The 114,877-nt window shown below is 47.9% G+C and overlaps 3 protein-coding genes across 5 annotated transcripts; 2 read left to right on the top strand and 1 right to left on the bottom strand.

Moving 5' to 3' along the window:
- Positions 1-6,144: 6,144 nt before the first annotated feature.
- Positions 6,145-8,970, top strand: LOC135898500 (uncharacterized). Its single transcript, XM_065427453.2, has 2 exons — positions 6,145-7,665; positions 7,999-8,970. Exons 1-2 carry the CDS (start codon positions 6,479-6,481, stop codon positions 8,936-8,938), a joined length of 2,127 nt encoding a protein of 708 aa, XP_065283525.1. The 5' UTR covers positions 6,145-6,478; the 3' UTR covers positions 8,939-8,970.
- A 22,970-nt stretch (positions 8,971-31,940) lies between these two features.
- On the bottom strand, positions 31,941-67,818 carry LOC135898504 (uncharacterized). 3 transcript variants are annotated; one of them, XM_065427466.1, is made up of 13 exons: positions 67,684-67,818; positions 66,179-66,193; positions 65,994-66,010; positions 57,203-57,330; positions 53,860-53,951; positions 48,799-48,930; positions 46,051-46,282; positions 45,052-45,205; positions 44,426-44,538; positions 43,368-43,506; positions 42,257-42,436; positions 35,620-35,742; positions 31,941-32,250 (listed from the first exon to the last, which is right to left on the bottom strand). In XM_065427466.1, the coding sequence occupies exons 2-13, from the start codon at positions 66,189-66,191 to the stop codon at positions 32,050-32,052; spliced, it is 1,524 nt and encodes a 507-aa protein (XP_065283538.1). In that variant the 5' UTR covers positions 66,192-66,193; positions 67,684-67,818; the 3' UTR covers positions 31,941-32,049. The 3 variants fall into 3 exon arrangements, with proteins under 3 accessions (XP_065283538.1, XP_065283547.1, XP_070383986.1); XM_065427475.1 differs by lacking the exons at positions 45,052-45,205; positions 57,203-57,330; XM_070527885.1 differs by lacking the exons at positions 45,052-45,205; positions 65,994-66,010.
- A 4,290-nt stretch (positions 67,819-72,108) lies between these two features.
- On the top strand, positions 72,109-103,738 carry LOC135898515 (uncharacterized). The gene is made up of 4 exons (XM_065427487.1): positions 72,109-72,229; positions 75,560-75,763; positions 92,428-92,584; positions 98,460-103,738. The coding sequence occupies exons 1-4, from the start codon at positions 72,154-72,156 to the stop codon at positions 98,683-98,685; spliced, it is 663 nt and encodes a 220-aa protein (XP_065283559.1). The 5' UTR covers positions 72,109-72,153; the 3' UTR covers positions 98,686-103,738.
- Positions 103,739-114,877: the final 11,139 nt, after the last annotated feature.

Raw genomic sequence — 114,877 nt, 5'->3', positions numbered from 1 at the left:
CTTCCGCGACAGCCCAACGTCGGTTACGCGGGGTAATCCAAATTTCGCGCCAGCGGAACCGAAACAGGAAGTGCAGGCCAGTTGCTCTCATCAACCGCCAGGTGCGCTAGGTTCGATTGGGCCGCTGGGGGTGTATGGGAGTGGCCGCTCTTAACTTTTTTTTCTTTCTCCATGATCTAGGGAAATTTCACTTTGCGCATGGGTTATTTTACAGCGCGCGCCCACGATTGCTTTCACGTAGTGCCGTTTTTTCGACTATATGCGCCGAATTTTGTGACAGCGTGCCAGCCAGTCTCACATTGCGTGTCACCGCCAGCATGTCGTCGTCGTCCGACTGTGACCTGCAATGCCCGCAGCCACCAGCAAAAAAAGCTAAGGTATACGCGCAAAAGTACCTTGAAAAATGGGAAAAGGATAGCAAGTACACTGGCTGACTGACGAAGAGCAAGAAAGGACCGCTGCATTTCTACTGTAAGTCGTGTAGTGCTGATTATAATGGTGGAAAATCTGAATTAGACAAGCACGCAGCAAGCACGAAGCACCAAGCGAGCGCCGCAAGCATGGTAAAGACGCAAACGCTTTTTGACGTGCCCTGTTTTAGCGCAAACTCAAAAATGGAAAAGAAAGTCAAGGAAGGGGAAATAAGGTTGGCTGCTTTCGCAGTTGAGCACAACCTTCCGCATGCCATGATGGACCACCTCGTACGGCTAATAAAAGCGGTGTGCCCAGATTCCGACATCGCGAAAAAAATGTCTTGTGGCGGAACAAAGTGCACTGCAATAATGGAGGGAGTGCTCGGAAAGGACGGCAGCGAAAATCTCATCGCTTTACTCAAAACATCCCCGTTTTCACTCATCGCAGACGAGCCTACTGACAGGGCCGGAGTGAAGCACCTTTCTCTCGTGGCAAGAGTTGCGAAGGAAGAGGGGGCCGTGATTGACGCCTTCTTAGCCTTGCTTCCTGTTCAGGACGGTACCGCTGTTGGTCTGCACAGGTTAGTGTGTGATTTCTTCTCATCAGCAATGACTGAATACAGGAAGAACATGATCGGGTTTGCAGCCGACGGCGCTAACGTTATGATGTGGGCTAGGAACTCACTGGCTTGCCTCCTCAAGGGTGGCATTCCTGGACTGTTTACAATGAAGTGCGTGTGCCATTCCTTTCACCTATGCGCATCCTATGCATGTCAGACGCTCCCCAGGGGCATCGAAGACCTGGTCAGAGACGTTTATAACTATTTCCTGTCGTATAAGCAAATGGTGGCGTATCAGCATGTCCAGGAGGAGATCCTAGCTGTGCAGCCTCACAAGCTTTTACACCCCTCTCAGACACGGTGGCTCTCCCTCCACTCTGTTGTGGGACGGCTTCTCCAGCAATACCCTGCTCTTGTTGCATTTTTTGAGAGCCGCAGCAGCGAGGACCGACTTCTAGCTGTTCACTCGATCTTGAGCAAGCTGAAGGACCCCTCGACAAAGCTGCATCTCCAATTTCTCGACTACGCTCTCCCGCTTTTCACCACACTAAACGAGGAAATGCAAGCCGAAGAGACAAGACTGCACAAGCCTCATGGCTCTATATCAGCGGTATTGAAGACCATTCTCGAAGCGTACATAAAGGCCATCTGTTTCGGATCGGATCGGAAAACATTTATTGGGCTCTAGAAAAGAGATCTTCGCGGCTTCAGACGGGCTCTTCCATCTTCTGATGGATTCTTCTGTCAGCAATCACAGCTGGGTTGGTGCCCTAGTCCAAGGCTCCACTGAGTATGGCCAACCCGCGAGCTCGCTCTACTAGGCGCTTTTGGCCGTTCAAGCTTACGCTGGAAAGCATACTCTCCCACTGTTCCGCACTCGGCTTTTTAATTTTATAAATAGTTGGGGACTCAATATCTTGACAGGCCCATGATATGTGGTATAGATGAGCCCAGCCCATCTGTTTGCGGGATGTACTGTTGGAGCGTGTACCGTACAGAGACCCAAAGAACTTCATACCTCTTGAGGAGATATACCTCGGCGGAAAAGTGATGTCGGCACTGTCGGAACCTCACGGCATAGACCGAACCATTACTCATACCTTCCGCCTCAGATGTTTGGAATTCTATATTGAAGCGGCAAGCCAGATATTAACCAGATTCCCATAGGACAACGTCCAGATGAAGACAGGCAATCGACCCGCAAGTTGTCATCGAAAAGCGGATTTCTTCAATAGCCCCACTTGCCACCTCATTCCCTTCTCTGGTGCCAGAAAGGGAAATGAACAAAACTTACGCAGAATGGAGACTGCTCCGCAATACAGAAATGAACCTGCCGGCAGATGCGAGCGTTCAACGCTTTTGGAAACGAGTGAGAGACGCCAGGCAAGGAGTCGGGAGCGCAATATGTTTCCTCTCTTGAGCGACTTCGTCTACAAGCTTCTCTGTCTGCAGCACTCCAGTGCAACAGTGGAGAGAGCTTTCTCTCAGATCAACCTGATGAAAACAAAGACGAGAAACAGCTTGGTGACGCGAACCCTGGCAGCTACGCTTCACGCCAAGCGGGTTCTAGGAGGGGCCAACTGTTATGACTTTGCAGTGAAAGAACGCTTAATTGGCCTCATGAAAAAATAAATGTATATGCAGGAGTGAAACTCAGTCGGGATGCCCCCCGAATGACGTGTCCTATGTTTTAGCGTTTGTTTGTTCACGCCCACATTTGGGCACAAAGTGGATTTCCCTCGCTCTTTGACTGCAGCCGGTGAGCGTAAGTGTTCACTGCGAGATTTTCATTCATTTCAGGGCTTAGGCCAGGATTTATTAGGTTTTGATACTAACTAACGTTTTCCTTACGCGTGATCACGTGGTGCGCGAGGTGGCATGGGAAATCAATGTGTTATTGTATTCAAAGTTGCTACCAAAGTGTGGTAAGAGGGTCTCTGCGAAATAACAGAGTTCACAATTCAACTTCGCACCTTTTTTCCATGCCTGAATATTATTTTTCAGGATCTAGGGAAATATAGGGAAGTTTGAGTGAAAATTTGGGGGAGAAGTGGGTTCCGAGGTTGACCGCACTGACATGTCCATAGGTCTTCGCTGTTCTTTCATTTCACTATAATACCTCAAAGACCCCCTGCGGGGTATTACATCAGGGGTGGGTGTGCAAAAATAATACATGAGGCTTGCCCACTTTAGAGAAAGAACTAAAGAACTAATAGCTATTCCAAGCCCTGAGTCGGCTGTGATTCAGCTGGGTTCAAAATGCGGTGCATCCGTCTTTTAAGCGGTATTTAGAGTGAATTTCTTTTACAAAGTGTTATGTTATTTTGTTAGTGTTTATTTGGAAAATTGAATATCTCTGCCTGTGTACAGAGATTGATTCCTGCCCCCTTTATGAACAGTTGATAAAGGGGGCAGAACCTCTGTCAAGCTTACGAGGTTTTAGTCCTGTCTCCTTCTATGTCCAAGAGAAAAAATAAAGACTGAATTGAATTCACTTGGTTATTCTTTCGCGCTCGTCGCAGTATTCCATGAGACTATCCTCCAGAAGTTAAAAGGTAGCACTTGAGAGTGAAAATTATGTCACGCATGCAATCGATATCATGTGAAGTATTTTGAAGAAAGTAGGTTATCCAGCATCGTTCGAGGTTCCGCTATGCGTTCGAGCACCGTTGGCAGTGGGAAGGCAGAGCATGAGTCTGAGTATAGGGAGTTGGAGTATAAGGAGTGAGTATAAGGTGTGTAGATAGGGTTGATCAACATGTTTTGTGTAAGGCGAGAGTTGACTGACGACCACAGCAAGACGACGACGGCAGTGACGACGATCGTATCTGACGCCAACTGCATGCATGGGTTCAACTCCGACCATTCGACGCGAGTTTACGACATGCTGAATGTTGGTGCTCTACATTGATATTGGACGGGCGTAAGCGAGATGAGTAGTTGTGACGTAACCTGCTACTATTTCACAGATGCATGTACCTGGGGCTACGTCATGGGGTGCATGGTAATATCTCGACGGCATTTGTACACGGTTGAAGAAATGTCGTAACCTGTTCGACTTGAGACGATTATTGTGGCTGCACAAGGCCGCACTAATGACTGGGAAAGGCCGAAGAAATGACTGGGAAACTTGGGCCAGTCCCGAAAGCGGTGCAGTCTAGAATAGCGTCTCGAAGAATGGGAAGAATGCGAGAGACGGCCACGTGACACGCACGCCAAGCGTCTCGAGATGGCTAGATGGCTCAGGAACGAGAAAAGTGAGTCGTGCGATTGGTGTGAAGAAAGATTTCTCCTTGGGCACACAGGGAATAAGGTACCCAATGGTTGATAACGAGGATCGATTTCCAGATGAAATTGCTATGGTACTGACTCTGCACAGGATTTCAAGCTCCCGCATGACAGTTTGCCATGCCGAAGTTGGTGCTCGTCCCCCTGTGGAGTACTCTCGGGAGTTTTTGACATTACTTATTTAAATGGAAGAAATGCGAAATTGTGTGCTCGGGTGGGTTCCTTACATGAAGCCTGTGTCACATATAAAACAATGAGCGTTACATAGCTGGCGATTGCCGCACTGTAATCACGGCAGAAGAAGGCCTTTTGCTCGCGTGACCAGATTTGGCGAATATAGGGACGCGAGCGGCGCGTTCAGTCGGACGCTCAACTCTGCTCCCCAAAGTGGAGCTTCCGTTTCGGCTGTTAGGAAAATATTTGTATCGGTTTCTGTTTAAGGGTTACCAGGTAGCTGGGCAATTATCATTGATGTAAGAGTTACTGCATATGCAGTAACTCTCAGAAAGAAGCGTGGCAGAGGGTGTTCGGGTGGCCGCATGGCGCGTTTCTCAGCGTTCGCGCGCAGGGACGCGCCACGCATCTCGGAGACCACGCGCAGGGCGCCGAGCGTTCTTTGGGAAGCGCTGAGCAATTCCGCTGCGGTACAGGCCGCGTGCGTAACTCGTTTGGACGGTGCAAATACCCGGTGTGGCTGTATTGATTCAGTGCTTTTCATTTTTATGCGAAGCATACTAGCCGCACAAGCACGCTCTTCCTTGCTGCGCCGCGCGCGGCCGCGTAGCTACCATATGACGTCATAACAGCTGCAAAGCGGACGCTTAAGCTTCGCCTTCAAGAGTGGAACGCGACGGCGTTCCCGTCGACCCGCCAAGGGGTGTAACACAATGGGCTACGACGCAGCGACTACGCGCCCCGCATCGGACGCGGTTAGCGTCGAGCAACGCAGCGTTCGGCGCGACAACGAAATGTGCGCCTGAGCAAGCGACGCACGCCTGAGCCGACGCCGACGACACCGGCTTTTCTGCGACACGAGCTCCTTAATTCTGTCGCGTGAAAATAAAGGCTAGTATGCTTCGCATCCTGGGCTTAACCTTAGCTAAGCCACAGCCATTTTTTCAAACATTTTCAGTTGCGTTGCTGTTGTACGCTATTGTGTCTCCGTCGACAGGTGCTGTTACGCATGTTACCTGTCCTATCTCTTCTAGCAGACGAGCCACGTGCCGCCTGAAATGTGCTTCCTAAAGTTTACTCTAGTCAAGGACTCTGCGACGAATTACTCTCCTAAATTTTCGTATATTTTGTTAGCGGAACTGACATCAAATGACGTGCTGCATAAAATTTTCAAGCTCCGCTGGAAAAAACTCAATGCTCAGTTCTTCCGCTCAGCTTCTGCATGCAAAGGTATGGCCGTGCTTCATCCTTTCTGCGAGTTTTGGTAACGGGAATTCGTACAACACTTATTCCTACAACGTCGTCTGGTTGGGTAAAAAGGAAAGTACCTTTGAGAATCCACCTAGCAAGGTCTATTCTTTCGACTGTGCTTTTCCTAGCTGATTGAGCTTCGCGTTTGAGCTAATGGGGTTAAAGGTATTTGACGTAATAGTTCTGCGAAAACCCGCAAGGTGGAGAGAAGCAATTAAAGAAGGAAAAATCAGACATCCACCAGTTCGTAGCCATTGCTGCAAAGGAAACCCATGCGGGTTCCTTGGGTTAAAGGTAGCTGACGAACCTCTTGTCAGATTCTTAGCGCGAAACCACATAAGGTTGCTTCGTTGCAGTGTGACCATCCACCGATAGAAATCGTCCCGTTCTTGTCATGTGGCACATGTGAAGGCTTCGAATTTTTTTTTGGAAAAAGAAGTTGAAGGGAGCGGGTGTTCGAAGAAGACGAATAATGAGAAAAAATCTAACTGATCAACCCTTTTTGTCTCTGCCTCTTGTGAGTTTTCAAAATTCTGTGAAGTTTGCGTACCCTGTCTGAAAAGGCCAACATCCGTGATTAACAGCGTTTCATTCGTTGACCCATCGTGGGTAGGAGCCACACGCATCACAGGCTACAACAACTACAACAATTGTTGGCAGCTACCCGATTCTCGGCCCACTCTCCATCGTGGGCATGTGCCTAATTGTTCTCGCATATCGCCATTAACACCGGCATTGGCTTGTCGGCCATTGCAGCTACGTGGCGGTAACACCGAGGTTCAAAAAAAAGAAATGTCACACAGCGAAGATTACGACGTCTTTCCTACCAACGAGTGGAAGACACAGCTGGACTTCGACCGGCCGTGCGGCGCGGTGAACTCCGAGGAGACGTGCTGGCTGTGCGGCGAGCTTACGCCGTGGAACCGACTGATGCACGAGCTCGCCTTCGAGCTCGTCGAGACCACTCCGGGGACGCTGCTCCTGCGCGCCATGTCCAACGTGGAGGCGGACGGAGACCCCGCGACGGTGGCTCGCGAGGCGTCGCTTCTCACGTCGTGGCTCCTGTGCCGACACCTCTGCATCCGGGAGCTGGACGTGACCTGCCTGGTTCGCGACGGCGCCCCCGCGGACCAACCGTCCTTCCCGATCCACGTCCGCCCCCCGTCGTCCTCGTCGTCGCCGTCCCGGCGCAGGTTCCGCACGCTGAACATCACCGAGAGCGCCGGCGCCCGCCTGTACCTCCGAGGCGTGGACGCCGTGGTCGATCTCGAGACGCTCTTCGTCGACGCTTCCGAGACCAACCGGCACTTCGCGGCCGAAATCGACGCGCTCCTGGAGCGCAACCGCCACACGCTGAAGAAGGTCTACATCTGCGAACACAGCCCGCAGAGACGCGACGGACTGAGGATGGTCGAGAGCCTGGTCGCTTGCGAGTTCCTCACGCTCAAGTCGCCCCACAATAAGAGCAGGATGCCGGACATGGACGCCATGGTGAGGCTCATGTGCGCGTCGACCAGCCTGAAGGAAGTCACGGCCCAGCCGATCCTACAGGGAGAGGTTTCGGTCATCGCCAAGGCTCTCGAAACGAATCTCACCTTGACGAAGCTGTCGCTCTACGTAGAGACGCGTGGTTCGATCGAGGAACTGTTCAGGGCCCTTCAGGCCAACAGAAGCCTGAAGGAACTCCTGCTCTACTGCTGCCTGTTCATCGACACCAGATGCATGCGAGCCGTGGCGTCTGCTCTGCGGAAGAACGCTTCTCTCCGAGCGCTCTACATGGGAGTTGTGTTCCTCGACAACTGCGAAGGGCTGGAACAGTGGTCGCAAGCTCTGTCGGAAAATTGCACCTTGCAGTTTCTCCGCATATACTGCGGTAATATTTCCATGAGGGACATTTCTGCTCTCTGCAAAGCGCTGCAGGTTAACAAGAGCCTGAAGAAATTCATGCTTCCGGGAGCCATGGGTTCCGAAGAAGAAAGGTGCGTGAGAAAGATTTAATTCACAGTTCTTCCTGCAAATGCTCCATTTTGTTTTACCTTCGCGTCCATATACTTAATTTAGGTGCTCGTTTGCATTTTCCTGAGCTACTAAGCCATGCCCGAAAATCATCCGTGATGACCATGTTTTTTTTGTCAATGAGACATTAGAATTTTACCCGCGATAAATACACGCTCTACATTTGCAAACTTATGGCGAAGCATAGAACAACGCGTCCTTGTCTTTCCTTCCTTGTTTGTCCTTCATTGCGGTATTCTCGTTACGCGTAGAGTTTAACGTTTACTATCGCGCCGCCATTTCTGTCCTTGTTGCAGGACGTCTCTGGCACGGCAGCTGCTTGAAGACGAGTGTTACGACCGCGTGCAACTCGGGCCCTGGACGGAACCCTATCTCCGCATCCTCGCATCGGTGCTGGTGTCATCGCACAAGAGCCCCGAGCAGCTCTGGCTGCCGGACATTGGTCAGCTGTCACTCGACAGCGTCAGCGTCCTCTTCAACGCCTTGGCCTCGAGCAAGCGGGTGGACAGCCTCACCGTCGACGTCAAGCACGAGCCCGACGCCAGGGTCGCTCTTCTGTGCGAGGCGTTGAAGAGGAATCGATCCATCGGGTTCCTCCGCATCGACATCGAGGACGGGGACTCGGCGAACGACATTCTACGCGCGCTGACCGTCAACGCGGCCATAACCGAGCTGGACATAACGCTCCGGGTACCCGCCGCCGAGGAGACGATGGCAGCGTTCTGCGGCATGTTGGCGCGCAACGACGCCGTCACGAACATCTCGGCCTGGTTGCACGTCGACTGCCCCGGACGATTCATGGAAGCGATCGCCCGAGGAATGTCGGCCAACAGGCTCGTCGTCAACTTCCAGTGCTGGGCCGGTGACAACACGTGCGTGCCGTCGCCGATTCTCGAGTCGGTGCGGAGGAACAAATCCGCGCTGAACCGCGCCGTCGAGTTCGTTCTGCGCCGCCGCGAAGACAGGCACAGCGCGGAGTGCTTCGAGTTGTTCTCCGACAGATCCTGCCTGCTCGCTCACCTGACGGAAACCGGCGGGTTGTCGGACGTCGAGGCCCGGCTCGAGGTCGCTTCGGCCGAGCACCGCCTGCGGGACAAGTACCTGCTGCTCACGGGCGTTGTTCGGCACTCCGTCGTTTGCTGGCCCGCTGACGTCACGCAGATTGATGCGCTCAACGCTTACTGCTGGCGCGCCATTGCGCGTTACCTGAGGGTCACTGACGTTCGCGTTCAATAATTGCACTCCTTTTAGTCTTCTTTTTTTGAGGGGGGGGGGTATATCTTTAATCAGGGGGCCGAAGAAGCACGTTTTGTAAATTTGCGCAATAACAACCACGATCAGGGCTATAGCGTTGCGTACTTTCGTTCTTGCATCGGCTCTTCCGGTTTGGTAGCAGCCCTCTCAAGACGTTGCAGTGAGAGGGTGATGCAATCGATGACGCAATAACTGCGCATAGCGCGAATGTGATACGTGTGTTCCAAAAAGCAGTGGCAGCTTTGTTGCACAATCCCGAATAACAATCCCGAATAAGAATAAGAATCCCGAAGTCCATAAATATGCACAGTCTCTTTTTATATATATACAGTTTCGCTCGAAGGGCGAAGCTATATGACATCGATATTGTGACGGTGTACGAGATGATAATAACGCGACCTTCTCATTACGATGGACAAAAGAGAAATGAAATTCTACAGTGGAATTATCATATGCTCTGGCGTTGCCCCTCGTTACGAGGCACAGAAGAAATCAACGAAGACAAGTGGCTCTCCGCTATCAAGAGCCCTGATGCCGGGGCGCAACTATGGGCTGTCCAGAGGGCCCACGATGCGGCGGTCGGGCAAGGCCTGACTGTCCCAACGTGGGAGCGGCCCGCAGCGCGCTCAGTCGCGTACCTCAGGACCTTATTAAAGTTTTGCATCCATCCATCAGTGGAATTATGAGCAGCAACGGAGCCAGCTGTGGAAGGAGATGACGACGACGAACGCGTGAGCCGTGGCACGAGCTAGTTCGCGGTTTGTTCGGGGACGACGGAAACGCGCTAGCCATACACAGCTTCGCTTTAATAAACACTGCTGTGCCAACGTCCAGTGCGATACATATATTTGGTTCTTACAAAGGCATCGCGATGAACAATAAGAAACTGTCTTCTATATTAACAACTCTCGTGCACACTCTTTCGTAAATTATTAGCATTTGTAAACCCACCACATTCCCTATATATTAACCTGCACGAAGGAATTTTTGTCATTTATATGTTAAATTCAAGAGGAAGTGTGACTTCGTGAAATTCTGTGGGCCAACAACACGTTTCCGGGTCTGACTGAATCATTCCGAGTGAATCCGGCCGAGCAGAATTTCGCAGACTTAGAGTTCGAACCATGTCGTAACCGACGCGGAACCACCTGAAGAGTTGCGTCTCTCCAGGTGGTTCCGCGAGTCGATTCACCGGCATTTGGCCGCGTTCTCGCGGTTGCGAACCTCGGTATTAGCGCGGACACGACGTCTGGATTCCGTGTCGTTGATGCGCACGCTCTTATCGGTTTGTCGGCGTATACGCGTGGCTTCAACATGCCGTTGCCGATACACGGGATCGTCCTTACGGGCACGATCGCGCTCGCGCTTACGTTCGCATTCGGCAGCCGCTTTTCTGCAGTTCGCTGCATCCGCGGCCTAACCATGGTGACGGCCGGAAATGCAATACAGATATATACAGTTCGTCCGGGTAGAATCGCGTTTTCCCTTGGTCGAGAGCACGACATTGTTCTCATTGTTCTTATAATATATAATATTTGGGGTTTTACGTGCCAAAACCACTTTCTGATTATGAGGCACGCCGTAGTGGAGGACTCCGGAAATTTTGACCACCTGGGGTTCTTTAACGTGCACCTAAATCTAAGCACACGGGTGTTTTCGCATTTCGCCCCCATCGAAATGCGGCCGCCGTGGCCGGGATTCGATCCCGCGACCTCGTGCTCAGCAGCCCAACACCATAGCCACTGAGCAACCACGGCGGGTTCATTGTTCTTATCGGTACAACTGCGAATGTGAACTGTAGTGTTCTACGCAGATGTGTAAGTTGGCTTTCCTGCAGTGCGTTTTCGGCGCTCACGCTCGAATCAGTGAGACATGGAAAGCTTCACTTTAAAATATCTGTGCCATTCTTGATTAAATCAAGCGGGCTAGGCCACTATCTTTCATCGCCCCGTTTCAAAGGGGATGCCATTACACCATCGTCATCATCAGCGGAAATCCAATTTTTGTGCGAAGCATACTAGCCGCACAACCACGCTCTTCCTTGCTGCGCCGCGTGTGGCCGCGTAGCTACCATATGACGTCATAACAGCTGCAAAAGCTGAGGCTCAACTCGTGCGCTCGCTTGCGGCCGCGTAGCTACATAGCCGGCCGGGTCTCAGCTCGTGCGCTCGCCTGCGGTCGCACAGATGGTACTGCGGCCTAACTCCCGCTCCTCCCGCTATACCAGGTTACCAATACCGCTATACCAGCGGTATAGCGGTATTGGTAGCGGTAAAGCCTATTTATTGGTATGAAAATAAAGGAATCAGCAGAGTAACGCATGAGTTGTTTCTTCGTCTTGCCGAACCAAATATAGCCAAGCAACAGCAGTTCACCAGGCTTAAACAGTGGTTCAACAACTAAAATAAAGGCTAGTACGCTTCGCATCCTGGGCTTAACCTTAGCTAAGCCACAGCCATATTTTTTTAGTGCAAAATCCAATAAGGCCGCTTTTTCCGGCAGCGCACGCTGGTACACGCCGTGCTCGCCCTGCTGGCTATGCGGCATGTCTCGGTGCCTTGGCTGCTGCGTAGCTGGTGCGCTCTAATGGCCAAGACTGACGCTCATACAAACAACCCACAAGTGGGCGAACAGGACGAGCGACTTTATTGGCGGAAGACAAGCAGTGCAACTTCTCGTACAAGAGTACGAATAAAATTTGCATGTCGAGACACGCGGAAACCATTGATGGGGGCTCGTAAACTGTTCACTCTCTTCGTTGCCCATGGCGGTCTGGCAACAAGCGACAGCCAGCAGCGCAAGCATATTGGAGAGAGCGTCCCACCTGTCTGCACCGACAGTCGCCGTTAAAGATGATCAACTTGCATTGCGAAGCAATCGGGTGACGCAGGTAACTGCCGCAGCAGCCAACACAGCGATATGGACTACCTGGCATTGGAACCTGCCCGCATGTTTTTGTTCTTTTGGGGGCCGCTAATGTGTCGCTCACACTTGGTGCCCCATCTGCTCTCAAAATGGACATCGTCGGTTTTGTGGGCATCACCTACGGCAGCCACTTTTGCAGGCCTTTCTACCCACGTGGCTATCAGCTTCATACGCATCTGACCGTGTGCGCATCTATGGTAGTCTTCGCTTGTGCCAAATCGAGGCCGGGGATGGCCACAAGCATATTTGGACCACGGCCGCAGAAGCAAAGGACGAACAGGTAGCAGTGATTACGGTGCTTGTAAATAGGGATTTCATGTCACTGTGCGGCAAACAGGAAAAGGTGCTTACCTCGAGAGACTGCTTTCCCAATGCAACTTGCCACACTGCCACATCCCAGAAACACAATACGGTGACTATGACCAAGTGGGACGAGATCGAAACGAGACTCTGCAATCAAAACACTTCAATGTACCTGGCAAAAATCCAGGCTATCAAGCAAGGAGGACAATCCTGAATGAAACTAGGTATAAAATATGGGAACGAGAAAGCTTGCATTCAACATAGAAGCCACTCCGCTCTGCAAGCACTGAAGGTCAATAACGAGGAAGTCAAATGCTACATAGCACACGGTGCAAATGTTAACGCAAGACACGCCAATGCCGAACCACCTACTTCAAGAGAGGAATTGCACAAGGCAACGTACACTAGAAAATACTGCTACAGATATGTTACCATGCCACAAGGCAGTCAACGGAATTAAGGATGAGCAAAGAATCGGTTGACCTTTATGTTTGCATGAGGAAGAAAGATGATCTCGAATAAGAATGGGGAATGAAGAAGCTTGCATTCGTAGAAAAAGAATTGGACTTGACACAAATGGAAAGAATTGACAAGGACGAGGAGCTGATTAAGGAAAGGAAACCGAAAACCACAAGCCATTTAAGCGAAAAAAAAAGGCATGTGTTAGGCTTAGTTTTGCAAGAAACGTTTACAGCTACCTCCTGCAGCATCTTCAGTTTTCTTTTCGCAGCAGATTTAGGTGCCGTTGACAAGCTTAATTCGGGGTTTTACACCGCAAATGTCAAAGAAGCCGAAGGCGGACATAGAGCTGCAGAAATTCCTGCTTGCAGTCTGAACTGCCAAATGGGACATTGCCGGTCTCCTTGGCCACATTTGAGAATAATTCACTTCTTATACAGTGACAGTGTGCAATACTGTCTATGGCAAGTGCAAATTTGTCCTCAGGTCTCACGACCTACTCGCACGCTTCCTCAGTTGGCACAGTTAAATGGCCGAGAGCTTTACCCTTTATTTAAACAGCTTTAAACATCATAAATAACTAACTAGGTCTGGCGAGGTCCTATCTGCTTTCCTTCAGGAGGTCGTGGCATGAGGTGCACTGCCTTTGCTTTAGGAATATGTGGATAATATAGCCACACACATAGCAAACTATGTTTGACTCAAGCACATCCTCACTTGCTTTTTCTCTACTTTCAGAGAGCCCTTCTGTAATAGCAGCACTCGTGGAACTAGAAGCTCTTTCAGTCGCTCTGCTAGGGTTAGTCAGTGGAAGTGCCTTGAGTTAAAAGAAGGCCCTTGTCCTCCTTTCAGTTGTGGTTGTCCGAAAGCCTGCAACCGTGCTGCTGTTGAATGAGCCCAAACGTATTCTCAAGGGAATCCTGATTCAGCAGCTGTGTCAGGAAGAATTGAAAATGAAAAGATTGCTGGAGGACTTGCCACAGCGACGTGATTGCTTTTATTGTGATACGCCATACAAATATAGTCCTAGGTTGGCGAGGGCAATTGAACATCCAGGACATAATCCGAAGCACGCAAGCCTTAAAAAATCCAATGCGCTCTGTGGATGAGGTAATGGGTTTTCTAATTTTCCGCTCTTTTATGCGCACAGCGATGTTCAAGGTATCGAACAATTTCGACCATTCTTTCTACAAAGCTGCCTGCGTGTATGGAAGCAGGAGGCTGAACATCAAAAGCAACAGAGGCCTTAGCTGCGAGATACACACTATTATTTAATACCTGCGAGGCAAAATTTACCTTTATGTTGCCGAAATGAGTTTCATACAAATGCGTGTCAATTATTTTTGGTAGATGTTTCAGTTGGAGGTGATTGGTGGACTCGTTTATACTGAGTATATGCTTCCATGAAGCAACATCCTTGCCAATGTGGAGGCCATATACTTCCGCAAGTTACTCCTAGTGCATTTCAATAAGTGCGATGGATTAAAAATAATGCACATATTCACCCCATCCATTTCAAAAAGACAATCCTATGTTGTTATTCCGAGTGCTGTCCCAAGTGCACAGTTGTTGCTGGCTTGATCGTAGATCATTGCCTTTACATAGAGACCACAGTCGTTGAGGTTACTTACCAGTTCTCTCAGTAAACTCAGAATGGGTCCAAAATGAACTGCACCGTCACCTGTCATGAAAGCTACCGGCTGGAGGAACCGCTTCGCTATGGCCAACACCAGAAACAAGGGTACGGTATTTGCTACACGACCAGACCTTTCAGTGTCAGTCTCAACATAACCAACAACATCATGCTTAGAGGCATACTGCAGGTTTCGTTTCAGAGTAATTTCATTAAAGGTCTAAGATCAACATCCATGATATACCATTGTTTTTCTTTTACAATAACCAGGATCTGTGGCATCAATCCAGGTTTTAGCGATATTGCCGATAACCAGTTTCTTAACGTTTTACTATTGGAAGGCTAAGCGTTTTTGCAAGGTACCTCTATGCTTTCGGGCTACTAAAACAGAGGTTAAGGGCAAACTGACGGAACCTTCTAGCCAGCGTCGTCCGTGCTTGTTCAGAGGTTGCAGGTTCATACGAACACGAAGAATTTCTAAAGAAAGAGTTGTTAGTGCTCCTGGATAACTCGGCCAATATTCCTCTTGGTGGAATGATGGCCGAGGCTCTTTTCGGTCTTGACATAGTCCTCCGTAGACTTGCTAAGTGATCCAAATACTTCCGCTTCTTGGTTCGTAGGTGTAAAAGTCTTGCGAATTCGGCTTCGGCCCTTTCCTGTTGGTGTAGCGAGGGCTCCTGCAATAGGACCAAGAGGTGCTTCGAGCAGACTCTGTCGGGACAGAACAGTAACTCATAACATACAGCACAGGCAAGAAGGTTAGCAATTAACCGCACACTAGCACTGAACGCACCTTGAGCGATGGCTGGCTGGGTCGGGTTGAGCGGGTCGCGCAGCTGGGTCAGCTGACTGGGTTAAGGCTAGCTTGATGCAGGCTCTGGTGGGGCAACAGTAAGGCAACACACACACACACACACACACACACACACACACACACACACACACACACACACACACACACACACACACACACACACACACACTTTATTTGTCAGGAAGTGATTTTAATGAGGGGTGGTCGGAGCCCCCCGTCCAGGACCGCACATGCCTCTGCCACCTGTTTGACCTGGCTAATTAAGGACTGTTGTCCTGCCAAGTAGGAACGGGCGAGCTGTGCCTCCCGCTGCTCCATTGCATCATTGCTATTTCGCCTATGAGGGCGCTTAGTGCATTCCTAGGTTACATGTATTAGAGTGGTTATGCCACCGCACCAGGGGCAGTTGGCCCTATAGAGAGTGGGATACATGGCGTTTAGCATTTTAACGCGATAGCGTTAAGGAGCTCGTGTCGCAGAAAAGCCGGCGTCGTCGGCGTCGGGTGTCGGCGTCCGCGGCGTTGACCGTGAGCGATAAATCACGGCAGGCACTTCATAATAAAAAGCAACTTGGAAGATGGGCTGGGTGGGAATCGAACCAGGGTCTCCGGAGTGTGAGACGGAGACGCTACCACTCAGCCACGAGTTCGATGCTTCCAAGCGGTACAAACGCGCCTCTAGTGAATGCGGTGTTGCCTTCGAAACGAGCCGTGGAAAGTTATACTGCAGTGTATATCGGTAATTATGAACATGTAACTTACAGAAGTCGCAATTACACGAGTAGCGAAGTGCGTTTCCGCTGCATTTCTTCTGCGCTTTCCGCACACGCAGAGCCATCTTACGGCAAACAGAGAAGACCCCCTCCTCTCCATGTAGGGCGCTGCCTCGACAGATGGCGCGCCACGCGCGCATTGGAGCTGTGGAAGGACCGGTGCGAGGGGGGTCGTTGCCCGGACTCTCTCTCCCCTGACAACGCTTCGCTTTGCTCCCTCAGCAGTATCAAGCGTCCTTCCTTTCTTTAGATCACTATCTGTCTATCTCTCTGCCCGTGCCGATCACGACGTTTGGCTGGCGTGCATCATTTCCCCCTCCGAGATATCGAGTTCTTTGGTTCGTTCCGCTTGCTCAGGCGCACGTTTCGTTGCTGCGCCGAACGCCGCGTTGCTCGACCATATGGCTCGACGCTCACCGCGTCCGATGCGCGGCGCCTCGTAAGTGATGGCTGCCCTGTAGCCCATTGTCTTACACCTCTTGGCGGGTCGACGGGAACGCTGTCGCGTTCCACTCTTGAAGGTGAAGCTTAAGCGTCCTCCAATTTTTTAGATGTAGGAATACCCCAGTCTGTATTTTACGCCGATCGGCGACCACTACCCCGTTAGGCCGTGGGTGAGGCAGCGGGTGTTTCCATTCCTTCTTTCCTGTGTTCTTTCGTCTTATATCCTACTGTGAAAATTACAGTAGCACAGTAAGACATAAGACGCAAGAACACAGCAAAGAAGGAACGGTTTGCGACTGCAGAAGACGTGAAAATGTACACTACTTGTTCTAGGGTTCTTAAAATTATGGGGTTTTACGTGCCAAAACCACCTTCTGATTATGAGGCACGCCGTAGTGGAGGGCTCCGGAAATTTCGACCGCCTGGGGTTCTTTAACGTGCACCTAAATCTAATTACACGGGTGTTTTCGATCCCGCGACCTCGTGCTCAGCAGCCCAACACCATAGCCACTGAGCAAGCACGGCGGGTGTTCTAGGGTTCTTAACTACCATGTTAATGAAATAAATATTGCTATTGTCCACATCAGTGATGGTTAACTACAGTGTGTGTCAACAGGTTAGGCATTATTAGCATCACAACTGAGAATATTGTGGGATTATTTGTACAGTATAAGTGATCCCATTGCTGGTTGCAAGCAAATGCATGAAAGGCGTGAAGCTATTAGGACTGATGCATTCTTTTTTTTGCACGAACGTGATGCACCACTTCACTACTGAAAAATTCAACACTCTCCGGTAAACGGAACTGAACAGCAAGATTATTTTGAACCAACAAGAACGAAATATGGTTCAAGTATCATGCGTGCAACTGTTTGATACATTAAATTCAGTTGGCTATGGTGTTGGGCTGCTAAGCACGACACCCGCCGTGGTTGCTCAGTGGCTATGGTGTTAGGCTGCTGAGCAAGAGGTCGCGGGATCGAATCCCGGCCGCCGCGATCACATTTAGATGGGGCGAAATGAGATAACACTCATGTACTTAGATTTAGGTGCACCTTAAAGAACCCCGGATTGTCCAAATTTCTTGAGTCCCCCCTACGGCGTGCCTCATGATCAGAAAGTGGTTTTGGCACATAAAACCCCGTATTTTAAAGGTTCCTTTTGGAAACAGCAAAGGAGGGTCCTAACAGCTTGTATCGACACGTGTACTTGTTTATCGGGTGACCACGTTTCACCGCCTAACAAATGTTATCGCTCAGCGCGGGACACGCCTGCATGTATCGGAAGTTTCTCGAACGTTATGGGTGGTTCTGTTCACTGTCTGTTGTCACCGAAGCCTGTGTAATCTGATTGCATGTATGCGCGACGGGAATTGTGTAGTACCTTCTGAAAGACAATGGAATGCATCATGTAACCGCGTAAACAACAAGGGACAAAGAAGAAAACAGACAAGACGGGCGCGTGTTTCCTTCTTTGTCCCTTGTTGTTTGCGCGGTTACATGATGCATTCCATTATCGACCACCAACTAGCCCGCCTTTCCCTGTTAAATATGCTACTTTCTGGAAGACACGCGGGCACCAGCGGCTACTCTGGAACCTTCGATGACTCATGCATAAAAGCCGGCGCGCTTGATCCGCTGATTAACTTTTCAACGATCGCCAACTGTGTTCGCCGCTGTGGTTGTGCCTTGAGTGTAGCCTGTTTTTCTCGGCACAGATTCGCCACAAAACGAGTTAGTTTCGCCATTCACAGCTTCGCTACTGCGTTCTTGACCGTCTCTAACACTCCACAATATGCAATTTCAGGATCTAGCTGTTAACTTGCCTCCGCCTGTAAGCTAACGAGATGAATATCACATAACGATTCAGGCAGCTATATTAAACGACTTACCGGTACTGCCGTCCTCAGTCGCAGTAGCACTCGGCTTCCGTTTCGATGCAGGCATGTTCCGCATGGTTGACAACGGAAACATAGCTTTCGCGCTTACATCTCCACTCGTAAACACGTCACTTCACCCCAATTTGAGTAACGCGAGATAACGAAGTGCCACACACTGGTTTTAGCACAAAATAGGGAACCAGCATAAGTTTACGAACCAATGAATCCGTGCCGCCATGCAGGCGAAGATATTAGTAAAACGTTCATTCCAGGCCAGAGGCCACGTGGGTGGTCGATGATGCTGAACGCTATTTCGCGTTAATAATGAAAAAAAATCTACTATGTACTGTACTATGCACTATGTACTGTACTATTTACTGTAAAAAAAATGTACTATGCTTGTTTTATTAACAGCGCTTCGCGGTCGATTTTCTCGCGCTCCGTGGCCATTTGTTGAACTGGAGAATGGGCGGGGCCTGGAGGTTACCAGCGAATGGGCGGCCCGCTCCGTTGCGTCTGCGATTGCCCGTAACCCGCCCAGCCATACTGTTCGTTTTAAGCATGTATGTGGCCTTCAAGTGGCCTTGAGCCAAAGGTCACAGCCGTTATGCTTAGAAAAAGTTTAATTCGACAAGAGACGATACTAACACTGAGACACAATCACGGCACAATTCCTTCAGGACGATAACATAAACAACGAAACACAGCACGTTTTTAAAGTAAGCAATGTCCGAGTCCTCACGCACCAGCATGTAAACAAATATAGCCACAGAAACGCACAGTTGCGCAAACTAAATTCCAGATTAGCTACCCGGGCTCCTCGTTACAGGGACCCAATCGCATCAGAGAACAAGAATGGAGCTCTGCCATCCGGAGCTCAGAATATGCACGTCATACTTGGGCTGTCCAGAGAGCCCACGATGCGGCGGCTAGGCTCGGCCTACCAGTCCCCACGTGGGAGCGGCCCGCAGCTCTGCCCTAGGGCAAAGCGTCTCAGGACCTCGCTATTAAAGTTCTTTGTCGGTCTGTACCCGGGCTCTCAAAATAGAACATCCGCGCAAGTTGCGAGTGCAAGACAATATCATCCGGGCAGCCATTCAAGACCGCATTACACACGCCAGTTACTTTCCAAACAAGTTGCAAAAAATATTGCTTCAGAGTTTTGCCAAATGTTTGTTCACCAATGTCAATCAAGCTTCAACTTAGAGTACGTTGAAGTTTTATTTGTCATTTCCAATAGCGACGTTCAAAAGGCACATACAGGGCACTTGATTGTCATCTTTTGGCGCTGAGACAGAGTTGCCTGCGCTGTTTTCAACGCCAGAGGTCCGTGAGGTCCGCGGCGCGTCCGGCGCTCTGGCAGCGTCCGGCGTATCGCAGACGGGTGTTTGACCGAGACGAAACTTGCAATGAGGTTCTGTCCGCGATAGAAAATTACTGCGTCCAATACCAGTACGGTGAACAGTACCATAAACCAGTACGGAGTATATGACGTGGTGCGGTGTGATGGGGCGTGCCGTTGCGAACATGACTACACCCATTTTATGATTGTGGCTAGTATCACCTCGGGGAACCAGTCTGCTTTGCCGGTAGCTATTTCATGCTTACATCTACTCTCGGTTACGGGAGAGGCATGGCATGACATGACAAGAACTTTATTTGAGTCCTGAGGGACTGAGACCTCGGGGAGCCAAAACCAAAGGCTTCCGAAGATCGAGTCGGTGGCTCCGCCCACGATGGAACCGGGAGATCAAGTCCCGCCGCTATGTCGTGGGCCCTCTGGACAGCCTGGAGTCGAATGTGGAGATTGCTGCTCTTGAGAGATTCCTGCCATTGTTCTTTCGTGATGGGTGGAGAGGCGTTAAGGGCTGGGCACAGCCAGAGCATGTGGTCAAAGGAGCATGAGTCATGACCACATTTGGGGCACGACTGTGAGTGTTCAGGAAGAAGAAGAAGGCGCATAACCGGTGGGACGCGCTTCGCATCGGCTTCGCAGTTTTTCGATGACTGTGCCGGATCATCACCTTGTGCTACAAGAATTCTTGCACCACGTGTTCCGTGTCGTCATCAGGACCACGAGGATACCTGCCTTTAAGGTAGGGGACCATTTTTTGGGACTTTAAGGACGATTGTGTGCCCACCCAAGGCGAGTCGCCGCTAAGCCTAGGCTTGCTCCGCCGACCGCTTGGCCTAGCCACCGCGGCCGACGGGCGTGGAACGCACATTATTCCGAACTCTACCTGCATCATGGCCACTCCCATGAGTGTTGAAATAGAGGGGGAGGATATTCACCCCGAAGAAGTAACCAGGACCCTGGGCTGGCGCATCGCCGGTGAACGCAAGTCCCGACCACGTCAGCGAGACCTAGGTCTACCCAATGCACTTCAGTCAAAACCCTCCGGTGCCGGTCGTAGACCCGCGAACGCCAAAGATACGTTAATCAAGAGAGCGCGCATGCCTGCACTGCCCCGAGACGATACCAAGATCGTGGTGAGACCACGCGGTGGTCTGAATATCAGCAAGGTCGGCCATATGGAAGTTGGCCGCGCAATTTACGCTGCGGCGGGAGTCACCAAAGAAGAATGGATCCGGGACGTGATATGCCCAAATTACCAGCAAAACATCGTTGTCATCAGTACTTCAAAAAGAGAAAATGCTAACCGGTATGTTGCAGTCACCAAGATTGTCGTCCAAGGAAATGAGCACGAGGTCAGCGCCTACGAATCGGCCCCCCATGGCATGACCAAGGGAGTCATACGAGGCGTCCCCCTCGGAGACACGGTTCAAGAAATCAATGAGAACATCGTCAACGAATATAATCCCACTGCCGTAGAGGCCAACCGCATCGCTAACACGACGTCTGTGGTGATCGCCTTCAATGGACCCAAAGTGCCGAACTACGTTCGTTACGGGGGCCTGCTCGCCAAATGCTCGTTATACAGAAAACAGATAGATATCTGCTATCAGTGCGGTCGCCTGGGCCACCGCATGGATGTTTGCCCTGATCAAACAGACCGGATCTGCCGGGGATGTGGTGCTCGAAATCCCGATGAACAGCACAAGTGTACCCCCAAGTGTGACCTCTGTGGAGGAGAACATTTGACCGCAGACAAGGTGTGCAGAGCTCGCTTCAAGATCCCGTACGTGGTACGGAAACGCCGGTGGGAGCGGAAAGATACCAACTACACGCCCGCAGAATCCTCCAAACCGCCACGTCGGGAGGGAGCAGCTCCGTCAGGGTACCGGAATCACTCTCTTTCCTGTGAAGGCGGACGAGGGCGGAGCAGCAGCTGCGCCTCAAAGCCGGGCTCGAGAGCGTCGTCGCCGGGTGACGTGGCCGGCAGCAGCTGCAGCGGGCGCCGCCGGGAGTCGCGCTCAAGGTCGAAGACCCGGAGCCAGACACCGTCGAGGAACGCCGCTAAACAGGTGGGCTGGGCAGTTAGATCTCCTATCGCTCTTAGCAACAAAGATTTCCCTTCCCTTCCCCAGACTCCCAAGAAAGATTGTGAGGAATGCATGCAACTCAAAGCGCTTGTAGTTAAGCAAAATGAGCAAATCAGCGCGCTTCTTGCACGCATGGAGGCATTAGAAAAATCGAAAAACAGCGAGGATGTCACAAAACGCAAAATTGCCAAGAGGGACGCTCAACCGGAGCTCCCGGTAACAACAATGGAGGCAGAGAAAATTGAATCGAGTCCGTCTGAGGAACCGGCGTGGGCCAAGCCCATTGAAGCGCTCACCGAGATGGTCACACAGCTTGCCAGCCAAATCGGCCTGATAACTTCCAAGATGGCCAAGTTCGACGCGCTAGAAGCTAATGTCAACCAGCTTATACTAACCACTCAAAAAGCTAAAAAGGGAGCCCCGTATGGGAAACCGTGCATGGCGAGTAGTCTCACGACTACCAACCTGAGCCAAGATGGCGGCCAGGCGTAAAAATAGGAAGGAAGATACAACGATCTTAGCCCAATGGAACTGCCGAGGAATTAAAGACAAAATAGGCGAATTACAGCAATATATAGATAATGCGGAACACAAACCGGATATCCTTGCAATTCAAGAAACGAACTCGCGACCAAAACTCGCGGGGTACGTCACATACACCGATCCCAGTGAGAAAAGCACAGCCATCCTAGTCCGAAACAACATAGCTGCAACGCAGCACATTACCATTCAGAGAGGGTGTGAACACGTTCTCTTGGAAATTCACAGCAGAGGCATAGGAAGCAAAAACAACATCTTTATACTCAACGCATACTGTCGGCCCTCCAAGAAGAACCTCGACATAGAGGGCACATTACTAGACAGCAAGAGAGAGGCGGGCAGCCGACCCCTATTGATATTAGGAGATTTCAATGCGCCTCATACAATATGGGGTTACAAATTTTGCTCCAAGAGAGGCAGGGTGCTGGCGAACCTCATAGATCAGCACACATTAGCCCTACTTAACGAACCAGACACTCCCACCCGCATGGGCACAAGTACAACCCGGGACACCACTCCAGACCTTACCCTGCTGAGTGGAACCTTGGACGTGTCGTGGCAGAACACAGGCGCGAACCTGGGGTCGGACCACGATATCCTCAGTATTACGATCAGGGGGCCCGCCTTCAAGGCCCGAATGGGAACAACAAAGATAACTGACTGGGACAAACTTCGAAAAAGGCAAGCAGCCGATGAAGACGAGGACACGAACAGCACCAAATCGTATGGGGAATGGGCTAAGGAACAACTCGAGCTGGTAGACAAATACACCCAGAAAATTGCGACCACACTGCAGACACCCTGTGTGGACGCAAAGCTTGCCCACCTTTGGGAAGCACGACACAGCCTCACCAGACGCTGGAAGAAACAACGACACAACAAGAAACTTCGCAAACGCATCCATGATCTCAACAAGCAAGCAGCTGAATACGCGTCCAAGCTGTGCAGAGAGAACTGGCTGAGCGTGTGTGATGGACTACAGGGCACCCTTTCTACCAGGAAGACGTGGTGCCTCCTTCGTCACCTGATCGATCCTCTCGGCAGCAAGAGCGCCACTAATCGAAGCCTCACACGCACCCTCAACAACTATACTGGGGGTGCCGACAAACTCATCAACGACCTGAAGGCCAAGTACCTGAAAACGGAGAAAGGTGATATCGCACCTCCCGACTACGCAGGACCTACCAATGAAGCGTTAGATAAGCCATTCACTGACACCGAGTTGATCTCGGCAATCTCCGAGAGCAACAGGGGCAGCGCGCCGGGACCCGATTCCATTACCTACAAGTTACTTAACAACCTCGAGCACAAAGCCCGCAGACAGCTGCTCGAGTATATGAACCGGGTCTGGGAGTCTGGCAATCTTCCACACGAATGGAAAGAGGCAGAAGTCCGCTTCATACCCAAGCCTGGGAAGACACCTCACATCGACAACATGCGACCGATATCCCTCACGTCCTGCGTGGGGAAGGTCATGGAACGTATGGTACTCAAGAGGTTGCAGCGACATCTTGATGCCACCGATCAGATGCCAGAGACAATGTATGGCTTTAGGCAACACCTGGGCACCCAGGATGTTCTCGTACAACTCAACGAACTGGTAATTAAGCGAGCAACGAAGCAGGCGCCGCGAGCGATACTAGCGCTAGACCTCACAGGGGCCTTTGATAACGTCACACATGAAAGTGTCCTCCGCAACCTGCGCAACACGGGTTGTGGAGTGAAAACTTACAACTACATCCGAGACTTCCTTCGTAACCGAACGGCAAGGATCAGAATAGGAGAGGAGACATCCCAACCGATCTACCTGGGGGATCGAGGAACGCCTCAAGGTTCGGTCCTTTCCCCCCTCTTATTTAACATGGCTCTCCTGCCGTTGCCCAAGCTTCTCGAATCAATAGATGGTCTGGGCCATGCATTATATGCCGACGACATCACCCTCTGGACTGCGAGGGCAGGGTCGGATGGCTGGATAGAAAACACGCTCCAAAAAGCGGCTGACACGATCAACAGCTATGTGAAGACATGTGGCCTTTGCTGTTCGCCTCAAAAATCGGAGCTGACCATTGTCAGACCACGTGCATCACGTACACAAGCAGAAAATATAGAAATCACTTTGGAAGGGAACCGGATCCTCCCGGTACCACAACTCAGGATCCTGGGCCTCCTGATCCAGGCAGACGGCAAGGCAACAGCCATGATTAGAAAAATGAAGCTCACGTCAGACCAAATCTTGAACATGATCAGACGAGTGGCCAACAGGTGGAGGGGTCTGAAGGAATCGGACACCTTGCGCCTCGTTGAGGCCTTTGTTATATCACGAATCGTCTACGCGGCGCCGTACCTGCAGCTCCTCAAGAAGGACGTCTCACTACTTGACGCAATAATCAGGAAAGCCACGAAGCAGGCCCTGGGTATTCCCATAAATTCATCCACGACAAAATTACTTCAAATGGGAGTCCACAACACAGTAGCCGAGCTCGTAGAAGCCCACCTATCCAATCAAAGGGTACGCCTTAGCCAGACCAAGGCGGGCAGAAGCGTCCTCCGCAAGCTAGGATGGCAAGAATCGCACTACACCCGCCACGACCAATTACCCGAAAAGTTGAGTGAGAAGTTGGAATGCAAACCACTACCACGCAACATGAACCCCACAAGGCATGCCGGACGACGCGACGCCCGCGCAAGAGCCATCTCCAGGACCCTGGAGGAAGACGACACTGTTTTATATACAGACGCCTCTCTATCGAAACGCTCCACGAGGGCAACAGTCGTGGTCACCGGGCTAGAAAAGCTGGTCACCTGCGCATCAATCTACACTCCGTCTTCGGAGGAAGCAGAAGAAGCAGCGATAGCTCTCGCACTCCTGCAACCAAACGTCACCAAGATCGTCACGGACTCACAAGCTGCATACAAGAACTACAGATCTGGCTGGGTGTCCCTTGGGGCACTAAAAATTCTTGGTAAAGCTACGCCTCCTAAACAAGCAATCGAATTAGTTTGGGTCCCAGCTCACTCCTTAGTTGAGGGCAATGAATATGCTCATCAACAGGCCCGAGCGCTAAACTCCCGGGCCAACGAGGAGGAGGCAAGGGGATGGCAACCCATCACAAATTACAGAGATATAGTCAGATATTACAGGGACGGCAGGAAGACATTCCCGCACCCCCACCACTCCTTGACCAGAGCCGAACAAACAATATACAGGCAAATCCAGGCAGGATCCTTTCCCCACCCCTGCCTCCAGAACAAAATGTACCCAGAGAGATATAAGAACACATGTCCTCACTGCAATGCATTAGGCACCCTTCGGCACGTCATAGGAGAGTGCAATTTTTCCATAAACCACCCCCCACCTATACCCATAACTAACCCCCCTGCTATCCCCACTCTTTCCGAGCGATGGGAGATCATGCTGTCCAGCTCCGCCCTGGAAGACCAGCTCCGACTGATCCACAGGGGCCAGGCGGCCCTGGAAGCATATGGAGCCCGCGAAGAGGGAGCCACCCCATCAGACGCTTAACGCGTTTCAGTTCATAATGCACCAGTAAAGTTGTTTCTCTCTCTCTCTCTCTGTGAGTGTTCAGGATCTATCTTGTTGAGGGACCGAGGAGTGGGATACGAACGGGTTTGCAGGAGTCTGAGTCTGGTAGCCTGAGGTTTGTTAAATTTGGGGTGAGGGGGTGGAAATATCCTCCTGCCTTGTCGATAATGGGAAACAATTTCGTGGAAAGTACATAATGGATCTTCGTGGATGTTGACCTCGTTCCAAGTAGAATGTTTTTTTATAGTAGAGTTAGACCTACGGGCCGATTTTCTCGCCCAGTGTGGCGATTTGTTGACGTTGAGTGTGCGGGAGCAGGGTCATGCGTTTGCCGCTTTAAGCCAACCTTTACGTTAAAAAAATAAGCATAGAACAGAAAAAAAGGTTACTTCATTAAAGGAATTGTGCTCCTTGTGAAGTGTACACATGCTGTAAGTATATTTAGCGATACTTTGTTATATAACCGAGTAATTTTGTAGAAAATACGATCGTTACATTGAACATCTACAAGGGCAGTAAATATCCTGGTGTAAGCATTTTCACTTCAGCGTGCGAAGCAAAATACAATCCACATGACTACACGTTTTCCCGCTCAATTTAATCCAAGCGCCAGTCAATTTAATCTAAGTGCCAGTCAATTTAATCCGAGCGCCACTCAATTTAATCCGAACGCCAGCCGAAATAATCCAAACGCCAGTGAATTTAATCCAGACACAACGGAATTCAAGAACCTTTGGATTTCTAGATTTCTGAAAATTTGTGAACATATTATGAGTTAACACCTTGAAAATGAAAGAGTGAGGTGGTAGACCAGTAGCTATCTGCCACGGGACTAACGGCAACTTTTGGAGGTTTTGAAGCGAAAAGCTTCAGCCGGCGTATGTCTGAATTGGCTCCGTAAGCATGTTCGGAGTCGAATTGGCTCCGTAAGCGTGTTCGGAGGCGGCGCAGGTGGCCACTGCCGCGCGCTTGGCGTCATCGTTTGACGTTCGCCGCAAGCGCGTGTTTATCGCAGAGGCTGACTTATAACCGCCTGCCGGAGAATAGACGTGCGCATTCAACATGGAAGAAAAAGAGAGTGATACTACCGATACAGAAAGCTGTGTTTATGGCTGTACAGAAATCGCAAGACAATGTGCCCAACAATGATGAATAAAGAAGTTTATTAATCCTGCATAACTTATGGTTTATATCATTGATAAGCAATTTGCATAATTAAACATGGCACATATATAGCATAAACATAAGCTAACGAAAGCATATCCATAAGTGAAACCGTGAGCATAACCGTAGGCTACATCATAAAGCATAACCATAAGCCAAACCATAAGCATCAGCGAACCCTTTCCCTTCGAGATATCCAGGCTTAACCTTAGCTAAGCCCCAGCCAATTTTTTTTGTATTTTCTACTTTGTTATGAGAGTGACACAGCAGATGACAATTGTCGAAATGAATTGAGAGGAAACGTCAGGATGAGTACGTCGAGTTAAGGGTACACATGCGATTTGGTCATGGCTATCAAACGAAACAATAAAGGTTGATTCCATGATAATCACTAGGCCCTCGCCAGGAGGCTTCGGTCGCTAGCGAATACGATTCACTATTCTACTGCGGTGTCCGCAGCCTCCAATCAAAGACCTTGTCATCAGCACCGCTAAAACTGTCATGAATACCATTTAATTGCATAACTGATATGGTCGAGTCACTAGTGATCACAAGTTAAATACAATATGCAGTTCGGGGTTCTTGGTGTTTTGCGCAACATAACGTCACTAGTCGGTAGTGATCACTAGTGGCACAACATTGTGTCACTAGTGATCACAAATCACACTTCACTATCAGGTAGCAATGGTAGCAGACCAAATGCTCACTGATCCTAAATGATCATAATTGGATTATTGTTTAAAAGCTTCATTTGACATGCATGACGCTATGCATCATAAATGTGCAAGAACACCGAACAGAGCTTATCGCTAGTGATCATTAATGGCTCTGCAATGTCAGTTAGCAATGTTGACTCATTAAAACTATCCTTTATTGACACTTTAATTTATACTATTGACGGCGTGCACATACGACGGCTTTGACCATCAAACTACACAAAGGGATTATTTATCACTAGAGTGAATCAATCTTAGTATCTCCTATAGTTAATAAATTATAGGTATTGAATAGCCGTCTCAATGACATTTCATTTGATATCTATGACGCTATTCGGCATGAAAATTCGAGAACATCGCAATGAGCGCATCACTAGTGATGATAAAAACTCGGTGGTATCAGTTGGCAGTGGTAACGCAAAAAAGCTCGTCCTTCTGCAGCTTCATTGATACTACTGACGCCACTCACGAGGGAAAGCTGTCTCAGGGATAGTAAAATAGGCGAAAATATTCACCAGTCACTTAAGAATACGAGTTTATATAGGCATAGTGAGTCACTCGTTTCATGGTATTTCATTGCATGTATATGACCTTATGTTGCGCGAAACACAAAGAACCCCGAACTGCACATTGTATTTACCTTGTGATCACTAGTGACTCGACCATATCAGTTATGCAATTAAATGGTATTCATGACAGTTTTAGCGGTGCTGATCACAAGGTCTTTGATTGGAGGCTGCGGACACCGCAGTAGAATAGTGAATCGTATTCGCTAGCGACCGAAGCCTCCTGGCGAGGGCCTAGTGATTATCATCGAATCAACCTTTATTGTTTCGTTTGATAGCCATGACCAAATCGCATGTGTACCCTTAACTCGACGTACTCATCCTGACGTTTCCTCTCAATTCATTTCGACAATTGTCATCTGCTGTGTCACTCTCATAACAAAGTAGAAAATACAAAAAAATTGGCTGGGGCTTAGCTAAGGTTAAGCCTGGATATCTCGAAGGGAAAGGGTTCGCTGATGCTTATGGTTTGGCTTATGGTTATGCTTTATGATGTAGCCTACGGTTATGCTCACGGTTTCACTTATGGATATGCTTTCGTTAGCTTATGTTTATGCTATATATGTGCCATGTTTAATTATGCAAATTGCTTATCAATGATATAAACCATAAGTTATGCAGGATTAATAAACTTCTTTATTCATCATTGTTGGGCACATTGTCTTGCGATTTCTGTACAGCCATAAACACAGCTTTCTGTATCGGTAGTATCACTCTCTTTTTCTTCCATGTTGAATGCGCACGTCTATTCTCCGGCAGGCGGTTATAAGTCAGCCTCTGCGATAAACACGCGCTTGCGGCGAACGTCAAACGATGACGCCAAGCGCGCGGCAGTGGCCACCTGCGCCGCCTCCGAACACGCTTACGGAGCCAATTCGACTCCGAACATGCTTACGGAGCCAATTCAGACATACGCCGGCTGAAGCTTTTCGCTTCAAAACCTCCAAAAGTTGCCGTTAGTCCCGTGGCAGGATAGCTACTGGTCTACCACCTCACTCTTTCATTTTCAAGGTGTTAACTCATAATATGTTCACAAATTTTCAGAAATCTAGAAATCCAAAGGTTCTTGAATTCCGTTGTGTCTGGATTAAATTCACTGGCGTTTGGATTATTTCGGCTGGCGTTCAGATCAAATTGAGTGGCGTTTGGATTAAATTGAGTGGCGCTCGGATTAAATTGACTGGCACTTAGATTAAATTGACTGGCGCTTAGATTTAATTGACTGGCGCTTGGATTAAATTGACTGGCGCTTGGATTAAATTGAGCGGGAAAATCCTGTAGAAACGCTTCCGTGGGCACGCTCAGGTCTCTCCTCAAATCGACGTATTAATCTTTCGAAGAAGAACGGAACAAGAGTTTCTACTATGTCCCTGCGTGTTTGACGTCGGGGACGTCGGCCTCTCACGCCATGGCGGCTAGAGCGTCGTGGACTCCCTCAAAGGCCCAAGTCTTCGATGTTGTCGTCCCTACGGGGAATGGTGCCGAGATCGTCGTCGACGCGACGGCCTCAGTAGTTGGCCTCTCTGAGGTCTACTGCGTTCAGCACATGGGAGACCTTAACTGCCAAGTCACCGTCAAGAGCATGGCTTCCATGACTTTGATCGTCGATGTTGGCTGCCTTGTCACCGGTGGCGAGCGTTGTTCTGTCGTTCCCACCGGCCCGCAGGTCACCAACGTAGCCTGCCTCTTCCTGCCGTCATTCGTTCCGAACGACGTCCTCGTCCAGGCGCAATCTCCATGCGGCAAGGTTCTGTCTGCCGACGCCGGTCTTATGAGCGGATGACGTGGCATGCTCATGAGCACCCACTACGTTCGGATGGAAATGAGCTCGACAACCACGATCTCCAATTACATGTGAATCTCTGGTCATCGTGCGACGTCTGACTACCGCGGCTTGCAAAGCGTACGTGTGTCGTCGACGCGGCTCCAGCGGCCACTACCGTGCGCAGTGCACCGCAGCATTCTGCGGGCGTTGTGGTATCCATGGCAACGAAAGCGACGGACGCGAAAAATGCAACTCGGGCAATCACAACGGGTCATGTTCGCCACCCTCTACTGAAAAAGAAGACCGTGACGGGGCTTTTCGCAATGCGTCATTCTTTCTTTTGAGGTGACCTCACTGGGATCTAGCCACAGGTGTGCTTTTCTTGCAGTTTAAAATTTTATTAGAGAGACGAAAAGAGTACCTTGCTGAATTTCTAAATTTATGAATAATTTCTGTCATTTCATTTCCTTACGTTAACTTACTTTATCAAAATTCTTAACAATATTTTCATTACACTTCTAAATTACAGTTCTATAATCCCACGCTCCACTATTCAAATCTAGTTTCACTTTACTTTTAAGCGTAGGGAAAACCGCCTGCTTCTTGGCCAATCCCCCAGTGGGTATGCGCCACTGTTTAGGATACAAGACAACACGCCATGTTCGCTGGCCTTCCGAGCAGCGAAGGACACGCATGCTGTGGCCGACAGCACCTCCACGAATTCGGCTGCTACCATCAGCCCTCCTGATCGCACCGAGAATTTAAACCCAGATAAAGCAAGTGACCGTTCCATACAGACGAAGCGCGCTACTCAGGCGCCATCTCGTATCCGTCGTCGCCGCAAAGCCCTGCTTGCGCGACACTGCGCTTTTCTTCACACGCTTTCGCCATACCCTCCTCCTCAGCTTTTCTCCTCGCGCTCTCTTCGCTATCGCCGTCTTTCATCTGCCGCTGCACTCCGCGTTCGCTTTCATTTCTCGCTGTGTTCGTTCGCTCAATTACGAGGGACAACGCCCACGCTCGCCGGTGGAACGGGCGCCTAAGAACTGCGCTCTAAAAATAGCGCAGCAAGCTTGAAACATATAACGCGGAAACTCCTCAGGAAGCGGTCAAATTATGCGTGAGCGTTGTACCGCTTGCTCATTTCCACGCAGCCCGGTGTCGTTATCAATGTTATAAAACTTGGTCTTACCAGTATGAGCCCTTATCAACTTTTATTGGTCGCTATCAACCTTATCGGAGTCGATGCGAGCCTTACCAAACCTTCACCGTCGGTATCAACCTTATGGCCATCGATCCGATCCTTACGAACCATAATCGGTCCTTATTAACCTTATCAGGACTCCTCCGACCATTAGATGCCCTTATCACTCCTTAGCACCTTATCCAACCATGTCGAACCATTATCAACAGGGATAAGTACCATATAACTCCTAATCACTTATCAACTCATTGACTGCTTACCTGCGTCTGTTGCGCCACGTGAAGAGAATGAGCCCTCAGAGATCGGTCGCATCTCGTTCATATTAGAAAGACAGAATCGCCGACCAAAACGGTGTTGTTGAATGGTCTAAACGGTTTGACTCCCGCCAGAAGGATTCCGCTTGGAAGCCGAAACGTCTAACCCCTTCGACAACACCATTTTGCCCGGCGTTCTCGTAACTGTCTTTCTAATGCATGTATGAAATCATTCCTTGATGTACGTGCCTACCTGCTTACGCACAATCACATCCACGTGACTGTTCTTCAGTTTTACAACCGCCATTGCTGTAAGGGTGCTACCAACGTCCGGGTATAGTTGGACAAGGGGCAATGTACAACTGTCACAGACAGCCACCCGTGTATAGGTTAGTGGTGCTACGAAAGCAGAATAATGAATAAAGGATAGGGAATTCAACCTCACTTGCGATATTTTTTCCTATCATCGAGATAGCTTAAGTTGACGCCCACGTTCTCAGCACCGTAAAAAAAAAAAGCGAAGCAGACGAGCGCAGCTTGTATGTTCACCCACTTCCATTGTGAAAATCAAAGTGCCCGAATATTTATTATAACACCGTCAGTGCCTTGCCGTGGGCACTGCGATAAGTCTGATTACTCCTGCGACGAAAAAACGCCGCGGGGCTGTTCAAATTGAGTTCATGCACTGATCGAAATTCCAGTGGTATCCGGAGATGTAGTCGTTCAGGCTGCTCAGCACCTTGAGCCGGGTGAAATTGCCGGCTTCGATCTGCAACGAGTAGCATGCCGAGTCTGCGACGTCGAGGTTGATGTCGAAGGCGGCGATGCCGAACGGCACGTTCGGGTAGGCCAGCTTTGCCCTGCAGACCTGAAGGCGACGAGAACGAGAGGGCAGCACATGTGGAAAGGGTGAGCCGCGAGCGAGTGACGGGCATTCGACTTGGCTTACGTCTCGAGGTGCAGGTCAGTTAGAGCAACCGTAGCGGGAAGCAGTGACGCGTTACTAAACGAGACTGCACGTACGGAGTCATATCACGATGAAACCAACTATTGAAATTAGAAGCGTTACGTTTTGGTCGAGTTGGTTGTGCATGATTCTTTATAGAGACTTATGCGCGCACAGAGACAGGACAGGAATTGAAATTAAACTGTCGGGTTGATCCTCTCGAAGATTCACGCAGAGTGTAGAACTCCGCAATAGATTTAACCCCCGAAGAGTCCTTATTTTTTTAGACTAACCTGGAGCCCAAAGCGCGGTACATGAACGTTTTCATACTAGACATCCGTCGCAATGCGGCCGTCGCAGACGGGCATCGAACGCGTGACCTCGCGTTCAGCAGGACAGCACCATAGCCAGTCAACCACCGCGGCGGGTCCACATCCCGCTGCAGTTCTAGAAATTTAATAAAAAACTACGGGAGTACAGGCGCGTTCCTTTTCGGCGAAGATCGTGTATATCGGAGGTCGGTCCACATGTATGACCCCGCAGTTTAGGGCCATGAGTTTCTATATTAAAGGCGTCGACTTACTTCAATAGTAGTGTGCGAGCTGAAAAAAAAAAAAATTCTGCACCCTTGATGAAGTAGCCTTGCCACGCGACAAAGAACCTCATCAGTGTCGTGTATGTTTCGTTTTACAGCGCGCACCCGGTACGTTTAATGCGAAACCTTTCTTAATGCGAAAGCATTATACGCCCCATTACACGAAAATCCGTCGGCGCCGGCGTGGCCGAGAAATGGTAGCAAAAATGGCCGACGGCGCAAAGAGTAAAAACGCGTCAAAGGATGCTTCGTCTGACGCCACATTTCTGAGGGAGGTTCCTGTAAACAAGGTAAATCACAGCTTTGGAAAGGAAATTTTGTACATTTCGGCCTGGGTGGGAATCCAACCCGGACCTCCGTGGTGCGACACGAGCCCGCTTCCCCGACGCCACGGTTATGGCTTACTAAAGGTGTGCCTAGTGCATGCGTCACCGCACACGTAGCGTGGCAGCCATCGGGCTGACTATAGGTGCAGCCTGGCGCGTGCTTCAATGGGCACGTGTCCGTGCAGCCGATGTGTAGGAGGTGGCGCCACGTCATGAGTGTTGAAAACGAGCGCGTTCATGACGTTCCGATGCCTACAAACGATATAATGCTTTCGCATTCACGTGAGTAAGTCGTTAGCTACAGGTTTGCGGCGGTCCTCCTTTCGTGACTCTGGGGAAAAAAATTACGCAACTAATGGCATTATTACGGTCCCCTAGGGCAACAACCAGACACTCTGCGCATTTGGCCACAGACGCATGCATGGAACACGAACATAAATACCTTACGAATTATCTTTGCTCGTGTAGGCAGTGCTGTGACTCGGTCGGCTCGTGCGTTACGTAACGTGATTTCAAGTAAGGATGTGCGAATATTTGAAACTTTCGAATAGCGAATCCAATAGTGCCCTATTCCATTCGGTCTTCAAACCGACTAGTCACTATTCATTATTGCGAATATTTTTCGAATGGCTTGTAACCCCTTCAAAACGTCAACTGCGCTCAATTAAACATATAGTATAGTATAGGATACTATAGCGTGCATAGCATACACATAAAGCATGAGAACTGGCGTAGTGGAGCAGGCCGCGTCACGTAAGTATCCATACTTTACAGGCTGTACAGCGATCATTCACGCTCTCTGAAGAGCCCTGTAGAAACTACTCGTCCGCTCATAATGCTCTATTTATGATTTTAATAAACAACGTTTTATAACCTACTGTGCAATGACAGAAACTTGATAAATTTAGGGATACTGGAATGTGAACGTCGTTTTATGTTATTTGTGATAACGGCTGTTCATTATTCGAAAATTGTTTCGAAAAATATTCGATACTCCATTCTCTTTTGGCACTATTCGATTTGTATTAGATTCGGTCTCAGAAACGGTCTATTCGCGCACCCCTAGCAATTTGTTTATAAAAATGACAACGCTTCAGTTGACCCCTGTCCTTCCCCATAGTGACAGCTGCGGCATAAAAGTTACAAACAGGGTTCAGGTGACTCAGAAAGGCTGGCTGATTCCTACGTTCTGATCGGTGAGCCTATTTTTGTCAAAGGCCCACCTATCGCTTTGAAAGCCTTTGACAAAGATAGGCCCACTTATCTAAACTGCGCAGCCCTTCTTAGGCACATTATCCCTGTTTTTAAACTTTTGCACCGCAATGTGCTACTCCATCTACCGACCACCTTCTTGACTAGTGACAGCTGGGGCTTTGCAGGCGTTGTGCCACTGCAACACCATCGGCCCAGCTCGAAACGGAACAGGTTGTAACGTTTCCAAGCCGGAGTACACCAAATAAATTTCCATTCTATCGTCGTCGTAATGCCGCCGGTGTCGCACACACACACGACACACACACAGACAATTGCTTGCTTTGCACTAAAGCCCCTTAAACTTCGTAAAGTAGCGCCACGCTTTGAAGAATGCCGCCTCCTCCTCGTGAGCTCTGGCCGAGGCCGACACCGCGTCGCTATTGGCCTTACAGAATCACGTGGGCCCTCGCGCCGTGCATCAGCGCCATTTTTGCTCGAGCAGCTAACGGAGTGGCGAGGAGCACATGTTGGCACCGTTGCTACGCTCGAGCAGTGTAGGTGGCGCCACGATCGAGGAGGGAGCGTGAAACGAGGAGGAGGGAAGGCGGAGGAGGAGAGTGTCAGTACTTTACGAAGTTTAAGGGGCTTTACTTTGCACGAATATGCTGCGCCAGCTGGTCTCCCTTTATGGAAGTCCCAGTGATGCTAGAAGGCTGCAAGGTGCTGCGCGTGAAGTTGATGTCCACAGTACGTGCTATCTGCATAATTTTTTCTCACAAACATTGCACTATGGGACACGCATGACATTCCCAAGAAAAATGCGCCGGCTACGCCTCATGCAGAGGGGATATTTTTGAATTCAGTGTTTAGAAAAAAATGAGATTTCTTGGAAGTTTAGCAGCATAAAGCGCCATAAATAACGCCACAAAATTCTCCGAAGACACAAGCAGGAATATTTATAAAGTTTATATGCTACCCATAATGCCCACGTAGCGATCGGATTTGCCTTTACCACTTTATCGAAGTAAATCTGGAGGTTTGGAAGAGACTGTGAATGCTAGAGTTTGCTCCTGTTCTCATTTTTGTGGGCTTTCCGCTTCTCCGGATGCCTTTCCAGTGCCCCTATACAAAACGCTCTTGTCAGACTAGGTGCACTAATTCAACAAGTAAAGTCACCTTTGTTCTGATCGTTATATCCGTGTCGTACGTGATTGTTAGTTCTTGCTGTGTATCAAAGGCAAAGGCGGACTCCCCGTCTTTGAAGTAGTTGAAGTTTGAGCCGTACTGACCCTTGCAAACCTGCGACAGAGAGAACAAGGGTAGGTTGTAGTCACAGAACGAGATTTTGTGATGTCGATCCGTTTTCCCGCACGCCAGAAATATGTGTTCAAAACATGACTGCCATGACGTCTTTGCGCTTCCTGTAATGTCTTACGGCACTGGCGGTACAAAAAAGCATGACCTACGAGATTAACTTCCCCTGCTCTGAGAGTGCCATCGTTGGGGCTGCGATTTGGACATTGTCTGTTAATCCCGACAGCCAAGTTGTTCTTTTACCAAGCGGATCTTATCCCCAGTACCCGTCGTAAGGGCAGTTTCCTCCCATTCTTCACTTGGGACAGCTTGCATTTTCAGTCGCTTTCGTTTCACGCGCTGAGGTTGCAACCACAGGCGTCCGCCGACTCTGCACGGGGTTCCAAACTGGTCCTTCTGGAAGTGGCGCTCGAAGTACCGGTTGGCCCCCGCGTAACGGTGGTGAGGGGGGAGCGCCACCCGTTACACATAGTGCAACATATTGCCAGAAATAACCACATCATAAACCATGCTAAACGCATTCTTGAATAGCAACCAAGCATACGCAGTTCTTCACTTCTTTTTTTTTTTTTTAGAGAAAGTGAAATCTGCGCATACAAAACTACCGGCACTGCGCACACTCTGCGAACCATAGAGTTTCTCACTACATTACCTAGAGGTAAATCTGGCGCTGCTGCGCTGTGGTACGCATGGTATGGTATGCATGGGAATGCCGGTATATTGTTACTTCGGATCGGCATCGTTCTCGGAGAGACCGGACACCTTGAAGACGCGCTTGGCAAGCACCGTTCCGTCTGTCACAATGATTCATTTTCTACTAAAACAGCACGTGAAAAGCTGTTTTAGCTTTACTGTTACGCAAAAACATGTTTTGTTTAACTGTGAGAACTTGTTATTGCGTGTACGATTATATGTTACGTAAGAAGTTTCAGCGGGCCGCTAAAGTTGGAGGACAGATGACAAGGTTCGCGTTCGTTTTGAAACAGTTTGACGTCTGTTCTTGCTTTTCTTTGTTTGGTCATGCATTGTAGGTGAGTAAAGATGTAATATGCGTGAATGGAAACATTCTATGAAGATTTGACTTTGAGGACGCGTTATTTGTGTAGCGAAATCCACGTTTTAGACGAAGCCTCTTACAACACCAGCCAACGCGAGCCTCGCAGACATATATACCGTTATTCCCATGACGGCACGGTGTCCCCTTAAGAAACTCCCATAGACGCTGGCGCCAGCTTACCCTCTAGGTGTTATAGTGAGAAACTCTATGCTGCAAACATTGCAGATCGCTTCGAAGATGAGGCCCGCGCGCACTTTGACCACGTCGCAGATCGCTTTCAAGACACACGAGCGCCGGTAACGCGTTCCTACGGCATCCGCCAAAGGCGTCTACTACGGCGTCCGCGATTGGCAACGCCGCAGTAGACGCCGCGGTTGTCTCCACTCTGGAGCGGCGGGTGAGGAGTACATCGAGACGCCCTAGCAGCCGTCGGAGAAGAACGCCTCTCCTCCCTCGCCTGCCTCAGTAGAGGGCACGCGTCCGGGCCGCGTTCCTCGCTCGCGCACACGATTGAACCGCGTTCGCGGGCTCATCCTCACACGCTTTCATTCATACGGGACCTCACGGCGACGGCGACGGCAGAAATGCGCCTGGAGTGCCCATATAATTATTATAGTTATACAGATTGAAAATTGAGGAGCAATTTCGCTCTGCCAAGGGGGATGACCAGCGAAGCTGTAGCATATTACACAAGGTTCCACGGTTCTGGTTAACTTAATATGAGCCTAGTGCGCGCGTCATTGGGCACGTGATGGCGCAGCCGATGGGGAGGAGGTGGCGCCACGTTACGACTGTATAAAACGGGGGCATTCATGACGTTCCGAGGTCTGCAAATGGTACGATGCTTTCGCATTCTCACACGTACAGGGAGTTTCAAGTGCATTTTGCGAGTTTTTCTTTTTTCTTTACTTTTAACCCTGCAATTGATTTCCGGAACGTAAGTCGATAGCTGTAGGTTTGTGCCTAGACCTCCTCTGGGGACTCTGGGGAAAAAAATTACGCAACCAATGGCAGCATTGAACTGCGGTCCTCTAGTGCAACAACCAGATACTCTGCGCATTTGGCCACATACGCATGCATGGAACAAGAGAATAAATATCTTAAGAATTCTCTTTGCTCACGTGTGCAGTGCTATATGACTCGGTCGGCCCGTGCATGACGTCACATGACCACAATTTCAAGCAGGTATGTGCGAATATTCGAAACTTTCGAAGAGCGAATCCAATAGTGCCCTATTCCATTCGGCCCCATTCGGCCCTATTCCATACATTTTATTTTCATCATTTCGTAATGGCAGTGACGATAGCTTTGTGGTTACTGTGGTATCACATCACGTACGAATCTAGAAAAGATACATATACTTCAGAAAAAGTTTTTGCGAGTACTATTTAACCTGCCTTACAATGCCCACACATCAGACTTATTTCCGAAAGCAAATATAACACCCGTGTTTAACCTCTATCATTACAAGTTAAGTCAAGCTTTCAAACGGTAGGTAAAAGAGAATTTAAAGTTTCTTCATGAGTTATCTAATCTCACCAGGAACACACATTCTTACATCACAAGGTGCCCGGAACAGTGGAAGGTAGTCACTCCGCGTGCCAATTATTCTACACAAAAGATATCATACACACTACCAACACTTTTAAATTTGTTTCTGAAATCAAGTCTTGATATTTATATAACTGATGTACGAGCTTTACATCAACATTTTGTCACTAAATCTTTCTTAAAGAAGTGAAGAGCGTTTTTCAGGTAATTTGTGTTTTTGCGTTTATTTTTTCGGCAAATTTCACATGTGGTCAATTGCTATGTATATGTATATCCGGTTCAATCGCTGTTTGCCTTGTAAAGGAGGCTGCGGGCTCTAGTCGAGCCGCTTGCCTTCAAAGCGACTTTTATCGCAGTATCCTCCATCACTGATGGAAATAAAGAAGTTATTATTATTATTATTATTATTATTATTATTATTATTATTATTATTATTATTATTATTATTATTATTATTATTATATACACTGATTGGTTGTTAGAGTGGCTGTTAGAATGTTGGTCAAAATTACACGTATACAAGGCCGTTTTGTTGAGTAGTTGAGTGACTTGGAGAGGTGTGGCTCTTCAATCTTTTCTAGCACAAACTGAGTTAATCATTTCTTGTCTGCTTTTTCAATGTACACATTGAATTCTCCCAGGATGATCAGAGGGGTAGTGTCATCACGGCTCGCCCATGCAAAGTGCGTGGTCGTGAACTTCTCTATATCACACTTGAGCGTGCCTGGAGTATATGCAAAGTGGACATCACAATTCAGTCTTTCGTTTGTACGGCACAGACATCCAACCCCACAGTGGCTGGCATTGTCGACTTGCGAGTCAAGAGGACAAATCGACATACGTTTTCGCCTTTTTTCGTATATGGCAACGCCTCCTGCTCGTGAGTCTACGTGCTGTTCACAAACGACTTGAACCCTACGCGGCTATGAGCCATTGAATTTTTGCTTGCTTACGGGAGTATGAGCCATTGCTTCCGCGGGTATGAGCCACTGATGATCACAGTTTTCGACATGTTCTCCATGTTGCAAGCGTGATTAGAATGTATGGAAGCACTGTTCGCTTCACTTTGCCGAGTGCTTGTAGCCTCTGCCTTACGGGGCTATGAGCCATTGCATTTTTCGCTTGCTTAGGGGGGTATGAGCCATTGCTGATGATGATAGTTTTTGCTCACACACATGAAAACTTCGCGGAATCCTAGCCATCAACAGCTCTGCTGTAACAGTCTTACGTTATACCGGCCTCTATCTCTCTTTCTGCGTTTCTGTCGGTCGACGCGTAAACAAAATGGCCCCTCCGGCCATTTACAGCTACTACAGAACGGTGAAGAATCTCGGTAACCCGTTGGAACTTCGAGAAACCTGCCGGGAGCTTGTTGAAATGTGCCAGAACCTGTCGGAAAGCCCGGAGAACACGGGCCCGACACCAGGCGACGCTATGCCCTAACAGCGTTTAAAAATGCGTCTGTTTGTGGTTGCCTCTGCGCCTTTTGGATATTGTGTAATTCGAATACACCCGTTGCTTTCGTGCCAGTGATCGGAAATGACAGCTTCGTGTACGTCCTCACGTCACAGATATCTAAAGGAAGAACTGAGGCAGGTAGCTCTTCACATCGACTGAGTTCCGAACTTAAACACCGCGAGAAGATGAAAGCCCTCCGACACTCTTATACACCCCCCCCCCCACCCCCCACAACATGTCACATGCGTCACCCAATCTTGTTTGAGGCGGCAACCACTTGGAGCGTATTTCACGCACACCTCAAGCGTTCGCTTGACACAGCTTCGGCGCCTGCATACGTGATGGCTATGATGCAATGTAGGCCGGAGTGTGTTCCGTGAATATCGGAGAACATCATTCAAGTTTGTACTTTGCGTATCCTACTTGAGCTAAGCTGTATGGCTAAGTGGGATTGAACAGGCGGCATTTTTTAATCGAAAATGTATACAGTATTAATGCGACCTTCGAATACCTAATATAATATCCAACATAATACTAAATAGCTTGAGCTGGTATGAGTATAAACGTAAGCACGAAAAAAAAGAGCATGGTAGCAACACACGACTTATTTCCTGCAAGGTAAGAAATGTTGTTCGGAAGCCCGTGAAAAATGGCAGCCTATGTTCGAGCGCAATGTGACAAGTCAGGCTATGTGACCGGGTGATTTTATGTCACATCACTTTAACTGTATGTGTTGGCGCGTATAAATTGCACGTTATGTCACGGCAGGCAGATCCTATAATCGCAACACGTAAACCTGCACATTCATGCACAATCAAACATTCGCATATCGGACTGGAATATAACATATATTCTCAAATCAAGAACATCGATTCGAAACAGCGGTATTAGATTCGTATTAGAACACACGTGTTATCGTGGTACCGAGGATGAATCGATGAATAAGCGCCTAAATGTACAACCGCGAGGCGTGCATTGTGAATCGGAGCTGTTACAAAGGACATTTATTCTTTCACAGAGTACACGCACAACTGCCGTGCGCGAGGTCGTGGGTTCGATTGCTGCATCCGCATCCTGGGGAGGACGGAACGCAGAAGCTTCCACGCAGCGCGTTTTAGGTGAGCGTCAACGAACACACGATGGTGGAAATTAATTCGCGGCCCCCCCTACGACGTCAATGCATATAGCCATGTTCCAGGTTTGGCACGTAAGCTTGAGAAAAAAAATGGCTGTGGCTTAGCTAAGGTTAAGCCCAGGATGCGAAGCATACTAGCCTTTATTTTAGTTGCTGAACCACTGTTTAGCCTGGTGAACTGCTGTTGCTTGGCTACATTTGGTTCGGCTAGACGAAGAAACAACTCATGCAGGCGAGCGCGCGAGCTGAGACCCGGCTATGTAGCTACGCGGCCGCAAGCGAGCGCACGAGTTGAGCCTCCGCTTTTGCAGCTGTTATGACGTCATATGGTAGCTACGCGGCCGCGCGCGGCGCAGCAAGCAAGAGCGTGGTTGTGCGGCTAGTATGCTTCGCATAAAAAGTCAGAACTCAAGTCGTGGAAAGTTACGAGCACATTTTCGAACAACGCACGCTGCTGCATGTTCCAAACCTGACGCAGCACAACTACGTCAGAGGAGAACTTAACTCGCTCGCTTATGCCGTGGTCGCCACGAATTCGATCTCGAATGGTCACAATGGGGAATGGAAAGGAAATTAGAATGAAGTGTAAGGATTTTGTGTTTTAAACCAGGTTATGAGATACGCCATCGTGGAGACTCCAAATGAGTTTTGATCACGTGTTCTTTTTTTAGAGTGCACCTAAATCTAAGTGTAACAGCGTTATAGCATTTCGCCGCCACAGCCGGGATGAGGCCGCACCCTTGAGCTCAGTAGTGCAAGGCGCCATAGATGCTAAGCTATACTACGGTGGGTGGAATAAGAAGAAATGCGGGCCCCAAAGTACGTGTTCCTATGGCAGCATTGTCTTGCACTCTATTCCTGCCTACCCGCCGTGGTTGCTCAGTGGCTATGGTGTTAGGCTGCTGAGCACGAGGTCGCGGGATCGAATCCCGGTCACGGCGGCCGCATTTCGATGGGGGCGAAACGTGAAAACACCCGTGTACTTAGATTTAGGTGCACGTTAAAGAACCCCAGGTGGTCGAAATTTCCGTAGTCCTCCACTACGGCGTGCCTCATAATCATTAAGTGGTTTTGGCACGTAAAACCCCATAATTTAATTTTTGATTCCTGCTGGTTCCGAGAGGCTGGGCCACACCCCTTCCCCGTCCACATGTGTAAGCTGTCTATGGCTCTTGCTTGAGCGATACTATTTCCTCAATGGCAGTGAGCCCGACGATGCTCTTAGGTCGAGTGCTCTCGTATTTTCTCATTCCACCCGTACATCGTGCGCAGCTGTATACGTCATCGTGAGGACATACCGACGCCGGCGAAACGTCGCTGTCGCCGCTGTAGTCCCGGCACTTCTGGAACGGCTCGTAGAAGGAAGTGCTACGCACGGACGCTGGCCTGTAGATGCGGGCTCGCAGCGTGAACGAGATGGTCACCGGCAGGTGAAGCTCGTGGCCGCGCATGCGCTCGACGTGGCGCATCGCCTCCATCTGAAAAGCGTGAAGGCTCGATGACAGAGGCCATATACAGGGCGTGGCCTCTGAGATCGCGTCGGGCTTCGCTCATTGCAGTCGGCGTTCTGCCCAGAGAAAGAGCGTGGTCGTGACCTCCAACATCGATCGCACCGCGTGCGATATCGTCAATGTAGCCTATCCTGCAGTGTTGCCAGCGCCTTAGAACATGCGCTTGCAGCAGCTGCCGCGAGTGGGCGGCACAAGTTTATTATGCTAGCGCCACGTTCGCAGCAGCTAGCTTATTTGTGGAGAAAGGCAACATTGCATATCTTTTTTGCAAATAACTATGCTAAGTGTTATATTGAATGGCCTGGACCATAATACGCAATATTTCTTTCTTTCTTTATCGATTTATTTAAGACAATACATAGATTGTCTTAGGGGACACGGCTAAAGGCAAACATTTGCCTGACTAGGCCGCATGCCGCCCGCATATTGGCAGCAAAATGGCAGTGGCTGGCTTTAAGGAGGTCACACATGAAATTAAAGTAGTACACATTTTCCAGCCCTTGAGTACACAATTCCCGTAAAAAGAAAGAGAAAAGGTTAAGGCTTACACAGTTTTTTAAGCACTTGAAGCATAACTACAACAAAAAAGAACATGTAGGATAATGTTCCCGCAACATTTCAGTAAGAACAGAGCAGCGGTAATAGCAAAGCCGTGTTTTTCTAACGATTAAACAGAAAACGCACTTTCCTGCGCCGCCCATCATTTCCATGATAGCTGAACGATCCCAGTGCCAAAATTCCCTTTAGCGATTTCGGTAAGAAACTGCAGGGTCTCTCGTCTCTGGTAGTTCGTCGTAAGCCGTAGTTCTTGCCCCCCCAAAAACACCCGTCTACGTTTCCTTTCGCGCCAAGCTTGCGAGCCCGACCACATCTCGATGGCGAGTTTGCGGACGCTCACCACAGACGGCTGGTTGGATGAGGTGGCTTCCGCCGGGTTCTCCAGCAACGTCGGGGGCAGAATAAGGCACGTCGGGAGCTCCTTATCCAGGTAGGGGACGTGAATTACGACGACGTATATGAACGGCTTGAAGACCTTCCTGCGTAAGTAGGAGCATGGCATGCAGTGCGAATTGTATGCCGCGCTTAACAGGTTGCGGCGGGTGGCGTTTATAGAAGAACCTATGTTAAGAAGGTTTACGTTAGGAGGCTGCCAATTCAACACACACGAAAGGAAGAAACTGCGTTGCCGGGCAACTGGTACGTGGAACTTGAAGAAATTTGTCGCATTTAAAGGAAGAAAGGTAACAGCTACTAAATATACGGCACTGATATTCATTTGGGCTGTCGATTTTCGAAGAAAAAAGAATGTTGAGAAAGTATTTGCGCAAAAGCAATCTCAAGTTTACAATGACCCTGTAATAGAACAACTGAGAAAAAAAGAGAGAAAGAAAGAAATGCCGTATCAAATATCTATATGCTACACCTAACGGATTATCTAAGGCGGACGAACTTCATGCATTCTACACCACTATGATGTTTATCAGTAATTCGTCAGTACGACTTTTACTTTGCAAAAATATTGAGAACATTGTTGATGATTTCACGCAAGCAGTAAACTCATATAACAACATTATCCACTTCAGACGCTGTGACAGGTAATAGTTCAGAAAATTGTTAAATTAGTTTTTGTGCACTTGAACTCGCAAATACTGCGATCCGTACTTTTATTGCGCACTAACTTGCGACAGTTTTTTTTTTGGTAAAATTTCGAGGCTCTAAATGCAAACTGTTTTTTCATAGTCCGTAGAATTTATCGCTCTTCTTTAAATGCAACAAACGCCATTCAAATCAGTTGAACGTTTGTCTAATGTGAGCATTTTTGCGTGGCCCGTGTCTGTTCGAACAGGAAAATCTGAGTTGCATGGGCCCCAGCTAAAGCCTTTCCTTAAAAGAAGTGCGTCGCTCGTCGTGCTCACTTCAGCGACTGCTACATGATACAGGAAATGTGAAACTCACTTCATATGCTGTATAACCTTTTCGTAAGAAGCATCTGGATGGTAGCTCACGCCAATGACCGTGTAATAGGGACGGCTGTCAGTCATTGTCTCCTGGATCTTCTTTTCTACCGCCTGTGGTCGAGGGAAAGAAGGCCGAAGAAGAACCGTCATTTGATGGTGATCGTGCTATGGTTCAATTCCCCGTGATGGTTGGTGATTAGCTAACACGAGTCTCAGCATCTCACCTATGCATTGGAGACATATGTTAAATGTTTGACAATAATGTAAAGAGTGGCACGGCAGCATCTGCCCACAATCATCATTTCGGCGATCGTTCGTGAACAGCGATATCAAGACCAATTCTTCCGGCAGTTTCTAGAAGCAGCTTCACCCTTTCACATCGTAAGAATTGATGAGATTAGGAAACTTACAGGCTCAAGACAGGGGTAATTGGGCAGTAAGACATGTAGGTATAATTGGAGATCACTGGGAAAATCCTTTGTTTTTCGGTTTGGACGTAAATAGGGTGATGAAGATGATGAAACCGCGATAATTACACCGAACAAACTCGCACCTTACAATTGACAAACGGACTGGCCGATCTCGGCCAGTACAAGCTACTGCTTCTCAGCGCGCGTCGGTTACCTGCAGGAAGTACAGAAATTTGATGACGTCATCCTCTCCGTTTCCGGTACCGTACACCCGAAGTGCGCCGAAGTGGCTCACTCCTCTGTTCCACAGCTCGACGATGCCGGACGTGAAACTGGGCGATGTCACGTCGAAATTGCGAACGTCCATACTGGGGAGGATGAAAGCGCACGAGAAGGAAATTACGCAGACTCGACTCGCGTCGTGGAATCTGTGTGGAGCGAAGCTAGAGGCATGCGGTTAATAAAATCCTGTACGACTAAATTCCGCTGTGGGAGTTCGCACGCCTTGCGGTTGCGGGAACAGTCAACTAAGTCTCGTTTTTAACGCGAGAGCGTTAAGGAGCTCGTGTCGCAGAAAAACTGGTGTCGTCGGCGTTGGCCGTGAGCGAAAAAATCCCGGAAGGCAATTCATAAATGCTGAGTGGGAATCGAACCAGGGTCTCCGGAGTGTGAGACGGAGACGCTACCACTTAGCCATGAGTTTTTTTTTATTGCACTTAGCCATGAGTTCGATGGTTCAAAGCGGGACAAAAGCCCCTCTAGTGAATGCGTTGTTGCCTTAGAAACGTGCCGTAGAAAGTTATACTGCGGTGTATATCGGTACTTATGAGCATGTAAGTTACAGAAGTCGCAGTTAAACGAGTAGCGAAGTACGTTTCCGCTACATTTCTTCTGCGCTTGGCGCACACGCAGAGCCATCTTGCGGCAAACACAGAAGACGCCCTCCTCCCTATGTATGGCGCTGCCCCGACAGATGGCACGCCACTCGCCGGCTTTCGCGTTCCACTCTTGAAGGCGAAGCTTAAGCGTCCTCCAATGTTTTTTTTTCTTTCAAGCGCTCCTACGAAAATTTAATCGTCTCTACACTCCGTGCCCATAGACGGCCGGCACCAAGCGGAATTTCCGCGTTCGGACACGGGAAGTTTGTGGACCGCAGGTCGTAAAAAAAAAAAAAACGGCACTCGGAGCGGCCTCTCGCGGTTGGAGCACTCACAGCACGTCGAAGGAGACGCCGAAACCCGTGTACTGCATTGCTCGGCCCAGGTCCAGGAAGCGTTCGAGGCCTCCGTCGTAGGGTCCGGGCAGCTTGTTGCGGTCGTCGCGGTAGAGCGAGTCGTAGAAGAGCGCGTCGCACACCCCGTCCGCCGGGAGTACGCCGTCGGCGCCGAACGCGTTGCTCACGGTGCACACCACAGGCACCCGCTTGTTGGCTGCCAGAGGAACGACTGCGCACGTGGTGGGCGCACACGTCGGCACGTGATACAGTTGCGTGGACCAACATCGACGTCTTGGAGTGTTGTAAGCGCATATACGGACCATGACGCAAGAAGGCTCGCGAGAAAGGGGCAGACGCACATGCGCAATCGTTCTTGCGTGCTGGTTTGCATGCGGTGCAGTAAGCTCCAAAGAACCGTACCAACAATCCAGTATCGCGACACTAGTTGAACATTGACGACTTAGGCTACGCGTGAGAAACGTGGAGCGCCGCGCCTGCAGACTACCTGTTTTGTCGACGTCTCCCGGTTACCCAACCCCATTGTACACTTAGTAGGCCGATGCAGAGCATTCCTGTTTCAATACAGCTTCGTATCGTCAAGTAAACGGAATTCGTCACGTCCGCCAAATAAGCTGACTCTCGCAGCCAGACTTTCCTACAATAATTGCCAGGGGGAACTCCGGCGCTGCGATCAATCGGTCACCACGGGAATGAAAGTTAGTACATGGGTTCATGCTAGTGGCTGCGGACGTTTTTGTGGCTTTCTTTAATGCGCTTTAGTTTTTTCTGAATTTCTGAGCAATTGTGTTTTCGTAGACCTTCGGAGGAAGTAAGTTTATAGCACATGCGTATAATTATTGCGAATCGTTCCACATGTAACGCGCCATCTTCTTAAAGATGATCGATTTGCATAGCCGAGAATGATGAAGATTATGCAAGTCCGTGTACTGTCCGCCCAGTCCCGTTATAGAACACCATAGTCCTGTGCTGGCAGAACCGCCATATTTCCTACTCCCGTAGACACTAGCGCCGGTGCTTCCTTTAGCGGTGCTTAGTGGCAACTGACTTCAGTAAAGCGTGGCTTCCGCGATCAGCTCCGTCGGCGCTGCCGGAGCCGATCGCGGAGGCCACGAGTGGAGTATAGGCGCGTTGAATAGGCTAGAGAGCGCCGCAACGCGCTTTACTCGTGCGCTTTATCACCACCGCGTTGCAGACACCAACCGCTAGGGATGCCCTAGGGGATGCTTAATCGCTGACTAAGCATGCTGTGCGCTGAGCTTCGCCAAACTGAATTTCGAGAACGTGTGGGCTTCGACATCTTTCAGGTCTGGGTCACTTTCGCTTGGGTAAATGTTTCTGGCGTAATGATTCCTGTAGGTATCAGTGCATGAAAAGAAATACCCGACACTAAAAAAGAAGTTGCGGCAATGGAAATCGCAGGGCCAGCAACTCTAATTAGGTGATTTATAAAGACTTAGCGCTGCAAATCATAGGTTATCGACCAAAACTTACAAAGAAAGTACGTACGTTGTCGTGTGCTGAGATTTAACAAGTCCGAGCTGCATCTTTGGGTTTCGTCACCAAAGGCGCATGAATTGCCGATAACTCGCAACACGTCCATTCGTACAAATTGTCGAAGGCGCCTTGGTTGCATGAAATGCGCACGAAAACGTGATACCGACAACATTGAAACAGCCCAGTAAAAAGGCCGCCCTTCTAATTTAATGTACTTGTCGCATGAATATTACGCTAAGCTCTCGGCTGCTCAATTTGCGCAGCTTGCTACTCTTTCTACCCGAGAACATGTCGAAACTCAAAGCTCTTTTAGGTACAAGTTACCTCTCCTCGATGTGTTCCATCACTAAAGAGAGAGCCTCATTGGGCTCTCTGGACCCTAGTCTTAATGAAACTACCTAGAACTCTTCATACTTAGATACCCTCCCCCCCATGCCCTTTTACATCTGAAGAGGAATCTCTAAATAAAGATCTCATCCGTGCAGTGAATACCTATGAAACGAGATTCCTGGTCACGTCCGATCTCTATCATATGATTTTATTGCATTCCTGGCATAATACTTCCGACTATTCAGTTTTGCTGTCTTTTGCTTTAGAGGGAGATCCGTGACATCGAAACCTTAGAAAGAAAATACTGTCAAATCTCAGAGTAATATATTATGCCAGCTTTTCTGCAGTCAGTTTTGTTTCTTCAGCATGTGAGAAAGTACTGGACGCGAGGCCCAGCATAGGAGGGGACCGAACGAGTCTCAGAGAGTGTCAAAACGTTCCGACGTCCTGCTCCTTTGTGGCAATCTTCTGCGTCATGACGTCATGACACAGTCGCCCCCTGGGCAACACTGCCGAAACGGGATGCAGAAAATCATGAATAATAAATGACTTAGGTTCCTCTGGAGGCTTGACAGTACTTGCTATGGTTTGAGGCCGGGAACCTTCATTTATTGCACACAGACACAAAAGAATACAGTTGCAGATTTTGTGCCAGTGCTCCTTCAACTGCGATCTACTACAAAATGCATCTATGATTTTGTTTTTAGCGATTTTATAACGTGTTTCGCATTGCATCTCGTATTGTCCACTTCTGTGATGTCGCTTTCGTGCAGCTGCATGATATGGAAATAGACTTCAAGCTGCCGATGGATGGTCTTAGCCGAAATCTGACTCCTGCCAGCATGTGTACAGAGCCCAGCGTGAACTGAGTGGTTAAAAAGAAAAAAAAACACCCAATACATTCTTTCGTAACCGTGACGTCTTCGTATGGTGGTGGCTCGAATGTTGGCTCGCGTGGCGCGGGCCCCTCCGCTGGCGTCGGTTGGGCAGCGGGCGCTTGAAGCGGTCTCCAAAATCCGTGTGCTTTGCGGTCTGCAAGGGATTGCGGAATGTAAAGGGTGTGCGGGTGACTCGATAATTCGAACACGAATCAGTTTGTCTTGGCCATTCGATCCACGATGTATTCGAAAATTTGAAATATTTGTCTCTGGCCGGATATCTACGGGCAGGCACGTACCCAGGGGGGGGCCCGGGGGGGCCCGGCCCCCCCCCCCCCCCGTAATCAAGTGGCATACCCCCCCCCCCCTCCCCACCCACGCCACCACTCCTCACACATTCCTAAAGCGCCGCCAGATTAATGTTGAGACTTGGCAGCTGTTCATCGGTCAGCCTTATGCTGCCTTTTTCACTCCTTTTAGATGGCGGTAGTTATCGGCATCTCTTGTAATGTGAAGGACAGTTTTGTCATAGATTCCGCACCCGCGCGATTAACTCGAGATGCGTTCAGTTGTCACCATCTATTCCACCGTCACGCGCATAGCTCTTGCTTTTGTTAGTTCAACCTTATTTGTTTAGGCTGATCCTGGGACCAGGAGAGGGATGCGGCTGTTACTTAGCTGGTCTGTATACTCTCATGGAACGAGTTGCGGCCGGACAAAACGCCAATTGCGTTTATGTTTTCCCTGTGCTTCATTATTTCCTTGAGTTACTTACGGCTCGCCGCGACGCTGGCAGATGCCCGGAACCATATACACGTGATATGGGTTAGATAAGGTGGGAAATAAAATAATGTGAAAGAGCGTCTCTCATGAAACCCTGCAATAATCCTTAAACCCATTAGCAAGATGACTGTCGCCCGTTAGCTCGTCTGTTTTTCCCTAATTGTATAGCACTTTTCGTGCAAATTTGGCAACTGGAAACAAAAATCGCAAGGAGTTGAGAAATTAAGCGATCTACTAAGGGAGAGAGCCAACGCAATAACCAAAAATGTTGACTGTTGTTTATGAGAATATTTATGGATCAACATCTTTTTATTTAAAAAGGAAGTAGAGGAAACGCCGCCGGAAGTGGAGAATAATTACTTGCTTTGAATGACGCTTCTACAGTTATCGGTCGAACCGCCTCACGTAGCCACTTCTCTGCTGTGCTTATGTGAGTGTTTTTCTAACCTTTCTCGGTGAGCGCAGTACGTCTAGAATCGCAGAGTCCTGCGCTCTACGCGGTTGTATGGGAGTGGCGGCCGCACAGCGTTACGCAATTCGCGGAACTGTGAAAACTGATCAACAAGGCGAAAATAACTGCTATTCGAAACTATAACATGAGAAAGACTGAAGAAGCCGTAAAAAATGAACGCAGCCTGAAATCAGTAAAGAAGAAATCTGGCATAGGACAAACCATGATGTATGCACTAAAAGATAAGAGGGATAATATCATAAGCAATCTCGAAGATACAGTAAAAGCAGCGGAAAAATTCTAAGCTGACCTGTATACAGTACCCAGAGGAGTCACGATACCTCACTTAGAAACAGTAATGAACAGGATACAGAAACTCTCCTATAACTAGCGATGAGGTCAGAAGGGCCCTGCAAGACATGAAACGATGAAGAGTGGGAGGAGAAGGTGGAATAACAGTCCATTTAATCGAAGATGGAGGAGACATAATGCTTGGAAAACTGGCGACTCTTTATACGAAGTGTATATCGACTGCAAGGGTCATAGAAAACTGGAAGAATGCAGACATTATACTAATCCACAAAAAAGGAGACGTTAAAGAATTGAAACATTATAGGACCATTAGCTTGCTCCCAGTATTATATAAGATATTTGCCAAAATAATCACCAATAGAATAAGGGAAACGCTGGATTTTGTCAACCAAAGGAACAGGCTGGCTTCAGGAAGAGATACCTTACAATGGATCACATCCATGTCATCAATCAGGTTATCGCGAAATCTGCAGAGTACAATAAGCCTCTCTATGTGGCTTATAGAGATTACGAAAATGCATTTGATTCAGTAGAGACACCAGCAGTCTAGAGGCACTACGTAATTAAGGACTACAGAACGCTTACGTAAAAAGCTTGAAAAATATTGCTACATGCGTGTGGTATTTGTTTGTGTGAATGAGGTACGTGGGCGCCATCACTCCAGAAAAGAGAAGGAAGAACGAACTGGGCTCGCGCTGTGAATCTAAACGGTCAGCGCTGCAACCATTGTTGTAAATATAATCTGTAAATAGTTTCTCGTCTTACTGACTCGTCCTTCGCGCAAGAATGTCTACAGAGGTTCTACAGCTACCTTAATTCTACACAAGAAAAGCAGGGAGATACCTATAGAGAAATGGGTCAAACAGGGAGACACAATTTCTCCAAAGCTATTCACTGCGTGCTTAGAAGAATTCAAGCTATTAAACTGGGAAGGCTTAGGAGTAAATATCGACGGCAAATATCTCAGCAACCTTCGGTTTGCCGATGACATTGTTCTATTCAACAACAATGCAGACGAGTTACAACAAATGATTGGAGACCTTAACAGAGAGAGTGTAAGAGTGGGGTTGAATATTAATATGCAGAAGATGACGATAATGATGAATTGCCGGGCAAAGGAACAAGAGATTAGGATCGCCAGTCGGCCACTAGAGACTGTGAAGGAGTACGTTTACCTAGGTCAATTAATCACAGGGAACCCTGATCATGAGAAGGAAATTTACAGAAGAATAAAAATAGGTTGGATCGCATACGGCAGACATTGCCAGCTCCCGACTGGAAGCTTACCATTATTATTGAAAAGTAAGGTGTGCATTCAGTGCATTTTGCCAGTGCATATGGGGCAGAGACTTGAGAGCGAGTTAAGGACCACGCAAGGAGCGATCGAACGAAGATTGCTAGGCATAACGTTAAGAGAGAAAGAGAGTGGTTTGGATCAGAGAGCGAACGGGTATAGACGATATTCTAATTGACATCAAGAGGAAAAAATGTAGCTGGGCAGGTCATGTAATGCGCCGGTTAGATAACCGTTGGACCATTAGGGTTACAGAATGGGTACCAAGAGAAGGAAAACGCAATCGAGGGCGACAAAACACTAAGTGGAGCGATGAAATTAGGAAATTCGCGGGCGCTAGTTGGAATCGGTTGGCGCAGGTCAGGGGTAAATGGAGATCGCAGGGAGAGGCCTTCGTCCTGCAGTGGACATAAAACATGATGATGATGATGATGATGATGATGATGATGGTGATGGAGGTGGTGGGCCCCCCCCGAAAAAAAATCCTGGGTACGTGCCTGTCTACGGGATAAGAACGCTCACGAAGAAAGAAATTGGCGAGGCTGCTCAAACGTCCATTTTTACGTTCAACTTGAAGGGGCATTAAAGGCAAATATTAAGTAAAGCTAAAGTGACAGATTACTGCTCTGGAACGCCTAAGGGTTCAACATTATCGCCCTTTAGTAAACGAGAAAGTGAGGTAAATGCAGCACACCATTTGAGATTCTCCCGGCACACTCAAGTACTAGTCTGATGACGTAGGCACTCCTCACAATAATTATAGTACCCCACCACTGATTAAAAAAAAGAGGTTATTGCATCGCATTATAAGACGGAAGTAAATGCTACTTGACCAGTTCTATTCGATGTTTAGCAAAAAGAATTCATTGGTCTTCTTCGATTATCAGTCACTGACATTCCCGGACGGCTGTCCCGCATTCGATTTTTTTTTTTCGAACAGCTTCGGAAACTCCGCCCACCATTACGAGAGCTGCCAGAATCGCGTTTGTTTTTCGTAGACCGGAAGTCGTGGGCTGTATACGCGAGCTCGAAGCTGTCAGCAGATATTTGCTCGGACAAGCGCAAGAGGCTAGCAGACGACGGCTGTTTTAAAAAGATGCGCGCGGCGTTTGACGCCATGTTGTGAAAGATGCCGGGTGCTTCTGCGTGCTTTGCGCGTTCCAGACGGCAAATATTGTGCACTCAGCCAATGACTCAGCTATCGCTTCTGTTCATCGGTGCTTTGTGCGCCATCGTGAGAGTTTTTCACGAGCGGTATAAATACTGCAGCTTTAGTGTTCTGCTTTTAAGAGCGAAGCACAAAGATCAGGCGCACATGCTTGCCTTTCTTGATGTGTTTCGCGAAATATTCATGCTCATTGCTATATAAGAAGTAAGCAAGCATATTTCGCTTTTAAGGTGATTGAAACTGGCGTGCGAGAAAGCATGTCGTATTGCATGTGGCTATCTCATGCTGCTAGCTGGGGTGGCATACAATCAGAGCTTCGTCGATCGCTGTTGACATACCTTCTGTTACTAAATTCGAGCATTGGCTTTTGGACGTGCAGGATTAGCAGACGGTGTACACGCGCTCTGTCCTAGACACGCGTGGGTCCTTTAATTAGTAGACGGTCTCACGAGCTTCGAGGTTATCGGCGGGTGCTTTCCGTGTGAACAGCGACGCGGCGCGACCGTGATTCTGCTTACGTCCGTGCGGGAATTCCGCTTAAACTTCGCAGGCAATGAACTAGCTTCAATAGAGTGGTTAAGGGGCACGAAGAGCGAGAGCGCGACGCAAACGGCGTTTTACGAACACGTTCTATGCGCTCAGGCTGCGATTCCCCTATGCAAACTTTATGGTTTATCCCGGCCACGGCGGCGGCATTTCGATGGGGGCGAAATGCGAAAACACCCGTGTACTTAGATGTAGGTGCACGTTAAAGAACCCCAGGTGGGCGAAATTTCCGGAGTCCTCCACTACGGCGTGCCTCATAATCAGAAAGTGGTTTTGGCACGTAAAACCCCATAATTTAATTTTTTTTAGTGTCCCTTTAAGGAAACACTTAGTTACTGCTAGCACCATCGATGCCCTCCTGAAGTTAGGCGAGCAATTTTGCACCGGCGAGTCGCTCCGCTACAAAGTATATATATATAAAAAAACTTACGTAATATTTCTCTATGCTTTCGGTTCCTTCAAACGGCCACATTGTGCGGGTGGCGCAATTGGCGCGTTTTCGCACGTGCAAGCATCCGCACAAACTCACCCGTCCGCGTCAGCCCGTACAAGGCCACGCCCAGGGCAAATACAGCAAGCACCATGCAGCTGGCGAACAAGTACCAGAGCCAACGTGTGTCTCTGCGAACATGGCGGAACCAATACCGTTAAACGAACGCCAACGAGAAAGGCGAAGTGAGTTTACACTAATACAGTATACTTTCAAATGTTAACTCATTATTTCATGGTAAGAGCTATTTTTTTAGTATGAATGAAAGATTTCAAAACATTCTTGCAGTTTCCCTTACCAAACTGCACATATCCGCCGTGGTTGCTCAGTGGCTATGGTGTTGGGCTGCTGAGCACGAAGTCGCGGGATCGAATCCCGGCCACGGCGGCCGCATTTCGATGGGGGCGAAATGCGAAAACACCCGTGTACTTGGATTTAGGTGCACGTTAAAGAACCCCAGGTGGTCGAAATTTCCGGAGTCCTCCACTACGGCGTGCCTCATAATCAGAAAGTGGTTTTGGCACGTAAAACCCCATAATTTAATTTTTTTTAAACTGCACACTACGCTGTGAGGGGGGTGGGGGTCGAAGGGGCGTGGTGGAACGGCGCAGAATAATGCTCGCCGAAGATTAGAAACGGAGCACGAAGGACAATGAAAGCGCCACAAGGGCGGTGTTTTCCCTCTCTCGCGCACTGTGTTGTGGGCTTTCAAAAAATGCATCAACTCGCCCCCAGCTTTCGATTCTTCCGTAATTTTTGACCGATTTCGGGCTCTCATATACCGCGCACTCGAAGAGCGGCACACGAGCGTTCTTGCATTGTGCCTTCGTAAGAATGAGACCGGGATTCGAACCGGCGACCTCGTGCTCTGCAGCGCTACGCCGTAGCAACTGTGCCGCCGTGGGTAGAAGAGAAAAGGAAGGTCGGTTTTCCTTCTTTTGCTTCTCTTCTTTAGTTTTACGCTGGAGCTTCAGCGCCGGTGCGTCTGTGTGACGTCACCGTTTTCAGACTGTGCTCTCGTATTTAGGCACTTATGGCGCGGTAGGAGTTTCCGAAACTTAACAAGCTCAGTTGCACCTTTACGATACTCTGTAGTATTCCACCTTTACCGATAACAAAGTTATCTAGACAATCCGGGGCAGACGGGTTTACAATCAATCAGGTTATGGCTGGCTGGAGCAAAAATTTCAAGGCAATTTTTGTTTTTCTAGCTTTTTCAAGCCTCTTCTCATGGAATACGAGTGGCTTCTTAAAGCGTTAGCATTGAGAGTTTCAAATCGGAGAAAATTGTGTGTAACATACATATCCATGTATATGAAGATGCGACACATTGGATAAGAATATACACAACATACCTATCGTACAAGTCTTGTGCGGCGCTTAACGTATTCTGCTGTTACCTTCCGTCTCCTAGAGCTGCACTTGCGCTCAAAGGAGATATCAGTGATTAGCTTTCCTTCACACTGCGTGACGTTTACTGACGTTAGTATATGTGTATTTTTAAATTATTGGCAACCACTCTCAATCTCACGTACTGCTTGTTGGGCCGTTGTTAGCGTCGCCTGAAATTTCTCTGCCTGCAAATTTTTGACAGAACACGCTGCTGATGTCTTATTACGTTGATCCTGCTCTTGCCACGAAAGCCGTCAACAAGAGTTTATTAGTCGATAGCGCCCCCCTGAAGCACTCCAACCAACGTTCATTCTCGAATTCTTAAATATATACAGTCGTAAAGAGAAATACACCAGGTATATGAGGTACGTTGGAACATTTCTTTCAAAACGTGATAAATAACACGAACGTTGCCTGTTGCTGCATATCTATTTTTGCTTTCGAAATTAAGCCAGTTCTTTGGATGGCTTGATGTGGTGTCCACGCTGTTTGAGGTTACGTAAGAGAATGTGTTGTAGCATGCAGGGAAATCGCACATGCTTTAACATGTTGATTTTCTTTTTTTGGAACAGTATACTGTGTCCATTCTTTCCGTATCTGCGGCAGTCGCTCAACGGTTGCTTAGCACGTATAGTCGCGGGTTCGCTTCCCGGTCACAGCGGTCGCATTTTCGATGGAAACGAAATACGAAAAACGCCCATACGTCTAACATGCTTTTGATGCCTGGGAAAAAGCCCCCAAGTGGTCAAACACAATCCGCAGCGCTCTGCGGTGACGTCACCCCATTTCCCTTTGTGGCTTAAACCTCGTCGAGCAACCGAACTGCGCTTCAGAAACTGCATGCGAGAGAGGCAGTCGCTACGAAGTAAAAGAGTATCGAATTTCCAATTCGTGACCTGCGCGTTTAGAAAGACCGTTTGTAGGGCGCCTGTCTTTTTTCTTTTTCCCGTGTCTGCTGGAGGGGTTGATTGTTCCTGCCCGCAGTTTACGCACTTGAATATTTTGGGCAAGACTTGATTTGCGTGAACATACGTTCAGATCGCACGTGGAGAATGCGTAAAAAAAAGAAGATTAATCTTTGTAATTTTTTCGCGCGTTCGCATTTCTGCGCACTGAAACACGCCGCACCCGCCGTGGTTTCTCAGTGGCTATGGTGTTCGGCTGCTGAGCACGAGGTCGCGGGATCGAATCCCGGCCGCATTTCGATGGGGGCGGAATGCGAAAACACCCGTGTACTTAGATTTAGGTGCACGTTAAAGAACCCCAGGTGGTCGAAATTTCCGGAGTCCTCCACTACGGCGTGCCTCGTAATCAGAAAGTGTTTTTGGCACGTTAAACCCCATAATTAAACAAAAAGTCAGGCTTAGCTTGGTTAAGCCAAGAATGCGTTGCATATTGCGCGTTCTTTTTTTTTTTTGAGGGCGAGGTATTGCTTGGCGGCACTCGATTTTCGCGTGGATGGATGGATGGATGGATGTTATGAGCGTCCCCTTTGGAACGGGGCGGTGGGTTGCGCCACCAAGCTCTTGCTACTATACTGCCTAATATTCTACCTAGGTTAAACAATGAAAACAGACACAAAAAAGCACTATGAACTACCACGCCCAAATTTTCTGATCCCCTATTGCGAGCTGTGCTTTTGTACGTCTCCGTCTTTTGTCGTTTCTCTACTTTTCTTCCACCAATCCTCCAGTCACCTCTTACTAATGTCTATTGCGAACATGTTTTGCGGACATGTGTATTGCGGACATGTGTATTGCGGACATGCATTGCGGACATGTCACGCGCCGGCGCAGCGCCCCTAGCTGGAGGAGCGGGAGTCAGGTGGTGGCTGCGACCGCGCGAGTTGGGGCCCAGCTTTTCCTCCGGCTGTCGTGACGTCGCCTCTCGTGGTTGGTGGCTGCCCGGCCGCGCCCAAGGACTGAACTGAGCGATTGCAATATGCAACGCATAAAAAAGAAACACGCCGCGAATCAGCGGGCGTTCTCACTCGTCCGGGTCGGTCGACGGCGGTGCCGGCTGCTGGACGCGCACTGCTAGGGGCGATGTCGATGCCGCTCGACGGAGACCGCCGGGACGGTCGCCCTCCCCGTCGCCCACTTCGGCTGGCGAGAATTCCTGCGCCAAGCACCACGAAACGCAAGTACCTTGTTTTATCGGGGGGGGGGGGGGAGGGAGAGTGCATTTTCTATTCACCATTACTTCGCCCACACTCTGAACTGCGAGTATGCCGCATCGCATTACGCCGTCATCATCAGCGCCATTGCCATCCAATGCACGCTGGCGTGGCGGAGACCTCTACAAGACGTCTCAATTGGAATTCAGGTTTAATGTACGTTGGGCCGATATGAAGAGCACGCAGGACGCAACGCTAAACTTCATTCAATCTTTGCTTCGCTGAAACGGAATTCGATGGGATGAGCAGAACCTGGACGCCTAAAAGCAACGTTCTATCTATCTATCTATCTATCTATCTATCTATCTATCTATCTATCTATCTATCTATCTATCTATCTATCTATCTATCTATCTATCTATCTATCTATCTATCTATCTATCTATCTATCTATCTATCTATCTATCTATCTATCTATCTATCTATCTATCTATCTATCTATCTATCTATCTATCTATCTATCTATCTATCTATCTATCTATCTATCTATCTATCTATCTATCTATCTATCTATCTATCTATCTATCTGTCTGTCTGTCTGTCTGTCTGTCTGTCTGTCTGTCTGTCTGTCTGTCTGTCTGTCTGTCTGTCTGTCTGTCTGTCTGTCTGTCTGTCTGTCTGTCTGTCTATCTATCTATCTATCTATCTATCTATCTATCTATCTATCTATCTATCTATCTATCTATCTATCTATCTATCTATCTATCTATCTATCTATCTATCTATCTATCTATCTATCCATCCTCTCTCTCTCTCTCTCTCTCTCTCTCTCTCTCTCTCTCTCTCTCGTTTTTACACAAATTGAGTCGAAACAAGCCGATACGCAGGTTATTTTCCCGATACGAACACTCTTGAGGCGAGGGACAGCGACTGAGATACACCTATCGACCGCTTTTGAAGACAGTCTTCTGCGGCGACTTCGCGCAGGATTAACGTACACGGAACATGGGTATCTGTCCGGCCACCGGGTCAAAAGCGGCTCTTTCGCACCTTCAAGCGTCGGAGCGAGTCCAAAAAAAGGTATCTATATGTAGGCGTCAACGATACAAGAAAGAAGAGTTAGCCCCAGGGTAGGTAAAATGAGTGGTATATGAGAAAAGGCGAGAAGTAGTCGGAAATTAAGACATAAGACGAAAATAATTAGCGCGAAAAGATTCTGGGAAAAATCGATATACGTTTAGGTAGCTTCGAGGGAGAAATAGCAACGTGATACAACATCCCGCATTCCCTAGTGTGAACAAAGAAAGGCGGGTCAACGAAAGTCGACGTGACAAAAGACAACGCTGACGCACATTCGGGCAAAGGCAAAAAAAAAGAAATATAAAAAATACAGCCTCCGAAAAAAAATTTAACGTGTTACAATCGAACGAAATAAATAATACAACATGTCACGCAATTCTGCAACATTGCGGTATTTTTATTGCCCTTCCCCCTCGATTTCAGTACATCAGATAGCTATAGGCTGTCCCAGCTAAAGTTAAGCATACTGTTCAACAACAACAAAAAAATAGATTAAGAAAGCACGGTACACGATAGAATGGTAAAAGCTACGCTTTCGTTCGTCAGACTTATGACGACCGACCGCCATATGTCTTATAATTCTTGCAGCGTGCCTTCTCATTTATTTTTTTTCGTTGAACAGCTTGGCTAACGTTAGCTGGGACACACTGTATACCACGCACGTCGACCTCGTCTTCTTTCGCGTCGACTTTGGTTGACACGCCTTTTTCTTTTCTTTTTCTTTGCACAAAAAGCTTCGTATACGTTCCTGTCAGCCTGCCTCTGGAGTCGTCTGAGTGCGCAAGCGCTGCATGGTCACGAGGTGCAGAGCATCTCCGGCAGTGGTCAGCCAGATGGCAATCATCCGTTAAATTTCTCACTGTTTCCCAGTGTTGCCTTAAATGATCATTCAAAGAACTCCGCCTCAATTCCACCCTGCGGAAGTGGGTGTACTGCGTAGCCGGTGTGGACGTTAAGACTACGTCACACAAGCACCAACACCACAAGCGACGTACGTCACATGCACACGTACGAGTGTGCAAGTGCAGCATTCATCGTCATTCTTGAAGGCCGTCCGCCAAGCGCAAGTGCCTTATTGGTCTAAATGAATGTTTAAACGCAAATTGCGCCAGAAAAAAAATTCGTAAAGTGCGACTTGCACACAAGCTGCAGACATGATAGCATCGTGTTGTAGTACGAATATACGAGAAAACGTAATTGTGTTTTGAGAAAATTTAAATATGAAATTCTTTTCCAGCTGCACTTTTTTTTTGGGTGGACACGCCACGAAAAATAGCGACCGTCTAGAAGCTAACAAATTGGCTGTAAAAAAATTACTTATTAGCTTTTTAACTAATTACTTTAGGACCCATATTACAATTTACGAGTAAAAGCCAACCCTTTCTCAAACCGCATCCACTAAGAACCGATTTCAGCAATATAGCGTCAGTTTAGAGATAAATGAGATCGCCAAACTTGCGGTAAAACGCACTGCTGTTTCACTTGCTTTATTTAGCTAAACGCCTTCTTAAGATTTGAACGCCAAACTTATCCGCAAGATCAATACATATCGTTCCGTAATTTGGGAACACTTATTGCGAAAATTGCGTCATCCTCAGAATTCTCGAGTGCCCACCTGTGGCTTGCAAACTCACCGGTCCGATTTCCTGAATTCCAATACTTTCCCTAACGAGATTAATTAGGAAGTTATTTAGTAGAACGGCGTTAGCAAGTCCATACTGCACTTCGATTTCCTCGTAGAAGTCGTGTCCGCCCCTTCGAGTAATTCAATTCAAAGAGAATCGTTCAATCTTGAAGATGTAATTTTTTTTATTCGTTTTCATCAAAATAAAGCACCCTACTTATTCGTCATGCCGTCAAAAAGAATGCGAAGTTTCAAAGCTAGATTGCGTTTCTCTAATAGCTGAAAAACCACTCTAGGCGTAAGCGACTGTTTACGAATAAACAGAAAAGACGCAAAAAACAGACGGACAACGCGACGCCTTTGGAGTCATCGAATCAGGTCCTCTTGGCGTCACCAATTTTAACAGCTCTTATTCGAGACTAGTGAACTGTTTATTGGTCAAAGCAACCCATAATATAAGTGCCAAGGACTCAAGCGAGCAAGCCGTGACAACGCTTCCCGAGTGTCAGGTTTTCTCTATCAATAAAATTGCTGATTTTTAACTTCAGGGCTAGGTTTCCTTACCCCATTTTTTTAGCTCAAAGATGGCAACAAACAAGAAAGCGCACATCAGACAGCCAAATATTTAGTTTTCAACTGCAGGCGTGTCTACCGAACGCGCCTCTTGGTGACTTTGACGCCACAAAGCGCATGCTAGATTTGCTCTGAAGCTCTTAAAAACATCAGTAAGCACAGATGGCGAAAGAAGGAGCTATAACCACCCTTCTCTAAGAGTGCAGCGAAAGCCTGGAAAGTCCTTAAAGTGTTTAACCAGCTAAAGAAGTCGCAGTTTCGCCCGAAAGGCGAAGCATCCATTGCGATAGCAAAATAGCTTACCATCCGAAGTAAGGATAGTACTTTTGTCGTCCGTATCAACTTGTAAACATCCGCTTGCTAACTAAATTGACGAGCACGTTGCCAGCGCGCACAGCAAACGTGAATATACCACAATCAATGACCGCGGACACTCGCTGTCGAAACGCTGGCGTGAGGAAACGCGGCAGCAGCAGCGAGCGAAGCGGTCTTCGCGCTGTCTATCGCTTTGACGTAAAGTGAGCGCCGATAACACACAGCACGCCCAATGCTTCGAGTCGCCGAAACATGTAGTCTCTGCCCCCAACGCAGATCGCTCTCGAGATACGGCCGCGTGATTGCACGCAGCCGCCACGTGCGCAGTTGCAACCGAAGCAGAACCCGTCGCGCCCTTCCTCCCCTTCTCCGAAGCCTCGCGCGCGACGGCAGACGGCGCGCTTCTTCGGTTTCCTCTTTAGTTTTCTCTAAAGCTCCTTAAACTTCGTAAAGTAGCGAAACTCTCCTCCTCCGCCTTCACTCGTCCTCGCTTCTCCTCTCTTTCACGCTCCCTCCTCGACCGTGGCGCCGCCTACACTGCTCGAGCGTAGCAACGGCGCCAACATGCGCTCCTCGCCACTCCGTAGACGCTTCTCGAGCAAAAATGGCGCTGATGCACGGCGCGAGGGCCCACGTGATGCTATTAGGCCAATAGCGACGCGGCGTCGGCCTCGGCCAGAGCGCGTGAGGAGGAGGCGTCATTCTTCAAAGCGTGCCGCTTCTTTACGAAGATTAAGGGGCTTTACTTTCCTCCCTTCCGCGCGGGCGAGATTGAGTCGCGATCGCGGGCTCCCTTCCCACGCTTTCTCTCGCACATACAGTGTAGGGTGCGCGGCGAAGGTGTCATCGCCCTTGGGCTTTATACCGAATCTCACGGCGACGGCGACGTCAACGGCAGAAACGCGCCCGGAGTGTCTATATAATTGCTATCGCAATAAAAAGCGGTGGCGCTGCCGTGCGGACCACCAAGAATTGGGAAAGCGGCGCTCGTTCTGCCACCTATCTAATTTTACTACCCTGGACAATATGCCCACTGGACAGCGTTTCAGGACTGCGCACGAAATCGTTGCCTCCCTTGCTGGCGGCTGACTGTTCGCGGCAGCAGCCCGAGCGGCGTTTCACCATCGTTCGGCTTTCACAGCGTTCCTTCTTAAAATCTTTTTCTCATCGTCGCTTTCTTCATCCTCTGGCATTTGTTGTTCATGAGAAGTTGATCGAGTGGTGCCGATCGACTGCAGCTTGCCAGGATTAACTGGAACGATTATCCCCCGGGCGAAGAAGAAGTCTTCCTAAAGATTATAGCACTCGGAGCGACTTGATCCGCGCCACTCACCTGACGAATTATGTGCCTTTATCTCGTGAAGGTAAGGGTCAATCGGTAGGCGAAAATGTTTTTGCAAGCGCACTTTCTCGCTGCCCGTGTTATACGTTTTTAGCGGGGTAGCTGGATACGCAAGAGTTATACTAGATACACAATGACGACAGTACAGGTCTGTTACCGACTAACTTGTGCTCATACGTATTTGCATCGATTCGGGGTGCGCCGTTAACATGAGACCTTCATGGGTATGAGCGATTCGAATAACGCGGTTCATTGATTCGAGGGCATTGGTGGCACTACAGATATATTGATCTTTATCCGTTCAAGTCGCATATGTCCGTTTTTGCAGAATTTGACATGTTTACGTTCACGCCGTTTTAAGGGTTCTGAGGGTTTGCAGGGAAACCTCGGTGTTGTCGTGGCCGGGTCAGAAAATACAGCCACGCATGTTGCAGGTCAGTCGAACTTGACCCGGACACAGGAGCAATCAATTACCAGCACTAACTTCACCTGACTTCATTGAAAAAGAAATGCTTCAGTATATATGAATAAGAAAATAAAACAAGGAACCCATAGAAATGTACAGTGTTCAGCTACCGAAACGCGATATTTGGAGCGTGCGGCACTACCGGCACCTTCTTTTTTGCACCGGCACTGGGCTCTTGAGCCACCGAGCTGACGAATGTTCGTGTCACGCGAAAAGTGGGAGCCTTCGTGACGCCTCGTTACTGCAGATTCGGCCCCTCGCCTGCCGACCCAGTGCTCGTCGCTGATGCAAACAGCTCCCGCCACCGTGTGGTCCGAGTATCGCGTTTCAATCGCTGAGCACCACACACGTCAACAGCGTGCTAACTTGCGCCTGTTGGTGCATGCATACTTAGGCGAAGAAACAGCGATCTTGATAGGGACGAGAACGGGTCTTTTGAACGGGTCTGTCGTGTCTCGTTCTGTTCGAAGGCGCTGTTTGTTCGCCGAAATACGGAGAAAGGTTACGCTCCCACGTGTCATGTGTACGAGCAATAACACACCTCAACGTACACTGTCCTGCGCACTCTCCAAAAAAAGTCTGAATTTCTTTTTTAGTAAGCAATATTGAGGCTACGCTTATATGCCAGCTATACCATCACGCTGCATCGTCACAGTGCATCTTCGAAGCACAGCGCTAAGGGCCCGTATTTTGTGGCTGGCTGTCTTCAGCGGCCGGTGCAGAAGGATACTTGGGAACACTGTGCGCAAGATATGGCCGCTGTTTCCTCGACATTCTATATCGCCGTTTCCTCGGCACACTCGAGAAGGCACACTCGACATCTCTGGAAAGGTCAGGGTTCAGAAAAGGCCGCAGCAGCATAGACAAAACGATTAGCCTTGTTAACAGCGTAAAACTCTACGAAGCTGCATACTACATTACTATCGGCGATGCTTTCTTATACGTTCTTATACGTTCGTTGGAGTTGTGTATGTACCGCTGAACCTCGGACTACATGTCCAGAAAAGAAGGTGACACAGCTCCGCACGCATTGCAATGAGGAACTCAACACGGCGGTGTTCTCAGTCTCACTTTATTTAGCATCTCTCTCATTGGACTAGAGAAGTGCATTCCCACATGGGGTGAAATCTCTTTGTGAGCAGATGACATTTGTATATGAAGCTGTGGTGACAACATATTTGTTCTACATGCAGCGTTCCAGAAGGCCATAACTTCTACTGAAAATTTCTGTTTTGACGAGGTCTAAGAATGTCACCGGATACCTGTGCTGTCATTGCTTTCACTAGGCATGATGTTTCCCGCTACACGTTAAAGGTTGCGCACTCTGGCATTCAGTATGTGTCAAGTCACAAGTTTCTGGACGTGAAAATCGGCATACTAATGCAACAGACTGTACAGGAGCTGTGAGTACCAAACAAATATATAAAATAAATAATTATTGAGACCGTCTCCTCGGACGCATGCCACGCCGCTGCTCAAGAAAATTCGGAGCGCGTTGTCTTATGGTTTGTAATTCTGGCCACAGATGCTAAGATTTCGAAGTTCTCCACACCCTCTGCAACTATTGCTTTCATACCTTGCATGCATTGTATGACCTATCACGACAGAGCAAATATGTGCAGCAAATTATAATGCCCAGCCCAAGAAGCTAATTAGCAGACGACATGTGAGCAGGGAATGCGTCCGCCTGAGATCCACAACCACGCAGCGACACCACTAATGGCGTATCTAGGCCGCGCTGAGTGCACCAATGAGGTACCACCTGCTCCCGCGTTCTCGCTCAGAAGTCACATGACTGCGTGCACAAGCTGTTGTTCGGGACCTCGTCGCGTGCAATAAGTGCATGTATTTCCTTAAGGCCCCGAAACTTGTTTGGAATCCCGCGCAACAGCGGCTGCCAGGTTTTCAAGAACGGTCCAGACGTGAAGAAAGCCGCACGTAAGAATAACTGGTGACCCAAATACATTTTTTCCTATCAACTGCGTCAAGAAACGTGGGTGAAAAGTATAGAAGAGAAAAGGGAGTGATTTGGAATCTTTTATTATGGTCACGTTCAATTTTGTTTTGTGTGCATGCTATACGATGTCTTTACCGTCGCATTATCTTTCCATGAACTTGTACCCTGTTTCCCCGAGACATCACGTGCTTCGCATATTCCATGCCACGAATATCTGCTGTGTGCCTCGTGCTTCGAGCTCAATGTTCTAATCTAACCTCGCATGGGCAATAGTTGGGCAAAGCCCATTGCCGAAGCAATGTTGAAGTGACGCGCCGTTGGTTGTGTCGCGTTATCGCACAGGCCTGGAAATATTTCTTTTCAAAAGTTGTTGGTTATATAGCTGTCGCGAAAGGAAGGGAGAACCGAGGGGCTCGATTTTTGTGTTGATCACATCCGTACGAAGCCGACATATAATGAAAGCCAAAGAAAGCATAATGGAAGCTATTTGTAGTTTTTTCAATGAATTCTATAAATAATAAATTAGAGGTAACCAAAACTATACGAAAAAATCTTGCAGCCAATGGGAGGCGAACGCAGAACCTTGAGTGCAGCGCAAGAAATTATTACAACAGTAATGGTGCTTGAGGGCAAATGATTACGCATCAGCAGGCGGCTTCTTACAGAACCGAAGTTGCCATCTTGGTTCGCTAAGTTTCTTACAGGATGCTGAATACAACGAGCCGCAACACTATAGTTGCAATGTCTCTTAACAGCTCTAACGACGTCTCTGAGATGCATGCGAGTTTAAAAGCAGTGAATGCGTTTTGTTAAAGTAACAATGTTCGCGGGACTTCTTTGTGCAACCAGTCACGGAGGTCGGAGTTATACGATTGAGCTAATTCTTCCTCTCGGATGGCACTGGTTGAAATCCGAGCGACAACCGTTCCACGTGGCTTACTGACACATATGACGTATGACAAAACGCAAGAAAGTACTGAATTAACTCCAACAAAATGTGTTAGTCACTGCAGCGACAACTAAATTTCTTAGTTCTCAAGGCACCTATGTTGTTATGCACTTCTGACTTTTGCATGGATGAAACATTCGAGACGTTTCTCACATTACAAATTTCGTAATGATGGCGCGTTATCCTATAATGTGCTGGAATAATGCTTCGTTTTTTTTGGGGGGGGGGGGGTGGTGCTGGGCCCCATACAAAATAAAAGTAACGTAATTCATTGCAAATCTATTGCTCGCGATCTTACGAAAGTATTGCCAGAGTAAAGAAAAAGGAAAAAAAAACTCTAAGACGGGAGGCCCGCTTACCGCATTGTCGGTGGAGTCTGAAAAGAACGCATCACAAGTTCATTATGTGCAGAATATGGCATCAGCTTACACATGAAATTTTGTATAAAATGTCGAATGCTCAAACAAAGCGTAGAGCAAAGTTCAAAACGAAGCCGAAAGCTCCACTCCCAAGTTAGACATTAGAGATATGATGCAATGCTTACCCAATTCGGACATGGCTGCGGTAAATGACAATAATTACGTGCAAAGTGAATTTCAAGTATGCCGTTGAAACACTACATAAATTCACGATCCTAAATATGTAAAGCACTCTAAAAAGTTTACACCTTTTGGGTTACATTTTGCCCCCACACAGTAATCGCCATCTGTCTTGCCCGCATTTCCTTTCTTTAACGCTGCGAACCCGGGAACTCCTAGTCACGAACCGCTTGCGCGTTATCAGCTTGACACAGCATTCTCGACAGGAAAGTAGCGAGGGCCGAGTTTACAAGAGAGGAAACGTAAGCAAGGCAGATGACAATTATTGTTTGGGGACAAAGTAAGCGCCAAAGGGTGTAAACTTCTTTTAGAGTGAGGAGCTCACAAGCGGTTCCACTAATGAAGAAGATACGACAACGGTGCTCTCATTATAAGGGTTACAGTGTTTGGTGTGCCAGGATTGTCTTCGCAATGTATTCCGTGTCTCTAGGGCATACAGAACGCCATTTTGTTGCTTCGTGGTTTCTCACGCTTACCGATAAACAACGCCGAAGCATCTAATAGCGTGCTCAGCGCTTGTCAAAAGAAACGGTGCCGAGTGACCACTGCCGACGCCACAATATTCATTCAACTTCCTCTTGGCGCGTTCGCACTGCTCAGAGACTCTGACGCGGTAGACGAGTTCTCGTTCTCACTCTATGTGCTTTATTTAAATATCAAGAATTCCAGGAAAGCGACAAGACACTGAGCCAGGACGCGCGAACAATCGAAGTGCTCGGCTTCTTTGTCGACGAGGGCTGCATTTCGAGAAACAAGCGTCTTCTTTAAAAGTGCAATTGTTTCTGTGTCTCAACGTATCACGACAGCTCTGACTCAACCACGCACAGGTTTAGCATCCGCTGCTGCGCCGACGACCAAATCAATCGGTCGCTCTGTTCAGCTGTGGAAAGGATTTAGCCGAAGCTACGAAGCTGAATTGACTCGTTGGCTCCGCGCCAACGACTTTCTTGCTGCTGTGCACGAGGTTGCGGGTTCGGCCGCTTGTAAACCCACCACGTAAATAATAGTCGCTTCGATGAATGTAGCGGGTCCCTCGGCACCTTGACACTGCTGCATCGTGTAAATAACCTTTGTCAACGGTACATCTACTCTCAATCTTTTCTTTACCCGCCGTGGTTGCTCAGTGGCTATGGTGTTAGGCTGCTGAGCACGAGGTCGCGGGATCGAATCCCGGCCACGGCGGCCGCGTTTCGATGGGGGCGAAATGCGAAAACACCCGTGTACTTAGATTTAGGTGCACGTTAAAGAACCCCAGGTGGTCAAAATTTCCGGAGTCCCCCACTACGGCGTGCCTCATAATCAGAAAGTGGTTTTGGCACGTAAAACCCTATAATTTAATTTTTCAATCTTTTCTTTCGTCAAGTGGCTCTAGTGCAGTCTTCTCAGCATTCGCGCAGGCCTGTACACACCGACGGCGATTACGGAGTGACAAGGACGTTCGTGTACTTACGTGCAATATTGAGAACCGAAGTCGTCGGTGAACAACCAAGGTGCCGATGTCCCCAGCGCCGATGAAAGGAAAGACTTCCAAGACGTAAACAAACGGCGTATTGGGCGCGAGAGGCGTCCGGTCAGAACGTCGCGCACTTCTTCTTCTCCTCGTGATGCCAATGGTGATGGTGCTTCCGTGCTGTGGTGCTCACCCTCAAAGATGCATTGGCCAAGAATCTGGCAACGAGAGGGCACGCAAGTAGTACAGCTATCGAAAAGGGGGCGAAATAAGTAGCAGTTTTGCTCGAAAGCCGAAGCACGGATAGCGATAGCAAAGTTTCAGACAACTACAACAAGGGGCTCGTAGTCTTATAGGGTATATAAATTGCAGTAAACGTTCGCTTAACAATTAAATTAACAAGCATGGTGCCGCGACTCCAGCAGCAGGTGAACGTGAACAGATCTCACTCGATGACCGCGAACGCTCGCTGCCACAACGCTGGCGTGATGAAGAGCGCCGGCAGCGGACAGTGAACGCTTCGTACTGCCTCTCGCTACAGAACGCGTCTCCAAAACTTGAGAATACGCGACTTCCAACACTACGCGTGCGGGACCACAGTGTGCACGAAGCCATCTAGGCTCGCCCTAAACTTTTGCACCCGCCATAAGTTGCCTCCAAGGTAGGGCTCGTGGGCCGCGTATGCGATAAGCCCCGAGTACGCACAGCCATGGCTGGGGTACAGGAGACGATGCGCTCTCCAGGCTCCCCAGCCTCAAGTGACATCGCACTCTTCGGCGATTGCCACACAGATCTTTTACGTGCTTGAGGTGGCTCTCGCTCTTTCCAGGCATTCGACCTTCGTCACCCGAACCTGGCAGAATACCATACCGCGCCTTGTGCGACGCGGGTGAATGCGCGCGCAGAGAACTGTAACATCTCCGCAGCATATCCTGGCGTTGGAGAATGGTTGCCGAAGATGGGAAGACAAGCTGCTTGATTCTGTTCCTGAAGCACGTCAAGCTGTCATTCGAATTCGTTTCCCACGCTTAATAGCCCTGTCTAGCAGTGTAGTAAAGGATGATCCTTGCCCGATTGGAGTGGTATTTGTACAACACCACAATGTTCATCACCTACCTGGCTGGTTTCTGATGAGCCCATTCATATGTTGATAATGGTGTTGATAATGGTTGATAATGGTCTAGCATCAAGAAATTATATAAACGATTGCCTACCGCTTTGTTCTTATATGTCAAGGAGCACACGGTAATATATCTCATGAGGCTATTGTTGAGGCTCTTGAGGCGATTGGCCTTGGAGGTCCTGTTTTTAAATGAGTCTCAAGGTACTTGCTGTTGTTGCAGTTTTTTGTGTGAACAGAGAACACCTGCCGGGGTGTATAACCCAAAGCAGGGTTCTCAATCCCAGCTTCTTCAACCTGGTACACATTGTCGTCGTTGAACATCTGGCAGCTGTGACGAAGGTATCAATGTACGCACATGATGTGCGTGCCTTAAGATGACCTCGCGTGTGACGCATCCTGAGATATGTGCAAGACTTGAAAAGGCGGTCACTCTGACAACGGTTCACCTCAGCAACCGAGGCCTTGAGATCTCATCAGACAAATAAGTGTGCACTGGTGGCCTTCATTCGCAAGCCAATGACCCCCTGGGCAGTCTCTATCAACGGTCATATCATTTCCCGTGCAATGTAGGGCTCACATATAGAGATCTCTCATGCAGCGTTCACGTTACCAACACAAACAGCACCTTACAGCAATTTTCCAGCTGCTCAAGTTTCTGGTGAAAAAAAACCTCGGAGTTGTTTTTCGGTGCAAGGTTGACCCTTGTACAGGACCCTCCTTCTGGGCTTTTTGAGGTATTTCTTGCCTGTACTGACGAACACTCACTCGCAGGCCAAGTCTTCGTGCTCTACAGGCTATTAAAGGTCAGACTCCCAAACTTTATTTTGTTTTGCCAAAACGTGCATCGACCGCGATAACTATTGCAATCGCCCAAGACCAATAAGTACACGTACAAACGCACATAGCAGCGGAAGTGTTGTGAGTGCGCATTAAGCACTCTGTCAGGCACCATTTTCCACCACCTCACCACACTGCCTCTAAAGACGCCGCAGACATAATTTTGTGCTGCGACCTTTGAATATTTCACTAGCCTTCCATCCGGCTTCACTCCTCTAACAAATACATTGATTCCACTTTGGAGTGTAGTTTGATCTGGAGTACACCGCACCTTACCACGAATTAAAAAAAGCCTGAGCTATGATCTCGTGCTCTTAAACAACATTCTCTGCTCATTTTTCACCAGAAGTTCACCCAACATGTGCAAGTACGCATTTATACTGATCGTTCAGCAACTCTCCAGTGTTCGTCTAGAGCCATGGTTGTCCAAGCGAGCGCCACTACTGTAAGTTTCAAGACGTGCCACCAGAAGACATCGATGGTTGCGGAACTTGAAGCTCTTCGTGGTGAACTTCGTCTCATGAACCAACAACAACCACGAAGATGCTCGATATTCAGTGACTCGAAGCCAGTACTGCAGTCTATGCTGTAAGCGATGCGGCACGGACGGCAAGAATAACTGCTGTCCGAGGTCAGAGAACTTATCCGTGCTTTGGTTGACAAGGAGCACCGCATCGCATTTAATTGATTTCCAATAAAACTCGAATAATGCTACTCGGTGAGCTCTTGAAGACAACCAAGAGAAAACGATACCTTTATCCAGGCCAGATGACGCTAGAAAAGCTCTAGTGCTTGTACCAGATATCAAACTTTCCTTGTGCAACACGTAAAGTTGTCGACATAAACGACTGTAGCACCTTGAATCTTCGCTTTGCCTTCTACTATGCCGATTAGAGGCCACTCTGATTTCTGCCATGTGGGCAAGAGTGGCTTTCACGAAGTGTGTGCTTTAGCGTTTGTGGGACTTTCTTGGGTAAAGCCTTGAATTAATGGAGGCATTTTAGATTGAGGAAAGGGTAGTGCAGTGTGTGAGCCTTGCGTAGGTATTCCTCTAGCGCAAAGAGCAGGGAAATCGCTCGTCATACCAATGCGGTCATACTAGCATCGTAACCGTCTTGGGTTTTGTTGTCCTATATACACACACTTGCGGTCACACACACTGTTGGGCTAGTTGGCCTCGCATTATAATTATGGTTGATTAGTGCAAGCTCATAAGGGACAGAAAAAAACAAAGTGGACAAGGATGGACGTCCGTCCTTGCCCACTTCGTCCTTTGTGTCCATTATTAATTTGCGCGAATCTGACGTACTTGTAACGCAATTGCTCACCTTACCCAAACGCATCGGTCCATCCGGTAGTAATACGTAGAACATCCAACCGACGCTATTTGCAAGTTACCTGCAAAATGCCATAACATCGATTCCACAGTGCGGTGGGTGATGATGACGATCGAAATTTCTTAATAGCAGACGAAGTTGTTTGGTCGTCTTCCTTACGGGTGGCCTCCTCAGTCCAGGAAGCCATGGGACCTGGCCGCATGCATTACCAGCTGACGCTGGTCATCAGCGTTGAAGCTGGTGAGCTAAGTCTTCCACGGCTACGCTCTCGTTTGGGGGTATTGGGGGTTAGAGCGATGAAGGTGTTTCGGTCACATTGCCATACGCCATCTGGTAGAGGGTGTTTGGCGTGTGGCACAATTTGCAGCCGTACTCCTGAAGTGTGGGGGTAAATAAAAGCTACACGTTTTTTGTACACTTAAACGGCGTCTGCCGAATATGAAGTACATAGACGCTTAAGCAGTTTCAACAAAGTGGGTTGTGGCCGTCATCAGCCGAATCAGTTCGTTTACAGGGCAACCCGGCTCCTTTCTGCTCGTGTTCAACGTTCTCCTGCAGGGAGCCTTCGTGCAAGCGCTCGGATGTAGGCTGCCTAATGCGTACCGTCGCAGAGATTCGTCGTTATTTCTATGCGGCGTCGCTCGTGCGCGGCAAACATCGCGCTTTGTTTGGAGAGAAGTCCTCGAAAGCTGCTGGAGAAACCTGTTTGACGCGGCGCAGAGACAGTGGAGCCTAACTGACATACAATCGCCGCACAGCGTCCCGCCACTCCTCTTGTCGCAGGTTCACGTAAGCTATACTGAGTCACCCACCCGTTATTTCGTCTGCTAGCCACAGGCGCGCAAGCAGACGACTTTAACGCCTGTCACAAACGAACGCACATGCAAACGAGGTAGAAAGCGAAAATAATGTTTCCAAGGGATCGGCGGCACTCGCTCTTCGGGTGGCCCTATTTGACCCGCCGTTATAGGATGGCTCGAGAAAATATATGCGCGCGGTCTTCCATCCGGTCGTTTCTCAATGACGCCGGCTGGTCTCTTGGTCGAGAGGTCGAGTGGGCACTTGTGTGCGCGCGAAGACGCCGATATAAGCGCGCCGTCCTGCTTACCGAAGTCGCCAAAATAAAACTTGACGTGCGCCGAGAGAAACTCGGGGGTGCACAAAGCGAGGACCATGCACCGTAGGAATTTCACAGCGTTTCTCGTAGCCGCCGTGCTGTTCTACTGTGGATGTGTCGTTGGCGCCCACGGTAAGTCGAGCGTACGGGTCTTTATTTGGAGCTGAATTCTCCTAGGGTATCGTGAACACCCCTTTTTTCAAACGTATCGGGGCCGCGTTGACCAGGCAATCTGCAAGCTATAGAAGGATATGCCATAAGTTCCATTGTCCTGGGGAATGAAAACAACTTTGCAGAATTTGTCCTGCAGAGGGCTGGAGTGTTAAGAGAGCCATGGGATCTGCATCACAAAGCCGAACGATACATATGAGAAAGGCATGTGTGTATATTTTTCACATATATATTTATTTTTTCTCAAATGCTGCACACCGCGTTGCACGTTTCCTCAAATCCGCTTCAAGATTAACGCACACCTACTTGTTTTAAATATAGTCATCCCGTACATGGAAATAACCAAGAGTTGTGCGGAACTGCGTGGAAGCGGTTTAATTGGGTTCTTGTAGCCAGCTTTCGTGAAAATTTACGCCAACTTTATTTATATTAATACTGTGCCATCACAGAACTCGACGCGGTATAGTTGAGTAGTAACGGGGTTCCGCTGCTGAGCTTGAGGTCTCGTGTTCGAATCCTCCAGGCCGCACTTCGATGCAGGTAAAGCGTAAGAACGATCACGTACTAATCTATTCGTGCTCATTACGGAACCCCAGGTGGTCTAAATTAATCCAAGACCTTCACCACGGTTCGCCCTAGTCCCAGTGTTTTTACTTTGGGACGTTATACTTCACGAGCGAATGAATCGATCGCCGCAGGCGACGAAAACTATTTTCGATTTACGTTTCTTGTACCCCGAGGTGGCATTGAACTCTCGGAGGTATCAACATGCTAATTTACTAAGCATTGTTACAACTTCATATCTGTGTTAAGGAAAAGAAAAGCGTTTTTCACAACAAAATAAATATTGTGGTTATTTTCTCTGCCTACAAGAGTACGCTGTTATCAGCGTGTAATAGGGGCTGATGATGTTGATAATGCTGATGATGCTTGGTATTCCTTGGCGACATACAGCCATCTAGCCTGCTTAGTCTAATCATGTTCCACTACACCTTTCACCGCCTAGCAATTTGCGCGTCTGATCACAACCTTTACTTTTCAAAATATGCTAAAATGCCTTAAAGATATTCAAAATGTCAAGAGCCATCTATCCAACTGCAACGAAGAGCGGTGGCGAATGGTCCTCGACTCTAACTCCTGACTCTCGACTTGCCGACCCCGTTAGTCCGACTTTTGTGCAGAATATGCACGTGTGACCTGACTGGCACAACCTAACCTCCAAAGAATAGTCTTGAACCCCGGAACGTCGGCAAGAGGGAGTATACCGCTCGTTATAGAGTGACAAAGGGAGCAGCGCCACTTCCTGGCATAGTATCTCGCCCTTTGTTTCCATACATCCTCCTCACTCCCAAATCACGCAAACTTACGCCCACCTTATCGCCAGCGTATGAAGAATAAGTGAATGGGTGCACTCTTGAATCAATGCGCTAGAACATGGGTGACGGACTACGCTGACAACACACGAATGTTCGAAGCTGAACGTTTCGTGACGATCTACAGAGTAAGCGAGTGACTTGAGATAACATGTCTTCGCTAAACGCTATTGCAAAGTATATTCTTAAAACAGTTGCACTCTTTGAGGTGAATATTTGTCCCACAGCGATAATCGTCATCTGTCTCGCTTGCGTTTCCTTTCTTGAAAACGCTGCGCTCGCTACTTTCCTGTCGAGAATGCTATATCACGCTGGTAACGCGCATGCCATTCCTGGCTTGGGTGCACCGGGCTCGCAGCGTTAAAGAAAGGAAACGCGGTCAAGACAGATGACGATTATCGCTGCGGAACAGGATCTGACCCAAAGGGGTGCAAATGTTTTTAAAGACTGTACGTTCCGAGCTTGGTTTGCAGCAAGAACAAAACTATTCTAAATGAGCGCAACCGCGAGCATTCAGGCAGAAAATTACCAATCTGATAAGGACCGAACCGAGGAACGTTGCCGAGTCAAAAACATGACAAGCTGCTGCTTCAAAGTGGTTGGAAACTAATAGAACTAATAGCAAAAGACCCTGATCTTGATTTAATTGAGACGCGGAAAGTTTGGACGGTTTGGAATACATTTCTATAGTGCTGCTTTAGTACAAGCACCTTATACGCTGTTCTCTACGTTTGGACAGGATGTTATGAGCTCCGAAAGTGCTTACATGTTCTCTGTAGCTGTAGCCAAAGCTTGATGTTGCTCACTCAGTCAGCATGTACGATATCCGCTGAACAGCGGCTTGCTGAACCGCACCGGAGCGTCATTCACATCCACTGTGAACAGGGAGCCATCGGAGGCAGCTGAGACAATCAACGGACATGTCATCACGACGTGTGATCTAACATGGCGGTGCGCACCGGATTGCCGTGAAAATGAACTATAAACTGTTTTCAACCACTATTTCTGACGATAAAACTTGTGCCGATCCGGTGGGCCAAGTTTTCTGCTAATTTGGGCCGGTGATTATATGCTCGTGTTCGTGATGCTGTGATGGTCACTGCACCCTCATCTCAGCTTCGTAATCTGACACTCGCCTCTGATTCTCCCGTGCTATCTGTGTTCGAGGCAGGTCGCACGCATCAGAAGATCCCGGCATCTTGGCAGCACAACAACGGGTGGTTGTTGTATATGTTCACTCAGCGATGGAAAAGCAAGTTTGCCACGAGCGTCTGCGCAATTATTTTATTACTACATTACAATTCAAGAGGAACATTTAATTTCGCCTTTACTTTCCCTGCTTCTACTTTCTGTCCTGTTAATGTGATTGTAACTGTAAAAAAAATGATCAAAGTCAACTCCAGTTGACATCTATGTAATGCGGAGCAGTCTTGTTTTCGTAGGGAATGGTTTTTGTGAATCATAGAACTGTTCTGCAACGAGCGTTTGAGGATATTGTAACGTGTTACGAAATGGTGTAGAGTGCAGCGCATGTTGTTCTTTGTTGTTTTCGTGATACCAAGCGACCCAAGTTGGCGTCCAAAATGTTCGCTGAAGGGTGACATACACACTTATAAAGTGGCCCATGTCGGTCATACCCAGTGGCCCATGCCTGGTAGCACATATACCATACCTAGTGGACCACAGCCACGGGAGAAGCTTACGTACATTTCCGAACTGCGCCACCTTCGGGATTGGTCCAGGAAAACGGCCAGATGCTTGCTACAGAAAAATGCATTGAACGAATCTCCTAGGTCTCCTAGGTCCCGTTCACACATATCGCTCTTTGTTGTTATTGGGCACGGCGGGCTGTGGCCAATGCTATTCCAGTATACGTGCACTGGGAACAGTTCATGATGAACGCCTCCGTTCCTCGCAGCTGGACGTGACCTTCACGGTAGTGGCTGGCGCTCTCCCAGGGCTGCGGCTCCTGCCACCACGGACCAGAGGCTAGCCGCACTGAAGGCCGCCATCGAGACGGCGCTCGCTTCACCTTTGTCGCCTTCTCCAGCCGGCGGCAAGCGGCCCCACGTCTCCGTACTGAGGGCCGGCGACGCCAATGGACTCAAGATAATTCGCAAAGGTATAATCTGCAGATAATTGAATGAATGAATGAATGAATCGATTAATGAATAATTCAATCGATTAATCGGTGAATGAAGGAATGAATCAATGAACATATGAATGACATGATAAATGAATTAATCAATGAATTAATGAATTGATGAACCAATCGATGAATGAATCGATGAATCAAACAACGAATTAATAAATCAATAGTGTTTTCGTAGAGATAAAGAGGCCAATAAAGGTGGTCGGAGAAAAAGTTGATTTTTTGGAGAGTGACCAAGCTCCCGCTCCACTTCAGCGATATACTGGGCAAGTGCCCCTCTCGAAATTTATGCGCATCGGAGTACCTGACATGGAACAACTTGCGACAACTCCCTCCGTGCCTCTCCCCCTTCCCGCGGTCAAGTCGTTCTCCATTGAGGTGACCTTCTCCAATGAGGTCGTGGATTCAATCCAGGCCGCGGCGGCAGCATTTCGATGGGAGAGAAATGGCGAAACGCTCGAGTGCTTATAAACTTAGGTGCAGGTTAAACAATTTCAGGCGGTCAAAATTATTACCGAGTCCTCCACTGCAATGTGCCCCATTATCATATCGTATTTATCGCACGTAATTCGCCAGAACATATTTCCTTTGAATCTGCTTATTCTTTAAAAAGTATTAATCACGCTTTTACCACCACGTGAATGATAGAATATAAATTTCAAAAGATACTCGATTACCGTGAATTGATCCGCTGCTGGTCTTCAGCGCCCATTCAACGATACACTGCAGGTAGTTCCGCGTGTGGACGTTCTTGTCACGTGTTCCGTGTTATGTTTCACTCGTCATCACTAGCAGCCGTTTCAGTAGCACCACAGGCATGAGGACAGGCAATTGTCCATCCTTTGTTTCTATTCTGCGGCGATGCCTACCACCTGGGCTACTGAACAGTGCTTGCGCGCCGGGCCGGATTATAAATATTCCGTTGAAGTGTTAGTACACATGCGAACAGTGTTTTAAAAATATTTTGTAAAGGCTAAGTGTTCTTGGCCCACCATCTTATGGTTTCGCCTCGGTCGGTCGGTTGTTCCCGCCGTGAATATTCAGCATTCTTAAATAAAGAAAAATAAGTGCGTCCGGTGGCGGGACTCAAACCTCGGCCCGCCAGAAGCCCGGTGCTCTAACCATCAAGCCACAAACCGTTCTTATTTTGTGTTTCTTTCATGGCATATATTACTAATATAAAAATTAATGTGTGAAGTATTTACATAGCGGTCAAAACAGTCATAGCGTTTACAAGCACAAAACAAACACCTCAAACTACAATTATTACAGTAAATAGTTATTTAAAAGGTAGGCAGAAGGATACACTTCGTCAACAATGGAGACCAGTCTGGTTGGAAGTGCATGTCTTTGATTACAAAAGTCATTTAGCTGTGAAATCATCTGAATGAAATGTGACTGTGCAGATTCAATTGGCTCTGCATTCCGATCTAAAGTACGAGTTTTCCATAAACTGCGCAGCGCCATAAGTAGCAGCATCTCAAAAGGCACATCTTCACATTTAGGTGGCATACGATATCGTATCGTATGAGGATTTACATCAAGATCTATTTTAAAAGTCCCTTGGAGAAGGTCCCAAAGCAAGATGGTCTCCTCGCATTCAATAAACCAGTGTTCTATAGTTTCCCGTACAATACAGAGATGACGGCTAATCGAAGATACAAAAATACTTTTCCTGCCTAAACAGGCTTTAACAGATAGCGTTTCAGTATGCACTTTGTACAATAATGTTGTGGAATGTGGAGAAATAGGCATTTTACAGGCTCGTGAAAGCACCTCATGTCCAGGTAAGCAGATTGTCAACCTTCGTTGTATCGATCCATTGGGCCACAAACGCTTCTTTATTTGTATATTACATGGGAGCAGAACTCAGAAAAAGAAGACGCTACGGAAATGATAACACATTTGAAAGTCAGGCGAGCAGGCTCAAGCGTCCAACAAGGACGCCCAGTGTGGCGGTGTTCCTTGAGCAGCGTACAAAGTGCGAACGTAAGCAACAGATTCCCAAAAGAACGGCCAAGTGCTTCGCGGTGGTTCAGCGTGCCTGTCAATTCTACTGCGCCAAAGGTTATGCAACATGAACTTGTCATATAGTGGGTCACAGGGATTCTTAAAAGGTAGGAAAGGAATTATGTGTGCTGTGACGTCTAGATATTATTTAAGCGTTCTTTCCAGAATGTCCTACAAGAACATGGCATGCCTCTATTCTACAAAACAATGAGCAATAATTTCAGCATGTGAACACAAGGGGCACTTTGTCGACCACGGCATGAAACGTCCCCTTTTCTCCAACCAGGTTTTGACACGAAGGGCTCCCGAATCTGAATTGAAGAAAAATTTTTTGATCCCTGGAGGAATGATTATTCGAGGGGTACGTTTAAGTACATCTAGGTAATATCATTCCAAATAAGGCGCATGATAATGGGAAACAGGAAGCAATGTCTGAGTGCAGCAGAAATTTCTTTGTGGCAGGCAGTGAAAATATATCCCATACTAAAGCGAGCCTTTAGAATGTGAAATCGTTCAACAAGCTCCTCCATGAAGCCACAAAAAGCCTAAAGTTGGTGCATCTCTGACAAGTGACCACGCAACTAGTTTTGGAAAGTACTTGATTAATCGAAGTTGTAAGATCTGTCTTAGAAATGAGCTGGTTACATCACGAGATAAAAATAACCGTCAGACAAGTAGCCTAACAAGAGGATGAATCAGGCCAAGACTCCCACAGCAAGAGGAAGAAAAACTTGCCGTGGTTGAATGCAGGGACACCGAGTTTGTCGAAAGATAGCACGGTTTCTCTTGCTTTGGGAAATGACACAGACGCTGTTCGGCGCCGTCAGCATTTACCGCATCTGCAATTGCACTACAAGACGACACACAGACGCTGCTCGGCACGGCAGCAGCGGTGAGCGAATTGACCTTCATGCTGCGCCTCACTTCAACGTGAACTAAGCGTCGAAAGCACAGCGCATACCAAGCTACCAGCACTTGGCGCACTCTGTACACATCGTAGATCGCTTTCAAGATATGGTCGCTCACGCGGCGTACGCAGCAGCCGGCGGTAGTAGCAGGCTAAATCCCAGTTTGACCTTGCTGAGCTTGAAGGTCAGATTTACAGAAGCAGGCGTTTTCTGGATTTGTACCTGGAGTATTAAAGCTATCGCTGTAGAAGGTTAACGCGCCGCGTGACATCGACACGTGAGCTTCATACATAAGTAGCGAAGACACGATGGAAAGGTTGCAACTTAAGCCGCGAGCAATGTAATACCTGCAGGACATACATAATTGGAGCTGCCAGGAACACATTGCAAGCTTCAGCTGGGCTAAGTAACTGCCGCACCTGCCAGTTATAACATTACGTTGTGCTTCTGCAACTTCTGCTGACCAGTGTGGATTACCATTGCGATATTAAGAGAGGGGTACACCTAAGCACTTGAAGTCCTGCCTCCGCCGAATACCTGCGAAGTGAGTTGGCATCGTACGACATAGGCCGAACCAAAACCCTGAATTCTTCGCAATGTTAACTGCTGCACAGGAAGCTAAACTGCTGCGTTATGGCAAGGGCAGTCTCCACACTTTCCCTGTCAGCACAAGAGGAGGCTGTGTCATCTGCATAGGCAAGTAGACTAATCTAATTGGATGATGTCGTGAACCCGTGAAAGGTGTGATCCTACAGAAATCGGGCGAAAAGCGGCTCCAAGTACAAAGCGAGTAATAGAGGGGACAAGGGACATCCTTGCCTTACCGACGTCCTGAGGTAAATAGATTCGGATAGACAACCATCAACTATTAGCCTTGTGGTGTGATTAGCATAACATATCGTGACACCTCTAAAAATACGAGACACAGTCTCTATGTGCTCTAACACACGAAACAAGAAGTAGTATCTAACTTTATTAAATCCTTTTGCCAAATCAACCAGAACTATTGCAGCCTGACCTACACTTTCTGCTACACACTCTAGCATAGGCCGGGTAACGTGGATATTGGTCTGGATTGATCTTCCTATAATGCCACACGTTCGATGTTCTGCCACCACTGATCGAATTGCATTTTGAAGGCGACTAGCTTATATCTTCGCAAATATTTTATTATCCACGTTGCAATGTGATTTGGGGTGATATCCCTCAACTTCCTGCAATTTAGTTGCATCACTACTTTTTGAAATAAGTACTGTGCGCTCTTGATAGAGCGTGGCGGGTAGGTATTCAATCCGGTAAGCTCCTTCGCACACGTTAAGAAAGACGGGAACTAATATAGAGCAAAAGCAGTGATAAAATTCCTCACTCAAGCCAGGAGTTTTGCCTTTAGCTAGCGAAGCAATGGTTGCTTCAACTTCTGTGACCCATATGTCTCTGCCAACATCACCACATCCTTCTTGACTGAGCTATGGCAGCAACGAAATAGTTTTTCCGTTACAGCTTCACTATTAATAACTTTATGACACTGAAAAATATTTTCATAATGATCCGTGAACGCTTTCACTATTCTAGCCTGCTCATTAGCAATCATTCCGGCATACTCTATCTCGAACGCTTGCTTCGACAGAGCATGCCAACGCTCATCACGAAGCGAACGACTACAGAGCCCTTGCTCCAAATACCGACAAGTAGGCGCTCGGACTAGTGCACCTCTGTATCTCTGTGTTCATCGTTCGCATTTGTGCCTTAATGTTTTAAATGCCTTTAATGTACTTGCCAGGATGCAGTCATTCAAGTTCGTGTAGCTGGTCTAGCAACTTGCACAACTCTTTATGTTTTCCATTTTTTTCTCAAAAGACAATATGGAAGCTTCTTCAATGGCTATCATTTTAACTTCTTGCTTGAACATCTGCACTGCGCAAAGAGAGATAAAGAACGGCGACTTGATGCTTTCACAAAAACTTCGGCACATGTGAGAGTAACATATTATTAATTTTCCATAAATGCCAACTCATCCACGAACTTTGAAATTCCCGGTTGCCAAAACAAACCAATAACAAACAGTTATCACCGAAGAACACATGGTGCACATTGTAGCCGTATAGTCTAGGCAGAATAGGTAATGGTACATGAATCCGTTAGAGTCTTGCATGATATGTACCTTGAAATGTGTGTAGCGAAATGGGACTTTTCCGTGTTCCTGTACATCAACAAGTTGACCGTCACATTTAATGGCAGTCAGAACGTCAACACTAGCATCATGGCGTTGCCTTGTAGGCGACCGATCCTGTGCACGCAGAATTAAGTTCACCTAAGACAACCCATGCACGATCAGTGCGTAAGTGCTGCGCCAAAAACGCTTCTTTTATTGCATGGAAATATGAGTAATGCCATGCGAACATTATTTACATTACATTTAGACACACCGATGAAAAACAAAGGCACACATGCCACGCACTCCAATGAATGTTCAAAAATCGGGCAAACAATGACAGGCGCCAGATGTAAAATCCACGCGGGAACGGGAGCGAAGGTTCCAACCACACTACGCATTTGAGCAGCCACTTCTCGAAAGACAGCTATCTGTTGCATCATGTATAACACTATACGGGAAAAAAACATGCAAGTACTGGCTAGCGCATTACATATTGATGGCATAGTGATGATCTGAAAAGGCCCGATAAATGACGATGTGCATATCATACACCTCCGAAAAGAAACAAGATGGTTTTGCACCTAAAAGAGCGGCAACGACAAAGAACTTATCAAGACGTGGTACCAGTTCAATTGAAACTATGAACCAGTTGGTCCTACAACAAACTTGGTCCTTCAAGTGGCCGATCACTTGAGCATAGTGAAATTTTGACGAAACTATGGGCTCAGCATTGCGTTCCAACGTGCGTGTCTCCCAGAAGCTACGTAGTCCAATTAGGAAAAAAAAATATTCCAGACGGCACGTCGTCTTCGCGGGTTACGATCAAATAATGGATGATATGCTGACTCAAAAATACAGTCCGTCTTAAGAGTCTGTTGACGCACATTCGAAAACAACATTGCAGCTTTACAACTTATGAAGCAACGCTCTAAATTTTCAGTTACATCCCAAAGCCGGCAATTCACAGGAGATCCAAAAAATACATTTTTTATGCAGCTAAGTTTTCACAGCTAGCGTTTCCCGTTTACGGAAGTACTTCTGCCGTGGCAACTACCTGTGTCAGATGGTCGACACGTGTTGACTATGATGGCCCATACTTACGACGGGGGATCGGTCATGAAGAGCGTCCGCATATTTATAATACTAATGGTCATTTCCTTACAATGGCACGTCCACAACGTATACAACTGGTATCACTGCGTTGCCTTGTAGGCGACCAATGCTATGCACTACACGTACAATTAAGGCCACCTATTGGCCAAGAAGCGAGTGGTACATATCCTACTATCGCCTACTATTTCTTTGAGCTGGTGCAAGCCCATGCAATATTTGTCGCAGTACATAGCACGGGCGTGCAAATGCACATGCGCGCGAGAGTTTCTTTTGCGCCAAAGACGCAGTAATGAAAGGAGTCGCGTGCAGTTGAAGCTACAAAAACTGTCTGTTTTCGCACAGAACCGGGAATGTCGGGCGTCCATATTCCTCCATTAATACAACGTTTCACCGCTTGCTGACGGTGTGACGTTGCCCTTTTTAGTGTCCCATGAGAATCACCAGTAAGTCTCTTGGTGGTTAAAAAGACGTCGAGAAAGGTTGTTGCCCGTAGTGTAGTACTTCAATGAAATAAATTGCTTTTATGCGTACGAATTTATTACAGTATCATTCTATTACACCGACACCTTTCTCGGGTCCCTTATCAATGCTGCGCAGAGGGAAGTTTCAATACACTGTACACAGGTTTGACCAGATTGATCTTTCCGAACAGTTTTTTTACTAAACAGCTCTCTTGCGATACAATGCTGTGCGGACTACAACCCATAAAACCTCCGTGATAACCATGGTATACCAGAAGTATTTCTTAAGTTTCTTTGCTATAGTGGTCGCGGCTGCACGACACGTCATGTACTCCTGAAATGAATTTCGTCCAGAGCGTGCACCTTTTATCCGGGTAGTTTTCATACTAGCCGATATGACGCGTGATATGTCATAAAGGTTACATTTTGCAGAAAATGAAAAATGCACATTAAGCAGTTTATTTGTGCTTAGTTTTAAAGCGAAAGCTTTACTGGCCGCGAACTTGAGATTTCGCCGTGGCCGTGCTCTGAGGAGGCACATGACGTCACACCGCGTTCCTCGTCCTACGCGTTCCTCATCGTTGCGTTCGCCTCCGCTCGCTTCGCCAGCTGCGTCGCATGCCTGATAACATGTCGGAGGATTGAAAAGGAGGGCTCGCGTTGAGGCGTTGAGTTGAGGCGGCAGTATGGACGCTGACAATTCTGATAAGCAGGAGGAGGCCTGGAATCGACATGGGAACGATATGAAGAGGAAACGAATCGCCCAGGAAACAGACTAACAGCGTGCCGAACGACTGGCTAAACGCCGCAACATAGCTAGACAACCAGAATAACCTGGACTTGCAATCAAGATTAACCAAGGCCAACCATGCTATGCCTTAGCTTTCGCTACGTATATCCTGGCATAGCTGAGCTAAGCCACTACCAATTTTCTTGTAGGACCCCGCGGGGGTGTCTGCGTCAGCAAGTGTTTGGTAGGTTGAGACACCACGGACACCCGACACCACGACACGCATCGCCTCCACCAGTTTGTCGCTAGAGGAAAAGGCAAGCAGTCAGTTCCAAGCAAACGGCCGTGTACGGTTCGTTTCTGCAGCAGCTGATGATGATGATGATGATGGCCTCATATTATGGATCGTACCCACACTGGGGGATTGGCCAAGAATTTCGTGCTGTAGCGATCACATATTCTTTTGTAGTGTTACTTATTCCACGAATTTTTTTTTCTGCAGCAGCTACCACACACACTTCCTCATCGCCTTTTAGCGTAACTAGCGCGTGCCATTACTTATGGACAGTGCTTTCCCTAAACTCCCTGATCGCCAGGTGAAACAAGGGCGCACTGAAGATGTCTTCCACATTTTCGGACGCCAAACCCAGAATTTTCCTAGATTTCACATCATTCACTCTGAAAAACCGGACAAACCAGTGCGAAAAATTTCACCCTTCCTTGTGTCGAAGTCTCTGACTGAAGTTTTTGTTCCAGGTTATGAGGCGTCGAGGATGGCAAGGGGTGATCTCCTCTTAGAGCTCCGCGATCAGAAACAATATGAAAAACTGCCCGAACTAATGTCATTTGGGGACGCCTAAGTAATAAAGTCCCTCAATAGTTTTAAAGTACCGGAAAGCTTTGATCCAGCCGACGACGCCAGCGATAGGCTGATCGGTGACATGTGACCTTGCTCCGCCCCCTTGCCGCCGTGAAAGTTCCTGCGCGCCGGTCGAAGTGCGCGCGTTTCGCCTGTTGCGCTATGCACATTGCTGCGATATATATTATAATAATTACAATTTATATAATTTATATTATTTAATTATTTTTATTACTTATATAATTTATTTATATAATTTATATAATTTATTATAATTTCGTTCCGGGAGGGTCGAAATGCCTTGTTGCTGTGCGGTTGCATGCCGAAACCGGACGAAGGATGGCAAGAAGTTAGTTTGCATCCCGCGAGGCAACCAGAACCTAACCAGAAGAAAAGTATGGTTGCACAGAATTGGACGGACACACTTTGAACCGTCGGTAACTGCACGACTATGCGAGGAAAGTAACGCAGAGCGATACGAAGGTGCGAGAGAAAGTATACACGTGTGTGTGCAGAGCTGCGATAGTATTTCATTCGCGCGCATGAATGTTGACGGCCGAATTTCGTGGAGATTATTGATTTTAGTGCATTATAGGCCGGTTAATTTAGCAAGTGCAGTATGACCTAGCATGCAAGTAAATAGTGGGGCAGAAGCGTATTAACTGGCTGACTAAATATCCACATCGCGTTACGTGCAATAAAAATTAACAAATTTCAGCAGTGAATTCTACACTTTTTTGTGTTTGTGCTCGCGTTGTTAACTGTGCTTACAATATGTCCAAAAGGTCATTTCTAACTCTCATTATGTCCAAAAAGTCATTTCCAATATCTTAATCGTATTTTGTGCATTCCATATGCGAATAAATATATTCTTAAATGCCTGCATTACTCTGCTTTTAAAAACAAATACTGCACAGCCACTGCTACTGACCATCAAATCATAAAGTACAATACAATATATCAAAGTACGTTACATACAGCTGCGAGCTGGTTCCTTCCAAGTTTCCCTTACACTCGAAGATGTTTCAGTAATCGGCGATGCCATTTTACGGATGAAAAACACACAACTGCAAATTAACATAAGAAAAACGCCAGAATCGATACACAGATTGCCAGCAAAACACAGTGGAGTAATAGCTAGGCCATCCGCGTGTGTTTCGTATAAGGGCCCTCTAATTCTTACTGGGCTTTAGCGGGGCTCGGAGGCGAAACGGCATAAACACAACATGCGCTTCATGATGTAAGTTTACGTGGCGACGTCGCACGGTTAACGAGAACAGTCAACCGCATTCACACATGCGCACACACTACGCTCGACGTTGGTGTGCCGCGAGATTAGATCGCCCTGGCAGCCCGAACACGATCGAGGAGACTCGCTGACACGATCCATACCGCCGCTTTAGAATGTCACGACAGTTGCACTGGCTCGTAGCACTGGACCACAAAACACAACAGTCGTCGTGTAATCCCTACACGACCGACACACTCAGCGGCAAGAAGACTGTTGGCGCACTCGTTTCCACACACACACACACAGGATGTTGTTTAGTTGCCGTGAAGGTCGCACGTTTCAGCGACGTTATGTCGAAAGTGTTTCGGTCCAAGCGACTGTCAGCCTTCTTTCTTACACGAATTCTTCGTTCAAAGTAACCACTATGTGTACGCAGCACATTTACAAGTAAAATAATTCATAGAGCAAACGGGACTAAGCTCAAGCAATCCCCAACGCTCGTGCGATGATTGAGCGCAAACGAACGAAATGTAAACATGCAGAATCAGGGCGATCAAGCCCTCATTCCGCTCTCTTGAGTGTTTTTCTTTCAGCGCTCATTTGAAATTGAAGGACTAGATTTAGTAGTTCGGGCCCTTCTTTCGTTTTTTGCCACAGTCAGGCACCAGTAGGTTTTATTTCCGCGCGTGTGCAGATATTTGTTCACCTCACGAATGCCGCGGCGCCACAGTTTAGCGTGGGCGCCGTCTGCTACAGGAATTTCCTAGGTGGCGCGCGCGGCAGATGTCGCTACTTTGAAAACTATAGAGGGACCTTACCAAGTACCAGTACCCCGCGCCGTACTAGCTGACTGAGGTTGAAATCTTGGAGGGCTTCCGTGATCAGAATGTCATAAACGTTAAAGGAATTAGGATGAGGCTTGACGGCAAAGAAATCCAGGCCAAGTACCTGACACTTACCTTCGGGTCAAGTGTCCTGCCCGAGTCCATCAAGGCCGGGTACATCAAGAGAGAGAGAGAGAGAAGGGAAGACGGAAAGGCAGGGAGGTTAACCAGACTGAGTCCAGTTTGCTACCCTACACGTGGGGAGGGGAAGGGGGAGTGAAAGAGGAAGTAACTTCGTGTTAGGCCTTACGGGCCAAATCGTCTCAGATGCTTTGAGTGCCAAAGGTTTGGCCACAGTTCCCAGAACTGTCGAGGTCACTTGTGCCAAATGCAGTAACAATGAAGATACCTCCGAAACATGCAATAACCCTCCGCACTCTGTTAACTGGGATGGTAAGCTCACCGTATTCTCGTGGTCGTGCCTATTATGGAAAAAGATTTAAAAAATTGTAACCATCCAAGTGAAAGACAATTTCTAGCTCAAGAAGGTAGGACGGCTGGTGACATACCTGCCAAAGAACAGCTTAGCTGAAGTTGCGCGTCAGGGGACAGTGCCAGAACGGCCTCCGGCAGCTGTCCGGTCCACACACAGTAAGCCGGAAGTGACGCCATCCGCCCCCATGGCGGCTTCAGTTAACGCTGCTCCGCCGTCCCAGAACAAAGGAACATCGACTGCTGGGTTGGTGGCTTCCAGGGTCTAGTCTCCTGAAGGAATGCCTTCAAGGAGAACAAACCGCTCCATTGAGCGGGTATATCCAACGCCCCAGAAGAGACAAAGGACAGATCTTCCTGCTAGATGGCGCCACCAACACCTAAGGCTCGGGAGGAAACTCTCGACTACTCTAAAAAAGAGATCCCTCGCTTTACAGAGGTGGCAGAGGGTCCTGTAAGCTAACTTTCCTTTTGCCAGACACAGAGCACCAGCGTCTTTCTCATGATGGATACTCAAAGATTGCAATGTAACGTAGGAGGACTTCTCCACAATCTGAACGATGCTGAAAAATTCATCCGCAAAATCGGTCCAAAGGTGCTGTGTGTCGAATAAACACACCTAAAATTAAAACAGACCGACTTTCTAAAGCAATATGCCACTTCCCGCAAAGACCGCGACGACGCTCTCGCCTATTCGGGGGATGTAGCCGAAATAGTCGATAAGGGTGTTGCACGTCAGCGATTAAACCCCTAACTTCCCTCGAGGCAGTCGTAGTCCGAGCAGTGTTTGTCTGATAAGTTAGTCATGATTAGTCCCATTTACATCCCCCCCTTGGTATCAGCTTTCCAGCACACAGTTTCAGAGCTACATTGATGAACTTCCTCCGCCGTACATAGTCGCTGGTGATCTAAACACTCATAGCCTTCTATTGGACGACACTCGTTGTGATACTCGACTGCGCTTGATAGAAACTTTTCTGTTTTCTTCAGGTGTGTCTTTAATGAAGAATGAAGAATCAAGCGTCACAGCGTACTACAGCGTACACATAACTCATAGTCATCCATAGACTTAAGCATCGAGTGTCGAGCACATTAATGCCGTACTTGGAGTGGTCCGCATTGCCATTTGTTGGGCGTGTTGGTAAACTGAAAGCATATTTAGCGCCAGCAAACAAGGACGGAAGGGAGACGACACCACAATGCGCTAACTCAAAACCTCTTGGGGAGTGACCACTCCCCAGTTATGCTAAACTCAACTAAACAAGATGGATGCTTACCACATTTTCCTCGATGGAACGTGGACTTGGCCAACTGGGAACTGCTCCGAGAGCTGACGCATTTAGGCAGAGATGACTTTGCTGCTTTTAATGTAGACGAGGCTGTGACATATCTAACAGGTTTTATTATTCCCGCTGCTACGAAATGTATTAAACAAACTAACTGACTTGATAAGAAGCGTCGCATCCCTTGGTGGAACGAGGAATGTTGTAAACCATGGAGATTGCTTCGCGATTCTCCTACCACTGAAAACCTTAATAATTTCAAACAGGTTAATTAAATCACAAGGCAGAAGGACACGTTGGCGTGCAAGGAGAGAGAAAGAGAGAGAAATTTGGAAGAGGTACATTTCTGGTGTAAATTCGTACACGGGCGAGGCGAAAGTATGGAATGGGGTGAATAAATTAAAACACCAGTATAAAAATCCCCTGCCCTTAGTAAGTACCCCAGGAGATGGCCTGGAAGATCAGGCAGATAGTTTGGGCGAACACTTTGAATATATCTCCAGTGCGTCTCATTACGCAGAAATATTTCTGAGGATGAAAGAACGGGAAGAGCGACAACCCCTTGATCGAAAATGCGCTCGAAATGAAAGTTACATCCGCCCGTTTAGCTAGACCCGTCGTGATTGCTCAGTTGCTATGGTGTTGGGCTGCTGAGCATGGGGTCGCGGGATTGAATCCCGGCCACGGCGGCCGTATTTAGATGGGAGAAAATTGCGAAAACACCGGCGTACTTAGTTTTAATCATCATCTGCCTGCTTACGCCCACTGCAGGGCAAAGGCCTCTCCCATACATTTCCAAATACCCTAGTCGTGTGCTAATTCTGGCCATGTTGTCCCTGCAAACTTCTTAATCTCATCCGCCCACCTAACTTTCTGCCGCCCCCTGCTACACTTCCCTTACTTTGGAATCCAGTCCGCAACTCTTAATGATCATCGGTTATCTTCCCTCCTCATTACGTGTCCTGCCCATGCCTATTTCTTTTTTTTTGGTTTCAACTAAGATGTTATTAACTCGCGTTTGTTCTCTCACCCAATCTGCTCTTTTCTTAACCCTTAACGTTACACCCGTCATTCTTCTTTCCATAGCTCGTTGTGTCGTCCTCAATTTAAGGAGACCCCTTTTCTTAGGCCTCCATGTTTCTGACCCGTACGTGAGTACTGGTAAGACACAGCTGTTATACACTTTTCTCTTGGCGGATAATGGCAACCTGCTGTTCATGATCCGAGAATGCCTGCAAAACGCGCCCCAGCCCATTCTTATTATTCTGGTTATTTCAATCTCATGATCCGGATCCGCGGTCACTACCTGCCCTAACTAGATGTATTTCCTTACCAATTCTAGTGCCTCGCTACCTATCGTAAACTGCTGTTCTCTTCTGAGACTGTTAAACATTGCTTTAGTTTTCTGCAGATTAATTTTTAGACCCACCCTTCTGCTTTGCCTCTCCAGATCAGTGAGCATGCATTGCAATTGGTCCCCCGAGTTACTAAGCAAGGCAATATCATCAGCGAGTCGCAAGTTACTAAGATATTCTCGATTAACTCTTATCCCCAATTCTGGGGATTCTCTTATCTCCAGTCTTGCTGCAATTTGCCATGCATTCGTGGGCTTCTTTCATGCTATGAAGAACACTTTTATGTAGCATGCATTGAGCAACAGAAATCTGTATGGGAAGTTTTTTAATGTTGCTCTACAATTTTCTCTCTGACATGCACTTTTAATCTAATTATAATATTTGAGAAGTTGATTAAATTATTAGGGCTAAATATGCAATTACGCGGAACGCAAGAAATAAGCTGAGTATGTCCAAGCGACGGCAAAGAACATTACTTTGGTTCTGTCGAGTTACGTGGCATTCGCATGTTTTTAACCTTTGGTTCAAATTACATGGGACACCTTATACGCCCCGTTACCCAACGCATTCCTGGAGCCCTGTAAAGGGTTCATAAATAAAATATAATGTAATCAATAAATATAGATAACATTCTTACAGCCAACCCTCACCATGCCTGAAAATATTGAACGTATTATAATCATTTCTATTTCTTCATGGCGCTTAACAAAATGTTATGCGCGCCCTTTCGGATCCAATTGTGTCACACAACGATATATCGTTTACAAAAATTTAGGCTAACATTCAATAAATAGCTTTTCAAAAGAACGTTTACTGGAGGTGCTAGAAACCCAACAGAAAATTTCTAGAATGGCAACGAGCGTTTTTCTAAGGGCATATGGTTTTAAATCTTTGTATTTTATTTCTTAAACCCTGCCCACTCGACACTCTTCTGCCCGGTACATGCGCTTCTTAGGATCCCGTCGCATATCCTGACCGGAATTAAAGTATCAGATGCACAGCGTTCAATAAATGGACGATTGATGACGATTATTGTTGTTAAGCGAAATCGCACCCTCAAGGCCGCATATGTTCTAAGAGCGAATGTTATAACAATAAAAGGATAACTAGGGCTGCAGTTTTATTTTGGTGCGAAAGCATGAAATAGCCCAACGAGCGAAAAAGTCGTCGTCTGTCATTTGTAGCAGCGAAACAGCTTAATTACCATTGGCTGCGATGCCACGTTACCAGCGCACCTCGACGGAGTTCCATTGGCTGCGACGCCACGTCACGAGTGCGCCTCGATGGAGCAGAACAGGCGAGAGGGGAGCGGACTCGTTAGTGCGGCAGGTGCTGCGTAACAGGAGAGGGCATCGCCGCGACGCCATGTCACCATCGCTCTCGCCCTGGGAGCCTGGGTTATCCGGGCGTTTTTTGGGCGCGCAAGCTGTCGCCTTTGTTGTAACTGCACCTCGGAAAGGCCAAATCAAAACGCGCCAAGCGTATAAACGTGCTCGCTTGCCCGCGAGTTCAACTCGAAGGACCGCTCAGCTGACTTCAATTGGACATTAACGTTTTCGTGTTCACAACTGATAAGAAGTGCTTAGCTGTCATCTAATTTTTTCTTATTTCTATTCCTCCTTGTTACAAACTAATCTAATCATGTAATTTTTTTCTTATTTCTATTCCTCCTTGTTACAAACTGCCGCCACTTATTGCGCTATTTGTACATTTTGCGAAGTACAGTGTGCTTACCTAAATATTTTCTTTACAGTGCATGAGCATGACTTCACGTTCTTTCATTTTATTTTCTTGTTTTTTTGTTTGTTCGCTACGGCTTAACACTTACAGGCATTAGTTGGCTAAGCAAGGCAAAGTTGTTGGCATAACCCGTGATGCCAAAATCTCGTACCTCTCTCTCTCTCTCACACACACACACACACACACACACACACACACACACACACACACACACACACACACACACACACACACACACACACACACACACACACACACACACACACACACACACACACACACACACACACACACACAAACACACACACACACACGTCATCAGGTTTGTAGTCGGGCATGAACTGTGTGATAGCGGGCCCATGCCGTCGTCCAACTCACTCACGCTTGGGACGTGGTTGTAAGGAGGAACTCATCGAGAACTAGGAGTACATGATTTATTTACATATTTACGTTAAAACAAGAGCTACATTCGACAGTCTAGCGTGACTCCCAAATGGAGCACGCAAGACGAAGCATACAGCACACCAGCATGCAGCACAGAGTACACTGCTCACGACAAGGAGCACACTCTAGCAGCCGACAAACTGATGCTTAAAAAGCCTCTGTCCTCCCTAGATCCCTAGGGGAGAGAAAACTGCTGTCCGACCTTCATCCAATCGGACCGTCCACAGTCGCTGGGGAGTAGTCGACCCGCCTTTGAGGGGGAGGGCTCACACACACACGTACGCGCTTTGGATTCCCAGAACCCGAGTTGAGCGGATCCTCGTCGCCAGGTGGTCACGCCTGACCCCAGCCGGCGCCTCTTACTTCCAGAGCTGACTTTCTCCGGTAGTCGCCACGAGTGTCAGCAGACTGACGAATCCTGGGGCCCGAAAAGAAACGTACCGCAAAGCACCCTTTTGTTAGAGAAGCGCTTCTTGCTGCAAAGAGACCATGAAGGCCACGGCAAATCAGCCAATACACGGTCCGACAAAGGTGGCCAGCCCTGCTGCCGTCGCCGACTCTCTGAAGAAGGCGCATGGTGGATTAACGTTGCCGTAGTCTCCAGTTCTCCGAAGGAAGTTCATGGTTGGTTAGCGCTGTCGTCTTCGCCGGTTCTCTGAATGGCGCCACCACCGCGGGTCGATCGAACCACCTGCAGCGGGCTGAGATAGCTTTGCACAGCAGTACCCCTGCAGGCCGATCGTAACAATACACTCACTCACTCACTCACTCACTCACTCACTCACTCACTCACTCACTCACTCACTCACTCACTCACTCACTCACTCACTCACTCACTCACTCACTCACTCACTCACTCACTCACTCACTCACTCACTCACTCACTCACTCACTCACTCACTCACGTCTGCACACTCGCTTCCAGAAGAAACTAGGGGTGGCAGACGAGGTTCACTAGACTACAAGTAACAAGGACATTAACGAGCCATTAAGAACGCCTAATAACGCCGACGCGCATGCGCACAGCAGCCGGTGGTGGTGAGCCAAGGCGGAGCTGCCATGGCGCGAGCGAGGCGTACTCCGACTGTGGCGCTGACTGCGAGCTCGTGTGCGGACGACCCATGCCCGAGGGCGGCTGCCGCGGCCACTGCAAGCCAGGCTGCATCTGCAGGCACGGATACATCAGGTGAGTTTGGTAACGCCGAAGGTTGGGCTGATGGTTTCTGCATAACGCAAGGTTAACAAAGCAACAGTGTGGGAAATGGAAATGGTATGGCGTATAAGCGGTGTTGGTTTGCTGCTCTGATTTTCACAGAAGACACCAAGCGATAAAGAACGGGAACACAGAGCTGTTTGACTCTGAATTTTTTATTATTCTAATGCGCCTGTCAAATATGTAAGGCATAATAGGGTGAAATGAAAAAAAAAAAGGAATGCGTTCTCCAAGGAGGGCAGCATCTTTGGAACATAATCATTCAGTGGTGGTTGTTACTGTATGAGCACACCTTTCTGTGGCACCGGGAGAAGCGGCTTGAAAAGCTTTCCATGGTCACTCTAAGGACTTGTGCCTTAACCAGTAATGCAAAGAGCACGGATATTTATTTTGATTGACTATGTGACGTGCGTCAAGTCCCTGGTCACAAGTGTGTGACACTCATAACCGTTTTTCCAGGTGCGATATATATGCATTTTGTAATGCTACAGGGCATCTAGCGAAGTCATTGGTTGTTCATGCCATCTATGATACTACGAATAAACGTTGTCGGGTGGCATATACAGGTTGTCCCACATAACTTGAGCCAAGAATTTGAAAATGAAAGGCGCGTCGGAAGCAAATTGAACCGAACGATACTATTCGCAATAGCCTATAGTAATTCATACAATGTTTTTTTTTGTTTTCCCCATAACTCATTAATTAATTGAGTTTAATTACGCAACTGTTTTATTATTGGCTGAGCATCCTAAGTATGATACGCAGATTTGTAGAGCCCCTTCTGAAACCACTGATTGAGTTGTTTCGTTTACGATACGTCTCACGTAGTCCTTTTTTCCTGGTTGCAAAGAAAGCCCGCGAAAAAAAAATAAAAAAGCCACGTTACGGAGCGCTTGAGCAGGGGTATCGTGCTGCTCTCAAGCATGCGTACGGTGAGCAAGGTCGGCTCCCGTCCGATGACGGCGCAAATGCGTGCTGCTGAACGAGTGCTGTCGGTGAGATAAAGAAAATCCTGCCGCTTCCTCGTCGCCAGTAACGATGCAGCCGACCTTGTTCACTGAACGCACGCTTGAGAGCCGCACAACGCTACTGCTCAGACTCTCCATCACGTGGCTTCTTTTTCATATTTCGCGGGATTTCTTTGCAACCCGTAAAAAAGGACTACGTGAGACGTATCGTGAAGGAAACAACTAGATCGGTGGTTTGTGAAGGTGCTCTACAAATCTGTGTATCATACTTGCGGTCCTCAGTGAATAATTAGGAAGTTTGGTAATTAAACTTAATTAATTAGTGAGTTATGGGGAAAACAAAAATATTGTATGAGTTACTGTAGGCTATTGCGAATAGTGCGCGTTCAGTTCAATTCGCTTACGACGCGCCTTTCCTTTTTGAATTCTTGGCTCAAGTTATGAGGGACACCCTGTAGAAAACAACGTGCACACATTTCACCACCTGCCGCATCTCCAAACCGCGATAGTTGGGACACGCCCGAAAGAGCTCAGCATGTCCTTTCTGTTTTTCTTCCTAACACGCGGGAGGACATGAGATGTTTGGCGTCTATTTGGGCAAAATTGGAAATTGGCCACTGACTGAAGGCGTCTTACTGGGACCTTGGCCTTACTATAAATTTAGGTGGTTCATGGTTTCAAAGAAGAGCGCAACGAATGCCTCGACTCAGCGCGGTGGTTTAGCGGCTGTTGTGTTGCCACTGAGCTCGAGGTGGCGGGCTCGATTGTTGGGTACGGCGACCACATTTCGCCGGGGCAGGATGCGAACACCTTCGTATTCTAACCTCTGGGTACATGTTGAAAGGCCCCTTACCAGGCCCTATGGCCAATATACTATATAATGGAAGTTGTAACGTGTCGTCTATGAAGCGCTTTGTCAAAATACGTATTCAAATTAGTAAGAGGATATAGAATAAATCAACTATGGTGTTGCCATGATATCAGCAGGTGAGCACCGCCGCTAACAGGTGCCCAGCTTCTTTGCTTCGACTAGCGTCTGCAAGCAGCCTTCCTTCCCTGTCATCTCCCATATCAAAGCCGAAGGACACGTCACACTTCGCGTGACGACTACCGCCTCCTTATTTTAAGACAATGTATTCTCGGCTGACTTCCCACTGCTTTGGCATATGTAGGATCTCGGTATCTTGTAACCACTGCCAGAAAAAAAAACAGCCTTTTAACTTCGCTAAAGCGTCGAAGGGAGTCGTAAACAGTATCACAACATAGGTATACACGAGACACGAAGCGATAATTAGTCGTAGACTAGGAAAATCAACGGTACGGGCGCAATTAGCGCAAACGTGGTAAAAAATTAACCACATTGGCCTGTTTCCCTGTAAAGGGTGCACCGCCGTAGATATAGACTTGTTGAGGGAAAGCCGTTGTACGGTATGCTTTCAAGAAATGTAGTGAGCTCGCTTGGAGTAAGCAGGGTTCGCGCAAAGCATTGTTGTCTGGAAGGTGGTTTTGCTAGTGCGCACAAAATTAGTCGCACAAAAGGCAAAATTATTGTTGCGGACGTAGTTTGAACCACTATAGTCGGAAAGTGTCACTTTGCACATAGCTTGCAGTATCTTGGGGATTGGTCTACCTGGCCTGTCTCACAAAAAGAGAAAAACAAAAAAGGGGGTGAAGCCAAGTGTCGACCACACAGAAGGTAAATTCGACGTAACTGCGCTTGAAATACGATGCGAATAGGATACGAAATGAGTGTATAATGAACACTAAAAAGAGGCAGAAAGAGACAGAATACATTGGTATAATTATCATTTAATCGTAGAATCATTTGAATCATTATGTACTTCACCTTTGGCTTCATAAGCATCGACAGTTGGTTGAGCCTTTAATTTTCCTCTTCTCTTCCTTCTTTGCTGTGCGACGCACTTACAGTGGCCACATTGCACGTTCCGCATTGGATGATTTACCAGAGTCACGTGCCCTATTTGGTGACGTTGCAGGCAATGCGTCTTGCGTAGAGGCATTTGTGCGTGCGACCTTGACTCTGGCTGTAAGCGGGGCTCCCTCGAGAGAAAGGGCGCACTGGTTTTTGTTTGAACTTGCAGTTGTTCTCGCGCCGTGACTTGCTCTGATATTCTGCAGACAGGATCGTCAGCGCGTGATCTACGCGCCGCGTTCGTCTGTTTTAAAATGTATAAACCTGGTGAGGGGCTGGAACACCAGGTGGCCGAAATTAATGCGGACGCCTCCACTGCGGCATCCCCTAAAGTGGTATTCACACGAGGGAGAGAGGTGCACAACGTTACCGTTACGTCACTCTTTCGTCATGCGGCTCGGGTCCTTCGGAGCCTCCTCCCTCCCCCCTTGCGAGGGGCTCTGAGGGGGCGATTGCCTTTGTATCTGCCATACATACCATGATCATATATTTTCTTGCCGTTCTTTTCCCGCCCTCGCACTCCTAGGGCCTTTCTCTCTCCGATCCCCGACCCCATGCAGAGCAGCATACGCCGGTAGAATTGCCTGCATTTCATTGAAGAGCTTTCTCTCTCTCACACTTGCACTAGCGCTGGATAACAACTTGTCTCTGTCGCAGGGATGCTGTGAATCGCACTGTAACTACTTGGAGATGGACCTCAGTATGCACGAATCCGCAAATAATAGCCTAACTTTGAAAGTAAGCAATCCATTTATCTAGCGGACCAACCCTAGGAAGGCTGACGCCTAATGACACCGGACCCATAAGAACGCGAACGTTTTCAACTGGCACACAAGGCCTCTGAGCGCGTTCACTACCACATAGAAAGCTACCACTCTCCATCGCCTTCCGCACCCGTCCACGATCAATAGCTCCGCCAAAAGCCATTGTCAAGGATGACGTGTTTGAGTTTTGTGCTTGCAATTTTTGCGAGCATTATTAATGAGCCATAAAAACTGCAATCGTAGCACTGTGGACAGCGACATTATTGCTAAACATATATACACAGCAGGTAAATAAGTCAGCGGGAATTCTTCCTGGAGTGTGGAGATCATGGTAAGCTACTTTGCAGTAGTAGGAACGGGAGTTTGGCGGGAATTGGATTCCGTTAGTAGAGGTTAAACATCGCGCCATGTGAGCAGCACAGCGCACGTCTTGTTAAATCGAACAGCTTTCTTTGGCTCTTGCGGCCGTTCTTGTGGTTGGGCGGTGGTAGGCAGGTCGATGGTCAGTGGTCAGATTCGGTGAGAAAAAAGTTCGTTCATTATCTGTAGCCCACTCTATCTTGCTCGCTCGCTCATTCATTCGTTCGTTCACTCGTTTGTTAATTCGGTCTTGGGTTTCTGGGCTCGTTAGTTCGTTCGTTTGTTCGTTCTGGCTGTTGGCTTACATTGACAACCACAGTCGATTCCTTCTTTGAATTTTTTATATGGTACGCTCTTTGTCGCGCTGTTCTTTAATTATCTTGATAATTTAGTACGTTGTTTTTCAGAAGTCGCCTTTCCTATTTCATTTTTTATTTTGCCTTTTCTTTCATCTTCTTGTTTGAATGTTGTTCGGAGCAGCCCCAATCATATTGGTTGCATAATGATGATTACGGTGGGGCTAATTTTTTGGCGCCTTCAGTGTTAAAAAAAAATACGCTGCACCACTGCTTTCCATGTGCTCGAGGAACGCCGTCCGAAATTGACAGGATTATGGGACTTTGCAGTTGGCGAACTCTTGCAACTTATTAAACAGTGTGTGCTCTCTCGCGCTGGTGTTGGTATCGGCGGAATATAGGGTCACGCTCGTGAGAACTCTAACACTTCGGTTTGATTTAAAGTGCTCGTGTTCGAAAAAACCGGAAAGCACCTTCCACTTTGTTGTAGCGCAGGCCCTACATGGACACGGAAGGACACAACACACAGCGCTAGCTATTACGTTTCATTATCGACGAGTACAGATTAGATGATGACCTACCAAGGAGCACATAAGCTACCCTCGTGGAAAAGACCACGCTCTGCAGCAGTTGACCGGTGAAAATGCCTAGTACCGTCGTTAATTTGAGTCGCGGTCGCTCCAAACCCATTGACGCGCAATTACGCGTCGCTGATATCAGCGCTGGTCTCTTGCCAGCTTCCTGGTCCGCGCGATCTATCGCGCCTCCACTTGAGACGGCAGTATATTATGGTTGACTTGCGCTACCCACGGCCAATTATACTTTTCCGGCCACTAAGTTCGTTTCGCATTCGAACGGGAAATTGAAGGAAAGTTGCTCGAGGGCATGTTATACCTCGGTGCGGTGGACGCATCACCGTACGAGCACCACGCAAACGTGATGTCATCTTTATTGGCAGTCGGCTCTTTCCTTCACGCGTTGGGGTGAGAGTTCTCGCAGCATAAAAGATGCTTGTTGTTTCAAGGGTTCTTCTTTCGCTATGCGCTAGGAGGATTTTTTTTAACGAGCGAAAATAATGCGAGAGTGATGCAGTGATGCGGAAAACGTCGCGAGTGGCACCATATAGTGATGTCGTCACGCGTTGCCTTCTCGGAAATGGCCCGCATAATTGCTTGGAGTTACGGTTACCCCACGTACCCATGGAAATCCAACAGCACGAGCATTGTATGACCTTCTGCGGACCCGCCGAAGCAACGGAAAGGGAGAAATTAGTTGTGCGCTTTTCTTCTTCTTCCCCCCCCTCTCTCACTCCCTCTCTCTACCTCTGCTTTTTCCCTCTCCCTCTGCCTAGTGCTCGCACCGGTATGATGCTGTCAGTGGGCGGACGGACGGGCGCATGCACGAATGGACGGAATGGCTGAATCGATGGATGGAAATAACTTCCGGCCCACCTCTCTCCGAGATTCAGCTCAAAGCAGACAAGGTTGCGTCGTAACCGCTCCAAGATATTTTCTCGCCCCTGCGCAGGTCATCGGTGGGCGGTCCCTGCGTGCCGGTGTCCAAGTGCCAACCGGACTGCGGCCCCAACCGCAAGTTCGAGGTGTGCGCCTCGCTGTGCCCCGCCTACTGCGACATGCGGCCGCGGCGATGTCTGAGGCTCTGCCGCATGAACGCCTGCGCCTGCGCCGACGGGTACCTGCTCGCCAGGAACGGCACCACGTGCATACACCGGGACCGGTGCAAGCGCTTTTGACGATGTCACGCCGCGCGGAACGTTACCGCGGTGCGGAGCACGTCCCTGTTGCCGTATAAAGAGGCGGCACCGCTGAAACTGGCAACGTCTCAGCTGCTTTCTCTGTGGCGCATGATTAGGATGCGTTGACTGCTGCCGACACCGGCTCATGCCAGCTATATCTGCAGTATCGCTATAATATAAGGTCCTGCCAGGTCAACACCTCCAGGTTGACAAAGAAAGGTCGCGCTTGATTTGCAGATTGCACCTTGGAATAGGCCAACGCGTTACTTTTACCAGGAGTGCTCGCCGAGGAAGCGATTTTGAATTAACGAAGTAGATCTCTGTCGCATTTAAAAAAGAAACGTGACAACTGTCTCTCGTCGTAGTAGATTGAACGGTGCTTGAAAGAAAGAAATACACCTCGTTTCAATCATTTAAAAAACATCGTTAGCAAATTTTGCAACGGACAGAGCTGTTCGTTGGCTAGAATTGGCGTTAATCCTGCATATTTCCTGTCCGTGACTTGAAACCTCTCGCACCTTCGCCTTCTTCACCGAAGGCAAATAAGAGTCACAGCTGTAGCTATAGACCACTGTATCTACAAACTTGTAGCGCTATGGTGCTAGGGCCAGCCGTGCACCTGCATCGAGGTAGCATTTTATAATTAAGCGGTGATGACAGCTCTTCGCTGTCTACAATTTGGAGCTGCATGCACAGATTTCCCCGAGCTTCTGTATGCTTCTGGAAACACAGAAAGAAAGCTCGAATTTCTCAAATCACCCCTACACCTCTTATGTGTTTAAGTGAATAGGTATTTACTCGGGTGCTTTCTTATACTGTATTTTTTAAATCACATGCCCAAGTAAGGCAAGATAGAAACCGGGTGATAGTTTGAAATGAGGGTGTAATTGAATTGAAATCATCTTTCGTTTCTTACAAATACAATCACCTTAGTGATAAGTTCGGTTATCATGGGCCCAAGGGGTAAAAGGGGTGCTGTGTACTCTTTGAGAAAATACGTCACTCTAGCCTTCACATTACGTAGATTTGCGTACGTGAACAATGTGTAAATGTTTGGTCAAGAAGCGGGCTTGGTGCAGAAGGTATTAAACAAAAGGGCACGTGTTGGATGTTAGAAGAAACAAATGCTTATTGCAGCACCATAAAAGCACATCGACATTTGGCAACATCTTCGGTGAATACGCGCAGCAACGACACGGCACGTTTCCAAGAACATTTGCACACTACCGGCGTTAACCTGCATGCTTTAGGACAGCGCTGAACTAACGTGGGCCAAGAGAACATGGACATAGACGCGGTGCCTTCTTTACCACTGTACGGTTTTAATCAGGGCATGGTGTTCCTTAAAGGACTACTGACACGATGCTCTTCCGACTCTTAATTTCTTGCGTGAAATGAATGGCCGGGAGCTCGAAACCCTACAAGTGGTACAGTTTCGTCCGTAACGCGAAGCGATAAGGTGATGGCTGGCGAAGTGTGATGCGCAGTAACCCAAAATGACCGTTTTCTGTGGTGTTTGCCGGAGCGAGCATTCGAAGGGAATACGAGCGACAAATCTCCTTTCGAGAAGTAAAAGTAGTGCGAGTTGTATTCGTTTCCATTCAAGGCAAAATGTTATTGCAATGTTCGACACTTCGAATTCCTTCCGAAGTCGAATAACAAGAGTTGCCTTATTTCAGTCTTTAAGATTGGAAAAAAATTTGAAGTAGACTTCTGCGACCTTGCATAAAAGCAACTAAATTTCCCGCGAAAGCTGTTTACTTCGAGCAGTCGCACAGAGAGTTTCAGGGATTGTAAATAAATGAGATAATTGAAAACGTTGCGAATTGATCACTTTCCTTCCTGAAACCTTGCCCGAATATAATGCTTTCCAGCACTCGTTGGGATTCTTTTTTTTGTTGAAAGACAGTAATTCATCCGCACGCAATTTTCTTCACCAGAACATAGGCGAAGTGAATTGATGATACCAAGAAAAGCTAAGGTTTATTTATTATTCATAACTTTCCCACTTGAACAGGAAAATTTCGGGACACATTTCGGAAACCATGCAATACACTTTGCCTGCAACAACGTGCGATACTTTTCTAACGCAGGCTTCTCTCGAGAAATAGGAAAACTTGGCTAAAAATATCAGCGTGATATTTCGTGCACTTAATAAATGATCTTTTTTTACCAAGGCACTAATTGACGCACACAACCTTGGCACATAATTTTGCGATAGCGTTCCGTTTAAGTTCATTGAACTTGCCTGGCTGAAAGAGCTTTTCTGGCATTTATATTTACGCCAGAGCAGCTGGCAAAATTTTGCGCTCATCTTAAAAACATACTCCTGAAGTTTCGGAGCGCGTGCATACGTAATTAAATTGCAAAGACCGTAATTACTCCCCCACACACTTTGAATTGTTCGCATTGTTCAATACTTTCCGCTTAGTTCCGACCAATGTGAAGTAGATGGCTTGCGCAGTTCATAGATTACGCCGGAGAAACAAAGTGCAGTGCTTAGCGATTCAAATGCAATGATCGATGCGCACGGCTCCCTGCACTTATTTCGCCACCAGTGGACGCTGGGAGCACCGAGCTGATTCGTTGTAGTACACTCCGAAAACGAGAGCCTTTGTCACGCATTGTGACTGGGTTTGATCGCCTAGCGAACACCTGTATAGCAAAACGTACCGATGGTCATGCGGACAGATTATCACGTTTGCATGGCTGAACACTGTCGATTTCTCGTATTGCTCATAGAAGAAAAACACAAAATAAACGAGGGTTTAATAATTATTCGTAACGTATCTGCTTAATTTAGGTCAGGAATGCAAAAATCTCACGACACACTGGAGTTAACACAACGCATGCTCCTAGAAAGCAGAACTTTCTTTTTGTCTGACACAGAGTTCTCTCGGGACATTGGTAAACGTAGTTGAAAACGGCAGCCTGACACTTTCAAGCACTCGCTAAAGGAATTTTTTTGTACCAGGTCAGTAACTGATAAAGAGGTGTTTAAGTTGGCACACAAATTTGCGATAGCAATCCCTTCCAAGTTAGCTGAACTCAGTCTTTCTGGCATTTCAACTTGCATCAGAGGAGCTGGCAAAATTTTGCGCTGTTCGTAAAGCATGTCAATACAGCTCCGGAGCACTTGCGTAGGAAATTTACTTTATAGGCTGTAATTAACCCACCCACTATGAATTTTGTGTTCACATTGCCCAACATTTTGTCCTTTGTTTAGTCGATTATAGACAAGGTGGCTTGTATAGTTCATTGAGGTCACCGGATAAACCAAGGAAATGGCTCATATCACGCATAACAGAAACAAAAGAAAGGAGGGTTCGAAAATTCTTCAATATTCTTGTATTCAAGCCAGCAACAAGCAATTTTCACCACAGAGAGAGAGAGAGAGAGAGAGAGAGAGAACGAGAGAGAGAAACGAAAAGGGAAAGGTTGGGAGGTTAACCAAGGACGTGTCCGATTGGCTACCCTAGACTTGGAAGGGGTAAAGGGGAAGAATAGACAAGAAGGAGAGTGGAGTAAAATAATAAAGAGTCAGTCATCCACAGTCAGTCGCAGCGGAATGTCCACTGTCACCAGCGCTCATACCGTCCGGGAGCCTTCAAGAAGTGCAGAAGTGCTTTTGTGGCCTTTCGAATGCAAGAATGAATAGGCCATCGTCCCAGGATTTTTTTCTACGAGAGTACTCCATTACCTAATAGGCTAATGTTACATTCTAGAGTACGTCGTTGAGAGTCAAAGGATGGGCAATGACACAAAAGGTGCTCTAGAGGCTCATCGCACCCGCACAGATTGCACGCCGCACTGTTGGTCATTTCTATCATCAACGATTAGGAATTTGTAGAGCACTTGCCATTCCCCCTATATTCATTGAATATGAGATTGCTAGTATTTGGCTTTGTTTCTATGACACTGGGAAACATCGCGGACAACGGCATCGTGACACTGTCGAACGCTTGAATAGGTAACTTGCTGCAAAGGCTGTAAATCACCTACATACCTCAAACGTTCCGTAGGCGTTACCCATACAGTGGTACCCATACGAAAGCTCCGCTGTTTTCAGTCCTCTCAGGCTAGTGTAAAAACGTTTTAGGCACTTCATAAAACCACTGTAAACGGGCGGCAATTGAGGGCTTAGCAAATTCAATTTAACCCCCGACTGACACACAAAATTCAAAATTTGCCTACGCATTGCACGCATCTTTCATCACATTTTCTCAATATGTAAATTTCATGGGCTACTTTGTTCTATCAGAAAACACTAAAAACTTACTTACCTAAAACGTTTTCGAGCCCTTTTAAAGCCGCATTAACAGTTTTGTTGCGAAAAAAATTATCCCACGCCCCTTAAACATGAAGTCAGCAGCGTTAATTATGCGTGAAACAGATGGCTCTCGAGACGGCATTTCTAGAGTTCAGGAGACCTGGTTTTCGACATCTCTTCGCTCTTCCCCAGCGGCAGAGCTACAGAGAAGATTTCGAAGAGGTTTCTTTTCCAAAACTATCCTCCATACTTCATTGTTTCATGTTTGCCAGCTGTAGTTTCAAGGGGCTAGAGACTCACTACAACGATGCTCGTACACTGGGTTAGTCGCGATAATTTTTCGTTCAGCTACGTTTTATTGCATGTGGCGCTACTCATGGGAAAACGAAGAACAAGTTATAATAAGCCTCCATAGGTTGGAACCGCTAAGGTGTAATATGAAGGCATCAATGATCGCCCTTGGTAATTGTCCTTTCAGCATTGAAGAGTTTCTTGGGCCATGGGTAACGCCTCTATACAACGATCAGCTCTAAAAGTTTTAATAAACGTCTTTAGCGATATTGATAATGTATTTTTGCATGAACACTTTGTGTGTCCTTGTGTGTTATTGTCATGTCGCGGTGTTCAGTGTTGGTTATAGATTCATTTGTGTTTAATTCTAGAAAGCGCAGAAAGTGTTCCTTTTGTTTCTGTACTGTCTGTTTTTGTTTAAGCATGTTTACGAAACAATGTTCATTGCCGGACCTTTCTTTTTTTCATATCCCCTCACGTCATCATCATTTGCCCATTATAGAATCTATTGCTTTTGGAGAAGCCGGCGACACAACAGACGCCTACATTTCATATTTCATCGGAATAAATAATCCGCACTCACACGAATCTGCTTTAAATTCTACTTGACATCCCTCCTAATGTTTTGTTAAATCCTGCTAATTATATTATGCGATATGCAGGGATCGCTTCTGTGTGAAGAATCGCAAAGGTTATTCCATGACTCAAAGACGAAAACAGAGGGTACGTACTAGACAGTATTCTGCTTATTTCTTTAGCGACAAATCTCGGAAATTAACAGAAATATTATTACGTGCACGTATGATAAAGTCTGTGATAAGCTGACAATTATTGAGCCCCTGCCAAACTATAGTTAAGCCAGAAGTGCCGACCTGGTGCGCACACGTCGGTCTGAAGAGCAGAATTCATTTGGCACTTCGCCACAAACAAAATGCCGGCTCTAGTTACACTACATATTTCGAAAGCGCACGATAGTTAACAATAACCTATCTTACTTAATAGAGAGAATGCATTATATTGGCTTGCCAGAATACATTGTGGCGTGGACGACTTGGTTTTTGCGCGGCAGGGAGGTTTGCTGCACACAAAGCGGGGTTTAATTGGGAAAACTCAAACAAACACGCCTTGTTTCCCAAGGTGCAGTTTTATCTCCGCTTTTCTTTAATATCTTGCTCGGCTCCATCCCCTGTCATCAGAATATAATCACGCATGTTTCCGCTGATGATATAGTGTTCTTTGCTTCGGCAGGTAATATGTAGTCACTGTATGTGTGCTTACAGGAATACCTATGCGGTTTAGAAGGATGACTAGGGGATATCCACTTCTCCCGTAACGTAAACAATACCGCTCTTCTTGTCTTTTCTCTACAAGAGCCAGTGAATATGCACTTTGCATACCATCATACTGATATTCCGCACATACAAAGAGTAAAATATCTTGAAATTATTTATAGTGAAATCCTTAACTCGTGTTTGAAAAGTCAAACTAGTTTTTGCATACTGAACATGTAACTTAAACATCATTTCAATGAAATGGGTATATTGAGAATAGTCAGCAATAATCCACAATAAGAGACACACTGATAATGATTTACCGCCCGTACATCCGTCCTATGCTATAGTTTGGATGTGTCTTGTTGTCCGCAGGCGCTGCTTACAAACGTGTCGTCTAGCTCTGCTTGAACAGGAAGCGCTCCCTTTATGCTTCGGGCTACCGAAGTTTGTATGAAGCAAACACCGTGATTCAAACGAATCTCGACTTTTTTCCTTAGAAATGATGTCTGAAATATTCACTGTTCAAACATTTAAAGGCTCGATGGCTATGCGCTAAGACGATTGCACTCGATCTTTATTAATCAGCCAGCTCATTATCTTGGAGCTCCGAGAGCTCCTTTTTGCACTCTACAGGCGATTGTCCCCGTATCATTAGTTGATCCGTTAGATGTATGCACGTGAGCATTTCAAATTGATAGGTAATTACTCATCATGACATATTCCCCAACAATGCGAAACAGAAGAACTTCAGTTTGGCCCGCTTAGTATTTCCTGCACCCCCCCCCCCCCATATCATAATGACCGCAAATAAATTTCCTGTGTCCCCGTCTTTATTTGCGGTCAATATGATATGCAATGCGAAACAGTTTCCCTGGCATATCCTTAACGACTTGCTCCAATATCACCTGAAGCAGCTTCACACAAAAGTTATTATAACAATTGATGCTTCACACTGTGAGGAAAAGGCCGGAGTTGGGTTTTCTTTCCTGTCCGGTCCTAGCTGCCATAATAGTCTTGCATGTACGCCACCCTCTCCCATGACAACAGTGGTAATAATCGCATATTCTTTATCGTTGTGCTCCCCTCTTACTGCCCCCGCTGAGTCACGTATACTAAGGAGGTTATTGACCCCTTTTCGCGGAGCAGTTTGTTCGAGAGTAACGAGATGGCGCTTTCGGCGGCGCGCCGCACGTAGCCTCAGCGACAGCGCACGAATACGAAACCATCACCGCTTCCAGCTTGCTTCTGCGCGATCAGCTCCCGGAAATGCAACTGAGTTTTCGCTAACGCACGGTGCCCCAATCATGCTGGATTGAATCGTGTGGATTGAAGACGTGTGCAGCGCTTGAAAAATAGTGGGTGGCATATTAAGGGATGAAATGAATCTATGTGGCCAAGTTCGCGGATCGCTGCTGCAACTGTCCGCATGTCACGTGTTACCAGCACTTCGAGATCTACGGCTTTCCTCGAGAATGCAGAGATTCGCTCATGCGCCGGCGTTGCATCGCTTACTTTCAAAGAAAGTGCATCAGTCCAGGAACGTCGACAAAAGTGAGTACCGCTCGTTAAACAAGTGCAAAGGGAGTAGCGCAGCTTCCTGTCGTAGTAAGTTTCACACACCATATCTATACACGCATCCACCCCAACTAGCAAGGAGACCTACGCCCACTCTATCCCTATCGTGTGAAAAAGTAAATGGGCGCACACTCGAATATATGCGCGCCATATACGCGCGATAAATGACGCGCTACGCCGATAGCGCACGAATGGTCGAAGCTGAATGTTTCGTGACGGTCCACAAGAGTAAGCGAGTTGCTGGCGATAATACACCTTTGCTATGAGGTATTACAATGTACGAAACCGCTACGTTTCAAGCCTTGCACGCAGCAAGAATAAATCTACCGGAACTGAGCACAGCCACGACCGATTAGGCAGAAAATAATCAGGTAGTGACCGCACCAAGGAAATTTACTGAGTCAGAAATGTGACAAACCGCTGCTTCAAAATATTTGCCAAATATAGAAAGAAGAGCCAAACACACTTATCCTGGTTCAATTCACGTACGGAAAGGTTGGATAGCTTGGAATAAACATTTGGCCCCGATTTTAGATCAAGCACGATATACGCCACTCGCGCCGTTTGGGCATAGCTTAATCAGCTTCGAAAGCGCTTTTACATGTTTTCTGAAGCTTTGGCCAAACCTTCGTGTCCGCCGTCTATGATATCTCCTGAAACAGATGTTGCTAAGCCGCACTGGCGTCATACAAACCCATTCTTAACACGGAGGCAATAGAGGCAGTTGAGGCAAGCAATGGAGGCGTCACCACGTGATCAAACATGGCAGCGCCCACAGGATCGCCACCAAAAAGGTCAATACTTAGTGACTCCTTGTCATTCGCAGAGTTTACGTTTAGCGTTAGTACCCAGACACGGAGGTATATTGAACGAAGTGGCAGACAGTTTGGCTTTCCTTGCAGGCTCTCTGTTTCCTCACCTTCCAACGACGGGTTGGAAGGAGAGGAAAACAGGCACAAGTTCCACATTGTATACAAGGGAGGAGTTTCTCACCGGCTACTTGTCCCTCTTAATTTGCATGCACCAATCGATTAAGCCTTCTTTTCGGATCTTTTCAAAGCAGAAACAATCTCCAGCTATTCTTCTAGAGTGGTCCATGCACCTGCACACGCAGTTGCCAGGCATCTTTATCGAAGAGCCAGGACCACCCGTCTGCGAGATCCTACTGTGCTACGTGCCAGTCCGGCCGTGATAAGCTGTGGGGCTGGGGGCAGCTCGATAGAGGATGCGCCAACAATTGACGGTGGACGCTAGCACCGACGCATGCAAAGCCAGACATCGAGGCACTCTATAGCCGGAGCGAGCGTCAAATTGTCGCAGTGTCCTGCTGCTACGAGACCAACTTCTGCGTCACCACGCCAAGCGACGTAAATCTATTGAGAAACGAAACTCCAACTTGCTGAGCTAACAAATTACTTAAGGCGCCCTAAGCGCTGCCAGTATGCTTTCTAAGGTTTCGGGATCAGGGGCTTTCGCTTTAGATGTGGCGGCAGAGGTGCTCGGCCTGTCTGTACTGACGTTGGAGCGGCCCGCATCAGTCCCAGGCTGATCCCTCAGGACCTAAATAAGGTTCTTCATACCCCACGTGGGCCTTCATCCAACGCAAATAAACGAAATCGGAAATATCACGCCAGCACTGCTTTAGAGGCGCAATACCATCAACTAGCCCTTAAGGCTACCTTTTTTTCCTGCTTGGTTCTGGCATAACCCTCTTTGTCCTTCGAAAGCGCACTGCTCGCGAAACGAGTTGACGCCAGTTTTGCGGTCCCTGCGTCATTTTTACGGAGGTATCTCCGACTGCAACCCCGCCTACTATTTCCGCGCGTCGCAACGCAGCCTCGCAGGCCTCGCATTTCAAGTGCGTCATGCCACCGCAGCCGGCTTGCAAGTAAATCGTCTGCTATGGAGAAACCGTCGTCGACCGCGCTGCGAATTCGTAATGTCGTCTGCTACCGAAGATGCCGTATTCACTCGTGTATAAACCGACCCGAGCGAATATTGATCGTGCAACGTACGTTAGCAACGCGAGGACAAATAAAGGGGAAATATAAGACAAAGAACTACAGCCTCTGTATCGTATTTTTCTTTTTTCAGGGACTATTTGCGAACTCAAGGAAAGTATTAGGCTAAGCTGGATCTTTAGGTTGTGCTGGGGTCCCACTGACGAGATATGAACAAATATAGAGTGAGCGTACTGCCTTAGAAAACGATATGCGAAATACGCCATTCTTTAATTTTTTTTTGTGCGCGCTTTCATCGACCTCGCAAAACTTTAGCAACACTCGGTCGTGGGGTTCGATATTAAAAAAAGAATCCTGCATTGGAAGGTCAATGGGAGCCCAACGTATATAACCCATTTTTATTTATTTATGGCACAAAGAGCGCGAAATTGCGCTATGATATTGCAAACTCGTGACGTTTCGCCGACGTCAGCAGTGTGTTCAATAAGGCTGGTTGGTTCATGTTCAGAATAAAAACAGGAACATCGCAACACAGGACAAGCGAGTAAAGAGCACAGGACAGCGCTCTGTCCTGTGCTCTTTACTCGCTTGTCCTGTGTTGCGATGTTCCTGTTTTTATCGCAGACGTCCTTGATAGGGTGGTTCGAAAGTCATCGTGCGCTTTATAAATTAAAAAAAAGTGCATTTGCTAGAGCATATAGAGGGGACAGTTTACAATATGTCTCGCAATGCCCTTGCAAAAACTGCACTCACAATCTTATTAGCATACTTCAGAGTGGTGTAAAACACAAATTTTGTTCGCTTTAGATGTCTTCATAGGTGAAGCTTGCAAATTCGTGGTATTTTCTTTAGTGCTGAGTACGAACCTTATTCTGCCGTGATTTTTATATATTCGCAATTCCTAAGAGCCCTTGCAAAGAAAAACGAGGTTATAAATAAAGAAAAAAATGCATAGCATACAATCGGCAGAGTTAATTTTTACTTTCAAATGCAACAAACATCTTCGAAGTTGGTGCATTGGATGCAGAGAAAAACGATTTTTTCGTTGCCATGTGTATAGATAGGAGCCAAGGTCGATCCAAATAGGTCGCGAAGCTTCGGGCGAAAAGCGGTTCAGTACAGATTGTCACCGACATCAGCATGGGGGGTTATGGGAGCAGCGATTGAAGCGCGACTATGTTTGGAGGGAACAAACATTGGGAAGGAAAAACGCGTCTTTTAATTAAAATGAGACACAGTTAGATTCATTCAACGAAAATAAAATTCCTAGACAATTTTATACATTCTTGACGAGTTAAGAAAATACAAGTTTAATTTTATATTATTAATAAATGCATTTCTTTTAAGCGCCCATCGCTACAGGGGGCGTTGACGCCACTATCACTCGCAATGCAACGCACGTCTTGAAATGGGCAGAAAGGCGCACTCGTATCACCTGTTGAAATACGTCCCCCTCACAGTTTGTGCTTTCTTGCTTGTCTTGCTTGTCGGAATTTGGTGACGTGGGTAGCTTCATTGCTTCTTAATCTGTTCAGTCAAATGTAGTGAGTTACGACCGCCAGATAATTGTGTAGTTGTTTTCGTGCGACCGCGCTGGCCGACGGGCTTGGCATCCAACAATAGGATCAGCATTCTACACCTAAAGCTTTCGTCCGCCTCCAAAGAAAGTATGTTCTATGCAGGGATGCGATTTCGACAACCGTACGGCTGGCCTTTTCCTGCATCGCTTTCCACGCTGAAAGCTCGAAACGCCCATCCAGTCGAATGGCAGGGCATTTGAATATATAGCTCCAAAGGAAGAACAACAAAACAAATTTCGCGCCTTCGAAAACAAAATGACGTCACTTCTGCTTTTAACGGACATGGCGTCACATTATTTTTTTTTTCCGCCGGAAGTGTTCCCACCACATACAGATGGCGCTAAGCCCCATGGACCGCCGATGGACCACCATGTTTTGAACGTATGGGCTCCTATGGAAGCTTCGCTACCAGGTACATTTACCTTGTAGGAGCTTTCTATCACCCCTTTCGCGTCCCCCAAGGTAGGATAGCCAACTTGACGCGTTTCTTGTTAACATCTCTGCGTTCTCTCTTTCTGTCCTCCTCCTGCTCCTGATTTAAGTTTATTTTTATATGCTTATCTTTATTTTAACAACTTGCTTGGGAATATATTACTAAAATCGAGAACTTAATTCCTTTTACAACATCCCGACTTCTAGCTCAGTGTGGACGGTCCAGGCAAAATGGCGACGGCTTTCGCACACGCTCTGAATATGGCGCCGGCGGAGACACTGTCCCCACCCATTATAGTTCGTAGCAGGCGTCACATCTCGATAGTGCACGAGATGATAAAGACGGCAAACCGCCGGCGCTATTGTGTGTGCTCAATGAAATATTGAATAAAGTTCGACGTTTATTGGATATTCCACTCAGGCCAGCGCGTACACGATGCAGGTCAGAGAGAATGCTTTTGCGTTTATGCTAATTGCGCGCAGCGTTCGTGCCACCAGCGAAAGGCATGAACGCATGCCTTCTTGGGAAGGCTCCACCACCGAGCCGACGAAACGGAGCGTTGACCTTGCGTTCCCGTCGCTTCGTCTATTCTGCAGCCAAACGCGCTGCGCGTCTCCGGAGACCCTCTTAAAAACCCTCCGCGAGCGAATGGCGCATTTGCTGTGGATGGCGGGGCATCACAACGACGCCGACGCCTACGGCACAGACGCGCCTCGAATCTCCGTGCAGATGCAGTAAAAAACGCCGCCGTTTGCCATCGCCGATTGAGAGGATCACACAGATCTGGCTTGCTTGCGAACCATACACAGTTCGTTCTGCTCAGACCAGTGTGTGCAAGCAGCGGAAGCCAGAATGCTGCAACCGGGCTCCGGCAGAGCCGATTCGGAGGAGCGTACGCCAACTTGCCTTACACCCGTGGCCTGCATTCCAGGGGCCTTTTGACAATGGGGCACTTAGCGGAAAGGTGTTTACGCGTGCGCGGTGACACGCGACAAAAAAAAGACGTTTCATAAGGGAGTCCTATGCGGGAAGAGAAATATCCGAACTCGTTTATTTCCCCATAAAGGCGTACACAACCTCCAGTGCAGATAATTGCAAAAAAAACGAAAACAAGAAAACCATGACAAAACACACATTGGTGCCTTATGAATTGCTTCAGAGCTTGCAATAAAAACTTTATGCTTAGCCGTGACGTAATTTGTCTCGCAGTGAACTTATACTGCAGCGATACACTCAAACCATCGTAACCGTTGACTCAATTATGATCACCATCGTTGCGCCATATCGGCATTTCCAGCTTCGTCACTTGATGAGTTCGTCCACATACGGTTCACATGGGGCAGGATAACTTTATTTATTTCTTTATTGATTTATTTAGGATAATATTGAAATTGTCTTTGCTGACATCGCTAAAGGCAGCCATTTGCCTGCCTATAGGCCGTGTCATCCGTACAGTGGCAGCGGTATGGCGAAAATGACAGACATTCATGGGTCATATCATAAGAAGCTAACAAACACTCACGCCGAGGACAACATAGGAGAAATTACTTGTGCTTCATAAATGAAATAAATAAATGCTAAATGAATGGAAATTAAAGTGGATGAAAAAAATTACCGACGATTACGTTACTTCCTAATGCGAAATTTGAGCGCAGCAAATAAGCTGTTTCACCTTTTCGATAGATTGAGGCAAAGATTACCGATCTGGCTCTCTGATTGCCACCGCACAGGGCGAACGGCAGCGGAAATTTCGGCTCGGGCGGTGCACATATACAGATCCGCCGCCACCGATCTGGCTCTCTGATTGCCACCGCACAGGGGTTGCATTGGAGGAGGAGCGAAGAAAGGAATTAAGTTCGAGCCGGCGCTTTGACAACCGGAGACTCGCAGGAAGAGGGGGGAGGGGGGCGGCGTGTACACCCAGCGGCAAACGATGGGGGCAGAAGCGCGCGCAGCAAGCGGACAACACGATAAAGGGAGGAGGGAAGAGATAGCAGCGACTGACTGATGCCGCTGACGCCGATAGTGAGTCAACCCCAGCTGCGGAGTTGGTTTCAGGGACAACGCCGCCGATGCCGACACAAACAATATGATACCCTCGCTTCCGCAGCGCTAAGAACCAGGTCTAGCCGTGGGAAGGTGGTCACGTATTCGTCGACGTGCCGGGGCCTACGTGAAATAACCGGCGCGTCGGCAACTGAAGAGCACCCTATCCGCCACACAAGAACAGGGGGGGGGGACCCTTTCCTCCTCTTTCTGCATGGCGGCGACGGTGTTCTATGCAGTCACGTTATCTTGACTCTCTAGCGGCGTCAGCGGCATCCAGCGGTATCAGTCGGTCGCTGCTAGCGCTGGGGGGATGAAAGGGGGGCGGAGCTGGTTACGAGGCCGACGACAACGCCGACGACGACGCGAAACCCAGGAACGGACGCCAAAGAGCTGCGCTCTAAAACAACTTGCCGGAGGTAGGAACCGAACCCACAACCTTCGCGTGCGATGCTCTACCAATTGAGCTACCGCGGCGCCGTTTCCCCATCCACTTTTCTTGGGTATTTATGTGCCTTAGCAGAACACCGGGAGTGTTAGCCAGCGCCACCACTCACAGACCTTGGCGGCGGACGTGGAATGTCCTTTTTGCCGCAGGCGTAACGAGAGCGTGATCTTTTTGGGTGAAGGCAACTGGCCAATAAACCCACACATGCTACCTGAAGGCATCAATGTTGCCGGATTCGAGACCCTCGTTCTGTAATAAACGAGAAGAAAGGTGGTTAACCGAGGGGCCCGATTTTTATTAGTCATATCATAAGAAGCCAACAAACACTGACACCAAGAACAACATAGGGGAAATTACTTGTGCTTAATAAATGAAATAAACGCTAAATTAATGGAAATTAAAGGGGATGAAAAAACAACTTGCCGCAGGTGGGAACCGAACCCACAACCTTCGCATTTCGCGAAATGCGAAGGTTGTGGGTTCGGTATGGAAGGGCTCGGCAGGGATGTCGAGTGGCTGCAGGTAACCAGCAGTGAGCTGGGAAGGCTTCTTGCGTCGTTGGCAAAGTTCACAAGCGGCGCCGTAACGTCGTACGGAACGGGCAAGAGCTGGCCAGGAACAACGGCGACGTACACGGTCATAGCTTCGAGATACGCCGAGATGTCCTGCCGTTGCTGCGTCATGAAGCTCTTCTAGAACGGTGCAGCGCAGGTGTTTAGGTATTACAAGTAGTAACTCAGAGCCATCCGGATGAAGGTTACGACGGTACAGGGTACCGTCGCGGAGGACGAAGAGACGTAGAGCAGCATCGGTCGGAGAGTGTTCAACACGGTCGATGAGTGCTCTGATGTAGCTATCACGGCGTTGCTCGTCGGGGAAATGATGCAGCTGTGATATAGAGAATACGCAAGAAGCACTGGCAATATTGGAGGAGTCAGAGTCGGTAACAGGGTAACGCGACAAGCTGTCAGCGTCTTGGTGCAGGCGGCCAGACTTGTACACCACGGAATATGAAAATTCTTGTAGCCTCAAAACCCATCGACCAAGCCGGCCTGTAGGATCTCTTAGCGGTGAGAGCCAGCATTATGAATTATGAATTTTGCATTATGAATCCCTACCAACTGGCTCAGCTTTCTGTCGTTCTAAGCCAGCAGAGAGCATGATGGTCAGTGACTACGGAAAAAGGGCGACCGTAAAGGTAAGGACGGAACTTCGCAACCACCCACACTACAGCAAGGCATTCTCGTTCCGTAATGGAATAGTTGCGCTCCGATGGTGTGAGGAGGCGGCTCGCATAAGCAATAACGCGATCCTGGCCACGCTGACGCTTGGCTAAGACGGCACCTACGCCATGACCTCTGGTATCTGTGCACAATTCTGTAGGGGCATCAGGGTCGAAGTGGGCGAGAATGGGCGGTGAGGAGAGAAGAGTGACGAGACGAGAGAAGGCGGCGGCTTCTGCAGTACCCCACGAGAATTGTACGCCTTTCTTCAAAAGATTAGTGAGGGGTCTAGCAATTGCCGCAAAATCTTGAACAAAACGACGAAAGTACGAGCATAGCCCTACAAAACTTCAAACGTCTGCGGCTGTCTTCGGAACCGGAAAGTCTCGGACAGCGCGAGTTTTGTCGGGATCAGGTTGTACTCCGGAAGGGTCAATGAGTTTTTGGCGGCAGCCGAAATTACATTTGGACGAGTTAAGTTGCAGCTTCGCCTTTCGAAATACATCAAATATAGCTGTTAGACGCTCAAGGTGAGTGTCGAACGTGGGCGAGAAGACGATGACGTCGTCGAGGTAGCAGAGACATGTGGACCATTTGAAATCTCGGAGCAAGGAGTCCATCATACGCTCAAAGGTGTCAGGGGCGTTGCATAATCCAAACAGCATTACTTTAAATTGGTATAGGCCATCAAGTGTGATGAACGCGGTTCTTTTCTCTGTCCATATCGTCAAAAGCAATCTGCCAGTATCCAGAACGAAGATCAATGGAAGAGAAATAGCTGGGACCGTGGAGGCAGTCAAGGGCGTCGTCTATACGTGGGAGCGGGCAGGCGTCCTTCTTAGTAATGTTGTTCACAATGCGGTAGCCTACACAGAAGCGCCACGTGCCATCCTTCTTCTTAACCAACACCACAGGTGACGCCCAGGGACTCGATGAAGGCTCAATGATGTTTTTATCTAGCATTTTGTTCACTTCACTTCGAATTACTCGGCGTTCCGACGCAGAAACTCGATACGGCCGTCGGTGAATAGGAGTAGCATCGCCAGTGAGAATCCGATGCTTAATCGCGAGCGTCCGAGCTAAAGGGC

Source organism: Dermacentor albipictus, chromosome 10, assembly GCF_038994185.2.
Source record: "Dermacentor albipictus isolate Rhodes 1998 colony chromosome 10, USDA_Dalb.pri_finalv2, whole genome shotgun sequence".
NCBI lineage: Eukaryota > Metazoa > Arthropoda > Arachnida > Ixodida > Ixodidae > Dermacentor > Dermacentor albipictus.
The sequence above is the reverse complement of the archived record's forward strand: the minus strand, read 5'-3'. Positions and strand labels throughout refer to the sequence as shown.

Bases quoted from the DNA above. Each gene is read 5' to 3' on its own strand.
- LOC135898500 (XM_065427453.2), top strand. From the start codon at position 6,479: ATGTCACACAGCGAAGATTACGACGTCTTTCCTACCAACGAGTGGAAG. The intron at 7,666-7,998 runs GTGCGTGAGAAA...TCCTTGTTGCAG, and splicing joins ATGGGTTCCGAAGAAGAAAG to GACGTCTCTGGCACGGCAGC.
- LOC135898504 (XM_065427466.1), bottom strand. The intron at 46,283-48,798 runs GTATTGGGTGTT...CCACGTGCGCAG, and splicing joins CGTCACGGTTACGAAAGAAT to TCGTTCCTCTGGCAGCCAAC. The intron at 35,743-42,256 runs GTATGTCCTCAC...TCTCTGTCGCAG, and splicing joins GCGACGTTTCGCCGGCGTCG to GTTTGCAAGGGTCAGTACGG.
- LOC135898515 (XM_065427487.1), top strand. From the start codon at position 72,154: ATGCACCGTAGGAATTTCACAGCGTTTCTCGTAGCCGCCGTGCTGTTC. The intron at 72,230-75,559 runs GTAAGTCGAGCG...CGTTCCTCGCAG, and splicing joins ATGTGTCGTTGGCGCCCACG to CTGGACGTGACCTTCACGGT. The intron at 75,764-92,427 runs GTATAATCTGCA...TGCGCACAGCAG, and splicing joins ACTCAAGATAATTCGCAAAG to CCGGTGGTGGTGAGCCAAGG.